Here is a 144,179-nt window from a genome sequence, read left to right as displayed (position 1 = left end):
CAATATCTTCTTTTTACTCTTCAAATATTTCGTAAAGAATCATGACATATTTCATAATTTCAGCAGCATAAAAAGAATTATCCGGTTTTAATTATCATAGTTAATATAAGCTTTCTCTCAAGGAGAAATAATTTTTTTTTCTTCATGAGTGACTTTAATTACTCTAATATGCTAAATCAGGAAATTTTCGTATTATTTATTGTCATTTCTAAGTAGCAACAGCATAAAAATTGTTTTGTCATTAAGCATCAATGAAAAAAAAAATTGCCATTTTTTAAAATTTCTTAATCAACTTGCTTATTCAAAAAAGAAAAACTGATAATGTTATATAACATATAAAATTGAACTCATAAATATTTCGAGCTGTCAAAGTAGACAGTTTTATTAGACAGCAATCTGTTTTTTATGATCCATAAAACTCAGAAAGATAAATTAATTTCTTCAGCTTTTAAATAAATATTTGAGAACTTTGGTTATCTTCCATTTGATGATTTGTCCAATATCATGGCAAATATTTGCGAAGCTACACATTATAAAATATTAATTCAGCGAAAATTAATAACGTGAAATGGTACAGCATTTTTACTTTAATAAGAATTTATTTTGAATGTAAGAACTTAATATATAAAAATGAGAAATATTTGAATAAGTAAGCAGGTTCTCACTTATGCTTACAGTACAGTAATGGAAATATGTTTATTGCTAACGACAGGTCATATCTCGTTTGTGTATGAAATAATGGTGTTTATTTTGAATTGAACTTAGTACTTATATAACTAATTACTCACAAATTCCGGTTATTCAGATATTTCAGATAGCCTAGTTTCAGAATGGAGTGATTCGTTTTATCTCCTATATTTTATTATGCTTATGCGTGTTTTAATGAACTAATTTATTAGTTTTTTTTTTCAAAATTTATAAATATCTAGAATCGGAGTTTCAATTTCTGAATACAGATTCAAGCATCAGTTAACCAATAGCACCAAAGGATATTTTTAAGTGAGTTTCATTTCTATTTGAGTCAAGGATCTACTTGTGATTAGTATAAGAAACATCTCGACAAAATAAGACCTTGTCTTACGGAATAAAATAAGAAGTTATGTTCACAATAGTTTTAAACTTATAAGCGGAGTATTAATTAAAAAATGAACTAAATTAAATTATTTTTTATTATTATTTATAAGTCTTATTAAGCTTTTCTTTAATATCACGCTTATGTTACATTACCACACTGAATACATTTTTGAATACAAAAATGTATCTGTATAATGACTTTTACGGATTTTTTTTGTCCTGCCACTAGAAATATAATAAATCAAAAACAGTATTCAACTGTATAATGAATTCCCATAAAACCTGTTTTTGTATCTTATTTCCAATAATTCATTTTGCTCATCATTTTTTTAAAGTAAAGCTGCAGTAATTTTACCTGACCAGAATTAATTGTACTAAATCATTTGAAAAATAACATCATCCAAATGCATAATTTAAAATAAATAAATGAATGACGATGTCGGAAAAAGCATTATTGTGATTAAAAGGAAATTTCAGAAAATATTTTTCCATTCCATGCCTGATGACGTCAAGCTTCTCCCATATTCCCCATTCTTACTGAATCCAGAAGAAATTGTTTTGTTCAGATATTTTCCGTATCCTTTCCAAAATTAAAATTATATTTTAATTAAAATTATATTTTATCCGCCTCTCGCTATGAAATGATTTGAAAATATGTCTGATAAAATTTACGAGATAAAATTTGCAACTTGACGAGGAGATGATTTAGTAAATTCGAGAAAGATACCTGATATTTTAAAAATAAGGAAATTGTTTTTCAATTCAAAATTATTTTTCACAAAAATTGATCAAGATTATCTCGAGTTTCATTTCTTTAGATATTTTTTTAATCATTTCATTTTTCAATAAATTCCAGATTCATTCTTACGAGTATATCATTTGATACTTTTTAAATAATTACTTTTTGATGGGGATCTTGATACTTTTAAATAGATTTTACTTTCCTTTAATTCAAAAATGCAATATTTCACTGTTGTTTTTTTCTTTCATCCTTTCTGGAGAATTATTCGAAGAATGTTGGAATCCCACTCATTTTTCCCGTATAATGCTATTTGATTATAGATTGGCTTAACGCAATTATAATATACAATTATACAATATAATTTAAAATACTTATATAGGTTTTCCTATAACTATCAATTCATTTATTTGTAAAAGTATCATGGACTTAGAAGCACAAGTTAGATCTAAATAGAGACAGAAAATTGACCATGATTGTAGGCACATTTAAATCAACATTGACTGTCACATTTAAGTCAAATATCCTAATATTAATAATTACAATACAGAAAAAAATTGATACATAAGACAGTTTCAAGGTTTAATAGCCTTACATTTTTATCAAATGCAATTCATTGAGTTTAAAAGTAAGACTTTTAACGTTTATATAATAGTAGTAATAGTTTAGTGTTGATTACTACTATATTATTACATTCTTTCTTTGCATTGTTATATATTTTATGGTTATTCAAGAAAATATATTTGAAATTCATTCATCAAAATATTACATTACACATTCACTGAAGATATAAATTTGAAACTCACTTACTTCAAAATGATGAAAATTTTTAATTAATGCTATAATCTATCAAAAGTATTATATTGTAAGTTCAATATATATTCATGAATAGGCAACGATTATTCAAAGACAGAAGAAAAAAAATCCTTGATATTTTCTATTACAATTAAATATTATCTGTTTTAAATAAAAGAATATAATAAATACATGATATGACTATTATGAAATCTTTATTAGAAATAAAATTCCAGAGCATTATAACAAAACTTTCATATTTATGAATCTGAGAACTTTTAAGAATCTATTTTCCAAAAATACTTTAAAAGAAATCGCTGATAAAAATGTGCATCTTTTTTTTTTAAATTTCCTGCGAGAAAAAGAGATTAAGACTTATTTCATCTCAGTTCAGACAGTTTTAAAGATTAATAATTCATGGATAATTTTTCACTGTAAATTCCAGCGAGAATTTCAAATTAGGTACTTGAATAGAAAACATCCAATTTCAAGCTTCACTAACAACGGAATTCTTTGTAAGCTTGAATTATTTATCAGAGAAAGGATATTGAACACAGAATGCTTCTTAATGGTCTGAAATATAATTAAATTGGATAATGATAAATATAATGGTGGATCAATGCAATCAATACAGTTAAATTTTTAGATACGATATCTAAAGTGAAATAAACTCAAGACTATATATATATATATATTTAAAGGAACAAAACTTTTGGGAAAAGGGAAATTAAATTGTTGATAAAATATCTGGAAAACTGAGTTTTTTTAATTTATGTTTTTTGGAGAAAATATTTAAATACATATCGCATACTTATTACATATGAATATTTTTCAATCTTACCTGAATATGAACTGGTCATTTAAATAAATATAAAAAAACTCAGGAATACACTTAGCTTAACCCTTTAAAGGGCCATTTTTTTATAGTCATATTATGTTAAAATATTTTTAGGCTCGAAATTAGAATAAAGAAAGGGATTCATTTAATTTATTACATGAATTTAATTTGGTTAATTAATTAGTTTGGTTAATTAATAATTAAGTACAAATCAAGACACATCATTTTGTGTGAGATAAAGAACTGAAGCATCTAAGTTTCTGTCTTTCTAAAAAAAATTGTCAGAACTTATGCCAACCTACATAATTTCATACAAAGATTGATAAATTTAGTGGGAAGCATACTTCCCACGGCCCTAGAAAGGGTTAACATGTTATTCGAAATAATCTGCTAGTATTCATTTTACAGTTTATCTGTTATTATTTTTATTTTTGAATTGACTCAATTTTACCATGGTGAAATTGGGTCCGAAATGGCATTATATGACATTGTCAGCATGAGAGCAGATATAAAAGGACTTTAATAGTTAGTTAAAAAAATAAACGTTTTTATATAAAATTATGTTTTTTAGGAAAAACACTTATATAAATTAACCTAAAAAGCAAAATCTTATCTAAATATAAAATTTTATCCAAATCGTTAGAACTGCTACCTAGATATATGAAATAAATTTATATAAATACCAGAGTTGCTCGTTTAAAGTTTTAACATCATTTCTGAGTTAATAATATATGGTAACTAAATTTGTTAGAATATGAGGATAGGATATGCCTATTCTAACACATATAATAATAAGATAACTATATAATTTTAGTGGTTAATGAGGTTGATCAGGCGTCCAAAGAAAGTGACTCGATTCTATTAAAAGTATGCAGTATTTAAGAATTGGTGAAGGTTTAATCGTCTGTTGGAGCCGTTACCGAGATATACGAAATAAAAATTTATATATACTAGAATTTCTCGTTTAAAGTTATAAGATGATTTATAAATAAATAAGATATTGTTATTAAATTTATAAAAATATGAGATAAGATAAGCTTATTCTAACACATGCTATAATGAGATAACTATATCGTTTTAGTGGTTAATGAGATTGTTTAGACGTCCAAAGAAAGTGAATCGATTCTGTCAAAAGTGCGCAGTATTTAAAAACAGATGGAGATTTAATCGCTTGTCCTGTTTACTAAGTGTCATCAAACTGATGTGGTGGGAAAGTGGGAACTATAGGAGACAGGACCAAACTTGATTCTCGATTTTTGATTTGTTGCGTTTATCATACGGCCTTTCCCCAATTGTAACTTCGAATCTTTGTTTCGAATTAGAACATGAATTAAACAAATATTCATTAAGAGTATGAAAATATAAATTATTCAGATGAAGAAAAAAGAGCATTCAGAAATTACACCGATTAGGTTCCACCAAATATTGCCACATTGAAGAAAGACAGTCGAATCTCCATGGCCGAATGGTCATGGCACTAGTCTCATGATTCAGCGACCTGGGTTCGAATCCCGCTAGAAACAACGTGATTAATAGTATATGTAAATTCCTTGATTTCATGTTCCAGAAGATACTGGCCATTTTTTTAATTTACTAGACAAGTGTTCTGGACTTTTCTTTCTGTCTCCAGAAGAGTATTCTGGAACTTTCTCTGCTAGTATAAAAGCAGATTTGTCAGTCACTGTGTTCTAAGTTCAATTAATAAATTGGTTTAGCTCTACCTCTTATGTGTGTCATTGAGTTCTATGCTATAGTTCTACGTGACAATATCAACTGTGTGCTTTTTTTGTTTTGCCGAAGATGAAATTCTGGTATTTTAACCATGCTATGGGCCAAACGACTTTATATGTAGGGAAAATTTAAATCTGAATTGGAGTTTATTACATTATTTACCCTCTTTGTTATCTGCTCTTATTTCAAAATTACCAAATCTACTAACGACATCTGTGTAATTTGAGAAGGAATGATTAGTTATGCAAATTAAATGAAATGAAATAATAACAGAGCAATTAAATAGTAAGACCAACAACTTAGAATTTCTTAGTGTAAGGCAAAATACAGGGTTCGAAGATTACTTTTGAGAGTTCCTTCATTTAGCAGTTGAATTCCATGTTTCTAAATGAAGATGAGTTATTTAAAAATACCAAATCTACCAACGACATCTTCTGTGTAGTTTGAGAAGGAATGATTAGTTTTTCAAATTAAATTAAATGAAATTAATAACAGAGCGATTAAATAGTAAGACCAATAACGTAGAATTTCTTAGTATAAGGCAAAATACAGGATTCGAAGATTACTTTTGAGAGTTCCTTCATTTAGCAGTTGAATTCCATGTTTCTAAATGAAGATGAGTTGTATACGTACGCAAAAATATCCACTCATCACTTATTAATCCGTGCGAAAGCAGGTCTGCTATCATGAAATCACCTTTAAAATTTAAGCACTTTTAGGAATATAATTAATACTTAAATGGGTTAAATAAAATATTGAAAATCTTTTTAAAGTTTTAACAAATTATGATGTATCTGTTTAACCAAAATTGGAATAAAATCAATATTCGAAAATATTTTGCAAAACAAACTTAATCGACTCTTTTGAATATTTTACATTAACCCTTTCTATGGCCGTGGGAAGTATGCTTCCCACCAAATTTTTCAATCTTTGTATGAAATTATGTAGGTTGGCATAAGTTCTGACAAATATTTTTAGTAAGTCAGAAACTTAGATGCTTCAGTTCTTTATCTCAGACAAAATGACGTGTCTTGGTTAGTTACTTAATTATTAATTAACCAAATTAATTCATTAATCAAATTAAATTTATCTAATAAGCTAAATGAATCCCTTTTCTTATTCTAATTTCGAGCCTAAAAATATTTTAACATAATATGACTAGAAAAAAATGGCCCTTTAAAGGGATAAAATAACAAGCATATTTTTCGTTTCGAGCTCAGAATAGACATAGCTATCATAGAAACTGGAAAATTCCTAAGGAATTTTACCCTTCTATGACTTTCAATTACTGTGTCCATGGAGTTGATTTACATTCCAATTTTTCAAATAAATTTGATGCGATGACAAATCTCAAGTAGTAAATTTGTTTCAGAATTACGAAATGGTTTTTTTTTATTTAAATGCTCATTGTCTTTGTTTTTTTAATTTTATTCCTATGGTAAAAGGATTTTTTTTTGAATAAGTTCCTAAACTTTAAGTTACTATGGGCTCCTTTACATCTCTCCTGATTATCCTGATTCAAGACACTAAATCCAACAGATGAATTCAAAAATTGCTTACGCTCTATAAATTGACGAATAGAGCAATTAATACAAAATTAAATATAAATCGACTAATAAAGGCTCCAAAAAGGATTACAAAATAAATTTTAAACAACTAGATAACATAAAAAATTTCACTCTCTATTTATTCACTCTCATTTTTGCATTTCACTCTTTAGAATGGATTATTAAGTTTTATATTTTTGTTCTTTATTGTGTATCTCCGTTTATAAAACTATTTTCACACTTAACTATCAATAAAGCAGAAAAGTTCCTTTCAGATATAAAAAAATAGTTTTGAAAGGTATCAAAAGTTTCAGAGCTGCCATGGACAATTCAGGAAAATCTCTCTCAAATAAGCCGAAAGATCTTGCAAATGTTAAACTACACCAATAAAAAACTTTAGTAACAATGTGTAATCAATAAGGATAAAATAGTTTTTTTTTTTGGTCTCTTTGGTCTTTTGGTTATTTTGCTTTGAACAAGAATGTTCTCAAATTTCTGGAGAAAACTACTCTGTCTTGTTGTTAGCAAATCACATCTGAGCCATTCTTAATTTATAAAAAGTTATTATTTTAATAAATAAGACTTATCCTTTATCTACAAGTAAAAAATTACACATTTTCAAAACTAAACTTTAAAATAATGAAAAGGAGATCATTTAAAAGTATAAAAATATATGATAATATTGATACATACATCTCGATAGCCGTACATAATAATATGTTAAAAAGCATAAACCTGTTATTGATAATGACTGGAATGCAAGGCAGATTTGATAAATTGGTTATTGACAACGATCGTGCTTAAAGGGTTAAATTTGTACTGTATTATATGTTTCAAATGTAAATATTTCAATCAGAATGTTGGTCATTTCATTTATTTTATTTTCACACTATTCAACTAATTTTTCAATCATTTTATATTGTTTCTGTGTTTTATGATTACATTGTTTCCATTTCTTCTCAAATAAAAATTGCACTTATTAAGGTTTGTTGAATTACAACCTAATTTTAATAATGAATCTCTTAAAAATTCTCTTTCAAAAATCTTTTTAAAAATTCTCTTTCAAAAATCTTTTTAAATATTCTCTTTAAAAATTATCTCTCTAAATTTAAAAATTAATATCTTAATATATTTCATAATAGGGTTTCGCAGAAATAAGCACGACTTATTATTATTCTGGTGTAGGGGTCGCTAGACGATTAAATCATTAGTCCGAATATGAACAGGAATAAAAAAAAATGAATGATAATATGTGGATAAGTACTAAAATCTCATTGCATCTTATCGCTTAACAACGCATAATTATCATCTATAGCATGTTTCGGTGAAAATGTCTGCAGATAATTTAAATAGGTTCATATGGTAATATAATAATGCGAATGTTTCTGAAAATAATTATCAGCAAATCAATTAATTCTAAGGATTGTCCCAGAAATGAAATCCGTTTCTACCAAAGATCCTCCAAGTATAAAACTCTGGTATGTATTAAATTTGAGAGTTAAAGGATCAAATATCATCCTAAAAGTGTGGTAGTAGAGATTTGGAAAGGAGGATGCCTGATCAGGTATCGCTCACATCATCTGGTAGTGGTTCAAAATTACAGAATATATTCCATCGTGTTGATATAAACAGGGAAGTTAAAATAAGTAAACCAGACTAAATTTAATTGGTTTCTACAGAAATAAGAACTACAGAAAAGAGAAATAATAAATATGGAGATAAATCAATAAATTTATCTCCATATTTATAAATATTGTGTTTTAGTTTGCTTGTTGACTCAGAACTTTATATTCCAAATATTAATTCCAGTAAAAATATATGTTCCACATTTCTTTCTTAGCACTGAAAATATCTGTTTTTTTCAGGCTCTCTCATTTATCTAAATATTTCTTTTTATCCGATAGCATTATCTTGTCCCCGAAAGTGACAAAACGAGATAATTAATACGCGAATGAAGATAACCATTCCGAGTCTGATTTCATTAATCTGAATTACTTCCAAATAGGGAGCTGTCTTCTTTATCTAATGAGGGTTCTACATTTCCTTTCTCCTAAGCAACCTGTTTTTAGCTCCCCTTTTTATTCCAAGACTTTTCCGATTCCTTTATCAACGTTTGTTTCTTTCAGCTCTTAAAAGCATGTATCTATATTTTTAAATAGAGTATTATTTTTCTGAAATTAGAATATATATTTACAGCACAAAGAAAGTGAAATAAATTTCGGTTTTATATTCTTTTTTTTTTATTTGACCTATTTCATATTTGTAAAAATTGTACTGCATAAGCGGTTTTACATTTCCTTCCTTATGTAATTAGAATACTGAAATTCCAAAAAATATTGAATTCCAGGTGTTAAGACAATAATGTGGAAGTTCCAGAAATAATTAATAATCAGCAAAAATTATCAACTAATCAATTAATCAGCTAAAAATTATCAGCTATCAATTAATCAGCTAAAAATTATCAGTTAATCAATTAATCAGCTAAAAATTATCAGTTAATCAATTAATCAGCTAAAAATTATCAACTAATCAATTAATTGTAGTTAAATTTTGATGCTAGGATAGGTATTCCATCTGTTAATGAGTCTATAAAAATTAAATTTCCATTATATTTATTATAATGAATAAGAAAATGTAGGGTAACCATAAAATAATTTTTCTTATCTGGAAGAAGAAGAAGACAAAGCTAATGAAATAAATTAAACCAAATTTCATGCACAGTCTGATGAAGGAAATAGGAGAAAAATTTCACAAAAAATTAAATAGCAAGAGAAAATTTGTCTTTGCTATTCGAAAATTGGTTAATAATTACAATAAATGTACTTAAAATGGACTAAGTAAACCGTCATTAATGTTCTGCTGATAAAAATTACACACAACAAAATAAATGGAATGCGATATAAAAAACTCATAAAAAATAATCTTTTATTAATCAGCGCTAGTTTTTCTTACTCTACAAGAAACATTTTTTATATTCGTACATTCTTTTTATACTGCATATTGCAATGGTGACCTTTTTAAATCTTTGTACGCTTGGATTTATTTTCCTATGCCTTGTACAGTCTGTGTGTGAAATTTATTTTTCTTACATGAATTAGTTTTAACTTCAGGTGACACCAAGCTTTAAAAATTATTTTATAGCCACCCTGTATATTAGAGCTTAAAAAATAAACAGTGATAAAAATATAAAAAAATACCCTTTTATTAAAAGTATTTGTTAAAAATTATTTATGTACATGCAATGTGTATTAAAAATAGAAGATGATTTTTCAGTGAAGAAAAACGGTGTCAAAATAAAATTGTTGGAAGATGAAGTGATAAAAATTGCAAAATATAAAGCGAAAACCACAAAGAATGTCATGAAAAATTCCAAACATTCATTAAAAATTAAAATATATTACGAATATCATTAAAATTCCTGTTTGCTTAGAGTATATACAGAAGTGCCTCACATTTTTACGATTTTGTTTTAATTACTATATTTTTCGTAAAAAAAAAAAAAAAAGATTTTTCAACTTTTTAATGCATAAATAGGGACACGTTTTAGAAACTTCTTTATATTTTTATTTTTTCTGGTGATATTAATACTAGTAAAAATAAAACTTACTAGCTTTGTACCCTCAATTTGTGTACAAATTGCAGTAGGTATGAAAAATTTCATTTCATTTTAAATGTGAAATAATTCTCAATGACCATAAAAATAACATTCATCTCATTAAAATAGTTTGTTAGCCAAAAAATAAAAGTTCTAAAAATTAACAGTTTTTCTAAAGAAATATAAATGCCAAAGCTGCATATTTCAAAAAGTATCCCCGGTTATAGAATCAACTCCTCTTAAGAGTATAGTTATTTAAATAAAACTGGATTAGAAATTAGCATTGGAAAAAAATAAACATATCAAACTACTTTAAAAATAATTTGCAGAATTCCTGAAGAAAAGGTTTATTTGAAAAATTCAGTTTCGCTTTATTTTCGTTCAGTTCAGGTAGAGTTTATTTCTAATAAGTTATTTAGAATTTTGCCAACTCATTTTGTTTCCAGTCCTTATTTTTTTATATAAGTTTAAACAACGAACTGAAAAAAAATATTCATTCCCATTCATGAAGTTTATGATATTTTTTATTTCTATTTTAATCAAACTCTCAAATTTATTATCGAAGCGGCAAGTTGGAAATGAAAAAAAAAATCACATTAATGATAGACAATATGGTGATCATTTTGCAGAGAAGTGGATATTCGTAGTATCACTGGTATTATTGTCCCCAGATTGTAATCAGAAGTAGTTTGTGTGACATACGCATCATCACTTGCAAGTGTTTATGTTCCTCTTTAATGAAAGGAAGTACAAAGAAGCATTTTGTGCTTAATTATTTCATTTTTATTATTTGTGTCGAGCTCAGCTTGCATTACAGTTATATATATTTACCACACATCCATGCCCCTCTCGAAGTTAATTCGTCTCTAAACATCTGCTTCTCATTTAACAGTAAAAGAATCATACTATTGATGAGGATTTAGTTAAGTTTAGTTTTAGTTTGGTTATATTAACGTCCCGTTTTAAAACAACACTAGGGCTATTTTGGGACAGACCACGCAATTTTGAAACGCGGTTGGATGACGAGGGCGATGCCTGAGATGGCACCTCCCTCTGCACACCACACCAGAGGGAGGACGTTTGGCCCGGACGTTTAACGTGCACCAGACCCGCTTACACGACGGTTCTTCGGTGGAATAGGGTCTCGAATCTGAAACCCTCCGATTCCGAAGCCGAAATCTTCCCACCAGGCCACCACGGCCTCACAATTGCTAGGGAATCAACATTGATTAATGTTCCCTCTTATTTCGGATATCAGAAGTAATTAAAATAACGAATAGTTTACTAAATACTTGCATTTTCAAAACAATCATTCTTGGAATCGCCCTTACCTTATACTAACAGATCATAACAAATAAAAATAATTGTCTAAAGGAAAAATAATGAACTTGTTTGAAAAAGAGAATAAAGTTAGAATGGTGATTTTATTATTAAATTGATTTTATTTGTTAATGCATTCTTGGGTAACCATGTTGACAGGTTGAGTAATATGCAAAACATTTACTAGATCTACCTTGGTAATTTTAAACTTTCTATAGGCCAAGCATATGAATTTCCAGATCATTAAAAAGTATCAACCCAACGACAGAATAAATCTTCGAAAAAGAAATACAATAAAATAAAATGCAATACAATAATATTCCTAATTTAAAATCGATATTTCTTATTTGTAGCTGACTTCAGATATTAAAGAAAACTTTCTAATCGGTAGTCAGCATTTCTTTATAAAAAGTAATTCTTTATTGTAAGAAAAAGCTAATAAATATATTATTTAAAACGGATAAATGATTTAATAGTCTCAAATTTTTTTTATCGCATTACCATAATGAATGTACAGAAAAAAAACAGCGTGCGTTATTTGTCAGCAAGTTAATTTAAATGTTGTAAAATAAATAATTGACTTTCTTTTTCATCCAAATTACTCCCATTTAAATACTCTTAATTAAATTTCGCATATCAAATTACATTGCGTGTTTTTCACCTTTCCTGAATTATCTAAGAGTATTAATGGCTGGTTTCAATTGAATTATTAAGTATTGTCATTCAGTTACATTACTTTCTGTCTTAATAGCATTTTGCACAGTTTATCATTATTGCAATAAGCGCATCATCTAATGTAGAGAAAAATATAAATTAATTGAATGTGTGATATTTATTCTTAAAGGCTTAAAGAATGTTGCTATCAATTTTTAATGAAATAAAATATGGCTTATTAACAATATACAAGAACAAAAGAAGATTTATCAAATAAATAACAACTTAATTTATACAGTCAATTGGAATGATTGTTGATGTCCTGTTATTCAGAAAATAGCATTTATGATACTTTGAAATTGCATAGTAGATTGCAGCGTTTTATCCATCAGGTTTTTAACTTTTAAGTAAAAGTTATAAAAAAATATTTTATTGATTCTAAGCAATCTACAAATGTATAAATCTTTAGTAAAATATATGCTAATTAGGTTTAAGTGCAGTTTTAAGTAGAAACGACGGTATTTTAAGTGGAAAGAAAAATTTTATTACTTACTGCCTACAATCATGTATGTCGCTTCAACAACTGCCTAGATCAATAATTAAATAATTAGGACGTTACAATTATTATTGAATATAAGTTAATTAAAATTTAGGATATAAAGTTTTGATTAGCATATTTAGTATTGAATTTTATTATGTATACTATCCTATTTTGTGTTATATCGCTATATATATAACTTTAATTAAAATAAATGCTACATATATACCTATTTTTAAGTAAAAGTGTGAAGTATTAAAAAATTGAATAAATCCGGAAACTACAATGAAATCATATGCATCATAAATTAACTATTGACAGATTCTTTCTGTTAATGAGCTTCTCAGTTTTTTCAAATATAATTAAAATTCTAGAATATTGATATTTCTCAGAATCTTCTTCTCCATATACTTATAATCTGAAATATAATTTTATGACAAGGTTCTTAAAAATTTATTCTAGCTGTGTATAAAAGAGTTATTTCCGAGTAGTCAAGTATCAAAGATATTCTTAAAACTGAATTAATTCTAGATGATGACAATAAAATGTATTGTAGCTATCAGAAATGTTTTAATATTTGGTATTTCGGGAATATAGTTAATAAATTAACTAAACTAATTAGAGAAATGTATTTAAACAATGTCCAATGCTTTAGGCAAATATTTATGACTTATAAATTCCTTTAAAGAAGAAATTTGAATTGTTTACTACTAGCAGGTATAAATAGAACATTTATGTAATTTTATTTACATTGTTTCGGAATATTTAATGAATTTTAATATTTGTAAATATTTATTAAGCTAATAATAAAAATATGTTTAATGAATAGAATTATGTATTATTTTTTCTGTATTCAGAAGTTTAAAGACAGAAAATCGTTTTATAGACTTATTCCATTTTTCCTTTTAATCATATATTAATAAAAAAACATTTTTCAGTTTCGAAGATATATTTTGAGGGTGGAAAAGAGGAGAAATAGGCTTACCCAAAAAATGTAGAAATCGTATTTTTTACACCTTTTTCAATGTAGGTACTTTAGTTTTAATATAACTGAAATGCTTTCAAACCGAAACTAATAAAATTCTGTCTATAGTTCTGCGTTAGTACTTCTCATCTTGCAACTTAGTAACTCATTTTTGTATTTAAAAACTGATTTTCTCCACGAATCTTTAAGAAACATTTATTCACGTTTGTAGACAACAACAACAACAACAAAAAATGTTTGCTTCAAATTCTTTTTGAAAAGTGTACCACTTTAACCGAAAATATAATTACATATTAATGAATCCCCCCCAAAAGTCATTAAACCTTCTCAGCAATGCAGCTTAAAGAAATGAAATTTTGATACAATTTTTACTGAGTGACCTTCATTAAAATACATTTGCGTTTAAAGTACCTGTTGTCAAAACACGTGATCTTATAAAACAAAAAGCAATAAAAACGAAAGAATATTTGTTGTGTAGCTGCAAAATTGTTCATCTTCATTTTTCAAAAACAAACTTTTTCAAAGATTTTAAATCCGTTTGATCCTGTTTGCCCTTTACCATTGCAAATTTCGTTCTAACAGAAACCTGCCAAACGCTTCGAAAACCCTGCAGATTTGTTCCTTGTTTTGTTGTTTTGGCTAAATGCGACAGAAAATACCCTTTACTCAAATTTGCATATATATATATATATATATATATATATATATATATATATATATATATGCATGTGTGTGTGTGTGTGTGTGTAATGATATTTTAAAATCTAATTTAAACTTAATAAGTTTCCAAAATTTTGTCTTAAATTAGCTCATATTAACTTCATTCTAAAATATTATCTTATTTCCTGATCCCATTCCAATTTTTCTATTTAATAATGCAACAAAAGCTTTGTGAAAATGTTTTAGTCCGTGGTTCCCACACTGCGAGTGAAGGGATAAAATAGATGTCCAGCTAAGCACATTCTTCTAAAGGATCCCTATGATTCCCTTACTTGTGAATGACACGTGTTAGAAATCCCTATTAAAATCTCACAGTATATATTCACAGGGATAAAATTTTTATCAGTTTTTCCTCATTTCGTGTTGTGTCATTCTGTGTTGTGCTCGTCGCTTCTGCTTGTGCAAAAAATCATGTCTCCGGGACGGAAAAAAAAACGAAGTTAAAGCATCAAAAGTCTCTTCACTGTCTTCGAAACTGCCTTCTGCTTCAAAAATTATACTTACATATATAGTTATATATATTTGGAGAAGACACATTTTACAGCTACATGATACTATTGTGTATAATACTGATGCTAGTACAAAGAAAAAGACATAAGACCATTGGACTGAAACAAAAAATTTCTGAAATGTTTATTTCGAGGTTTGAAACTTTAAGGAAATAAAAATATTCCTCATACATTTAATCTACAATTTCTCTTTAAAATACGCATTCAAATTTAAATTACTTTTATTTCCCAGATTTTTAAGATCGCACTTTCTGTGTCAACTGCTTTAATAATTTAAAATAGTATGTATTAATATCAAATGGCATCGTATTAGATTTTATGGGTTGATAAATTCTTTATATAGAAGAAAAATATTCATATGAATTAGAATCATATCTGTGCCTGTACTCAGAATTAAGAACAACTAAAAAGGTGTTTTTTTTTTTTTTTTTTACTATTTGCTTTATTTTTTTCACCTTTTGCCGTCGATGATGTGTGATGTCATTACATTGATCGTTTGTTTGATTCAGGGGTCAAATGGGACTCTCGTATCACCTCTCCTGTGACTATGACTCATAAAATTATCATTCATATAGCTGTAAGACAGAAAATATTATAGCACCATTCTGTACCATTCGCTCAGCAGCTCAAGAACCGTTAAACCACGCATATTAATGAATTGTAAGCCCTTAGGCCTAATTTCAATCTAAACCTATTTTGAAATTTATGAGAACATCGATGATATCACTTATTTGGGAGAAATTTATGAGAACATCGATGATATCACTTATTTGGGAGAAATTTATGAGAACATCGATGATATCACTTATTTGGGAGAAATTTATGAGAACATCGATGATATCACTTATTTGGGAGAAATTTATGAGAACATCGATGATATCACTTATTTGGGAGAAATTTATGAGAACATCGATGATATCACTTATTTGGGAGAAATTTATGAGAACATCGATGATTTCACTTATATGGGAGAAATTTATGAGAACATCGATGATATCACTTATTTGGGAGAAATTTATGAGAACATCGATGATATCACTTATTTGGGAGAAATTTATGAGAACATCGATGATATCACTTATTTGGGAGAAATAACTGCAATAAAACTGAATAATTGAAGGGGTAGAGTAGAATGCGATTCATTATGGAACTTCTCTAAAACACTTCATTGTCCCACTTAATTATCATTCATTTCACTGTCACTATATGTACTGTCACATATACTGTACTGTAATTTTCCTATCACTTATTGATGTAAACTATATGACGGGTCATTTTCCATTCATTCGGCATTAAGGTAATTCTCACAAATATTTTATGAAAATTACAATCCATTATATGCACACACACACACACACACACAAAGGCTGGGAGCTATTGGGAAGATTCCTTTCTTATGCTTTAAAACTCCATTCCAAATAGTATTCATAAAACTGAGCATCATACTTCATTTCTCTGAATAAAGTATAATCAAAAACCACAAACTGGCAACTCTGACTCACTGAAAGGCACACGGAAAAACTTGAATGACCGGACCGCCGTAAAAGCAACACTGGCGAAACTGTGGTTCAGTCCCAAGGACCCTCACCAGACCCGGTACAACCATTCCCTAAGGAAATAAGTTCCGTCATCGATGGGAGGAGCCAGACCCCTGCCTTTTCGTGTAGCCACAAGGGTGGCGAGAACCAACCACCATACAGGAAGCTTCTCATCCTCAATTACGAGGTGCCCTCCCCGGGGGACTGAAAACAGTATAACATTATGATTCATGATGCTCTATAAAAAAGGGGTAATTAAAATTCTTTTCAAGCAAAGTTTTCTCTTCTTTTGTGTAGACAGAGCACAATCTAGAATAATGAACTCAGCAAGAACTATTTCTAAAGAATATATAAAAATATACTTCTTTCTAAAATAAAACCAGTAGATATTTCTTCCATAAAGGAAAAAGGATGGTAAAAAATGATCAATAATAAATAACAACTGCGTATTTTGAGGATTATGCTTCAAATCGCTCTTTGTTAATATAAGAAATGCTTCTTTGTGAGAGTGATTGTAAATGATTTTTCATGCCCACATTTTTTTTTAGTTACACTGTTCTTATATTTGCCTTAATGAAATTGGATTAGGATAAAAAAAAATTCTTGTAGTAAGAAAATAAATATAAGATATAGAATTGATCAGAAGAAAATTTTATTGAGATATTTTTCAGGTCTAATTTTAGGGAAAAGCATTATATACACATCTGCCTAATTTTGCGTGAATCCATTTTCCAAATTTACCTAAACAATTGCTGTGCAAGTATATGGAAAATGAACGCCATGATGTCATTTTCCAAAGTCTGTTGTTTCTATATCAAACGTGAAACGATTGAATGGCACATGGAAGGTTATAATTTTTTATTAACGGGGGAAAAAAACTTTATTAATATTTCACTTGCGCAGAAAAGGGTTATGATCGAAATATTTTAATAAATTTGTCATAACGCTCAAAACTTCATAATTTTTCATATCCGTGCTATGTTTATAGAAAACAGTCTATTTTCAAAACTATAATTTACTTAATAGCCGAGTAATATCAACAAAACAAATGTTTAAAACTTTCTTGCATAGTTGTTTTTACTTTTGATTATCCTATATAATTGATTGTAAGGAAGATTTACAAAAACCATAAAGCTATGAACGGGAGAAAAAAAGAAAACCAGAATACTAGCGCATAGCTTGTAATTGTTCCCATATGTGATTTGGCTCTTTAATTTCATCATAGCTTTTCATATTAGGTTCCCGTTAAAGTAGCTTCTCGAAATTAATTAATATCTAAAATATCTAATAAAAAATGTAAAAAAATCCGTTCTTCTATCCTTATCTGAACTAATAAATGAATGGTGAAGAAGGGGCTTATAATACATGATATTTATAAAATTAATATAATTTCTCATTTAAATTTTTTTTTTAATTCCCGAGCCAATTTTGCGTAAAATTTTCTTATTTATTTATACATCCTAACTCAGCAATCATTTTCGTATCCTTGATGTTTTTATGGGATTCAATTTACTCAGAAAATCTCGACATTACTTAAAATCCGAAAACAGGCAAGTTTGCATTTTTTCCGAGAAGTTTCAAGCACAATTTATTTTATTACTTCTATTTGTCCCAAGCCATTAATTTTTTGAGTAAACTTGCAAAATAAATAAATAAAATAAAATAAAATAAACGTTGAATGAAAATAAAATAGACAAAAATGAGAATTTTCCAGCAACTTTAAATTGCCGCCTTATTGATTTAACAGACATAGAAAAAAACATTCGTCTCACATCAAACAGCATGTTTCAAAAATGAAATGAAAGCTTGAGACATAAATAATTTGTTATAAGGCACTTTTATGCCCTTTTTTAGAAATGTTTTCCATTGAATTAAATTAAAGCAAAAAAAATATGTTCAAAGATTGACAAAAACTTTACTTTTATGAATTTTAAGGATCTCTTCCCAAAAGAAAGAAAGAAATGAGAAAGGAATGTCATCGAGTTAAACAGAATTCTAGAATTTAGATATAATTCGTTTTCATAATACTCGTTCATATATGTACTTGAGGTGCAGCATTAGGATCATCGTTGATAAGTGCTAAGTTTTTATCCGTTTTTATCTTAAGATAGAGAACATACAAGCACTCATTATCGGGATGAGTTTCAAGCAAATAGAATTTCAGTAAATTTCTAAGTAATTTAAGTCAAATAACCATCAATTTATAATATTAGAAATATAAAAACTTTATTAATTAAGAAAAGCTGTCATTTAGGAAATAGAATTCTCTATGATTTTGATAAAATCATTTAATGAAAAGTATTTTAGAGCAGAAAACGAAATAAATCAGGAGGTAAAAGTGTCTAAATGAGTATTGATTTAAAAGCTTAAGCTTAGTAAGGGCACAAAGGCACAAAAAAACGCGAAAATATGGAAAATGTGTCATTGGACAAAAGAAAGGATCCATTTTCTTATTACAGACATATAATGTCTGATTTAAAAATAGATAGTTTGAGTAATGAAAAATGAAGAGTCTGTGAGTATTAAATTAATTATTTAAATTAGAAAGTTAGAGCTTTATAATTAAATAAAATTATTCAATGAAAAAATGTGAGATGTCTTCCAGATTCAGAAATATTTAGCGCATAAATTATAAAAATGGATCATAAAATATAAAGGCTTATTTCTTTACGATAAAGTGAATCTTTTGACAAAAACTGAACAAATGATTATAATACAATGATCAGGTAATATAAAGGGTGAAAAAATTAAGGTAAAATGACTAAAATGAGATAGTACAGCCATTCATAAATGAAAATATATAGAAAATATTATACCGTGAAACATTTACTTTAAATTATTTCAACTACAATGTTTTATAGCATATTATAGAAATATCAAGAATACTGATCTAAATGATTGGCTATTTAAATATATTGCATTAAATCCCTCCTGAACAATGAGGATGCACTAAGTAGAAATAAAAGAAAAATTAATTTTAACAAATTTATCCCTAGTTAACAGCAAACATTCCGATTATATTTTGTTAGAAAATGATATATTAGAACTATTTTTTAAATGTAAAAATATTGTTTAATTTTTCAATTGCTGCTTGAAATTAAGAATTCATAATTTGTTTTGCTCTTTTTAATACAATGATTACCCTAGATAGCATTAAATAACATTATACTTAAAGGTGAATTAGATGAGTTTTTTTTAAATTAAAGCTTTAATGCTAAAAACGAGAAGAAATGTGATGAAACTAGAGAAAATAATGTTTATAATTGTAAATTTATATTTTTAAGTGTATTTGTATGTAAGAGAATTAATTACTATGCTTTACTACGCCATTTGATCCAGTTATTCGTAATCATTAATAAGATAAATGAATAATAGGTCCGTAAATTGCAAGTGAAATTTGGGGATAACTGTGTGCTTTTTTAGGCTTGAATTATAAATTAGATTTTAAAAACATTAATTTGCTAAATGAAATAGTACAACAGCTGCTAGAAATGTTAAAAAAAGTTATTATCGTTTAAGACTTATTTAATGTATCATTGCTAACTTATTAATATTTTATTTTATACGAAATATTCTATTCTATTCTATACGAAATGTACTACTCTATTCTATACGAAATGTACTATTCTATTCTATACGAAATGTACGGAATTATGTTTGAACCACCGAAATGTCACCAATCAATGAAATTATTTGTCATGGAGCTCTATTAACTTAAGTATTACCGATAGGATCCTCATATCATCGAATTCCGAAAATGAATGTTTCTACCAGCAACGCATATCGTCTTGTTTATATATTGAGTCTCCGAATTATAGATTAGTAATAAGGTTTCAGAAATGCAACTTTCTACAGGTCAATATTTTAATTAAAATTGACTATCTACAAGGAACGCACGGTCCCGGATTAACTAATGGAGTAAGTCCGATGTGTTGGAAGAAATAGAATCTAAGAAATAATAGGGAATGTTTTAAAGGATATTGGAAATACTTAGAAATCTTCATAATTTTGGATTTGACAAAAATTTATCTCCGCAGTTAATACAAGTAATGCTGGTAGAAAGTAAAGAAAAATTTTAAAAAAAATTGTAAAAAAAATAATAATAGATTTTATATCTTGCCATCAAAACCTTTTTTTGCATTTAACTAACTTGACTTCAATTTTATTACAAAGCAGTTGATACACCATATTTGATAGGGAATAGAATAATTTCATATATATTATTTTAAAAACTGCTTTTTGCATAAAATCCTATAATATACCACATACTTTTACAGTTGAAAATGTTTTTAATTGGAATAAACGGCGAACCAGACGATTTTTAAAATTTCCAATAGCTAATTTTCACTATAATTATTAGTATTTGTTATATTAGTACTGCAAATTTTGAATTAAAGTTGTCTTCTCTTCATCGATTGATTTAAATTTACTTTTAAGCATGTTTAAATCATTATTTTAAAACCAATACAGAAGAAAATTCTCTAAAGTTGTTTTAAAACGAAGAGAAATTTAAAACAATAATGGAAAAACAGCTCTAAATATTAAAAGAAGCAAAATATCGTTAAATTTCTAATTAATGAATTATTTAATTAGTTTTTTTTTGTTTCTCGAAAAGTTGACAGTATTTTCCCTCTTGTCTTATTTGAAAACTAAGCGAAATTTGATAATTTCTCGCCAGTTGTTTTGAAGATGTGGAATATAGCACAGCTATACTGACATTTATTTTTATTAATATTATATTATTAATTGTTACATGATGATTTTTTTAAAATTAAATTTCAAGTTGAGAAAAAATAGGTATGACATCCATAAGAAAAATAAGAATTAAATGATTATAAATTTAGCATTTTATAGTTATCATATTTTCTTCGAAGCGCAAGATTTTCATATAAACTAAACATCAGTTAAAATTTCTTAGAATAATTTTCAAATTGACATGAAAGAACAATCAGCATTTAATTACAGAGACATACTTAATCAGTCAATCTCTCAAATCAATTTTATCTTATTTTCAAATAAATATTACACCCATTATTATAATTTGAAGATCAGTTTCATATTTACTGGAGTATATTGTGAAATGAGTTTTAAAGTAAGAACAATAAATGAAATATCTCCAAGCGAATTCAGAAATAATGCGCAATTTCAGTTTTTAATACGATTCGTTGAAAGCACCGTTTTTTGGTTGTTTTGGTTTGAATTATTTTGTCTTCAACCATCAGAATTTTATTTCAGTACTAGAAAACTAAATAAGTTGCTTAAGCTTCTTATATCTTTAAATTTAAATAAAGTTCGAATTATAAGCCAAATTCAACCATTAAATAAAGAAATTGAATGTTCGAAAAATTTGATGAACATATTGAAGAGACACTTGTTTTTCAAATAAATATGTTAAAAGCAAAGCAATATATATTTTTTTTCTGATGGAGAATGCCCCCCCCCGAAAAAAAAAGTTAGGTAGCAAATATCAGAAAAATATAAATAACGTCTGTTTAATCCTTCTTATTACAACTGTATAAAGGATAACAATTCTCATATTCAGAATAGATGGTATTTCAATATCATCTTATTTTACATTTCGTTTTATGTTAAGAGCTTATGTTAAGAGCATTATCGGATGCATTAAGATGTATTATCGGATAAATACAGTTTAATATATTTAAAATTGAACTAGGATTGTATTAATTTAAATGCGGTTGAATAAACATTCTTCCTAATCTATATATTTTGAGAATCCAGAGAAACCCGGATAACTGTATAGCAAAATGTTTCTGACTATTCATATCGAGAATATTTTCCGCCTTTGATTTTATTCAACTCCTTTAAATAATTTGAAAAAGCGATGTCATTTCCCCTTGCTAAGAGAAATGGAAAGATTTTTCATTTATTTTATTATATCAGACTGCATATTTTAATATAGAGATAATTTAGGCAAGACTTAATATTCTTTAGGTGAAAACTTCTCAGTAATATTAAAAAGAATTCAGAAACACTGATTAGAAAATAAAATTTACTAATATTTCAACGTGATATTTATTTCTTAAATTTCGCAAACATTCTTTGTGAACCTAATGTTTAAATGTTGTTATTGTTTCTTATGACATTTGCAATTGAACAGCCCGTTGTTACGAAGACAGCGATTTAAGCCGGTGGAGGAGCGTCTCTTGTTTTTACAGTAGCGCCAACTAGGGCCAATAGTACGACTTTGCTACTCACGCATCACTCATTCGTTTGCACAAATCCTTTTTACAGTAGGGGACATTCACACATCTCACCGATAAAACAATGGAAGAATAACCATGCCCAAACCGGGGCTCGAACCCAGGACCCCCAGATCACGGGAAAGAGGCGCTACCCCTATGCCATGACGCCGTCAGTTTTTAAATGTTATATGTGTTATAATGTAACATAAATTTGAGCAAATGTTATATTTAAAACTGGCAAAGCTTTTTTGATATTTTAATAACTAATTTAACTAATTTTTCATTCTTTTTTTTTAGTTTAATTTCAGAATATGTTGATATAATTTGATTCCAGATAAATGCAAATAAGAAAAAACTTTGTTTATTTTGTTTACGATTTAAATCCAGCAATTTCTCTCTTTATATAATCTTAAAAATGCTGAATACATTTTATTTTTAATTTCCATAAAAGAAGAAAGAAACAATTAAACTGTAATTCTCCTGGATAAATCTTCAAATTCGGTGTGGACCTCGAAACGCAACAAAAATTTACAAACTCTAAAAGTATCAAAGAGTTTCCTTAATACACTTAGTTTGTGTTGTTTCCGTTAAGTTTAATTGAATTTTGGTCACGTAAATAAGATACCATTTTCAAAACTCTGACACGTTTCTTCCCACTTCTTTCATCCGATCTTGATGTTTTTACTGAAGAAGGATGGCTTTTTTAAAGCCTTTATATAGCGTAAAATAGTATGTTATTGCAGCCAATTGCAATTTATGACCCAAGTCATACCCTAGAGCTTCTTTTATCAATTATTTAAAATTTGGCTTATAAAAAAATAAAAGAAATCGACGAACGATGTTAGACGGCTATTTATTTTATTTTTACTTCTCAATAAATTTTTTATTATCTTTTTTAGAACCTTTGGAAGAATAAAATGTTTTTAAAGAATGATTGAAAATTAGGTTTTAAGAGAAATTACAAAATTTTGTTTGTGTCATTATGAGAGGTTTTTATCGAAACAAGTTATGAAATACTGAAGTTTTATATTGAAATGTAAACTAAATATATTGTATCAAATTTGATATGTAAAGAGTTAAAGTTAAAATTCCAAAATTTAGTTGTCAACGCTGTTATTTTTACGAATACTATGATTCAACCGAAAAGCCAATTATAAATCGAATATCAGGTGTTTAATAGCAGATATTAGAAATTTTAAAAAGTGGAGATTTAAATTTTAAAACCTATAAACTTCTAAAGGAATTTCAAATGGAAGTCTCTAAGTTTTGAGTTTATTCTATGTAAATTAAAACAATATTTTGTTGGAGGGGCGCGAGGAGGGTTTCAGGAGTATGCATTTATAATCGCTTGCATGCATGAAGACATTTTTTTCTTAGAGAATTTGTGCTACCAATTGCACAGGAAGAAACAATTTACGAAATTTAATATCTTTTTTAGAAACAATCAAGATAAATTTATACATTTATTTTCACTTTGAAGTTTACTATCTAGCAATATTACATTTGTGAAATATGTGCTTCATTTGCGAAATATGTATATATTATCAATATTTTCACCATTATTGTATGCTGCAAATAAGCCTTGCAATGCAATCTCAACCAATAAAAATTGAAGAGATGGCGATTAACTACAGCATTAAGAGTTAAATACATATAATTGCTGCTTAAATTTTTCGCAAAAGTTTTTCACTTCTAAAACTAACAAATATAATAGTTGAAACATTTTCGAAGCAATAGAAATATTATTTCTGAGATATTTAATACAAAAATATACTTCAGTTCTACCTTCTTTCTGCGCTGTTTAATAAGTTAAATATTTATAAGTTAATTTTATCTGTCCTCAACTGCACATCAAGGACCTGAATTTTGCAACGAAGTAAAATGTTTACTTTCCAGCAGAAAACATATATTCGTTAAAATAATTTCTCCAAGGACTTAAAAAAGAAACATTTCGACAAATTCAACGAAGGAAAGCATGAATTCTAGACAAATATATAAAAACTGAATTTCATCCTTTTCTTTGTGGTAAAATGGAAAATGTATGGGTTATGTTGTACTTTGTCTTGAGAATACAACGTAGGATAACCTGGTTAAAGAAATTTGTTTTAGATTTGTTAACGCGTTTGAGAAACGGTACAAAAATTTTTTAAAGACGGCAGCGTCTTATATACAGTTTCATGATTTAGTGCACATTGGGCAATTAAAGTGGGTTCCACGCGATGCCTTAAACCTTCAATCAGATGTTTGATCCAGCGATTGAGTTAAATGACTCGCTAATTCGCTAGTTGAAGAGATAAGCGTTTCTTCTATAAGATGTGTGAATTCATCCAATTAAACTTGATCCATCATTTGATGTTATGAGTTGCCTAGATGATGACGGAAGAAATTGCAGTTGTTGCGACTTCAAGGATGGTATTGCCTTTATTTATTTTCTACATTTTAAAAATTGAGGCGTAAAAGATGATTTTTGTCCTATTAAAGGCGTCAAAATGACTCATTCCATGTAGCAGTGTGCTCACACAATGAAATTCTTTCTGCAAATGCTTGAGACTTCATTTGACTGGTGTTTTAAAAGTTAATATAAATAAAGGGAAGATCTTCCAATGCGATTGTTAAACGCGTAATATCGAGTTCGCAGTTCTAAGTCGTCCTAGATGGTGCTTTAAGTAACTAGCTTTCAGAATTAGAACAGGGGCCAAGTGGCCAAATGGTAAGATCTCAGCTTGATGTGCGAAATTTGGATCCACTAAAGATTCGTCATGTATAGGGCCTCTCCAAACTTACTAATCTGAAGCCATGGATCATGCGCCCTTGATAGAGTGGCGCGAAAGTTTGGAGAAGGAAGTTCTTGTGTTGCTGCCGAGATCCATTCTAAAACCGCCATTGTATTGCTTTTAAACAAGGAGTTAATGTAACTAAACTTAAATAAAACCTAAGCTGTTGTGTTTAGTAAAACTTATTCTGTTGCGTTAAATAAAACTAGGCTGTTGTGTTAAATAAAACCTAGGCTGTTGTTTTAAATTGAACCTTGGTGTTCGCAGCATCGTGCAGAACCAACTGAAGCCGAGTATGTGTCGCATCGCATGGTTTCACCAGAAATAGAATCATTGTGATCATTTCTCCTATTATTTCTTTATTTTTATGACTTTTAGATAAAACAAAACAATTAATCTGATAGGACTCTGGATAGGATAGCATTTTATCTCTGTCAGCATTCATGAATTTTTTCTGATGAGGAACTGAACACATCTCTGTAAGTGGTTTTATTTTAATCGCCTTTTTGCAATTGCATCCCTTAAATCTTTGGAATGCAATTGTAAAAATTTAAGGGATGCATTTTTTTTCTTTCATTGAAAATTTCCTTATTGAAAGAAAATCGCATCTTAAGTGCATTTGTAAAGCTAAGATCAACGTGATTTATTTGATTTTCTGAATTATTAAAAAAATAATTATTTATTTCAAGCCGAGCCTGTTATTAGGAGTAGGGACACTGTTTTAATATTTTAAATCTGAGATATTTACACAATATTTTACTCAGTGGGTTATTAAAATAAAACAATCAATGTATTTTATTTATTTATAATTAAACAAGCTAAAATACTAATGAAGAATGACGAGAAAAATAGAAAAATGAATTGAAAAAAATAGTTCATACTGTGAAGTTTTCAAAAGTAATTTCATGCTTTCGTGAAATAAAAATTAATTCATTTGTTTATGTGTAAATAAGTTGTGTTATAAATAAGAATTTTACTTTCGAATATTAAGTGAATCGCAGTAAATAATCTTTAATTGTAATCATTTATTTATGATCAATTACACTACCTTTTATTTTTTAATCTCTTGTCAGAATGTCAAATTTTTTCGGATAGAAAATATTAGAAACTTTCACAAAAAATATATCTTACTTTATTTTAACATCTTCTTTTTCAGTATATTACTTTATAATGTTGAATTTTGCTTATTGCACTATTTTTTATTGTTATTATTTTTCCCTTTTTCTCAAGTGATGTTTCATAAAAGTAGTAGCTTTATTAGCTAATTTAGCATTGCATTTTACAATAAATAATGTAATAAATAAAATGAAATAAAAAATAAACATACCCTTGATTGTAGTAATTAAAAGCCACATTAGTTATTTTAATACCATGTTTTAAATGTTTTAGTATAAGAATAAAATTTTGTTATATGATTATAAATATATAAACATAAATATAATTCCAAATATAAGGTTTTAACCTCATTTATTTTTAATATTTACTTTTTTACTTGCTATTATTAATATTAATAAAATTATTTTTAATATTTACTTTTTTACTTGCTATTATTAATATTAATAAAATTATTTTTAATATTTACTTTTTTACTTACTTATTTTTAATATTTACTTTTACTTACATAACTGCTTTTCATAATTAAATTCTCCATATACACTCTAAGATTCCTTTCATTGTCACTTCGTAAACTTTATAATCATTAATCGTGGAATATTGATCTTTCTACCAGAAATTGTAATGTTCTCTTTTTGCATTTTAATTTCAGATATAAAATTTCATTTGGTGCATTTTCTTTAAACGAATCGTATATAAAGAAGTTCTAACTGTGGATACATATATTTCATTCAGAGTTTTACACATTGTGTTTAGGAGATTAGAAACTAAGATGAATTTAATCGATGTTTCGCGAGAGAAAAAACAACAAACAATACTCAAAACATAATAAATTTTTAATTATATGAGTAGCCATTCTAATATACTTCCGATACAAACAAAAGACATTGTTTGAAAAAGCATGGATGATATTATCCTCGATGGTGGATTAACTCAGCATGATTATGACATGCTTAACAAAAATATTTCCTTTTTTTTCTATTTCCTATGTGTGATGAACATGCATACACAAGGTTAGGCAAAAAATTTCATACCTTTCCCGTTCATGCAAATAAAAATGGTGAAAATATTCTTTCTTGCACTTACTAATAAACTGTTTAAATGATGGAATTTAGATTTTTTTTAGACTTTGCCTAAATCTTTTTGTCCTTCTAAATAATGCCTATTATATATATAAAGTTTAAGAAAAATGTGTAATAATTCTCAAATTTCATACTTAACCTAAAAACGCCCAGCATTCTATAAAATGTCTAGGTATTCTATAGAATACCGGGGCTTCATACATTGCTGATAGCATATTTAAAAAGATTCGTATTCGGTATCTGTTTATCTTGTTTCTTACATTGTTATCTGTTTCTAATACTATTTGTTCATCTTATGATATTTCAAAACGAAATCGTTTTTTTATGTGTGGATGACCACAGCATTATTCCTCCATTTTTGTCAATAATCTGAATAGATTATTTTAATTAGAAAACTTCTTTTCATTCATTCTTTAATATCTTTGTTATAAGAATTGTCTACAGTATATTGGATTTCTTATTAAATTAAATTGTTGATTTTAAAAATAATATTTTTTGTGAAAATACGACATGATACATTTCCTACATGTTTCATCTGGCTTGGAAATGATGTGAAAGAGGCCCGTTTTAAATGAAAATGCTGATAATAAAATAGAACCAATCAACAAATTCATCGTTTTGATTGTTTTAACTTTAGAAGAAGAGAAAAACCTTGGATAACTTTTCGAGAAAACTGTAATAATAGTAATTTTTCCAGCAGTAATGAATTTGAGATAATATGCAGATATGCGCTGTTTCAACTATTAAAATGCATTTATAGAAAGTCATGGGATAGTTTTCAATAACTTTCAAACCGAAAAAAATTAGAGAGAAAAATCGAAATATGTATCGCCGAAGTAAAATTTGGGAAAAGTGAAGGAATACTGTAAGATTAAAATATTAAGAATTTTTAAATCTGGAAATTGTTAAAATTTTAAAAAAATGAAATACAGAATTTTATGTTATATTCTTAATTTTATCCATTTTCTGTTTTGATATTCTGTTAATAAACTTCTATATTTATTTCATTTGATAGTTCTTCTTCGCACTTTGTATTTTGAAGAATTATACATCTAAAGAAGCTGGAAGCATTGAATTTGTACAACTAATGAAATGTTGCTGTTATCTTTTATATAATTTATCATCGAAAATCATATTACTACATAGAATGAATCCAGATAATTAGACATTCAATCTTTAGATAACATTTATTATTTTTCAGTAATAGCAGAACTTTGCACTGAATTAATCTGACATAAAAATGTAAACTATTGAAAAACAGATATTGATGATTTTGTGTATAATTATATTGAACAATCTACGTATGTTAAAAGAAATTTATCTTTAAATGTGTGCAGTAATATTTCATCTTTATCTTTTATTTCATGTGAATATTTAGATGTGTAAATTTTATTTCCTTTCTGTTATTAGGTACAATCGAGGGAAATTTCTGTATAATTTTAGAATGTCTGAAAAATAATTGTTTTCGAAAGTGTACACATGAAAGTAATTCTGAAATTCCAAATCACGAGTTTCTTTTTATTTTATATGAACTATAATTCATATTTTATTCGTATTGATTTACATGTACTCCTTACAAAAGATTTAATTTCTGTAAAAAAAAAACTTTGTTATTAGAATTTTTTCTTCTTCTTTCTCTTGTTTAGAATTGGATAACAAAATTCTCTGCAAATATATATTAAAATAAATTTGTTTCATAAATTAAATTTTTTTTGAAAAACAAATATAACAATCTAATTATTTTAGTTGATCGACAATAAAATTTTCTTCATTATTTTTAAGTAGTTAAGAGTCGCAATTTATAAATTCCGAATGAAACGTATTAAGCAAATAGTGTCAATCTAATGTCTTGAAAAATTTTAAATTTAAGAAGGAAAGGGGAAATTTAAGTAATTAGAAAGTGGTATTATATATTATATAACAAATCTATCTCCTAATTTGTTTAAGATTGGAAATTAATCCTAAATGTAGATAATTTTTTGGCACTTTGTGAAAAGTTTGTCCATGTTATTAAAATAGATAATATTAGATAATAACATTTTTTCACTATCCACTGCAAAGAAAAGTATTGTATTTGATATTATATATGTATTTGCATTATAAGAAAAGTATTGTATTTGCATTGTAAGAAAAGTATTGTATTTTTATTTTGAATTAATGGTAGAAGATTTGAAATAAAAAACAATTCGACATGCAGTTTTCCAATACATTTTATTTGTAATTATTAATGAAGATTTTACAACAGTTTTCACACCATTTAACGATCACACAATACATACACATATTACTACAGGCTCTGAATCAAGAACAAGAGCAATATAACTACAATATGCATCAAGAATGAAATTGAGTGAACAGACATAAAGTACTACATATTAATAGGTTTGCCAGAATTTGTAACAAGCATGTATCTCATATGGACTTTTCAAATTCAAAACTTGTTTCAATGCTAATTTGGGAATTAGTGATATAATAATCCTTTGCATTTTCAAAAATTAAAAAATAACTACAAATTAATAATAAAACAACAAAAATTAATAATCTTGAAAAAATTATACATATTTTTAAAGACTCCATAAATTGATTATATGAATGGTGCCTATACTGTGATTACCAATTAAGGAAAATAATAGAATCTTTCGAATTTTGATATTTTAAATATTTTTGGTATTAATAGAGGTATTTTTTCTTCTTATTGGTGTTTCTAAAACTAATTTTCAAGAAACTGTAAGTTGGTCACGTGAGAGAATACATTCTTTTCGTGTGTGCATAAGAATTTATTTGAAATATGTCGTTTCGTCTTTTTACAAGTGGCTCAGTCAAGGATGGGGCGAGGATATAGGTACCATAGGTTCAATTATTGGGGGTTCCCCGAGGTTAATAATTTCCCTTATATTTCACTTTCTTAAAAGCGGGAGTCAACAAATGAAACTATAAGGGTAGGGTATTGTGACCTGACCGCCATTTACTCTTGCTACGCCACTGTTTAATATTATATGTTCTCCAAAAAAAGATCATAGCCAGCAAGCAAATCTGAGTTTAATTTTAGATGCGCATAATATAAACTATTCTGGAATTATAAGCCCCAGGTGAACAGGACAACATGAACAAAACTGCCTAATACTTAGAGTGTCCACTGTAAGATGCAATGGCAATATGGAAATATAAATAAATATATACTATTAAAATGCAAACAACAAAGATGTATAAATGCATTTGAACAATGATACCCATTCTGATATGCTAGAAATTTTAGGGACCATAAGTAATCACGCAATATTACGAATCTTTCATCGATTTTTAAAAGTAATATTTATGCAAACAAGATTGTTGAAATTCGGGAGCGGAATCTCAACCACTAGTCTCGTAAAGCTGTCTGTTACTCGTATTAAGAAGCTTTAAAAAATACAAGAAATTTAAAGAAGAATAATGTGACTCGCGCATTTTTAATGAAAGAAAGTAGAAGCGCAATCTTATAAATATTTTTACAATATTTAATTGTAATGCTTAATATAAAAACTGCTATTATCTATGTAAATTTTAACTTCCTTAATTTAATATCCTTATAAATTAAATTCCTTCATATGTTTAATTTTTAACTTCTATTTTTGACTATTTCAACTTTAACAGTAGGAGGATTTATAAAAATATAAATAAGTAACTATGAGAGCTTAGATTCGGGAAAAAAAATGTATGTAACTTGGCATTTAGAACTCATTTTTTTTATTGGCTAAAATGAAAAACTAGAAATTTATTTTTGAAAGAATGAAAGTTGGCTTTTACTTATTGTATAAAAAGAATACGAAGAAAAAATTATTAATAATATCATTTGAATATCATGACCTGAGAGTGAAATGCGGGATATTTCTGAAAACAAATAATTAATTGCATTTTATGGGATATTTCGGAAAAAAGTATAATCGATTTATTTTCGTAAACCCACTGTATCAATCATTGAGTTTCATTATTTATAGTGGCATAATTCGAAGATTTAACACGAAAACAGCTCCACTTAATTCCATCCGTATCAGCTGAAGTAATAAATATATGCTGTTAGTTGGACTTCAATATAACTTAACATTTTCGATTATGGTTTAATTTATTGTTTTCCATTTTCAAGTCATATGCATTGCTTCATTTAAATTATTACCAATGTAATTCAAATGGTTAAAATTATTATAATAATGGTTAAAATTACTATATTCAGTTTTCTTATCTTATTTACTTAAATAATAAGGTTTTTCTTAAACATTATGGTTTTCAGCATGAAAATTTTAAATTATTTGAAACACATATTTATTATTTGAAATGTCCATAATATTTGTGCATATTTGACTAGAGGGTACATAAATATCCAAAACTATTTTATATCTTTTAAGTTTTGAAAATATACAATAAAATTATATAAATAGGCAAAGAAATGTTAAATAATTTACACATATACTGATAAATGAATAAATATTCTCTTTCTCTTAATAAATGGATATTTAATAAGAAATACTATAATAGCCTTTATTCTTAAAACATTTTATTTAAATTTTCTGATATACTAACAATGTTTATATTTATTCTTAAAACATTTTATTTAAATTTTCTGATATACTAACAATGTTTATATTTATTCTTAAAACATTTTATTTAAATTTTCTGATATACTAACAATGCTTATATTTATTCTTAAAACATTTTATTTAAATTTTCTGATATACTAACAATGCTTATATTTATTCTTAAAACATTTTATTTAAATTTTCTGATATACAAACAATGCTTATATTTATTCTATTAAAATACACTGCCTATATTAAAATATCTCATAAGAGTCACCAGTTTTGTGTGTTTATTTTCACTTTTAACATTTCGTGAAAACAAATTCACAATTTCTGCTTTGGTGTTATTTAACGCCCATCATTTGAATGATTTTGTACTTGTTTTAGGTTTTCTGTGAGAGAAAGCTTGGATAAAATATATTTTAAGGATTTTTGATTATCAGAAGTTACTTTTCTCATATGCTATTTAGTAAATTATTTCAGATAACTTAGATTGTTTTCAATCGCAATTAAAATTTGTATTTATAAATGTAAGCAGAATTACCCTATTTTTCCATTCTTGAAGTCACCGCAATAATAATACCGTGAAAGAAGAAAATCGCGGAACACATTTTGCTAATGGAAGCAATCTGATCTCACGTCTTAATAAAAGGAAGAAAGCGAAAATTAAAGAAAATTAAATTAATTTGTGGTTAGATTACTTACGAATCATAATTTTGGCAAATGCTGTAAACATCTTTTTATTGATAGACAGAGGTGTTCGTTTAAATTCATAAATAATAGATAAAAAAAATCCATAAAATATACTTTACCTAAAAGTAGTTAACAGACATTGTTAAAAAGTAACAATAGCAATAAAATATTCAGTTAATCTGATTTATATATTAAATATATAAATTTTATTCTTACCTCTATGATGGACAACTGTACTATAAATAGCACCAAACGGAATAGAATATTTATATACAGTTAACATTTTGTGAAAAGATATATGGATTCAACTTGAGCAATTTGTATAAATACTGGATTTTTAGGTTAAAACTTCTTTTATATTTTTAGCCGTATAAAGTATTTGTATTCACATAACAGTCTATAATTTACTTGATTCGTTTATCAGAAATTGAAAGAAGAGAACTAAAACTCTTTCATTTCTCATTCCATTTTCTGATCAACAAATGTCTTATGAGTGTTATACATTTTTAAATAATTATAAAAATTATTTAATTATTATATGTGATCTTTTGAAAATAATTTTAACATTGAATATTGTATAGTAAATTTAGTTCTAAAAACATTAAATTTACTAGAATTTAAAAATCATGTAAAAATAAAACTCTAGAAATATGTGATAATAAGAAAATAATTTTTAATACTTTCCCTAAGTAATGCCATACTATTAATGGCAGAAATTATTTTCACCTTAAATGAATAAAACTTGATTTTAAAAAATCCATATTTTCAAACTTTCATCAAGCAATTGAGAATTTTAAAAAAATATATTAGGAGTTTTTATGAATATGAAAATACATAACAACATTGGTTAAAACCAAAGATCATGAAATAATATTTTTCATGATGGAAAAGAGTTTCTATTGTTTTCAAAAAGAATAGGAACTCTCAGCACAGGAGATACAGCTGAAAATATCATTAGGAAATTATAAATTCTGGCAATGAACAGAATTTACAGCAACTGTCTTCAACACATTTGTTTATTTACACATCAGAAATACTGAACATTTCACAACACTAAGAAGCTTTAAATTTACAATTCACATATCGTTAGCACAATCACAATATCACGCGCACAACAGTTAAAATGACATACACAGTCACTCACAATAGACATACATCAACCAAAAAATTCTTGAACAAAAATCAGCGTTATTAAAACATTGGTTTATACAGAATACGGAAATAATATTTCCATTTTTACGTATTAAATAAATTAAGTTGTGGAATTTTGCTTCTTAAATTTAATTAAAACACATCTCTTTTTGACACCTCAGAATCTGTATTTTTACATGGCAACTCTGTATATACGAAACAATAATGATAATATTAAAAAAGTTATAATAAAACGAAACGAATAGTTTTTCATAAATTAAACATAAAAATATAGAGGGAATAATAGAGATCTTAGAGAAAACTTTTAAGATAAAAAAAGATTTAATACATTTATATTTGTTGTTCATTATCAGCTGAATAAAAATCTAGTTCTTTTGGATTAATTCTAAGCGCAATTCTTTTGGATTAATAATAATTTATTGAATTAATTATAATGAGTTATTTAATTAATAATAATCTAATTCTTTCATTTTTTTCGACTAAATAAGATATTTAGATTATCTGTATGTGTAAAGATGATTTAAAGTTTATACTATCTTTTTAGTTATCTATGACTGAAGATATGTATTTAAATTAACATCCTTTCCATTTATCACTCTTATTTATCAGCAGAAAATTTAGTAATCAATAAAAATTCAGGAGATTCAAGATTACACTGGAAGCTTTCAGAATGAATCAAATAAGTTCAGTTGCAAAAAATAAATAAATAAATAAATAAATAAAAATACAAAAATACTAGAATTGTAAATTGTGTAGTAGGTGAAAGTATCACACAAACCTACTTGCTAGAGCTCAGATTAAAATGGAACTTTTTTCTGTGAATCCCCTCAAAGAAAAAGCTGAGAGTTTAGTATATTTAGTAATACATAAAAGAAACACATAGACCTACTTTGAATGGTTCAAGATTAACGTCGGAGCTTCTTGGATGAAATCCTGGAATTAAAATGTCTCAGCTACGAAAAGAGCTAACAGGTTCTCCAAATAAAAACAACTGATCATACATTGCTAAAACTAATCAGTTTAGATTATGTGGGTTTTTATGATATTATAATTAGATCTGACTAAATGGCATCAAATTCCGTTTGATTATGAATTTCACAAAATAAAATTTTATTAATTTAAAATTTGATGGACTGATTACTAAATTTTCTGGTGTTTCTGATTCAGTTGATAAAAATAAATTTGCTTGAGGAGGACTTCTTAAAATTTTATTTACGTTCATAATTCCCACCTATAAGTAGGCTTGTCAGTGAGCCTTTATATTTTAGTATTCATTAAATTTACTTTTTATAGTTAATATTCAATCATACTTATTACAACTAAGTGTGACATCAGGATTTAAAAACTTAATAGTAAAGAAAATAACCAGATTGAAAGTTTCTTAAAATTGCATGGTACTTTCTGATTACATGATGATTTTGATAGTTACTGATAGACTGAATTTTAGATTATTTATTCAGCAATATTTGATGCAACTCATAAATTTTAAGGTTAATATTAATTAAAACAAATAACGATCGAAACTAATAATGATTGCAAATAAAATTACTTCCCAAAGTGGCCATGTAACATCATAAACATTAATACAATTTTCACAACATTCTTTATTTCTTAAGTATGTTTTTTGATTCACAAAAAACTCTTATCTGTTGATACATTTGTGTGAAAAAAATGTAAAAATAGGAGCATTTTTCGTGAAATTAAAAGTCTGTAAGCAGAATTGATAATTGTCTCTCCATTCATTCACGCATTTCATATTTGGTAATACACTGAAACAGCCAAATTTCACTCACTCTTTAACACTGAGTAAATTCAACACTTAACACATTTTTTACAGATATTTATTTAAAAAAACCACATATTTATTTTTAATTTATAAAACATTATCATATCTTGCTACATCTCAAATTAATGTAAGATAAATATTCCATTGTGTTTTGAAAAGGCTAATTTTATCGTTACGACATTAGAGACCTCTTGAATGAATAATTATTACAGAAAAAATTTCTGAAGAGTTCTAAGATTTTTTTTTTCAAAACTGACGATGCATTTTGATTAGTAGGTAAATAATAATCTGTTTTTTTTTCTCCGTGAAGTAGGTAATTTTCTATTAAAGCTTTTAAGGATTTTTAAAATACATCTTACAGCCGTTTAGTCGCACGTAAGAATGTAATAGAGAAGAAAGTGTTATTACTTAAGAAATTACTTACAATTTCTTACAAGCGTCCTTTTATCGATACAAAGATTTCTAACTGCATAAATAAATATGTGGTATTCTTAGCGGCCAGAGTATTAAAAAAATGAGAGCTACATGCATTCTTAATCATCTTCCCTTTAAGTAGATTTGCTCATGAGCAGATGCTTATTAAACTTTACTTGGCCACAAAGAGTGAACTGTTATTGGTTCACCAAGCCAAAAAGTGTATATATTTCTCCCACATACCTCAAAGTTACCTTTTCCTCATACCTTTTGGATGCAGTTCTGGACTAATAGCGATAAGCAATGTAAGGGCCAAAAGCGGAAATGTTGACAAAACTCGAAGAGCTCTACTACCAACATGTAGAGGCATCAAACAAGAGCTCGTTTGTCATTTTTAGAGATCTACCACGGACTTTACATTTTCCCGACATGATAAACCATGAATAGTTTCACACTTTGAAGTGAAACATTACATTTGAATCCTTTTATTTTTGGCGCATACATCGATTATTGCTTTTAGATTTCATTTCTTTTCTTCCATTTGAATCTCTTTATGAGCTGACATAAAGTCATGACAACTGGAACTTCAAAATTTTCCGATTTGAAGTTGCTATTAGTCTTATAGAACATCAAATAACGGCACTCATTTTACCTCACTTCCTCTTGTGCATGTTGAGAAGATACATTATCGATAATACATTATCGTAATAAAGAAGTCAATATGAAAATAAAAAACGGCCGCCGACATGTTTACAAGTTAATGTAAATATGTCTATAAGTATATTAGATACTTTCATGCATAAGTGTAACTAATTACAAAATAAGAACTGAACGAATTGATCAAAAAATTAAGAACTTAAAAGCGTACATGAAAAATGCAGCTATCAATATCAACACTCTGAAGATATAAAATCTTTCCATTCTTGAAGAATGTGTGTTGATTAACTACATATTTCATAATCCTGATTTCACTTCCATTTAATGCATTAACTGAGTCGTTCCATGTAAAGAAATGGAAGTAATGAACGTCCGCTGACACAATATCCAAAATCAGCTGAATGTGTGTTGATTAACTACATATTTCATAATCCTGATTTCACTTCCATTTAATGCATTAACTGACTCGTTCCGTGTAAAGAAATGGAAGTAATGAACGTCCGCTGACACAATATCCAAAATCAGCTGAATGTGTGTTGATTAACTACATATTTCATAATCCTGATTTCACTTCCATTTAATGCATTAACTGAGTCGTTCCGTGTAAAGAAATGGAAGTAATGAACGTCCGCTGACACAATATCCAAAATCAGCTGAATGTGTGTTGATTAACTACATATTTCATAATCCTGATTTCACTTCCATTTAATGCATTAACTGAGTCGTTCCGTTAAAGAAATGGAAGTAATGAACGTCCGCTGACACAATATCCAAAATCAGCTTTTATTCTGTTTATTAAAGATATTTATTTTATCAGCGTTTGTGTGGTGAATTAATATATATACCATCGCAATAATTTCCCTTCCACTTAATCCTTACAACTTTCTTTACTACTTACCAATATATTATTTTTATCAGCTTTGTATGTCATGTGTGACTTACTACGTACTTTATCGTCATAATGTCCCTTCCATTTAAATCATCAACAGAGTCACTCCATATGAAGAAATGGAGGTAATGAATGCCTATTGGCACAGACTCAAAAATCAGCTTTATTTACTAGTTACCAACGGTTTCACGTTTACCAGCTTTGTATATCTTGTGTTGACTTTTTACATATTTCATCTTTATAATGACCTTTCCACTTAATCATTAACTGCTCCATAATCAATGGAGGTAATGAATATCTGCTGACATAGAAGCCAAAATCAGCTTTATTTACTTGTTGCGAGCGATATTATTTTTATCAGCATTATATGTCTTGTTTTGACTTACAACATACTTTATCATCGTAATGTCCCTTCCACTTAATCATAACTGAATCGCGAAATATGAAAAAATGGAGGTAATAAGTGTCCGCTGACACAAAAGCCAAAAGCGGCTTCTTTACTAGTTGCCAACGATGTCATATTCGATAACTTTATAAGTAGACTTAGTAGAGTGTTTACAATATCCCAAAGAGACCAATCAAGAAAGTAAAAGAGACGTTGATATGTATTCTGAAGGAAATACTAGGGGCTTTAAACTTGCTGAATAAAGCAACTTCAACCTGAAGGTTTGAAATAAAGTTTATTATTATTTTATATATCTTTAAGATATTTAGAAAAAATATTGAAATATCCTCTAAATTGCGGATTGAATTCTTGAAAGAAATGCAATTATTTTTTTATAAAATATGTTTGTTGTCAAAATGCTGTTTATAAAAAAGAATTGCAGATTTTTCTTTTAATGTTGGAAACTCTCTGTATACTTACTAATTAATATTCGATATAACAGCTTAATCAAGCATTTTGTAATTAGCAGTCTCAAATAGTATGTAAAATTTTTGCTTTTGTATACCTTTATTTATTCATTAGTTACTATTTAATCAACAATAAATTATGTTTAACTAATATAAATAAACTCATAAGAATTTTTTTGCAAAGGAGAATTCGATAGACCTATTTATAAGATCAACTTATAATCAAACAGAATCGAAAAAAAAATGCATTGTCTAATTATGAAAATTTTATCTTTATTTTTTTATTAGCTATTATCGCAAATATATATATATATATATATATACAAAAGTATAAAAGTATTAAAATCAAGTAAATAGGAAAAATCAAAAAAACCAAATAAAAATTAAACCAAAAAAAAATATAAAAAAAGAATCCAGCCTGAAGACTTTTTCAAGGATCACCCTCAGGCAGGGATTCAAAGAAAGGGATTTTTTCCGTAAGGAAATGCAGACATTAGTCTAATAATGAATTTCCTTACAGAAAAAATCCTTTTCTTTAAATCCCTGCCTGAGGGTGATCCTTGAAAAAGTCTTCAGGCTGGATTCTTTTTTTATATTTTTTTTTGGTTTTTTTGATTTTCCTATTTACATTATTTTAATACTTTTGTTTCAATTCATCTGTGTTTTAGAAGTAGCTGCAGTTGCGCTCTCTAAATACTATGAAGTTCTTTGTTGGTTTTAGTTTCAATAGGTAATAAATTTTAGTTGCGATTTCAAACTATTTTTTACTTTAGATTTATTACTTATATATATATATATATCGGAGCGCATGGCTTTTGAAATTTAAAAAATAGATGTTCTCCTTTAAATAAGCAGAAGCGCAGATGATTTCTTTCATTGAGGAATCTTGAAGTTTTGCTCCTAGTAGTTGAAGTAGAAACTATTGAAAGTAGTTGATAATTGTGATGAATGGAAATATGTTTTTGTTTAATTATCATTAGCATTAAAATAAAAGTTAATCATCGCTTCAATATCAAGACTTTTTGAAGAAAAATTATTAAGGATTATGCTGTGAATTTCTTTCTCCTTCCAAAAATTAGTATTATTTAAAAATTATTATTTTTTCAAGTATATCAGAATATATTAATCATAATTTTTCTAAGGGAAAAATTATTTTGGTGCATTTCATTACTGAAAATCTACACTACCTATTCCAAGTTTGTCCACTAGCGTTTTATTTTTTCGTACGTTTTAGGGTTTCTGCAATAAAATGTAGTTAAATCTTACTCAAAATCTACACTACCTATTCCAAGTTTGCCCACTAGCGTTTTATTTTTTCGTACGTTTTAGGGTTTCTGCAATAAAATGTAGTTAAATCTTACTCAAAATCTACACTACCTATTCCAAGTTTGTCCACTAGCGTTTTATTTTTTCGAACGTTTTAGGGTTTCTGCAATAAAATGTAGTTAAATCTTACTCAAAATCTACACTACCTATTCCAAGTTTGTCCACTAGCGTTTTATTTTTTCGTACGTTTTAGGGTTTCTGCAATAAAATGTAGTTAAATCTTACTCAGAATCTACACTACCTATTCCAAGTTTGTCCACTAGCGTTTTATTTTTTCTTACGTTTTAGGGTTCTACAATAAAATGTAGTTAAATCTTAATGAGCATTAAATAGTAGAACTTAAGTACTGTGTTTGTATAAGTAAGAATAGCTAATTTTAAATGAAGGTTCTAACATTTCAAAAATTATATTTCAAGTTCCATTTCGTTTTTTTTAATTAATAATAAGGAAAACACATTTATCTCCAATCAGTTTATAAAGATTTTGTTCTTTTATACTTTCCATGGATATTATTAACATTAATTTAATAATAAATTGTTTAAACTCCAATTTTGCTTTTAGAAAAAAAAGCCACATCAGCTTTGAAGTTGCTTTTATCGGCACATAGTTTAAATGATATTACATATGCTGATTCATTTAGTACATAAGAAAGTTTTAAAAATATATTTAAGGAAACAAAAGTATCGAAATGTGTTTGATTGATCGACATTTTCAACTTTATTATTAAAATAATTTCGCTGTTTATATTTAAAATGCTTTTTAGGTTTAAAGATTTTCTACTCGATTTACTGAAACATATCTAAGCATTAAAGCTTGCATAAAATATTCTATTACTTTATATTGTCTTTATTTCTTGTTTAAGAGCATTTTAGCAGCCTTTCCAATATGCATACCAAACTCGCTTCATCTAACGAAAACTGAATTTTGCATCATTTGAGAGGTTATTCAGTTTACTATTAAACTACAAGGGGTGGAAACATCAAGAAAGAGAAATGGTATTATTTATCTTTAGAAGAATCAGAGATGGTATGCAACTTCAAAGAAAAGCTTTTTGTGTAAACGGTCTCTTTAGGAATATTATTATTAGTATCTGATAAATTATTTTTGGGTGTTAAATTTAAGTATCTCCGATTCCTTTAGTTACTAGGTAAGGATGCTAAGCGATCTATTGTTTACTACAACTAGGGCCAGCATCTTCCTTTTTGGAATGCGGAGAGGACTGTCGTTGTCACATGGTGTTTGTCCTCTCAGTCCTATCAGCACTCTGAGCTCGCTGCCGGTTTTGATCCGAAGCAGAGGAGGATCTTGGACGTCGGAACCAGTTTGAGATACCGGAATTGCCCGCACTGTGACGTCTTGGGCTTGGAGTCTTACTGACGGTCAAATGGTTTGCATGCAAGTTTTGCTTATCTTTTTTGTTTTGAGATTTGTTTTCTTTACGTCTTGCCATCTAAAAAAAAATAATAAATATTCATTATCATGCTTTTCCATATTTTCAGGATATTTAAAGTATTATCTATACCCAAATGAAACTACAGGGCATTTATAATTAAAGTGACTCTATTCAGACCCCTCTAGAACCCATTCTGCCTTTTGGAAACTTGACGAAACTTGATAAAACTTGGTATGTACGTTATATGGAACATGGGAAAAAGATTTCTGAAGTAAAAAAAAAAAAGTTCAAATTTGACCACTGGGGTATTGTGTCGCTTATAAAAGAACAAAAAATCTATCAGAACCATTAAAATTTATTCAATAACAGAATGTGCTCAACGTGAGCTCTATTGGAATCAATTTCGTGCTGAAAGCTTCTTATAGTATGCTTAATGTAGTGCGAAGGAAAGCTCGGGGGGTTTCAGGAACATGGTGTGTAATGCTGTCTTTCAACTCAGGTAAAGTCCAAATTCCTCTTCCATAAGCACGGTCTTTTAAGAATCGCCAAAACCAGAAATCACAGGTATTTAAGTCGGGTGAACGAGGAGGCCAAGAATCCGGGAAAACTCTGTATATTACACTATTTCCGCCACAGTTATCACGAAGCAGTTTTTTTACTTGGCGTCTAATGTAGGTAGTTGCTCCATCTTGCATGAAGACAGTGGTCTGCAAACATTGCCTTTCCTCTAAAGCAGACCTGCTGTCGAAGAAATTCGCTACATCATGCACTTGTGATAGAGCACGTTTTAAGACCTTGAGGAGTGAGAGTTTCAAATAAAAACGGTCCAAGGATAAAATCAGTAGTAAATCCATACCATGCAGTCCCATAAACAGAATGCAATGGTTGTTCGTGCAGGACATTAGGAGGTGAAGCACCCCATATGCGGCAAATTTGATTATTCACAGCTCCATATAAAGAAAAGTGCTCCTCATCTGACCATAGAATTTGCCAATTTTCGTTGCAGAATTTTTTTTTCCATGCTCCATATAACGTTTACACCAAGTTTCATCAAAATCCAATAAGCAGAATGGGCTCCAGAGAGGTCTGAACAGGGTCACTTTAATTATAACCACTATGTACCTTTGGCTCAGTTTTTGGGTACAAGTTGCTATCCACCTCTATTCACTGACCGCTTTGTTTTAGAAATAAACTGGAAATAATACCCCTATTTAGGTTGCTGAAAAGTCATTCGATTTGTAAAGAATTAATGAAACCAACACTATTTCCATAAGAATGATGTGGGATTAGATACTCGACCCTTAACTAATTCAGTAATTACCGTTTGAATACCAGGAGTAATTTCAGCATTAACAAAGGAATTTCGAAATCTTCTAAAAAATCATAAATTGTATCATCTTATAATTGGTCCTAAATTGTAGAGTAATTGAACGATTCAACTTCATACTTGACTTAATCTATCCCGTATAAGTCAATAATTACTGAAATCTTTTTTATGCAAGTTAAAACCATGGACCGTTTTCTGGGCCATAAAAAAGTTTGCATAATTTGAATAATGGTCTAAATAAAACACTATTGGAAGAAAAATTTTAGTTTTTCCCTGATCATTCCTATTCTTTCAAAAGTGCAAGATCAATTACCGCAAAACTGCTTATGATACTTGAGAGAAATCTTTTTTTTTTGTAATACTTCTCATATTAAGAATATTTTCTTGATGAAGTTATAAGGCGTCGAACACTATAATAAGCTTTTTGAGAATATATTATCTGTTTTTTAGGATGTACTGTAATCATTGGGGGACGATAATTTTGAATTTCATTAAATATATATGATGAAAATGCTACTTACATTTGGTTAAGAACAATTATTTCAATTTTCTGTTGCACTGAATTCAAAATAGAAAAAATTCTTCTTAATTTTCTACAGTGTTTCGTGGATTTCATAATAAATTTAATCTGAATATTCAAAAATAAGATTATTATGAGGATTTAAGTTTAATATTTATTTCCAAAAAAACCTTCTTGTTAATTTACAAACAATATATTTTTTTCAACAAAAGTAAAAAAAACAATGATTTTGCAGTGGTATATTTTTCTAACCATATATTTTGTAAAAATATATTTTATTGTAAATTAAAGTGATCTTCATCTTTCACAAGCCCTTATTAATTTTGAAAAAGAATTGTCTCGACATTAAAAAAAAAATATTGTTCCACGGCATCTTATAAAATTATTGATAAATAAGAGATCGCGTGTGCATTTTTGCAACAAATGTAATTTTCTTGAATGATAGAAAATAACCGATTTATGTTTACTGGACATTTTATGGAAAGAAACGTTGCTTTTTTAAATAAAACCGGCAAAATTGAAGTTGACCCTTTTTAAAATTCTTGATTAAGTAAAAAAAAGCAAATACATTTTTTAAAACTACACAAAAAGAAAAATGGTTGAAAGTATGAGGCTCAAAATTGTTCTGCGGTTATTTATTTTCCATTAATGGATGATGTAAAAAAGACTTTACAATAAATGCAACTAACATTTTTGCGAATTTAGTATCGCATATTTTCTCCTGAAAAATGATATCGTGAGTTATTTTGGATTTTAAGTTATTATTTTGAATGAGAGAGTTATTATTTTGAATTATTAAGAACGAGTAATTATTCTTCTAATAGAGAAAGCTGTTTAAACACTCTACCATCGTGAATTTTTAATTATTTCTCAAAATCCATCTAAAATATTTGTCATTAAATCAGTATAAATCCTACGTTTGGGAATCTAGTTTTTAGATGATTCCCGGTACAAATGAATCAATAATTGTTGACCAATAACAATTGATATATACATTAGTATGTAAAAATAAGTTTCTTTCTTTATCTTTTCGATATAAAATTATTTCATCATTGGAGAATTTTTAATAAAAAAATGGCAACTTCAAGGGTAACTAAGACGAATTTGCATCTTGATATAAAGAAATGGAAAAAGCAAAGTTTTACTTTATTTAGAAATACTTTACCGTTTCTGTGAAGTAAATAGTTTCCCTTTCTTACTCTACATAACATGAAAACAATAGTAAATAGAGAAAGTACCCGTGTGAAAATCATAAACCTTTCTTGTTTGGCGTTCTAATAAGTGTCATTCGAACTAATAGCTGAAGATTTAAGTGGAATTAGCAGCTAATAGCTGAAATATTTAAACCAACAATGACAAATACATTGTGTAATATCGCTCACTAGCACTAGTACTTTTTTTTTTTTTTAAATTTACCGCTGTTACAACTTGCCCCGATATGGAGCAAGTTGTAATGGACTTTTGGCAACTTTTAGCAATAAAAAAAAACATTTAAAGTATTTCGTCTTTATCATTCTTTTATTAATTAAAGTTCATAAAGCATGTATTTATTATTATTTCTTAATTTAAAAGTAATAAAATAATAAATAAGTATTTTCACCAATTATTATAAAAGCTCTTCTGCACCTGAATTACAATTAACTCGAATAAATAATAGTCTGCTCCTATCACGCTATACTATATGCATGAACCCACATTGTACATCCTATGCAATGAACCCATACTCCTTCAACAGAATTACAGGCTCCAGTGGCCTGTTTATAGTGGCTTCGGGTCAGGAGTGTTCCTAAATTGGGAGCAACAGCTGTTCAGTCCTCGGCGTATGACCATTATTCAAAATTACTTGGACCGAAGATAACCAAAACGTTGCTTCATAACTAGGTTTATTATAATATATTTTAATATAGTATACCGTCAGAGCTGCTGTGTGCATTTCTACAAGCTAGAGGAAAACTATTTTATTTTTACAGAATTTATATGTTAGTTCTAAATCCTCTTCTTAGACTTTTTTTTTTCTTTTTGATTGTTTTTTCTTAACCATTCCCCTCTTTCTTAACGTTTTTTCTTGGCTTTCAAATTTTATAAATTATGTCGTTTGTTTTCTTTTTACATTGCTCCTTTATTTGGTGGGTGAATCAGGAATTTATTATTATTTATTTTATTAAATGATCCTTTATTATACTGTTTCAAATGTGAATCCTTAGGGAAAGATTTGTCCTTTGAAGGCGCATGTTAATGTTTGAAGCAGGATGTCTGAAGAAAGGAATCAAAGATAAGCGAAGATAAATCTCACAAATTATAATATGTTACAACTTGCAAAGAAATTTTGCTGCAACTTATCTCATTGCATAGTTTCGGATACTTTTGTAGATTTATCAAAAGCATTACTATTAGTAAACAATTAAAGGTTAATAAGTATGCAAATTAAATAAATGAAAGTATTTTTAAAAGATCAATTAATTTATCTTAAATCAAAATTTATTATATATTTTTTTTCTCCAGTTACTACATAAAACGGAGCATATGTTCACAGCAGTTCCTACATTTTTTTCGGATGGACTATAACTGTGCTGTCGTAATAGAACCCATAATAAGAATCATGTTTAGTGAAAATTCCGATTAAAAATTTAAAAGCCACTATATATTTAAAAGCCACTTGTTCATGTTACAAAATACCCCAGTTATATTTAGCCCCTGAATCCCCTACTATTCATTTTCTTTACATTTTGTAAAAATTCTGATTGTATTGAGAAAGAAATCAAATTACTCTAAGTAACAGATAGATATATTTTAACCCTTTCTAAGGCCGTGGGAAGTATGCTTCCCACCAAATTTATTAATCTTTGTATGAAATTATGTAAGTTGGCATAAATTCTGACCCACTTTTTTAGAAAGACAGAAACTTAGATGTTTCAGTTCATTATCTCACACAAAATGGTGTGTCTTGATTTGTTATTTAATTATTAATTAACCAAATTAATTAATTAATTAAATTTAATTTATGTAATAAGCTAAATGAATCCCTTTTCTTATTCTAATTTCAAGTCTAAAAATATTTTAACATAATATGACTAGAAAAAAAGGGCCCTTTATAGGGTTAAGAGAATTGGATAAATGAGCATCTTTTCTTTCATAATTGTATTTTTATGACATGTCCAACAAGTTCATTTTTTAAATTGAATTTAAAAAATAAATAAGAGCCCTTATAATATCACGAAAATGGCATAAAAGTTTTGAATCGATGTTACACCTTTGTCATTTTCATAATTAGAAGAAATGCTAAGATGAAAAAATTTTGAACGTATATTGATTTTTCTTTTTCCAAACGGTTTTGCTTTATGCATATAGTGCTATTTAAAATTCAAAATGCTGCATATTTGGATTTTAGAATTCAATTTATGTAAATATTTTAATCTGATATTTTTTACAATCTAATATTATTTTAATCTGATATTTTTTACAATCTAATATTATTTTAATCTGATATTTTTTACAATCTAATAATATTTTAATCTAATATTTTCGTACCGTTTTCAGAAACTCATTGAATGCTGTCTGAACGCTTTCAAGTTCGTCAGCGGCAGAGCATTCTCTGAATTCAACGAAAGGGAACGATTCAGAAGCGCTTGCTCCTTCTGCAGTAGGTACTTGCCTGAAAGAGAAAGAAATAACGTTCAGTGAGAGATTTAGTAAGAATCTTTAAGATTTAAAATAGTAATGTCGAATTATGGATCGTTTTTTGAATAAAAACCCTAATCAACTGGCATGGTTGAAGACATAAATTTTGTGAAAAGGAAAACATTTTTGCAATATCAAATAAAATATTTTAACAAAATTAATTTATTCATTAATTAATATTTATTTATGAATTTCTTTCCTGGCTATTTTAAGCTGACAAAGCTTATTAATTAAGGAAATTAAGCTTTAATTTATGAATAAATAAACAATGGGAATTTACTAAGCTCTTTGTAAAAGAGTATTACTGAACATGATAATATTTTGCAAGTTACTAGTTGTTCTTGAATTTGATGATGATGATGTCGTGCCCACGTTACCACGGAAATGAGGTGCAGTAGCTTCTGAGGGTAAAGACCCCTGAGCACCCGAGGGTGGAAGTCTGACTTCTAGCTCATATGAAGATGAAACTCACACATTCGCTTGCACAACCCCTTTTTACAGCGGGGCACATTCACACACCTTACAGATAGAGCACAGATGAAGAACAACCATGCCCGAACAGTGATTCGAACCCGGGACGCCCAGATCACATGGAAGATGCGCTACCCCTATGCAAGGACGCCGGTTTGTGAGTTTAATTATAACTTATGAAAGAAAATTAAAATATTAAACCTTTAAAATAAATTATCGAAATAATAATAAATAAACTTAATAAAAAAAGTTGTAGATGAAATATATAATGAATAAAAATATAGATGAATAAAAAATGGATGAAATACGCAAATGCATTATTGAATAAATTCTCAATTCATTTGACATCTCTAAAATTTTACTAGCAATTTATTTAAAATAAATTAAACAATGTTTTAAAAATAAATATATGTTTAAATAAACTAATATATTTTTTGTCGTTTTGGAATTCAATCCATTCAAAATGCCAATTTTGTTCTTTTTTTACAACTAGATCGTTTATTTATTGCCAATATGTGGATTGAATTTTGAGTGAAATTCAGCTTGACTGACATATTTAGTTTATGCAGTATCAGGCCAGTGACTTTCATTATAATTCGCCTTAAGTGGGGCTGAAATTAACGTAAATAATTTTTTTAGACTAAGTGCACGTGAAATTTTTATTAATTAGATTAAATGTTCAAAAAGATACCAGTATTCATGTTTAGAAGAATAATAAAGGTGAGAAAATGATCAAAAGAATCATAGTTTTTTTGATATCAGATACTAGTAAGCAAAATAGTAAAGAAAGTATACCAGAATTAAAAAGTAATTATTAAGCAATAATTAGAATTTATTTGATTACCTCATTAAAATGAGTTATATTCAATTTCTAATTACTTTCCAATTTCTCATATACGAGGTATAGAGGAAGCTTTGCAATCGGCAAAAAGTTTCAACTCGAGAGTTTTACGAATCTTCACTTTTCAGAAATATTTGAGTTAGGTAAACATATTTTTGTCATTATGTCTCTTTGTCAGTCTGTTTGCTTGTAAAAACGATAACTCAAAAGAGCGTTGAGCTTGGCAGATGAAACTTGTACATGGAACGTAGACAGCAAATGTAGATTTCTATCAACTTTTGAAAGAAATCCATTCACAGGAAATCTGTTTGCCCAACTGTTCGATCAAGTGTACAAAATAATTCAGAAATAAATAGAGGGTAGATAAAATTTGGTGCACAGGTTTAGACAAGAGGTTGACCGTTTTCTGTCCGTATGTACTTTCGCATGTACGTAAACGCAATAATTCATAAACGGATTTACTTAAATCAGTGAAATTCGGTATGTTATCTCGTGACTGCAAATGTCGTTCCGAGTCAAATTTTGGTTTTATTCGGTCACCAAAAAATTATTCGAAATGCATATTCGCACTATAGGTTTAGTAAAAATGTTATATTAATGTTAAAGTAACTACTGCAAAAACTAACATAAAGATATTTAGTAACTATTGTTTGCTAGTCCCATACTAGAGATTTGGGTGCCTTACCCAACGTTTATAATTTTATGCTGGGGAAGGAGATAAGACCCTAATTGGTGATTATGCAAGAACAGTTTTGAGAGACCTTTCTCACTGGTTAATATTCATATTTATATTCTTTATATAGAGTCCAGAATATGAAAATGTAAGGAAATAAATGATATAGCCAGATTTGTTTTCACCTGCTAGAGAAAAATTTTAAGAAATATGGCCTGAAATATTCTGCTTGAATATATAGACAGGAAAGGGTTCGATGTCTATTAAAGCAAAGGTCCCATTATCCAAGTTATCTTCAAAGTGCAAAGTATAGTAAAGAAAAGGGCAATTGAATACAATTGATTTTTACTGTCGAAATATTAGAAGACTGAGACAGCACAGACTTTCAGGCTGAAATTATCTCATTGAAGAAAACGGTCCAGTACGCAAGTAACATTAACAAACCATCTCAATTCTCATTGATGAAGTAAGCCAGGCGAATCTACGAGAATCAATGAATTCCAACTTCAGCAGTAAAACAGACAACATCATCATCATTACTCTAATAGTTTCTAAATACCTTCCTAACTTAGATTAAGGTACATATTGACTACAAAGATATTGAAGAAGCCGAATATAGCAAAAATGCTACAACAGCAAAACATGCTACAACATATTCAAGTGTTGTATTCCTGAAGTGCCACGTTCAGGCTCACTTCAAGAAATTCATGGTGGAATTGGCAAAGTCAATGGAAAGAAATATATACTAGTTAACTCATATTTAATAACAATTCGAAAGGATCATCGAGGAAAAAGGTAAATCTTTCTTCACTGCCCATAAGCTATTTCGAATCTAACTTCAAAGATTCAGCTTGACCTCTTCTGCGTAATGTAGCTTTGATGGATTTGGTTCCAAGTTCTATCACGTTACTGGATGCTAATGATGAAATTGTGCCACTTAAACAGACCAGAATTTCAGTTGGAATAATATTTTGCTCCAAAAGGTCTCCAAACAACTTTCTCATTCATTTCTGGAGGAATATAATTTTCAAAACTATCCAATTCATTGACTTTAAAGATCAGATTTCCTCTACAGACAAAAGAGTTTTCAAAACATAATGTTTCCTTAGTGCCACCTTAATGTTTCTTTAGCGCCATCGTGATCGCTGCATCAACTCGTTCATTACGTGCATAATATCCTCAAATCAGCAGAGTCTTCTAATCCAACAATGCTTGTAAAGAACAAACTCATCTGGTATTTGTTCATGCTGTGTGCATTATCTCTTCGTTTTCACTACTCACTCTAATTAAAATCTAATTAAAACGTAAATCTTCATTAGAAAATGCATCTAAGGAATGTGTATGCTGCTAAATGTTTTTCAAACAATCTTTTCTTCAAGTGCTTTCTCCTTCGTAGAAGGAGAAAGCAGTGAATTAATGCAAACATAAAAAATTAATGTTTGCAAACAAAATTTATTGACATACCACAAAGACTCTAACCTGACAATGTAACTCATTTGTTAATATTCCTTGATTGCAATAAAGTAAACTGGTTATAGATAGATGGTTAAGGCAGGCTTTCACTTCATATTCACTCAAACCATTCATAAAGTGTGATGCGGACTCTGGATAAGAAATGATAATATATCATACGTACATACCTTCTTGAAGTTTCCTATAACTTTAAGTTTATACCGTATTACAATTAATTAGAGCATCAGTGGAGAATATTTAAGAGTCTGAGAATTTATTATGAAATTTTTCATTCTTCCCCATTTATATCAGGCACAGGGATAACAGTTTCGTAAAATTAATGGAAGCAATGTGTTTTAATTGCTATCTTAGTACTTTTCTGTTACATGGTCGCTAAAGTCAGGTTTGAATTTTTGGTGTTTTGTAAGATTTCGGGACATTTTAAGAAGGTTTATTAGAGAGATATTTTTCAATGTCAAATTAAATTGCCTGTAATTTTTCTTATTCGCTATTTTTGAGAATAATGCAGGGTATGATCATTCTATACGATGAATATAATGGAAAATTTTACCCTATATGGTTGATTTTTAATTTACTTCAAGATTAAAATTATAATTTTATTATTAATTATCAGAATTATAACCAAACGTAAGTTTATATTTGCATTATTTTCGGGTCAAGAACCAACCATCATTCGTATCAATAACCAATCTACATTTTCAGATAAAAATTTAAATTATCGTCAGATCGATATTTCATAAATATGTTATTTTTTAAATTAAAAATTACTGTTGCATATTTTCTAAAAAATAAAAACCTATATTTCAGTTTAAAGAATCTCAAAAATGGCATAGAAACCCATGCATAAGAAGATTTTATAAAAATGAGAAAATTGAATTATATTTTTATCTGTTACTTTGTTTCTTTCAGATTTACATTACTGAACGTGGTAACAAAAATATTAAAAATTAATTAGAGTTTTTTATTCACATTCTGACTGATAAGTTGTTATAATTCAAGTCTTAAAAAAGGATTTCATTAATTCGAATAATAATTCGCCTTGGAAAATTTATCAATGAAAGCGATAAGAAAATTTATAATTTAAATTATGAAATGTCATCACTTATATTCATTATATGAAAAAAAATCTGATCTAGCACAAGATGTATATTGTTTTTTAATACTGTTTTGAAGAAATTACGTTCGCATATAAAAATTACTTTTAAATAGGTTTTAAAATTTTAAAATTTTGAATTATTAAATAAAAAATATTGTATTCATTCTGAATAGTCGAAAAAGTTGTCTGAAACGAAACTAGGAGTATATCAATGCAAAGCTGCACACCTATGATACCCTATAAAGTTTAAAACCCTCTATATTACCCTCTAAAGTTTAAAAAAATAATATTTACAGGCTCTGTAACATTATCGATACTGTTTAATTGAGATAATTAGTAAATATATCGAAATTCTCCCATTCCACAAACCAATTCTTTTTTTCACTCAATTGATTGCTTATCATGAAATGAGCACCCAAAACATTTTTGGTGAACTTTTGATGAGTTATTAAGTTTTCAAAAATGACGCTACCAATGTTAAGTGAATCATGTAAATAGTTTTCGAGATGTTTGACTACATCTCGAAAACTATTTTATATTTCTCAATTTTTTCGCAAATTAAAAATACGGTAATTTTGCTGTACAAAAATGATGAAATAAATTCATACATTTTTCTTTGAGAAAAAAAGCGAATTATAACATAGTAAAAGCTTTACATGGGAGACCAAGTTCAGATGCTGAAACATCGAAATTCTAAAAACTGTGCACATATCTTTAATATTTTTTGAAATATTTACAAAATTTACAGACTCCCCATCGTCAGGCAGTAAACCTTGGCATACTTACTTGCTGAAAGAGAGTATATTATTTATAAGTGTATACTTTTACCTACTGTTAATGAAACACGAAAATTGCCATGATTTTGGGGTGAAAGCTTATAACAGTTTCGAGACACGAGTATTACTTTTGTCTTGTGGTTTTGTTACTGGGCTGCGAACCACAAGGTCCCAGGTTCTATCCTCGCTCATAGCCATCCGCTACATACCTCCGACTAACTGGCGGGAGAGTTTGTAGTGAAAGCTTATAAGTCAGTTAAAAGCTATGCTATACGGGCAATTGCTTTTGTATTGTGGTCTTGTTACTCGGCTGCGAACCACAATTATGTTGTTGAATTGCGATTTTTAACAAATACATTTATATTCTGTTATCGCTCTTTCTTTTTTTTACTAAGAGTTAATCCTTCTGATGACGAAAGTGTTGAATATTTGGTTATTTTAAATTAAAATGTAAAAATTATCATCGAGTTTTAAAATTTTTAAATTCGTTTGACTTGTAAATTTCAAATAATTTAGATGAGTACGCCGATCTTATAAATGAAAGTCAAAGATATTTACAAATTTTCGCTCTGAATTTTGAAATGTATTTTTATAAAGTTATTAAAAATGCAAATTGATGCATATTTAATATACTCTATTGTTCGTAATTGCTGCCTTGTCGGTTCTTTAAATATGATTTATATATATATATATATATATATATATATATATGAAATATTCCAATTAAGGAGCTCATAACCTAAAGAAATTTTAATTATTGAATTTAAATTAAATAGTGAGCAAGCGTTTTCACTTTTTCTATCGCATCAATAAGTGTTTATGCTTCCAAGTGAATGCTTTTCTTGGATAGCACAGTTTTAGAAAATTAGAATACAAACGCTAGATGTTGAGCCCATGACAGTCGTTACGGAAAGCCGGTTTTATGATGAGTTTCCGCTCTTGTTACGCGAGTGAGGATTTTTTTTTTTCTTTCAAAGGTATTCCATTTTATGTCCCATCTGAGACACATTCAAACATTTATTCTTACTGTATTTCATGATCATACCACTAAAAACACTGCCCTTTATTCACTCATGTTAATTTAAGTATGATTAGCAATTACAACAAAATTGCCACTCCATTTAAAATTAGGTCATAAATTCCGTGTTTTCATCATATAAAATTATTGAACGAAGGTGACTAAAATAAAACTTTTTAGTAAGTTAAATCCATTGCATAAAAGTATATTTAAAAATTAATAATATATTCGTAAATTTTATGTGGTGCCATCCTTTTATTTACTAGCATTCTAACAATTCTTTCTATAGTTTTAGTGTCTATAATCGGGTTTGAATTAAAAGAACCAATGTCGAAAAGCTCAAATGTAAATTGCTGAATTTTGCTTTGCTTTACTGTGAGTATAATTACTCAAAGCTCTGCATATACATTGTGTCTGGATTGCAGATGATTATTGCTTATCAAAATTTTCAAAAAAAATGAAGTTTCCTTCATTTTTTAAATATTAATTTATTGATTCGATAATTCGTCAAAGGACTACATCTTAAATGTCAAAACTACATACCAAATTTCATATATCTATACTGTTGCATTTCTGAGCAATAGCGTTTGAACATTCAGAAATAAAAGACTGAAATTCTGTCAACCATTTAATAAAGCTGACCCATAATTTAACACAGATCTGCAAGTCTTATGATAAAACCAAATGACAAATTTTATCCATTTAGCTTTTTTTGAGCTCGCATGCCCGAAGTTGGAGGAGAGACGTACTGACTTTCCTTACTCAGATTTTCACCAAAACATGCTCCAGTACATTTTTGGTGTAAAACCCATGTACCAAATTTCAGATCTTTATTCTTAATAAAAAATATTTCGCAGCTAAGTCTAAGCATTAACGTCTTTCACCGGTGGGCACCACAGATATGAGGATGAGAATCTTCCAGCATGGTTGTTGGTTCTCACTACCCGGGTGGGTGAAGAAATGGTGTTGAGTCGACTACCCTCACCAATGACGGGACGTGCGTCTCACTGGAAAGGATTGTACCGTGGGTGGGGCGGGCCCCTAGGTCTAGACCTTACTTCCCGCCAAGACGATCTGATAATTTACATTTATTCGTATGCCTCAGAGCGGGTCGGCATAGTCACTGTGTGATTATTTGATTAACCTTCCCTTCCACTTGAAATAAGATTTATTCCATTGTATAAAAATACCAGTTTAAACAATTTTTTTTTTTTTTTTTTTTGCTTTTGAACTTGTTAAGGGAGTTCGACGTGATACACGTCAATCCAAATCTTCATTTTGGAACGGTCCATGTGCAATTTTTTTACCTAACAAAAATGAAATTTTTTTCACTTATTATTTATTATGATTTTTCTCAAAATTTCCAATGTAACCATTTCTATTGCGTTCGACGTGTATATGCGTCAACTCTTGAATAAAAAAGGGAGACTTGAGGGACATTTAACAATAAATTCCGCATTTAAATTGTTAACAAGCTGACACAAGTGTTAGTGGGTTGGGTCTTTGCAGGCAGCGGTGAACCATTTCCATCAGCACCAATTTTGTAAAGGTCATCTCTTTAATTTCTATAGGACATATATTCCGTCTGTTTTGATAAATTACGAGTATGAATCCTAGAGTTAAAAAAAGATAAAAGAAATGTAATATCAATATATGATGAAAGCCGGCGTCCTGGTATAGGGGTAGTTCGTGTTCTGGGCGTTCTGGGTTCGAGTCCCGGTTCGGGCATGGTTATTCTGTCTGTGAGTTGTGTGAATGTGCCCTCCTGGAGAAAGGAATTGTGTAAGCGAATGATTTATGCGTGAGTGGAAAAGTCGTACTTTTGGCCTTAGTTGGAGCTACTAAAACAAGAGATGACCCCTCCCCCCCCCCTTCGGCTTAAATCGCTTTCTTTGTAAGAGCGGGCTTGTCTAAGTGCCATAAGAAACCACAGCACATATGATGAAATACTACATTAGTTTTCCAATCATAATGGGAAATTAATTAAGTAATATTTCGATCTATGGATAAATCAGATAGCGAAGACTTTTGCGAAAAAGTTTTGATGCAATGTAAATTATCTGAAATAGCAATGAATCTAACATTTCTATGAATTTTTTTTTACGTACAACTAAAAAAAAAGAAGCTATAGCTTTAAATCCATTGATCTCCTGTAGAGCAGCCTACATAAATTATTTTTATTAGATACATATTTTTTACTATTGTAAATTAATTACTACTAATCTATTATTAATTTACTACTGGTAATTAAAGAAATTTTTTAATCATTTAGTCAGAATTGATAATAAAACAAATCAATACTTTCTATGAAAAAAAATGGCAATTCTTAGAAATCAGCAAGCCGCCATGCCTCATATTCATTTGAAATGTCAGTTTTACATTGTAAGTTTCATTCATTTCTTAGTTTAATTTACACTGGTGGACAAAATTAAGAGATGGAAGACATTTTCCCAAATATCTCAAAAAATATTGAATATAAATAAATCAAATTTGGTATGGATATAGCTCATACCATGATAATAAAGTATGCAAAGCAAAAATAAAAGTGCCATTCACTGGCAAGACCTATTGCCAATAAATCCAATGTAGTCTGAACTTAAGGATAAAAGATGACAATAAAAGTGAGGCTTGTACAGTGTATGTTGCCTCTAGTATGGTGTATGGTCACCCCTGACAGATAGATAGCATGCACAACGAGTATGCATGCTGTTAATAAGGGAGTTAAGGAGGGGTTGTAGAAGACCCTCCCATTCTTCCACCAGAGCAATTTTTAACTCTAGAATGGTTCTTGGGGGAGGTTGGCGCATCGCAATAGCTCTCCCAAGAGCATCCCAAGCATGTTCAATCGGATTCATGTCAGGGGATTTGGCTGGCCAATTCATTCGTTGAATGTCCTCGCTTTCCAGATACTCATCAACCATGAGAGCCCTATGTGGTCGCGCATTGTCGTCCATAAAAATGAACTCAGGGCCAACAGCGCCCCTGAAAAGACTCACATAGGGCTCTAGGACCTCTTGCCTGTACCTCTGGGCATTCACGGAACCATTGTCAGACACATGGAGCGGTGTGCGGGTATCATGCATGATCCCTGCCCAAACCATGAGTCCTCCACCAGCATAATGGTCCCTTTCGATAATGTTGCTGGGATGGTATCGGGTTCCAGGTTCCCTCCATACCAATAACCGTCCAGAATCAGGTTGTAGACTGAATCTGGACTCATCGGTGAAGAGAACATTAGCCCATTAAAGCTGTGTCCAATTCTGATGTTGTCTGCACCATTCTGCAAGCGCTTTTTTGTGGGAAGGAGTGAGTGGGATGCAAATAGCGGGCTTCCTGGCATACAGCCCTCTTTCATGGAGTCTTCTGGAAACTGTCTTACTCGAAATTGATGTTCCTGTAGCAGCCGAGAGGTCCCTAGACAATTGAGTGGCTGTAGCCGTCCTCTGGCGCTTAGCTGAAACGAACAAATACCGGTCTTCATTGGCCGTTGTAGCCCTCGGGCGACCTTGTCCTGGTCGTCTGCATACAGTCCCACTAGTTTTAACTTGACTCCACAAATTGGAAAGAACGCTTGGTGTTATATCCAATTCCCTAGCAACCTGAGCTTGGGACTGGCCTGCCTCAAGTATACCCACAATTCACCACCTCATACCGTCGTCTAAACGACGATGTTCACTCCTTTCACCTAAAATCCAGCAAGAAACAACACGATTATTCAAAAAATGCACTAAAATCTGCAACTGTGTTGAAGAGTGGAATGAGATGAACAGCTCGATGCGGACTTTTATACCTCCTGCTGGCTTAGCAACGCACACAAGAATACGTAAACTTATCTCAGGGCCAATAGAGCTACAGTGACCATATATGGCAATCAACTGTCCAGGTTTTGTGCGGTATTTTTAGAGAAATGTGCGAAAATGCTTTCCATCTCTTAATTTTGTCCACCAGTGTACTATAAAAAAACTAGACATTTTTGTAAAAGATAGATAATTACTAATTAAAAGTAATCATTCATTACTTACGTAATATGAAGGAGATCCGTCTTGTTTCCGATGAGACATACTGGAGAATTTCCAACCGCCTTAAAGCCAAGGCGCAGCATTCTCAACATCTCCATGGAAGTTCGGAAACTGTCTGCGTCAGTGATAGAGTAGACAAGAACAAAGCCGTCCACTTCATCCAAAATCTTATGTTGATCCATGTTAGCCAGAGAAATCTAGGAAGAAAAGGCAACAACGGGCTTGAAACGGTAGAAAATCAACAACATAAAAGGATAATAATGCATTCATTGTTATTGCTATAAAAACATTTATCGAAGGAATATTTAATTTTAACACCATGCTATTAATATTTTCACGCATACAAGTGAACACCTTAACCTTAACACCTCTCCATGCCCCTGCGACTATAATCTTAACGATTATTTAAACAGTTGGGTGGGCATGGAGAGTGAGAGTTGCAGATGGCTAAGCTAATGATGTGGAGGTAATGGTGATTGGGCTGATGATGTGGAGCTGATGTTGGCTGAGTTGTAGTTGGCTGGGTTAAAGATTTTTAGGCTGCAGTGGGTTGCATTGGAGTAGGCGAGCTGAATTCGGTTAGACTGGTGAGGAGCGGACTTGGCTGGGTTAGAGCAGGAATGGTTGGTTTTAGGTTCGGTTGGAGCAGGGATGTCATGGGCTATGCAGGACTGAATGGAGTTGTCTGAGCTTGAGGATGCGCTGCGTTGGTGGTTGGATTTTCCGGGCCTGGGTGGAAGTCTTGTCGTGCAGGTGGTGAGATGGGTTTTCCGATGTTATAGGAGTGGCGGTCAGTATCTGAACAGCTGTGACTCTTCATGCAGGAATTGAACCATTTTTCTGATCTTGGCCATACTGAGAGAGTTATCTGCTACCCTGGAGAACCAGGCCTGTTGAAGGTTAGCTGATGGTTTCGTTAGGTGATAAGATGTAGTTAAAATGCATTCTGTTGCGTAGTGGAGTGGTGACCCCACTTCGCCGCAGGTGCAGTAAGGTTCGTCTGCTAAATTGAACCTTTTTAAGTAGGTGAGAAATGGGCCATGGCCTGTGAAGAAGAGAATTTCTTCCCTTCTCCAGGGCGTAAGTTGTTGAGTGGCTTTTGGAAGAAGCTGGTACAAGCTGGAGTACAAGTGAACACCAATGGCTAATTGCTTTCAATGGCTAATTGCTTTAAGTTGTATTATGAATAAGGAATTTGAAATAAAAGTATATATTAACAATAAGTAAAAACTTGTATTGCCCCTTTTAACAGTGATCTCATGTATTTTACAAAAAGCGAAAGCCAATGGTCTATTTGGTAAAAAACTGATGAATAAATCCAGGCATTATGCTAGAAGCTTTTCTCCGAATGAATAGCCTCGAAATCCTACTGGAAAGCAAGTCTCAATATACAAGAGAATTCAATCTATACTATCCCTGTTTAAGACACCCGGGCGAGAGAACCAGTCGACGTAACGCCTTCATATTTGGAGGATATACATTTCAGGCAATGGGAACATTGAAATAAAAAATTACCGCTAATGGAGTTTATTACAGATATCTCGTATTCTGTCCTTTATTGTTGGTGTCATGTTTCATATTCATTACTTTAAACTGGTTCAAACCGCATTTCCTCTAGTGGCCTTTTTTCGGACTATTTTTTTTATTGCACTACTCAATTTCCCATGACCTGAAATGTACATCTTCCAAATATGAAGGCTTTACGTCGGTTGGTTCTCTCGCCTGGGCATCCCAAACATATATACGTTAATTTGTATCACCCGGTACATTTGAGGCTGAGTTAGAATTCTATCTCAAGTGTTCCCAAAGGGACCCAAAGTCACTTTGATGCCTTTTTTTTCATTATTTCTGGATTAATAGATTTTGAGAGATGTGTTTGATCAATTATAAGTAAATGCATGACGTATACAGAATACAAGTTCTGCGAAATCTTATTTTCGCGTAATCTCATTCAAGTAATGTAAGATGAAGATCAGTTTTACAGACTTTAGATACGAAACCCTTTTTTAATGCATTTTTCAAATCAATTATGAAAGATAAATCGCGCATGTAACTATAATTTTAACTGAAATGTTCATCACTTTGAAGATTATAAGCTTTGTTTCATTTGAAAACGAAATTTAGGACATAAAGAATGTCAAGAAATAAAGTTTATCAGATACATTCATAAAAAAATGTCAACAATTTGACTATAACATTAATGAGAAGCTAAAGTTTAAAAAAAAATCCAGCTTCTTAATGGTATGGAATTTACATAAATAATTTTTCAAATACTTTGGAGAGTGACTTGGTTATGGAAGTAATTTGAAGCAAATATATGTCCCATTCCGTTTTAAAAGCATTGATGCGTAGCAATCTGACTTTCAAGATTGCAAAACATGATTTCTATAAAATTTAGTCATGTATTGAGAGCCGTTGGCTCACTATAGAGCTACTCTGGAGAGCGTTGGGTTTATATTGATAAAAATGTAGCATAAGATAAAAGGTTTTGGTAATCGCAATTGTCTTGAACCTAATTATCAAAGCTTTGGATACACATTGATAAAAATGTAATATCCAATAAAAGTTTTTGGTAATCGCAATTGTCTTGAATCTAATTATCAAAGCTTTGGATACACATTGGTAAAAATGTAATATCCAATAAAAGTTCTTGGTAATCGCAATTCTCTTAAAAGTAGTTATTTTCCAGTTTTTCGAAAAGTTTGTTTTGTGTATTATTTCATATATTTCTTAGGTTTATTCATCAATAATATAATATTTGATAATTTATTAATTAATAACATCAGCAATGGTATTTTTTTGCATTCAAACAGAAAATACCAAATAATATAAATTCAATTCTTATTGCATAAAATATTTATAAAGAAACATGACTTACCGATCCTGGTGTATCGATAAGGACAATATCGAAGTCCCTATTTTCCACTGTGACCCGTCTATCATAGGTGTGCAGTTCACCACGGATGTACTCGTGTACATATTTTTTAGTTAGGAATCGTACAATCAGAGCTGAAAGAAAAAAAAATAATATAAATCACGTAACTGAATAGTTATATAGATTTCTTTTTAAAAATGTGGCAACATTTTTTGCAAAGTAATTTAAAGATATTAACGAAATAAAAATAACGATTAGACATTTTTTTTCTAGTTTTCAGAAAATTTCAAATATTAAATAACGCCAATGACCGAATAGTTCCCTTTTATGTAAGTATTTAAGATAATAAAAATAATTTTATAATATGAGTATTTCACTACAACTTATTCTTATTAGGGCACTTAATTGCCAGATAAATTTGATTGTAAATTATGCAAAACATTATAATGTTGCCTCCTTCAATGAAATCAGCTAAAAGAATAATTGAAAAAATAATATTGACTTATTACAATTTGGTTTTTATAACTGAATATTCTCTTAAGCTTCTCAGTTCCCAATTCTTCTTTTTGCATTTGAAATTTCTCCACGGATCAGTCAGGTTGTTGCTAATTTTTTGATTAGACATTTTGTAGGGCTAAGAGTTAAAAACCTCACACCGTATAAAAAAAAATAATCTTTAAAAATAAATTAAAATAGTTTAAATCTTGTGTTATTTTGATACTGAAGGATTCAAAATTTGACAAAAAGTCATTGTGAAGTTCTGCAAACAAATGTTCCAAAGAGGTTCATCTGCTTTGACTTTTAAAAGTTGGCAATATCTGTCGCAAAAGGAAAATAGCAATAGCTGTATTTAGAAAAAAAAAAAAAATGCAATGTGTAAATGTGACTTCTGAAAGAACTTCAGTTTTTATTCTAAGAAAAGTAATAAATAAAAAAAAAGATAAAGCTCATAGCAAAGTTTTAGCAAAACTTAATCAACATTTTGAGAAAATCGTTTTATTTCTATAACCTAAATTCGCTTAATACCAGGTAAAAGTATAAATCTAGAAGCGAACAAAAGATTCCGTTGCCATGTCAGAAGTTAATGACACTTAATAGGCTCTCTCTCTCCACTTGATCATTAAATTTGAAAATGATTGGCTTTTCCCTCCCAAATAATTAAGCAGCTTAAACACGGAATGCCATGTCTACCAGGCATTCGTGAGAGATAAATAGCCCTATTAAAGATTAAGTTGACATAACTTTGGTGAAATTTCAAAACAAGATTGATTTAACTGAAATGCTATAAATTATCTCTCAAATAACAAGTTATTGCGGAAAATGTAGAAGAATATATTAATTACTTTACTCATTAAAAATAATTTAATTACTTGTGCGAAGAGTACATGTTTGTTAATACAAGCTTCTTATTGTGTTTTATTAGGTTTTCCTTTAAGCATTCTTAACAACACTTTATATATAATAGAATTCTAACGCTTTGTAAAATAGTTTCTTCATTATTATTCCTTTAGTTTAATATATTTGATATATTTTGAGAGATTTCAAAATAAGTTATATGCTAAAGATTACTTCTTTTGCAAACCTTCAAATCTTTTTTTTTTCCCTTCCAATTTTTTTCTTTTCTTGCCTAACTTTTCTTTCGTTTAAAGAATCCATTCTGCTGAATTTCCGGTGTTTTCCTTGTCATTTTTTTTAATAAATTTTTCAGCGTTGCGTTTTTAAAGTTTATTTCTTGAGTTTTTAGTGTTCTTGCAATGGCCCATCATTGTGCAAAGATGATGAGATATATAAGACGGCGAGATAAATTACATAAGTTATATATGAGTAATAAGACGAAGATATCTTTAGCTCGCATATACTCCAAAAGAAGATGAATTTTAAATCGAAGTTAATCCATTGTTTGATTTTAATAATTATGCCTACAAGTAATCATAAATTTTAGAAAATAATTGTATTATAAGAATGCGGAAATAATGATAATTTTACTGAATTACTGAAAAATATTACAGTTAATTTTTTTATAAATACCGAAAGAGTTAATTGCCTGAATAAGTTGTTTTAATATTCAGATTTTTATAATTGTTTAAAGGGTCCACTTTTCAAAAAAAAAAAAAATCCTAAAAACCATTTTCGGTATTTGTTTACAACAAAGTATGCAGGTGTTAAAAATGCTAAAAAAAATTAACACTTCGAAACTCAAACTATTACTTAAAATATTGCTTCTCGTTTCCTATTCGAATTATGGATGGTAATAAAATGCAATATGGCTTATTTTATGGTATTAATACTGATGAGTTAATGCTATGGGATTAATGCTGATAATGCAGATATAATACTGAGGATGAATCTTTTTTTCTTTTTTTTAGTGAAAAGAAAAATAAAATAAAACGATAAATTAATCCGTCATTGAGTACTAAAATATTTTTTAAACTTCTGTCAATTTTATTAGCGAATAAAAATATTCGAGGTAAAAGAAACTTTTCTTGGCGTTCTTTTTTATAACTTTAAATATATTTGTATCTAAAAATGTTTTCTCACATTATAATACGATTATTATGTTTTTGGAATATTAAATGGAGAAGAATATGAAAATTAATTTCTTGAAATGGCATCAAAATATCAAACAAAACTCAACGGACAAAAAAAAGTAAAGTTTGATTTCACTAACTGAAAATATAAATATATTCTCAGAAGCCTCTTAATTTTTGTCACAAAGAAAACATGTAAATAAAGGTGAACCAAAGGTCAAATACTTTTACATCAAAACAGACGAAAATGGTTTCGAAGATTCCAGAGAGTAAAATATTTCTTTTCTTGTTGAAGAATTTGAATCTCAAAACAAACTCTGAAACTTCCTTTAACATTCTTTAGTGATGTGTATGAATTTCCAAGAAAACTGTTAGATTCCTTTCTTTTTAAAATAAGCTTAAAGGGCTGTTTATTCAGAGTTTTTTTTTCAAACTATATTCCCCTAGTTTAAAATTTTTTTTAGTCAAAAGATATTTTTCATTTCAAACGCATTTTATTTGAAGATATACTATGTAAAAAACATCACTCACAAAACTGTTCAGATTTTTATTGGATATCACAAGGCCGGTGAAAATATGTTTACCATCTTTCAAACCCTTTGTTTTAAATATGATTTATTCTTGAAATATCCTTTCTCGTTTCTTATGATGGAAAACAGGAAGATCATTTTCTCTCTACTGAAAAATACTGAAGTTTATTCCATGACAGAATAATCGATTTATATGCTTGTTATTCAAACTCAAGTGTTGAGAGTTCGCGAATTTCCAAGGCATTCGGATAACAGAATGTGTTTGTACTCCCTCTAGTTATTTTTGTTTTATGAATATACAGTTTTTTTTTCTGTGAATCATATTCGAACGAGATTAATCCATAACTGGAAACGGGAGTGTAAATGACTCCGCGTTGTTCATTAGCTCTGATTACCAGGTGGTATTTTGTCCTTGAATACATTCTTCTCCTCAGTACCTTCAACTTGTTCTTTAAGCAGCATATTTGCAAAAGTCTAGGAATGAATACGAACATATAACCGAGTTATTCTTTTTCAAAGTTTTTGTTGTTATTTATGGAGTTATTGACACGATGTCTCTGAAATTGCTTTTAATTTGAATAATGCAAAAATATTTTTTAAATAATATTTTAAAATATTGTATTCTTTATTTTTGTTTGTTAAATTCTAACTGTTATTAATATTAGTGTAATTCCGTAGTACCTAAATAATAATTAAATGGTTGTTTAGGTTTTCCTTATAACATCTTTCCAATATTTAATATTATAGTGTTTGACATTTTTAATATTAATAGTTTTGATAAATACATAATTTCTAGAATATATTGTGTTTTTAAAATATATTCCAATGTTGTTTACAAAAGACAGAAAAGAAAAGTAACAATGGAGTCATTTTCACACCATGTCTCGAAAACGAAAATCTAGAGCAACAACTAAGTGGAAACTGTTATAAATAATTCTTCAAGAAAGTCAGAATAAATAATCTTCCTTGCGATATTTTAATATTATTTGCTTATTTAAATGATTATAAGATGTTATTTCCAACGCCATAGTAAAACATTTAGCCTGATTTAAACGTAAGTGCATGAAATACATATTACACTAATACGCATTATTAAAATTGACTATATACATAAGCAAAATAAAAAAATAAAATTGCCTGATTAATATCAAATTTGATAATAATATTTCAATTTTTTATGAACCATAAGTAAATGGTAATTAAATGGTAACAATAATTAAATGGTAATGGTAATTTTTATATAAAGTAAGCATATATCTCTTTATCAAACTTAACTGATTCTTATCACAAACTCTATTCGTGCATCCTTTGAGGGAATTCACCAGATTAATTTGACGCCAATAAATGTTCCGAAGATAAGACACGAGATACCAGCTTACTCCATGAGAATTTACGTACAAAATACTGACTCAGTCAGCTCGTTTCTATGCATAGGGCGTTACCCAAATGAATAAGAAAATATGCTATGCTCACACATTCCTTGATTTAAGGCATCGGCATCACTTGCTTCGTAAAGTAATTCTGAAGGTAGTTTCATTTCTGGTATTCGTGCATTCTTTGAGGGAATTCACCAGATTAATTTGACGCCAATAAATGTTTCGAAGATAAGACACGAGATACCAGCTTACTCCATGAGAATTTACGTACAAAATGCCGACTCAGTCAGCTCGTTGCTATGCATAGGACGTTACCCAAATGAATAAGAAAATATGCTATGCTCACACATTCCTTGATTTAAGGCATCGGCATCACTTGCTTCGTAAAGTAATTCTGAAGGTAGTTTCATTTCTGGTATTCGTGCATTCTTTGAGGGAATTCACCAGATTAATTTGACGCCAATAAATGTTCCGAAGATAAGATACGAGATACCAGCTTACTCCATGAGAATTTACGTACAAAATACTGACTCAGTCAGCTCGTTGCTATGTATAGGACGTTACCCAAATGAATAAGAAAATATGCTATGCTCACACATTCCTTGATTTAAGGCATCGGCATCACTTGCTTCGTAAAGTAATTCTGAAGGCAGTTTCATTTCTTTCATTTCACCATTTTGCCTTAGATTTCATCAAGTAAATTAGCTTCGATTAAAATATATGCAATTGACATACTGCGATTTTAATAATTAATAATTTAATATATATATATATATATATATATATATATATATATATATATATATATATATATATATATATATATATATATATATATTTATATATTTATATATATATATATATATATATATATATATATATATATATATATATATATTTATATATTTATATATATATATATATATATATATATATATATATATATATATATATATATATATATATATATATATATATATATATATATATATATATATATATATATATATATATTATTTGGCAATAATCAAAGTTATCTCCATCTAAGTAAAACTGTCTGTTTAAAATAATCGCCATGTTCAGCAAAAAGGTATGTAATAAGGAATTTTTATATATGTTGAATCATTAATCTTCGTATTTTCAGAAACAAGGAAACTTTATTAATATTAAGCAGAATCAGTCAATGTGCATTTATCTTTTCTTGCTGTCCTTAGTCAATCTCTTGTCCGTACAAGAATGGATGCTTTTATTTGATTTGGAAGAAGAGTTAAAACAGCGACAAAATGAACAACAGCTAGGAGAACAACAAGGTTGTTTACAAAAGGAGGTAATTTGGGTCGGTTGTTTACTTTTTACATCACTGTATTTAAGGTTCTTTAAAAGTTAAAACTCTAATTACTCTTACAGAAAACATTATTCAAAATAGAAACATAATAAAATTTTAAGGAAACAGCGACAGTTTAACTCCTCTTTAATTCTTTACTCCTTACTATATATATATATATATATATATATATATATATATATATATATATATATGCCTTAAAGGACATGAAATCTTATGTTCATCTTACATGACATCTTTTCTAATGGAAAAGGGATTGAATAATATAAATTATAGGAAAGATTATTGAAGATTTATCATGTAAACTCAATAAAATTTTTCGATAGAGAAAAAGATGAATTACTAAAACATTTCTTGCTTTCGTTCTATGCAACAATAAGACAAAATTTGTAGATTCTTGGGGTATAGTCTGCTTTCTGTTTCATCTGAGGTCTCAGTGTCCCAGTGATAAAATCCAGGTTTAACATCCAATGTGGGTTTGACGCTCGTTAAATCTGATGTCATGGATCAAGCGTCTTCCCTTTGACTTGGGAAGCAAGTTCAGAGAAATGGACGCTAGCATTGGCAGTGTTTCAAAATAGCAAAGTCAGTGCCGAAACTGACCTTGAACTTGACGAAAGAGACTTTAATATAACAACTAAATCAATCTGTCAAATACATATGCAATGCAGTATTTTCTTAACAATGAGAATCTTCAAGCAGTTTAATAAATTTTGAGTTTGTGATTTTAAGTTTATTGGTGCAAGAGCCATATTTGGCTGTACTGCTTAAAAATTTTTTATAACAATGAATTAATTATAAAAGAATTTTTTAAGGTAATATACAAAATTTCTTAAGCAATGTTAATATAACTTTTCTATTTTTATTAAATACTAAACTAATGAATCCTGCTTCTATAAAAAATGATTCATTTATTTCAATCATTTAAAATATTTACTAATACAATTTTCCATTTCTCTCTATGCCAAATTTCATATATCTAGCTTATTAACATTTATCATGCTCGCTTTCACGTCAACGGGCAAACACCCTCAGGCAAAATTTACCCAAAATTGGATCAAAAACTACAATTTTGATATAAATATCACATATCAAAATTTGCTTTCTCCGCTTAGTACTGTCTTCACATATACATAAAAATTTATAAAGCAAATTTATGGATTTAAAGTGAGTATGTTTCAAAACGTCGCTGTCAATTTTTTTGGCGATTGTAAAGGTTCACATCTCGTATAAGTTACAGCAGAGCTATTAGAATTAGAATAACAAGGATAGAAGATTCTTCAAAATAAACCATGCTATCGATTTCTATTCTAGAACAGTTTCGTGATATTTACCTGATACTTATGAGATCAATAATTATTTGTGGCCATTGCCCTCTCAGTTGCTGATAGTAAATAAATGGGAGAGATAAAAAAAATTGAACAGCTAAAAAAGAAATTATTTCTTTGCTATGGATTAGAACTTTCACAGTAAGTCTTTAAATCATTTCATGATGTTTACTGTGTCCACCATTTTGTTGCGTGTGTCGAGCTGGCTTTTGATATAGATCTATTTTCAGCTGTCTTATGTTTATTCTAACAAAATCACTAGCAGTAAATCAATATAATATCACGTTTCGAACGCAAATTGATCACGCAAGTTTTACTATTTGTTAGAATATGTGAACGAATAAAGGATCGAAATAGGGTTTTTTTTTTCTGAAAAAGAGAGCAAATATTTTATTAATGATTCCTTCAGATTTAAGACTGCAATTTTCTATCATTATTTTGAATGTCTATCTTACAATGAAAAACCATTAGCAATGCAAATATTACAGAAAATCGTAAAAAGGGATTCTTAGTAAACAGATTTTATTTCCCTTACAATAATAAAGCTTAAAAATATTTAAAAAAGACGATTATATTAGTTTACTAAAAATTATCAAAGATGTGAACTTAAAATCAAATTTGCGCAAAGCACTGTGATATTCTAGTTTAATTGGAATTTTAGTATTATTTATAAAACATGTTAAATTTAATTAGTTTTCTGCTTTGTCATACTGACTATGACTTAATTCCTTTTTAGTATTGTTTTCAAAGTATGACGTTAGTCCGATTATATTTTGGCGTCTGTAATAAAAAGAAAAATTCATGCTTTTCAGTACGCTAATAAAAGCGAGCTTTTCTTTTTTTATTTTTAATATTTTCTACTTTTATTTTTTAATACATTTCATAAATCATTATTATAAATCTGGATCCATTTATAATCATTATTATAAATGGAATCTTGAAATTAATTCTTACTAAAATCAGATAGCGACTTTCATGAGCAAATAAAATATTATTATAATTGATTAATTGATTATTTGTTTCGGATAGAATTAAAATATTGTTTTGTCACCGGAAGGAAAAAACTGTATCAAATTTGACAATTTCAATACTTCTTGAATTAAAAGGAAAATTTGTTACGTAATTCCCTCTTTAAAAACATGAATAAAATGAAGTTAAATAAAAACACGTATATACAAAATTTAGTTAAATAAAGATAGTAGTGTAGAAAATAAGCAGACAAATTTCTATTCATGGCTAATAGTGAAATTTTGATATGCCTTGAGATATAACAATAAATTATTTCTTGATTTTAATTATTTCAGAGAATATGAAGAGCATATACTGAAAAACGCACACTTGTATTCTAACTATAAAACGAGGAATTAAACAATCTCCCTTTGCTGACGGCCGAATAGAGGAAGATTCGTAAAAAAAGTTGAAATTTTTAATCATTAAGTCAAAAAGAATTCGCTTCTTCCTAATGAAGATGCAACATTGCTTTTGATCAAAGTTTTGTTATTTCTATCCTAAGTTTAAGAAATAACTTGATATTTTCGTTAGATTAAACAAACAAATAGAACAAACTAAGAAATTTCTTTCCCTCAATTTCAATACCAGAACTTAGCTTAGTTTTGCTAAAGAAGTGCAAAGAGTTTTTAATCATATCAACAAACACAAATAGGAACATTTGCACTCGAATGTGACACTGACAATAAAACAAAATATAACAAAATATAAATAATAAAAATATCCTTAAAGGGACAGTAGACTATATTAGACACCTTTGGGAATTAATCAATTAGGGCTATGAAATTTTTTATGCATATGTGTTAAAATAAATATACGCCAAATTTCTTAAAAACCTTTTAAAACAAAATATATAATTTTAAAAAAAATTAAAAGAGGTATAATTTTTAAATAATTCAAAATATTCCAGTTTTTAATTTTTCTATTATTTTTTTTCTTATTACCTAATGTAAATTTATTTGGAACAAAACTACGTTTGGTTTTGCGATTCCAATTAAATGCTATTTTTTTAGAAATATTTTTATGCGCACATACTAAATTTTCATAGGAATTTTATGTTTTCCTGACTAAAACTGATTCTTAACTAGCTAATAAAACTAGAAACATAAAATGCATACCCCATTTCCATTTAATGTTGGAATGAAATCCTTATCGCCAATTTCATTTAATTTCTTCAAAAATTAAAACACCTGAAACATTTCAAATAATAATAATATCTCATTTAAATCTAATTATAATATTATTTTGGAAAAAGACATTAAGTTGTACTTTTTCCCTCTTAAGCTTTCAAATATTTATTTTATTGAGAAATACATTTTATAACACTATTTTAGTTGAATATAAACATATATTTAGGCTATGAAACGGTAAAAATAAAATTGCACGTCTTCGTCCATTTTTGCATATTTTAGAGTCTACTGTCCCTGTTAAAGCAGCTTTGAGTTTCATTACTAAAAAACGGTTTGTATAGATAGGCTACAGAAAGTAAAACATTCAAAAATATTAAGCACTTTAGTATCTGCTAAACAAATTTACAGGATTTGCATTTTCTGCTTCTCTCCATTCACAGAAGAGCAATAAAATTGTTTATATTCCCATATCTCAAATATAAAAAGTACAATAGACAAAATAGCCTGAAGATAAGCTATTTATTTAAGAATAACAAAAAATAAACGACGCATTCCATGAAGCTACTGATGAATATTCATCAAATTAGCAAAGCAAAGAAAGAATTCGTAACTCATATGAGAAACTAAAATTTTCCCAAGTATGTCTGAAAAAAAGTTTATATTGCCACGAGTCTCTAAATATTATTGTTTTCTATATTTAAATATTATTTAAACAAAATATTTTTCCAAAACCTGTTAATAAAAGGATATTTGTTTTGTTTTTTTTCACTTTTAAATATTTTGAAATATTTTATGAAGGTTATTAAATATACCGCGTTGGCATGCTTTTAATCCATTGATCTGAGAACACATAAGTAGCAACTCTTAAGGAATTTCAAAGGAATATATATTTTCCATCAATTTTGATCGTGCATTAAATGATTTACTTTGTGATAATAAATATTACTTACTAGCTATCTATTTTAAAATAATTAGATTTTTGTACTAACTTTAGATATTTACATAACACAACACACAAAATAATTAAAAGTTGTAAATAATACATTATCTTTTCATTATTGACAAGATTTTAATAATGAAATAAATTGACACAAAATTTTCGTCATTCACACGACAAACTGGCTCTATTCCCATGGATATTGTGTGCCTCTTTAACTTCGATGTGGAGTAGGAGCATTTGTAAAAATTTTAGTTAACAGGAAATCTTAAAAACCTCTTATGAAACTACTTATATGAGAATAAATTCATATTCAAATGATATATTTAAAATCCGTTTTGGCAGTTTAATTCTGCAATTCATAGCTGATCTTACGGAAGGAAGAAGTTTGTAACGTAACACCAGTATAAAATGAATATATTAGTATATATATGTATATATTATAAAATGTATAAATGTATATATTATAAAATGTATAAATGTATATATAAATTATGTATATATTAGTACAGTATTATTATGTATATATTAGTATACATGTACAGCTTTATTTATCATGTAGCTATGATATCATTACAAAGAACTGAAATTGATGGCAATTCGTATTTGACAAGAGAATTCTTTCTCTTTTGCATTTTCAGAAAAAAATATAATAATAAATTCTCGTCCTAACTTTACTTAAAATATATAACAAAGCTGTCTTAAACGAAAATAGCGAAGACCATTAAATTATGAAACATGTATCGCTTCAGCAATAACGCACAGTTGAAATTTTATTAATGGAAGCAATTTTCCTCCGTGAAAATGAATAAGGAGGCAAATAAAGCAATTTCTTTCTAGGTAGCTAACTTCGCTTAATCTCCCTTGAATACAGGAAATGTAGTCTGCAGTAAATGAACAATATTTGTCAAATATGTTCACGATGAATTACAGGCAATCTGAAATATGATTAGAAAGAACTGAAAGTGTATAATACATTATAGCAACTCGAATTTCTTACTTAGCAATTTATATCAGAGTAAAACTACATGCGATGAAATAGGTTTTTACTGCAAGTACAAACGAATTTGAATAACTATGGAGCCATTTGATATTATAGTTATTTTGAGATGAAAGTAATAAATTTTGTTAAATGTCCATTAGCTTAACGAATTTTACTTAAACTAAAACAAAGCATTTGTTTTCTTGCTTATATATATATTTTTGTTTATAGTAAAATGATTCGTCCGAGAATTTTTTTACTGAGTAATTTTTTCTAATAGCTTGCCATGGGATATTAATTAACGTATAGCTGATTCCGTAAAAAAAAAAGGTTTTTCTTTCTTTCTTTTCTGATGCATCTATTCAAAGGAAATGATAGTTGGTGAAATAAAAAAAAATAAGAGGGGGTTTTCAAAGACTAAGCTATTATCTTTTGAAAGAAAGAAATAGTTTCAATTAATATAAAATTAAGAATAAGAAGTGAAAAGTTCTCGAAGCAAACAATAATTTTCTAAATTCTGTGACCACTCTGAGCTCCTTTTAATACACTTTATACACTTTTCATAAGAATACCAATTTATTAAAATAATTTCTTATTAATACGTTCACCTGTGCATCATCAGTCATATCGCTAGAATTTAGTACGAAAACTGAGCAAAATTTATGGAATTAACATCTAAACCAAAACCGTAATCGCCAGTTTTTTTTTAATACATTTCAAAAGCGCGAGTGTTGATAAAATAACTATCTGTACAGTTCCTATAACTTCGACAATTGTTCTCTACTTGTTTTGGTCAGTATTAATATTATGGTGCTCTGTTTCTAAATATTTAAACAATTTCATGATTTTATTGCCATTATAAATTTGAAATAATTTTATTAAGAAGCTCTCTATTGTCTTAGAAAATAAATTTATTACAAGAAATTTTTTTTTTTTTTTTTACTTTAGAGAAATTCGTGAATTTTATTTGATTATATCAAAGAAAGGATTTCCTTGCTTCCTCCAAGATGAGAAAATCTTCAATAAACGTAATACAATTTCTCTTAAATCACCTGTGAGTTATTTTTGTTTGTTTCCCATAGTTTTTGAGATGTATTCTGAAGATTTCCATTGTAAATTACTTCTTATTAGCTTATTTTAAACACTGGAGCAAGGGATAACTGACAGGTAATAAAATAGGGCCAACCAACTAACAGTATTCTAACATTTGAGCGAATAAACAGTGGTAGATAAATACCTTGTTATTTACTAAATTTTGAAACTGTTTTTTTTTAAACTTCAATTCTTATTTAGTTTTTTATTTTCAGTTTTTAATTATATCATCTTCATTCTTTCTTCTTCCAAAAAATAGGCCCTCCTAATTCAGAAAAAAGTATTTACATTTTATTAAATTCATCTGCTTTCATAAAGCAGCATAAATATGCAATTTGATTATATGCATAAATTTCTTTTGAAAATAAATTTCTATCTTGATCCATTCGCTCACGTTAAAGCCTGTCTATAAAAAGTAGGTTAAGCACATGGTTTTTGCTGCACAAAAATAAAATATAGCTAAGCTTTATTTTGAAAGTAACATAATTCTTTCCGACATCTCACGAGATCGCTTCAAGTAACATTCTTTCTACAGCTAAAGCAGATATTTTGTCTACATTCCAATTCTGTTTTTGAAACTTCACAACAGTCTTTTTAAATATTTCTTTGCATTTCCTATAATATTTCACTTTAATAATTTCATCTCAAGTCAAATTATTATTTTTATTAATAACTCTCTAAATGTAAAATATAATCAAAGCGATGTATTTTAAAAATATAGTGATTAATTTAAAATGTTCCCACTTTGCATTTTTCCATTTACTGAGAATTTATTTTATTTTTAGCATTTTAATAAAATAAAATACCTCAAATATATTGAATTTTTAATAAACGAATAGTCTAATTTTCAGATCATCAAACTTTAGTAATCTAACTTACTTTTTTATGGTTATGAGTTTACATTCATATGAATAGACCGATCAATTACTAGTCAATTTTAGTCAAAATCAATTACAATCAATTACTAGTCAATTTTAGTCAAAATCAATTACAATCAATTACTAGTCAAAAATTAGTCTAAAATATGATACATATCAAGAATTCTAATAATAAAATCATATCTGATAGTGATTAACAAAATTAACTTCAAACTTAAAAACTTAAATTTTAATTGTTTAATCAAAACTTAATTCTTTTATTACTAATTAAATAATTCATTATCCAAAGCATAAAAATATCAGTTATATAGATTGAGGATTACTGTGAATTATCAAATATTAATGCAAACGAATCCGGTATGAAGACTTTATTGATAAATTTAATTGATATAAGACCAGTTTTTTGAATATTTTTAATTATTTATGCCCCATTCTACTTCAGTTTACTACTGAACTTTTGATTTTTCCATCCAACTGCCGCATAATTTAAATAATTATTATTTAAAATTAATTTTAAAACTCAAAATATAATAACAGAAATAATTGTTTCATCTCATGGCAGTTTTGGATTAAGTTTAAAAATACGAATGCATTTCGCGAAACAATGCCAGTCCAATTTTGACAAGTAATAAAGCTTAATCAGCATATAAATGCTGATAATTAAAGAGCCAAATGACTTAGCCTAGTTATGGCGAAAATAAGCTGTCAATATTGATTTTGCTATTTCAAAACGCGTTCACGCCATTCAAATACACGCCATTTGAACTTCCATACAGCTAATTAGGTTTTCACTCTCGAGTATTCTTCGACGTTCCAATGCATTTGCCTTAATGCACTTTAAACAGTTAATGCTGTTAAAGACTCTGAATAACTGTCATTTGTGTGCTGAATAATTCAAGGTTTCAAGCGTGTTATTAAGTTCCCGGAATATCACATCTTAAAATAAATGAACGATCAAAACGATTCAAACGAAACGATTTTGATGTCACAGGATCATAAGAATCATAAAGATTTAGTAGAAATAGTTCAACGAATATTTGATAGTTCATTAATATACGATGTTAATACATTTTAGATTATTCTAAGCCTATTCATATATTTATTCGTAAGAATTCAAGTTGAGGCAATGAAATACTTTGCATTATACTTTGAAAAAGTAATACATACAAAGTAGCATCTGTATATAGTTTTAAAAACTTTGCGGAAACATTGTGTTCAAAAGTAGCCAGAAATTATGTCTCTAGCTACTTTTGTTTCATTTATGTAAGATTTTCTTTCATTTTGAATGCGTTCTCTCACCCAATGAATAAGTTGATATTCAGAATATCTGCTGTATTCTTTTCCTTATAGATAATTTCTAAATCGTTAAAGATGTCCGCATATACGCAGTTAAAAATATGCTGTAAATAGCATGAAAACTAGATTTCATGCTGGATTAGATCTAGGCTATAAATGAATAGATACTGAAGTCTAATGTTTTAAACATTACCCTGGTATTATTTGTCATATTTAATAAAATATTTTTGACACACTTCGGCTTTAAATAAAATAGCTTCTCTGTTTTATGATTAAAACTCACCTAGTTATGAAGCCTTGAATGTTATTATTCTGGACGATTTCACACTATTTTGTTGTCCACCTTGAGGAAGATTTGTCCATCAATACATGAAGCGTTCCCCAAATGGCCGTTGATTGGCTTAAAATTATTTCCAATTCTAATTACTACGTTTAACACAAACGTAACTTGAAGGTTTAAAATGATTACGCAGGGAAACTTCAGTTTTAAATATTTCAATCGATTTAGTGATAATTAATTCGTTTTCCTATTTTTCGCGGAATGTTCAAAAATGTTATAAAATTTTTATAGTTTTGTCATTGCCATATGTTTCTCTCCCACTTTGTCAAAATGAAATATAAATTATTTGTTTCAATAAAGAGTTTAAAAGATATTTATATTTGTGTCTCTTCATTTTTGTAAACACACGTACTCATGAGAATTACTAAAAATAGTATGGTTTGAAGCGTTATAATTTATAATTTTAAATATGAGTCTGATGATTTCCATAATATCATAGGAACAACAAAATTTCCTTTAAAGTAAAATGATATGTTTTCATCATTGAAACGCTGTTGATAATAACAGCAACATTGATGATAATAACAACAAAACTCATAAGTGTTCCTCACTGAGTTAATAAGAAAAAAATTTAAGCGAAATTAAGAGCCTTAAGAAAATAACAACATGCAAATAATCCACAAAATAACTGAATTTATGAATTAAACAATTGTAAACATTCTGCCAGATTGAGAAAACAACACTTTAGGTATTGAAAGTGTATTTTTTAATTTCGCTTAAGTACTAAATATTCAATTTTCAGCAAACATTATTGATGTGAATAGGTAAGATAGTGTAAATAACAGTCGAATTCGAAAGTCATCTTTATGATGAATAGCTTTTATTAGTACTTGAAACATTTTAACGGATTTCGGTTAAAAGATTTTAAACTTCGTAAATATGCATGATGTTAGATACAGAAAAATAGTGTACTTCATTAATTTCCTATATATTCCCTGACTAGTTGTTTCAACTATTTTACTTAATATTGAATAAAATGCCGTTGAAAGTATACATTAAGAATACATATTTTTTAACTAATGGAAATAGTTTTAATTATCATATTGACTTTATATTTCCTTAATTTTCATAAAAGATGCATTATATATATGCTTGTTTCGATTTCCAACAAATTCCGTTATTTGCTTTCAAATATAAATTTCTTTATTGAAGAACTATTAATTAACTCAATCAACTATTATCTTGATAATTAACTCAAGTAAAAAAATTAAGATTACTTATGAAAATATTTAGACATTTTGGGGAGTTCTGGATATGGATATATTTGATAATAAGAAACAAAAAGCCATTGCAAATGTTACTTTTATTCATTTTTACAACGAAAAGAAAGTAAAATCTCTCTTTGCAAAAAGTTTGTTTAGAAATTTAATACAAATTCACTGTTTGTATATGGGAAATAAATTTTCTCTTATATTCAGAAATATGTGTATTCCACTAAAAGAAAACGAAATTTCTTTGAAAAAAATGTTGGCTATCAAATACTTTATTTCTTACTTTTCTCTTTTCATTTTTTTTTTTTGAAGAAGTGAAAGCTTTGAATTTAAAATTTAGTTAAATCATTTTTTAACAGTGTGATACGTATGCCTTACAGAAAAGGAATTTTTTTTTCTGACTACATTCCTTGCCTGACTATTGGGGAAGGCAGCTTATTTTAAAACGCAAAACCTTCTTTGCAAAATATCAAAGCCTATATCACGCAAAGAAACATATTGTTATAATCTTCCATTTAAAGATTTTTTTAAGTTAAAGTTTAGTTACAATTTTTCTTAAAAAGTTTTTATTTTTTATTTTTATTTCGTATTATATACAAATTATTTTTTAACCAATCAAGACAGTAAAATTATAAAAAGGCCGAAATAAATTAATCGGACCCTTGTTTTTGATGCATCCTAGATTAAACATTTACCTGCTGTCTAAATTGTAGAGAAATCACAATGCTATTAATACATTAATTTCTGTAAAGAAATAAGTTTTGCAATGACTAGTCATTTCATATTGAATGAGAAATGTTCCTCTATCTAGAGGAGGAAGCTTTTGTAGAAATTTGTGGATAATAATGATAAGGAAATGCATCAGATAATAAAGAAGGAGTTGGAAAACCCAAATAAACGCATTTGCTTATGTATTTATATGTTCAATTAATACTGCATATATGTTGCTCAATTATGCACTTTAGCATGCCACAAAAGCACGAAAGGATGAGTCATCAAACTTACTAGTAATTTTTAGAAAATCCTGCTTATTTAAATGCCTGGATCATATTTCCTCATATATAATTCGTATCATTGAAAAAACTTCTGTCCGGGATAATATTTCCTCATATCAATCATCTCTTTCTCATATACATTCATTCGGGGCATGTAATTCAATGCACTCCATTATATCGATCGGCATTTTGATGAATTAAATACACAACATTGTTCAATAATATCGAACAACTATGACTATACTCATAAGATTTAAATCGAAATTCGTGTTTACATGGAAGTCCTAATTCCATCATAATTCTCAAATGACTGTAAATTCATGGAAGTCCTAATTCCATCATAATTCTCAAATGACTGTAAATTCATGAAATGGGCAGAAATTAAGGCCTGAGCTCTGCATATGTGCTTTTCAGATTTGAATAAACTGTGAATCTTCATATAGCATAATTTTCAATTGTATTAGTCATTTTTACTCTTTCTGCGTTAAAAAAATTTGATATATTTCTTTAAATATGAATTATAGAAGAAGTGGAAGAAATTTAGTTATAATTTAAAAGCTCGTAGAAGTTAAAAAAAAAAAAGAGAGAGAGAATCATTTTATATGCTCCATTGCTGGAATTTTCTGCTTGACAGGAAAGGAAACAGTACAGTGGGTATTTTTGTTTAAATACATTTTCTTTTTAGATCAAGGCTATTTAATTAATATTTAACGAGAAAAAACTATTTTATAAAATGCTCGATCTGAAAGCTTTTATTTTCTGAACAATAATTATGCATCTTGATTTCCATAATTAAATGGCCTTCCTAAAATTTGCAGGAGTATTGATTTGCAGGAGATTGATATATATATATATATATATATATATATATATATATATATATATATATATATATATAAAGAAATTAATTTATAAATACTTCATTAGTTAAAATAAAAATATCGATTTTTTAGAATCGCACTATAATTTTTTAGATAGAAAACATCGGCGGAAATATATGATTTAATTTTTATTCTTTTATATTGACTGAGCATAAATATACTACAGAAAAGGATGCTGATACATCTAATATTCAGCAAAATTAAGAGCAAACTTCTAATTCACTAGAATGGTATATATTTCCTATAGGAAAAATGCTTTACGTAAGAGAAAGTCTTATATTTCATGCTGTTTGAGTCTATAAATGAATTACTGGAAAAAAATTGGGAATCATTTTTCCTTCAGCCTTTCCATTTTATTAATCATATTTAGTAAAATATTCTCGACATGCTATCACTTTAAATAAAAGAAAATATCACTATTCTGTGACAAAACTAGCCGAATTATTGCTAAGGATGGTCAGGATTGAAAAAACACACTCTGAATGAAATAGCAGTGAGATATTTAATTATAAGTTTTATATAGCTTGTTATCCACTAATATGTTACATATAGAATATAATGAAATTCTCTTTTATCGTTTCTAATCGAAATATTTTATAGCATATGGAATAACGTTTTATAACATATCGAATTTGCAAAACCATCAATTTTACTAATTATTAACTTTCATCGTGATAAGGAGCTAAGGTTGTGACTGATTATAAGAGATGTTTAGTCATTTTGGGGAGTCTCGAATATAAATATAATTGAAAATTAGGAACAATGTTATTTTTATTGGATTTCTTAATGAAATGGCAGTAAAATTCTCTCTTTATGTAAAGTTTTATTAGAAGTTTCATACAAATATTAGTTTAAATTCCTATTCTCAACGAATTTACTGAAAAATATTTCGCTTTTCTACTTTCCAGAGCTGGTACACAATTATATATGATACCTAGAAAACAACAAAATGTAGGAAAACAACGCATCGTTTCCTCTTGTCGAAATCGTTTAACTACTTCATGAAAAATATAAAAACAAGTAAAGATCTGAGATTTCATTCTAAAATTACCAAAAACATCCGACGCCTCAAATGTGTTTTGCTATTCAGCCCCAATTGCGTTTAAAAAGAAACATTCTGAGAATTCAAAGTTTCAGAATAGTTAAAACAATTAACTAGATTTCGCTTTCCTTTTTCTATCGTGGTGTCTTGTTTGACACGGATAAGCTTTCAGTCGTAGTCACTTCTTCTAGAGTTTCTGCAAGGTTTTTCCAGTGACTGCTTAGGTACTTAGACTGATGTGATTAACGCTAGCTTACTAAGCCGTCTTACTTAAGCCGTCTTTTGTCGTAAGCGGTTTTCATTGCTACTGACTTCTTTAAAAGGACAAAATAATTTTTTCTTGTTCTCAGTAAAGGAAATGGTTTCAATCTACTGGAAATAGACCAACATTTGATATTTTTCTCTTTAACAACGACAGAGTATTAATGGATCTCTTAACAACGACAGTATTAATGGATTCCCGTTGAGTGTGGAAGGGGAACATCAGGACGGGGGGGGACATCAGGAATCAGGGACGGGGAACCAAGAGGTAGTAAGGATCTGAGCTGCCAATGGTATGCATTTTAGATCACAGGGACACATGAATAAGAAAAGGGTAAAAAATCTTGAATCTTTGGTTTCTTTATTATAGATCATATTCATCGGTTAATTTGAAATCTGCACATCTAAGACAAAAGTAAGCATTTTTGCCTTCCTATAGAGCTATGGCTAAAGTGATATATAAAATCTATTGAATTATGTCTATTCTATAGACTGCTTACTATACTTTCATTGGCCATTTTCATAATATTTTACGCAATTCACTTTTTATGCTGTAAAATTCATACCTCTGAAAATTGATGCTCGTATGTGTATATGAGTGACTGCTAAGCTTTTTTCCATCCTACTGTGAAATGAATAAGATGCTTTAAAATCTTCTCAAATAAATGGAAAGGTGAAATTATTAGACTTTTTTTTGTATAACTTGGGATTTAAAAAGAATCTCCATTTCAATATTTAATTAACATATAAGACTAATTTCAGCAAGTTTTTTCTTGCCCGTTCCAAACAATCTCTTAATTTGCCTGTCAGAAGCATTTGCAAGGTAAATGGCAAATAAAAAAATACAAAAAATGGTTGAAAAACAGACTTTTATTCATATTCTTAATGACTTGTAAAATAAAAAATATGGGATCGAAAATAAAATCCTGAACAGCCTAAATAAAATCTTGCGAAACGTCAAAACATTTTTTTTAATACTTTTTGTGAAATAATAAATTCTTAGAACATAAAAAAAAGTTCTTAAAATCTTGGATATATTAAGCAAATTTAGGAATAAAAACAAAATAGTAAAAGGTGTGGTAATGATAGAAATATATAAAGAAAACATGAATTTTTATCGCATTTATAATTTAATTAAAGTTTTAATGAATTCTTAGGTATTTTCTTTCTGATTATATTCATTATGGATTTATTTCTTTATAATTTTATTTTCAGTGCCTCAGATGTTTTACCTATTGGTATGAGATTCATAATTTTGGTTTAAAAAATTCTGATTAGCTAATAAAGGCATACTTCAAAAAAGTTCTTATTTTTATTATTTTTAACTTAACTAATTATACTTCATAATTTTTTTAGTCTAAATGTCATGAAATAGTCTTTTTAGTCCAAATGTCATGACTGTTAAATAATTATTTTTTCTGAAATTCATCACTAGATGTCATCACTGATATTGAACAAGACTTTAATTGATTAATAGATTACATGATGATTACGTTCTAAAAATATTCAAATATTTTACAGTCTTAGCAAATATATATTTTACAAATTTGAAAAATAGATAAAAATTCCTGTACATATAAAAACGAATAAAAAAATGTGTAATAAACTTAATTGATTCCAGAAAACATTCATCTTCAATAGGATGTAAAATCTTCTGCAACAGAATTAGTAAAAATAAATAATAAAAATTGCCATTTATTTGGAAATACAGTCGTCTTAAGATTTCATGAATTAAAATTACTTTTTGAAAAGGAATTTCAAATCAATGACATTTGACTGTACTCTTTTAAATCAATATAAAAATTTATCAAGATGTAGGTAAAACCATACATGCAATTTTAAATAGATGAGCTTACATGACCATTATGCCACAATTCTTAGTTACGAAAGTCGTTCTTTTCCTTTTCCCTTGAAGCAAAATATATAAATTACTCAATTTTAAACATTTCTGGAGAGAAACTCCAATTATAGTAATTATAACATTTGTCTTTTAAGAGGAATTGGACATTAGCGGTTTTTTTTTTTAAATAAACATATCAGCAGATTGTTTTTGTAGAAAGTTTTTTTTCACATTTTCATTGAAATATTTTTGTATTATTGCTTTAGCATGCGGGAAAACAATAATTCTTCACAAAGAAACAATCGCCCCAAGCTGTAGATGTTGAAGGCTGTTTAGATTCATGAAACAGTGGGATTATTTCATCACAATGTTTTCTTTTTCTTAATCAAATATTTCCTCCTTCTGGTTTATCTTTTTTCTTATTGTTTCAAGAATAGTAATGCATAAATGGAAAGAATGTTTGTCTGTAATAATATTGGCTGCTAGTCCAGATTTGGGAGTGCAAGAGAAAAGAGAAACACTCGCTTCCATTTCTGAACAAAGATTTTCGTTAGGACGACTTTTGAATACGTATGACAACTGCAAATATTCGGTACTTGAGCAAATGGATTCTGGATTTATTGGATAATTTTAATATGGATTCTGGATTTATTGGATAATTTTAATATGGATTCTGGATTTATTGGATAATTTTAATATGGATTCTGGATTTATTGGATAATTCTGGATTTCTGGATTTATTGGATTTATTTTTTCATTAAATAAAATTATAACCTCACAAAATAAACAACGTAACCATAAATAATTCATAGAAAAATATTCCTTGATTTTTGCATTGAAATTGAGATTGGAATACGTTCAGTTAACCTGTCACAGTACGATAAACATTACGTTATTACATAAGTCATTTGAAGATTTATTAAATTTAGGCTTCATAATAATAACATACAAATTTATTGATTTAATTAACTACTAGATTTCTATTACTCTGTAGTAAATTGCACAGGCATATCAGTAATATCAAAAGAGCTCATGTTGATTATTAAATATATGAAAATTTAACTCGTCTTAAAAGGAAATGATTAATGCATCATTTTATAAAATGGTATTGCATGATTATAACAGAGCTGTTAAATAATCATAAGAGTTTTTTTTTCTTTTTGGTCACAGTTTAGTGACAAAGTGCCAATGCAGTGACCAGAGTTACTCTTTTCGTACTATTTAAAATCACTATGTCCATTAGAAACCGATCTCGTGGATTTTCAAAACTATTTCACTCACCTCCTATTTAGTTTAACCCCTTAACTGTTTTATTTTCTTTACTCTGTAATAAGATGACACCTCCTATTTTGGGAATATTTTCTCATTTTGATTTAAATGGAAATCCATTGAATACTTGACTTATCTATGTATTCGAAATTATTTTAATATTGAATTATAATTGTTATGAATGGTTTATTTTTTGCTTACAACTATCAAAATTCGATAAATAGATGCAAGTATGGCACTCGGACAAAACAGTTAAGTGGTTAATGTTCACATAATTTATATGCTATAACATTAAAATTGTCATGTAATGGACTATAACCATTTAAGGAGGAAGGGGAGAGGTAAGTCATGAATAAAAAGGCAATACAGTTATATTAAAATAAAATATCCCCCTTAAAAATAAATAAACATGAAGAGTATTGTTAAATAATTTTGATATTAACTTTTAAAATTCCAGTATTCTCTTCACCAGATCATGATTTCAAATGAAATGGAGCATTGTTTACGAATTAAGAAAAATGCTGAGAATGGTTATAACGTAATTACGTAACTACATTTCATATTCATATTTTAGTAATCATTTTAATGAAAAAATTGCTCAGTAGCCAAAAAAAATTTTGAGAAATTAGGGCAAATTTATTCTTTAAAGTAATTTTTTCACTATAAACAGGAACATAACAGGAATATAATGAGCATCATTAAACAGTTTTGATATTAAATTTTAAAATTAAGTTATTACTTGAATAGATCATGATTTCAAATGAAATGGAGCATTGTTTACGAATTAAGTAAAATGCTGAGAATGGTTATAACGTAATTACGTAACTACATTTCATATTCATATTTTAGTAATCATTTTAATGAAAAAATTGCTCAGTAGCCAAAAAAAATTTTGAGAAATTAGGGCAAATTTATTCTTTAAAGTAATTTTTTCACTATAAACAGGAACATAACAGGAATATAATGAGCATCGTTAAACAGTTTTGATATTAAATTTTAAAATTAAGTTATTACTTGAATAGATCATGATTTCAAATGAAAGGTAACATTACTTACGGAGTAAGAAAAAGGGCGAGAATGCTTATAACGTAATTATGATCATATTTTTATTCATATTTTAATAATATCTTTTGAAAAAATTGTACAGTGGCCACTTTTGAAAAATTAATGAATATTTATTTTTTAAAGTAATCATTTCACTATGAACAGAAACATTAAAATATAGGAATAAATAAAAATCATATTCGTCGTATCGACATGTTTTTCATAAAATGTATTCAAAAAAGCTGTCACAAAATTTCGTTTAAAATGGGAAATACTATAATATGTAATGTCAAAGTCAGCAGTCCAACTCAAAATCTGTAGCCTGAAATTTCAAAGAATGAATGTTTCGAATAAGCTGCCTATTCATGAAAAAAATTACATTTCTATAGGAATCAAAGAAATCCGCAGGCGATTCTTCTTCTGAAGCAGCGGCATCCGACTTATTTTATTCCTCACAAAAGCACAGAAAAACATGTTTATGTGAATTGTGATCAGTTGTTTTCGTCTAACTTGTTCAAAGGAGTACATTGGATTTGAATTCAACTGGTAATTTTTTTTAACATGAAGAATAGTGGTAATATATCTTAGAAATGTTATTGAAGTTCCCCAGAAGATAACTTATTCTGAGAAAAGTATTTTTTTTTTCCTGGAAATATAATATTTTTGCTTTGCACTTAATTAAATTCTCTCTTCTTGGCGAAATTTCAAATCAATTTTTTAATCTACGCGAGAATAATATTTCCAATAACATTGCAGTAAACAGGAATAAGAAAAAGATAATTTGATTATTTTTCTACGAAATAATTCTTAGAAACACAGATTTTTAAAAATCAGTTTCATCTTTCTTGTTCTCTGTTACAAAAAAACGCAGATAATATTTTTCATGAAATTGAGATCGTTTCTTGGAAGAAAATGTATAATCTTGCTGGTTGCAGAAATTAATTTACATGATTTAAAGCACAGTGCTAATTATTTTAAAAGATGTTGAATGCTATATCATATTAGTATTTCCTTGAAAGTTATATTCATTTTTCCGAAAAATATGTTTTTTAGTGCAGAAATAAAACAGCGTTTTTTCAACATAGATTGTAAAATATGCAGGAAAAATATGTAGAAAAGGTTTTCTTTTCTGTTGAAATCAAAACTATAATAACTAAATTATAAAATAATTTCATTAATTTAAGTTTCCATAGAATTTGAAGTTATAATAACATGAAAAATAAAACCGCAAGCATTTTCTTCATGAATGATGAAATGAATCGAATGAAGTCCATTCACTTGATGAACGAGACCCCGGGAGCACCTCGAAATGAGGATGAGATGCTTCCGGTATGGTGGTTGGATCTCGCCACCCTGGAGGGTACACAAAAAGGTGGAGGATCTGGCTCCTCCCATCGATGACGGGACGTACTTCATGAAGGTTGTACCGTGACTAGTGAAGGCCTTAGGACTCAACCACAGTTCCCGCCAGTGTTGCTGTTGCGGCGGTCCGGTCATTCAGTTTTCTTTATCCGTGTTCTTCGGGTGCGTCGGAGAGTCAGTGATATGTCTTCACTTGATGAACGCAACTGAAGATGCCGCCTGAATTCTAACTGTACGTTATTTTATCGTTCAACGAAATTATTTTCTCTTTTCCAAGTTGCTCAGTGAATTTTAAGATGTAATTATTAAGCAAGCATTATATGGTCCTATTCAGAAACTGAACTAATTTTCCGGTAATATTTCGAATGCATTATGATAAGCTTGATTAATAATTGGGTGAATTATCTGATTACCATTTTTCAAAAAAAAAAAAAAAAGGGAAAGTGCGATTCTAACTCTAAGTAGATGTATAAAGGTTCTGTGGAAGATAATACTAAGAATAAAAACTAACTTATCAATTTTCTAACTATAAAATATCATGCGATATCCAAACAAGATTTCTCATTCTTTATGCCAGAAGAAGTAAATATTTTGAGACTCAAAATGAGTTATTTATCTTAAGATTTTACAGTCACTACTTTATTGGCTGAGGAAGGGACTCTTGAAGACAGCGAGGATAATTTATCAATGTATAATCGAAGATAATTTATCATTTGCATAATTATATTATAGATTTATTAAATAAATGAATAGAGTACTCGTTAAGAACACAGGCCAGGATACCCTGATTAGTAAGGAGTTGTATTCGCATCCCTTGGGTTGCGATTTCGAACCCCGCCGGCCGAAGACTGCCCGTGTGTGTGGTGGCTGGAGAGCGTATAAATCTGTCGAGGTCACCAAGTCCTCCATGTCCACTGGGAGTGCTGGATCAGGTGTGATCGTTCTATAATTCAGGTCTAAATTACAATCTGTGGTTGAGTAAAGGAAATGCATGAATGAAGTCCGTCCCGTAAAATGGGTTGTGACGTGTGTAGTGGCAAAGTCGTGTTCTTGGTCTTAGTTGGCGACATTAAAGCAAGAAACGCACCCTATCGGCTGAAATTGCTGTCTTAGTAATAGTGGGCTTGTCCATGGCAAGTGCCATAAGACACAGCAACAGCATAAGAAAGGAAATATTAATTTACCAAGCTTAAATGCATCTTTCTACGTTATTATCGAAAGAATGATCGTAGATAAATATCTTTGTGATTGAGTATCATTCATTCCCATAAGATTTCATCATGTTGAATTTCACCTCATTTTATAAACAAATTTAATCGTTTGTTCTTGTTTTGAATCCTCAATTTTTTTATTTGAAATGATGTTGTTTCATCAATACAGGAACTCAACGTTAAAGTAGTTTCACTTACTAATTACTGTTTGTGTCTTTGTTTTATTCTCTTTCCATTCATGCGAGAAATGAATTAAATTAATTGATTGAAATCAGAGAATCAAATTTGAGGGTTACGGAACTTTACAGATTTATTATTCTTCTAATCAGTTCTTATAGCAAGAATAAGGATAATCATTTGTTACTGCAGTATAAACAGAATTGACTCATGCGCTATTAAATGCCTTCACACGACCAATTATAGCAATTTTAACACATTCACTGCCATGAGTTTCATCTTTGATTCTCACCTTCTATATAATTATCTTTTTACCATAGTAGAAAAGAAAGATCATCTAATTGGAAGCTGGCATGAATCACTGCCTTGTGACAACTGAGGCCAGAGATAGTCTATATGAAAAGGTAGGGCTCAGTATTGCAATAGACGTTTTTTAAAAATCAAACACAAAGTAAAGAATTTATACTTCTTCGATAGTAAATGAAATGTTTATACTGAATTTTCAGAGCCTTTGTTGTACATTATTTTCTTAAATGGTATAGATTAAGAAAACTTTCTATTTTTCTCTAATATTAATTTTTTAAGAAATTGATAAAAATTCTCATCATTACTTATTTTTCGATTTCCCCCCAAAATACGATAAATCAACACAAATCCGCGAAAGTATAATGAAATCTCAAGAAAATTTTTTTTTACCTAATTTTCTTCAAGCAAATTTTAGAATTATTCTAATTTTAGTTTCAAATTAGTTAGCAAGAAATCTGTACTGCCTTACATATTCATAAATTTCATTGAAGTTAGGGAATAAAATTTTCGAATTTATTTGGATTAAAAAAATTTCTATATTTCTATTATTCTATATTCTATCGATTCATTCTATATTTCTTACATGCTTCCACTTCATTTTCGAATATTCCATGATCATCATTACCTATGTATGAAAAATTCAATTGCTAAAATTCACAATATATATTCACACGGGCCGTGGTGGCCTGGTGGTAAGGTCTCGGCTTTGCAACCGGAAGGTTTCAGATTCGTGACCCGATTCCACCGAAGAACCGTCGTGTAAGGGGGTCTGTTGCGAGTTAAATTCGTCATGACTAAACGTCCTCCCGCTGGTGTGGTGTGGTGTGGAGAGGGGGGTGCCAGCTCAGGTGTCGTCCTCGACATCTGACCGTGGTTCAAAATTACGAGGTCCGTCCCAAAATAGCCCTAGTGTTGCTTCAAACGGGACGTTAATATATAACCAAACCAATATATATTCACGGAAACGTTGATTTTGATACGAAAGATCTTCATAATATTAAAATCTTCATAATGATAAATTTCGAAATTTGATATAAGGTAGAAAAATGAACGATTACTACTCAATAGGTTGTGCGTATTTTGTGAAATAGGAGGCAAGCATACAAAAAATGTAAAATCACAAAATATAAAAAGAAAATTATTTTTATAGCCTATTAAAATAGAATATCCTCTTTTGACAATTATTAATCAAATTTTTAATTTATTTTATCCAAAATAAAACCAGAATATTGCAAGACAAACATCACATTTATTTATATCAAGCCATAAAGTGTTAAATCTAGAATGCATTTTCCTATAATGCATTTAAGCAACTTAATAAGAATTGACAGATTTTAAAAATTTACATCCAGTAAGATGCTTTGGATATATTTTTCTTTAAAGCAGGACGTTTAATAAATTAAAAGCTCTTGGAAAACTTTTCGTTGCAAAGTTCAGAAAAGAATTTTTTAATTAGGTACTTCACATCCAATAACGAGATTTCAAGCTTCAATTACTACGATAATCTTTGAAAGATTAAAATATTTATAAAGTAAAAGAATATTCAATTTTATTCCTTAATTTTACACTCAGTGCTCTGTTGTACTTAGATATTATTTCAGAAGAATCCTGATAAATAAATTTATGGATGAATGCGGATAAACTTTAGTATCTATTCGTAATTCAAAACTTTTCTGTTAAAGAAATAAAAACATTTAAAAATAAAGTTAAATTAGTAGTAAGTAGCATTTTGATAAATGTTACTTTTTAATTGTATTTATAAAAATATGAGGATAAAATAATTATACCTTAAGAATTTTTATAATGAAATTATTATGCTATTCGAAGGTATTATGAATGTATTTAGATGACTAAAAGTTGCAGATACTATTAAAATTGCACATTTTTATGGAAAGTTACATTTTAATTTGTTATTTCAGATAGAATTTGATATGGTAGAGATGTTTGGAAAATGAATAAGTTGCATGAGGCCCTTATTCGGCTATAAAATCATAACTTTGTATCAGGATATACGTTTAACTGAACAAACTTTAAAGTGCAGTTTAATATTATAGAAATTTAGGAAATTTCAATTTAACTTTAATGAGACAAAAACTTCGGAAATTTCAAGTTACAAACTTTATTATTACTAAAAAACTAGCTACTAGCTTCTATAAAAATAAAAGAGGATTTCCAATTGAGTGAGTAAAAAAATTGCTTTAAGTAAGAAGTTAGGAAAATTGTTGTTTTTTTCAAAATTTCTGTAAGTTGAAAAATGGTCGATTGTTTTGACACATTTCCATCGAGCATTTTTTTTATTGTCTTGATTTAAATAATGTAGAAGCTACTGTGGGTGTCGTAAGAGTTATTTTGAGAAACTGCTCTCTAAAAACCAAATATTTGAAGTCTAGAAGCCTTTGAGAAAAAGAGGATGAATTATAATTATATTTAAATTTCGGTTTCGGTTGTATCGATATTAGAGCGACTAATCCCATTTAGGAGATGTTTCAGCAAATTTTTTTATCTGTCGTATAAATTTATTAAATTTGATAGAATCGTGTAGAATTGCCTTTCAATAAAGGCGCAGTTCGCATTTTAAATTTATGGAGTATTAAATGAAATTAAAAACCACATATGCATTATCATGTGTTATTTCTTAAACTGAAAATGTATCTAAACTCCTAATTAAACGCCATATTCTCATTTAAACACTTATTCACAAACTTTGAAGGATAGGAAGTGCATAATATATATTTAAATACGTTGTAATACGTCCAAGTAATTTATGTTTTTTAATTAACTGTCACTTAAATACAGATTGAAATATATAAAGTTTTGGAATTTCATACCTCAATTTTGATTCATTGTTTCAACATATGGGGTTAAACTCCTAACTAATATTCTTTGAGCTATTAAACTAATGAAATAAAAAGATGGCTTAAAATGTTTATTATTATTATTATTATTATTATTATTATGGATATTTTTCAGTGTGCGAAGATAAGTGTGCTTCATTTTACAGATACACGAATAATTGTCTGAAAGAAAATTTCTGAAGTATATGATGTTTTACTTTCACTGCGGTTATTTTGAGCCAATAACAATTTAAAAAAAGTTGAATTGAACTCGAGATGTTTAAATGAGAACAATTTGGAAAGTAGGCAATTTATTAATTTTTAATTTTCTGTTGCTGAATTTCTTTTATTCCTTATATTAATTAAATTAAGAAATTTGTATTTAACTTAAATACTGAATTTTTAAAAGACAATATATATTTACGCAATTTTTTCTTTACATAAGCTTTGACTTGATGACTCCTCAAGATTCAAAACTCTAAAATCAAGAGATAGCATATAAATAAAGTGCACTCACTCTATAGATTATTTATATTAGCGGAAAAACAATTTATACGTAACCTAAAACTTGTCTGCGAAAAATAACAAAGAAAATGGTACAAATAACTAGATACTATGCAATTAATTCAAAGTTTAAAAAAAGAATAATTGTACTGCATTTCATTTATTAGAATGGAATATTTTCTTACATTTGAAAAATATCTTCTTAATTCTGTATATGCGTTTTTTAAATGATTTTTACACTTATTGTTCAATAAAGCAGAAATGTTTCTGTAATAAAATATAAAGAAAAAAGTGATTCGGGAAGGCATTAAAAGCTTCAGGACTGTCATAAACAATTCAGGAAAATCTTTCTATGAGTAAGCTGAAAAGTCTCGAAGAAAAAAATTGCTGGCTGAAGATAAAAAAAAAAGAGTTCGTAACATCATGTAATAAATAAGGATAAAATAGTTGTCATTTTATTTTTTCATAAGCATTTCTTGGAGTGCAAAAAACAGACAAAAACTTAATTTTGAACTAGGCCTTCACGGATTCCCTTAAAAAGCTCTCCTGGATCTTAATGTCAGCAGATTACATTTTAATAATCCTTCATTTGTCGACATATTGATACAATATTAATATGTTACATTCTGCGTGAGTTAAGTTCGTATATTTGTTTTGTAAGTGCTGTCAACCTGAATTTATTAGTTTCAGTATTCATTGTTGTCAAAAGTAACGCAAGACTTTCCAGAACCCCACATGATCCTATAAAGGAATCATTTTTAGATACTCTTAGTAACAATTTCAAAAATATTATCTGTATCATTAAAAAATCAAAACAGAACGGGTATATGGAAAAGTACTATTATATATAAATAACCCTCAAACCAGTTATATGAAATGTCTGAATATAGTTGAAATGAAGTATTTATAGCACATAAATTATTAATTCGATTGCCACATTTTTTAAATATTTGATTATTTTAATTAGGAACCTATAAAGTCTTCTACTACTATTTATCTTCCATGGCTATAAATCGATTGTAGTTAAAAAATATGCCTCTTGCTTTCGTAAAATTGAAAGTACCTATTTTTAGTTTATCTTCTTTTCTTTTTAATTATTTTTCAGTCTCCAGTAGTCTTATCTTGTTTTCTACTGATGTTACGATTTTAACCTTAAATTGACTCGCCTCGATAAATAATGCGTTAATGAAGATAAACATTCCGAGCCTGATTTCTTTTATTTGATTACTTTCAAAAAGAAAGAACTTTCTTCATTATTTCACAACCCTTTTACAATTCTTGTTTTCTAAGGAAAGTAATTTTACTTTTCCTTATATATTCTAAGATACATTGTATGCAATTACCGATTTTTTTGTTACTGTTTAATCATATATTTTATGTTATTTATATAGTTCTATATTTGATATCAATAAATAACCCCTAAAATTTGTGAACCACAATAATCAAATATATTCTCTTTTTTTATCAATTGGCTAAGATTATTATTCTATTTAGAATTGAAATAGATTTCCTTTTTGTACACTTTTAATTAACTTGTGTCATTTCATGTGTGCAGAAAAGAAATTTCATAATCGAGTTTTTATTTACTTCTTGAGGCAACAGTTATCAAAAATTTTATACAGTGAAATGCTCCAAGAGACAAGACATTCCTTTAATTTATTATCAAGATGATTAAACAATAATCAGTTAATCGATTGATTTTTATTCAATTTTCATACTTAAAAAGGAGCTCGAAATGGTAGAGATTTTCGGAAGAAATTATTTATAATTTCTGATATGCTAATAATAATGAACTATGAAATATTTTGATAAGGTAAATTATAATGAAAATGAGAAAGGTTTTAAAAATGTGTTTGTTTAATACATTAAAAAGTGCAAATAATTTTTTTCCTTTAAATATATGGTGTTTAAATAAAATAGTAAGAACGTGAATCAAGCATCACAAGAAAAAAAATTCTTAAGAATTCATTAAAAATCATTATTGTTTTGTTGCTATTTTTATTTATTTTAGTGATTATTTTAGTTATTTAGTGATTATGTGATTGATATTTCAGGTTTTTGTTTCCATTAAAGATAAAAAATTTACAATTTTGTTTTTCTACTTTTTAAGGCACTAACTGTTTGTTGCAGCATGTTTTTAGAATTTTTTAAAAATTATTTTTTGTGTCATTAGTTCCTGTCATTTAGAGTAAAAAAAAAAATTATCTTTTCATATTTTACAATTCAGTGTTAATTATAAGAACGGAAACTATGAAATATATCGTTTAATTTTTATTGTAAATACATTATAAAAGTTTTGCAACGAAAAAATGAATCACAAGAATAATATTCTACTAGTTCAAAATTTTTCATTCAAATATTAATATAAAGTTCGTCTTATTTAAAATTTTCCAACTCTATTTATGCCAATTGTATTTATGTCTAAAATAACGTTGTTGTGAAATAGATATTATTCTTAGCTGGGTTATTTTCTTTAAATTAAAACAAAATTTTTAAATTGATCTATAAATTGATTTTTAATTTAAAATTTAATTTAAATTAATTAACTACCTACATCACTATACAGACATTCTCTAATTTAAATATCAAATTGGCTTTCTGCCTTGAAGACTTAAGCATTTTTGAAAAAAACAACACATCTTTTATAATAATCAATATTGGTAAAAGCGATCTTTGTTAATTAAATATCTTCGTTGGCGGAAAATTAAAAGAAATTTTGTCGTTAATTCTGTAATTATTTATAATTACTATCATCATCCAACAATTATGTTGATAATTTGACACAATGATTTATGGGATATATGACACATTCTTATGAAAGATTATATTTTTAGTAATATTGTTTGCTGATATTTTAACTACGGAGATTAGCGCATCGAACAAAATATTCTTTATAGAGAAAATTCAAATATTTTTCGATAATATATTAACTATCGGCAAATATTATATTTTGAATTGATTGCGAAATTAACAAATATATACTTTTTGGTATTTTGTGTTTGAAATAATTTTGTGACAAATATACGATGACTTAATTTATAATAATGAAAAATAAAGGAATAGAGGTACAATATTACGAGAAAAGGCAGGAAGTGAAGAGAAACTAAGTATCAGCAATGAAGGTTTAAACCTAAATTTAAAAAAATTTATCATAATAAATAAGCACTTTTGTCATCTTTGATAAAGGTATGTATTAAAAGGTGAAATACGATGTTTAAACTCTATATTGTATATATTGACAGAAATATCTTTCAAAGAAATAATCAGTGGAGGCTATTATTTGTTCTGACACTTTAAGTATGTTAGAATCTTTGAGTAGCGTAAATGATTCGTACAAATTTGTCTAGGAAATTAAACATTTGTCCCATTTCCATAGGAGAAGGCTTAAAGTTTCATTTATATGGATTCCTGCCCATGTCGATATACAGGATAATGAATATGCAGATACATTAGCCAAATCTGCTGAAGCGTATCATTTCTAACCTCTTCGCTATGCTGATATCAAAGGCTCACTGCTTAAGCAGATGATGAACATTTGATGAAATCACTAAGATCAGGAAGAGGATAACTAACTCCATTGTAAAACTAAATATTACTCAATGGGATTCTACTGTATGATGGGATTTTAACTCGACTGCTCATTGGACACTCACGGCTTACATACAGATGTTTATTGTGTGACGAATCTTCATTAATCTGCTCTTGAGCATTCATGTATTCCACACATATACTTATTGTGTGGTGAATCTTCACCAATCGGCAGCATATGGGATGTCCCCAAGACCTTATGCGATGTTTTAATTGAATGCTCTAATTCTATAAAATCTTTGCCACTGATTTTAACCTTCATTTTTTACTTGGAAAGAGGCCTCATGCTAATTTATTTATATTTGTGAAAAATGTCAGTATCTTTGAAATTACGAATTTAAATTTATTCTACAAGTTTTTAACAGGAATTTTACAGATTTCAAAATTCGAATTTATATTTAAATTGAGTTTCGACTCAACATATCCTAGGAAAGAATCTTGAGTCATAAAAAATGTACATCCACCCATTTAATCGATATCATGATAATCTCAGACAGAATTAAATAACTTAAATGGTAAACGAGAGAAATGTTAATTTTATTCGTATTTATTCGTTCAAATTATATTCCTAAACACTTTCAGATGAAATGCATTAAAACATTCGGAAACTAAATCTGTAAATTTAATTCTTGAATGCATTTGCTGGTAAAATCATTAGTTATCAATAATTCACTAGCTATTTGATTTGGATACAGAAATAAGCAGTAAATAATTAATCACTGAATTGGAAACTAAATTAGGAAATAATCATATAATTCGTTTAGCTTGCAAATAAGTTTGAAAACTTATTAATTTGGTTCAATTACATAGTTCAACTGCTAGAGATTTTTAAAAGTTTTATGAATATTTAATATTCATTTAATGGGTCACTTAAGAGGTGAATATAAAGCATTCAGATGGCGAAAAATATATAACATAAAAAAAAAATGTTTTTTCTACTGTAAAAATGAAACCCTTTTCTTTATTTTAAAGTTACAGAAGATAAAAGAGAATTAAATAAAGGATAATCTCAAGAGTTTGTTCTCAGTTAATCTTATAAATACAGAATTTAGTAAATTGCGGCTGGCATTCAACATTTGCATATAGATCCGTATGCTTTTGAAACGATGTCAGTTGTTGTTTTCATACAACTCTATAGAAGTATAATGTAATCCATCTCTTCAAAAATAAGATGCAAGCACATTGATCAATAAAAATCGTAGATTACAGCAAAAAAATTAAGCTAATTTCGAAACCGAATCAGTCGAGAAATATGCAGTTAGAGAGCTTATAATGTTCTTTTGTTCGAGGAAGTCTTGAATTTATGATAAAAGAATACAGAAAAGCAGTTAGACTCTTTTTGCTTAACTTTATCATGCAATATGCTTCACAAAATAAGCTGGAGAAATCTCGCATAATAATTCAATCCTCACTTTCTGCTCAGTTAATAATAATAAGATAACAAAATGAGCTCCTTAGATAGTTAATGTTGAGCTACAGAAGTGTTGCTCCCAATTATCTGAAGCCTTAGCAACAGATTCTCATACTTCAACAAATTCCGGAAATGAATGTTTCTCCCCACAAAGCTTATCCGTCTTATTCGTGTACGGTTGTCGGATTGCATGTTAGTAATCAAGTCACATAACTGCATCTCCCAACAGCTCAATATTTTAATAAAGATTTTCTTCAAGGAAGGAATGGGGTCATGGATGATCTCGGAATAACAAATAAATCCAATAAGTTGGTAGGAGTATAAGAAATAAAAAGCAATACTCAGATTATAAATATTAACTACAATTGTTTGCAAACTTTTATAACTTCAGATTTGAAAATTCATTTTATGGTTCACACAAGTTTTTCAAATTTTTTTAAAAATTAGTTTCTCGTTTAAAGCAGTTTTCTATTCAAATGAAAAAATGAACAAGTACTTGCATTTGACGAAACTGGATTTCAAATATTTCTAATTTGCTTAATATATTTGTTGTTCCAACCTCATTGTTTTTGGTTATATCATTTATATGAACATATAAGCACATTATTGAAATGATTTGCTCAAAATATTTTGACGTAAATTTATTATTTATTTGTATATATTTTGCAAACAAATAGATTAAAGTTAACAGAATAATTACTTCTAATAAAACATTTGCTCGATGTGATTTCTGCAATGGAGAAGTATGAAAAAATTGTCGTAAAATGCTCTCCGTATTGTAATAATTATTTCTCTGAATATTTCTCTCTCTACTTCACAAGTAAATATAAATACGTGATTTTAATTCTTTGTAATGAAAATATTATATTTATATATAAATATTACTATAGTAATAATGTCTTTATTTTCTAAAAGGCATTATACTTTTTAATAAAAAAATAAAAAAAGAAGTTTCTTTGTTAGAAAGTTTGACATAGTTCTTTTTTAAATCCCTGATCATTTTTTAAATTTTATCAACATATCCATGATCAGGCTAAAGTTAAACAGCTTGTAATTTTAAAATTAATTCAAAAACCCAATGGGTTTGTTAATATGTCAGACAATGCCAAAAATCTAAATGTTTTTATATTAAATAGAATATCGAAGGATTTTTTTAGTTATTTTATTCTAATAAAGCTACTCTATTGGACGTTTGACTCATTTGAATAGTGAAATTAGTTTGGAAAAAAACAACATATTGACAGGAAACATTCCTGATGTCATCCATTTAAATTTAGAAATTTATATTTGAAAGTAAATCTTATTAGCTTATTAATATTTCTACTCCATATTTCCTTTTCAAATATTTCTATAATAATATTTTTTGCCATATAATATAATAATATTCTTTTATACATCATTTTGAGCTCAAATTTTTTATATTATTGTTATTAATAACTACATATAATTAAATTTTTGATAATAAATGTTGTTCAGGTTTTCCATACCCTGTTTTGTTTTTTTATTGTAAAGTTCCTGGGTGCCTTAAAATTAGCATCGACATATTTTGTGATATACAAAAGCAATCAAATCAACACTGATATTTTACCGCTTTTCAAAATATCGATTCATAATAATAATATTTTAACATTTATAATAATAATATTTATAACATTTATAATAATAATAAGATTCATAATAATTATATTTCAACATAGATAACATTTTAATTATTTAATTTTCTAATAGATACGAAGAATGGCACCAGGAGAAATCTTTTTATGGATACTTTTCTCAATTTAATTTTTATTTGGGAATTTAAATTTAACTTAATCCATATCAATTACATACTTTAAAAGGCATTTTAAGCCATTTTTTATGATTCTTAGAAACTAAGTATGTTTTGAGTTTAAAGCATTTATATATATTGAATTTTTTAAAATCAGAATGGGTACGTTACAAGTAAGTGGATTACCAAAATATTTTTAAATGGCTTTGTTATGTTATAAAAACGATAATGTGCAAAAAGGAAAACATACATTTTTTATTTTATTTTAAGCAGGAAAACTGTACTCTTTGAATACTGTGCAGGCCTATTTATTATCTGATATCATACAACTCTTTGAAGTTAATTGAAACATATAGAGTTCCGTCTCAGCTTCATTCAAAGTGCATTCTATCAAATCACGTAAAAAAATCTTAAAATCCTTTTTATAACAGAATGGGAACTGCTACATGGTTCTCTTGAAGATAGAGATCTAAAATACGAAATGGGTGGAATGTTTTATTATTAGACTAAAAGAGATCGCTTTCTATAACAAAAGTGCTGAGCTTACATCTTCCAAGCCAACTGCCAAAAAAACATATTCTTTACTGCGATATTTTTCATTGCCCTTAAAAAGCTATATTCCTCTTTTTCACGCTCAATAGAGTTTGCGAGTTCTGACACTTGGGCAATGATATAGACTTTCTAGATGCATAGTAGCTGTAACGACTGTAAAGCTGAAAAGAACTGAAAAGTTTATTCTATGTTTTTTTTGTTTTTTTTTAGCATTTTTATATATCCTTTGTAGTTGCCTTTTATGGCCTTGAGATAAACTTGTTTATCGAATATATCGTGTTTATGCTCCACATCATGTTGTGTTTAATGAAGAACAAAAGTTAATTATAACGATTGCATTTCACAGTTAAGTTGGTTAGTTGTAAACAGCATATAAAACTTCTGAAACAAAGTTTTATCAGCAGTAGCTCCTTTTTGAGGAAGGAGTTAATTCTTATTGCGAATGCTAGTAAATTAGCGAAGTCAGGAAAGTTGTTTACTTAATGGTGTGTTTTATATGTATCATAAATGTTGCTGTAATATGATGTTTTTAGATTCTTAATAAATGATATGGTGCTGCAAATTCATAATACTAGATTGTTAACAAAACAACGTTTCTGTAAACAAAATTCCTTAAATTGTTTTCTAACTATATTTATTAAATTCAAATCAAACTTTTAATTTAAAAATATTTGTTTATATTAATTTATGAGTTAGATTATACCTAAATACATAAATAATGATGGACATACAGATTCTCAGCCATTTAGCGCTACATTTCCACATCTGTTTTTTTTTCACACTTATTTCATTGATTTTTAAAATTTTGTTATTAATTCGCAGTTTTTTGCATTTTTAAAAAATTATATCTAAATAATATTTTGTATAATATTATTATTTATATATTGACAAACGTGTTTCGCGTAAATAAATTTTAGTTCAATAAATAGTTTGATTTTGTTTTTATTTAAACTCCATACACCTTTTTCGTTACTTAATCGAGCTTTGAATCTTAAAAGAGTCACAGGTTGAGAATTCTGCAATTAATTCGAAAATTAAAGCAATATATAGTAGTAATTTTAGTATAGGTGGCAGAAAAACTAATAGAATTTTTCCTAAAATGTCACTGTTCAATTTATTAACTGAAATTCATTATTAAAAAAATTCAAAAATTCAAAAACATATTGTTTGGCATTCGTTATTTGTATAATGAAATCTAAACTTTAATAGTTCTTGAATGAGCCAAACGTTCCAGTTTGTTTCAAGATTTTGTAATAAACAAAAGTTGTCATAATATAAAATTTAAAAGCTTTGCGAGATATATAAGAGCATATATATGAGTTAAAAGCTTTTGTGAGGATATCACAAAAAATAGATTTCATTATTTAAACAGATACAAAAATTTTGTAGGAAAAAAACTGAATCACGTTAAGTTTGTATATTTTCATAACATCCATTTTATATATAGATTAGTATATCAAATATGATATTTTCATGAAATTTAATTTTAAAATATTTAGAATGTCTACATGTAGCAATTGCAAAGTTAATAAATGAATAAATAATCTATAGAAGGGCAGAGGAAGCTATATGCATTATTTAACTCATTTAATGAGTAAAATATATACTCCGTATAAAATTTTGTATATCCCTTTTAGAAAGAGTCTTCAGTTTCAAAAATAATTAAAATAAAAAAAAATCACTTATTAGTACACTAAAAAAAGTGTGTTTTTAAAAACTAATTTTATTAAAATAATTAAAGAAAGTAATATGATAAGTTTTTCTTTGTTAAAAACTTTAACTTATAAGCTTTTTAAATTAACAAAAGTTAATTAAAGAATTAACTTTTTATTTTATCTAAGCATATTTATTTTCAGATTGCAAAGGATTGCTTTTTACAATTAAATGTTTCAAATATCCTTCAGGTGTTCTATAAAACCTGATTGCAAATAGCCTATTTTCAATAAATAAGCTTATTCTTACACTGACTAAAGCAGATTTTTCTCAAAAAATCAAATTGACTGCAGACTCCTGTAAGGATTCAATAGAAAGTCAATTTTATATGCATTTATGAATTCATTAAAACGCATCAGAAGCTTCAAACGTACCATGTTGAAAGAGTAACGAATAGAGATGGTAAAAAAATTAGGAAATTTCTAAAAACACTGAATTATCAGAAAAAAAAGAGCACATTATTTTTAAAGAAAGGAAATAAAAATTAGATGTGTATTTTGAAAACAAAAGATTTCCAATTTAATGTAGATATCTATAGATAGATATTAGCTGCAAAACTTTAGGCATCTTTATTTTCCAAGGTCCTTTGAACTTTTCTATATTAGCTAACTCTCCTGATGATCTTTTTAGTTTCAACGATTTTAATTAAATTATTTTCTTATTTATTATATTTGAGCGAAGCTAAATGAAAGAGTGTTTTTGAAATTTCAAAATTAAAATGAGTCGTCTTAAAAACTAGCACCATAACGATAGCGTTTTAGAAAACTATTGAGAAGAATGAACAGAAAAGTTTCAATCCTTTGTGCATTGACCGCTGAATGAAAGGTTATTAATACAAATGTGTTTTAAAAGACAAACGGAAAATCTTTGGATACATTAATTCTAGCTATTATATATTCTATTTTTTGGTATTATTTATTTTAAATAATGGATCGTTTAGAGTTTCCAAAAATAAGCGAAAATCCTATCATCAGTGTGAAAATTTACTCTTATCGTTGTTCAATTGTGTTGTCAATCAGTAATTGTCAGTGGCCTCGCAAATTTTTAAATCGAAGCATTTGTAGAAAAATTCCTATTGGTACGTTTCTTTATTCTATAAGTAATGTTTCTTCGTTTATTTTAATTAATTTTTTTAAAGAAATCAAAGCAATTAAATCTTATATTAAAAGGCAAAATAAATCATACATGAATAATACAGGTAATACATAATTAATATTAAAAAATACTGATTTGTCGATTTTCATACTTTAAAGTATATAGTCTAATTTTGATGGAACTTTCTTTTTCCAAAGAAGAACATATTTTTCTTGAAGAATATTCGTGTTGAAATCGCTTAATTTCAAACACCCGTTTAGAAAGTCAGCTTGAAAAATGTTATTAATTGAAAGGAGAAAAAATCTATTACAGGATGTAATATTTATTCATTTCCTGTATGAGATTTATTTTATGCGTTCTGGCAACCAAAACAATAGAAATAATAATGTTTTTACCAGGCTGACCTCCACGGTATCAAATCTTAATGGCGATGGACATAAGGCTGTATAGAATAGCTGAGTATAGTATTAGCTGAGATGAATGTTGTTTCCAATAAACTGCGACAGCTCTTATAAATGGCTTCGAAAACAAACAATTTCAGATATATCCATCCAACGTTATTGCATTATTTGGAGAAATCTCGCGAGACTCGTAGACTTTTTCATCAAAACAGGGATGTAAGTGCTTCCTTTCCGTTCAGAATGACAAAGATGCAGCTTAAGCCTATGTTTCTGGAAACTCGGACAGTAATTTTAAATCATTCTTTGTAGTGATAAACTTTGAACTTGGTTATAACGTCTGTATTAGTAAGTCACTTTCTTTCATTGATTAAATGCAGTCAAATTTTAGAAAGCATTTTTTTGAAGGTAAGCTTTATTTGAGAGAGTGTCTTGTTAGATTTCACCGATAGTTCACATAATTAGCATCTTCCAGAAAATTCATGGACCTACATGTGCTATAGTAATAGACTTAAAGATTGAAACGGACTTAATTACGTAGAGGACTACATGGCTTGCTTTCAGGAGCATCATGAACGTAGATCAATTCTACTTTGTAGACATCCATGAAAGAATTATCCTTCATGAACTATTAAGACTAATGGTGTCTTCCTTTAAATACAATAATATATTTCTTTCATAGAATCAATAGCTAATTAGACGAAAAATTGAAGATTTATAAATAAACATTAGCATGTATAAAGTAATACTTTCTATAACACTCCAATAAAGCCATCATAAAGGAAACTGAAACACAACCCGAATGAATCTGCATTAATCTTCGTTTATGTCACTGTTTCTGACAAAAAATCAGAATTAAAAACCAATATTCTCCGATCAAGGGACCGAAAAATACTGTCCCAGAAAATATCTAGCAAACAAGAAAGAGAAATCGATGCAAATGTTGCTTTTGTTTTTATATTGGGAAGAAAGCAAATAAAAAGCATTTAACATTATTTTTATTTTTTATTTCACTGTTAAACAGAAGTATGTTACAATTCTGCTTTATACTTACATATAGCATGATTTTTACTTTATAGTTTTTACATAGTGCATCTTTTTTTTCATTTTTCTTTTGTATTTCGAATACGTTGCAACTGCATTTTTTTTCTGATTCTTATACAGAAAAGTTTTTTTCTTTTTTCGTATTTAATTTCGATTGCACTGATGAGTATTTTTTGTATTGCTAATGATGCAATATATTTTACAAATATTCGCCTACGTATGCATCAATCCTAATAACAGCGAAACCAGTTTTATAACAAGTTTTATTAAGTTGTCCACAGAAAATGTAATTTTGAAAAAATATTTTTATAAATACAGACAAGTATCGAAAAGTAATGCCTCACAAAGCTACAAACTGGTCAAATATTTCTAATATTCAACAAGAATTTGCATTTTTAGATGACTTTTTAAGCAAAATGCAATTGACGCTTACAATAATTGAAAGTAAAAGAATAGCAGTAGATTGTACAGTCAAGACATTTAGTGATGCTAGTTATGAATTTTGTTTACACTTTCATTTAAACTATTAAGAAATTAAAATTTAACTACAACAGTAGAAAATGGATAATAGATAAATAGAGCTAATTTACAGTTTCCACAAAGCATGAATGAGTAAAATACATCTTAGAAAACGATTAATCCGAAAACGATTAATAAATAAAAATAATAATAATTTCACTTTCAACATTGTTTAAATAAAATTCGAAATCAACAACCCCAAATAAAGAAACTAATATGTAACCCATTCCATTTCATTTCTTTTTCATTTAAGACAATTCGTGGTATTTGGAACGCAATATAAAATATATTATTAACAAATACAATATCTAAAAATATTAATTAAATTCTATTAATTTACCAGCAAAGTAAATATTATATTTATGTTATTGGTGATGTATGAAATCCGTTACTTATGCGAATGCAATAAATTATATCATGAAATAAATATAAATTCTATGAAATAACTAAATTCTACTGTTTAACCTTTACAGAAAATGCAGCATCTAAATAAAATCATATTTTTTGAAACCAATAAATTTTTTTTAGATTTTGAAAATTGTGATCGAACATGCTTTAGAATTTGCCCTATAATATTTATCCAAGTTTTAATTTCAGCCGCTTGGGTTTTCCCCTGATATAAAATAGTTTTTCGTTTCTATCTTTAAAATAGTTTTAGTGTTAGTACAATTTAACTAATAGAAAATTCCACATTTAAATACAACATAGCAACCGTAGATGCCTCAAAGACAAGAAGTGATTCAATTTAGCAGAAATAATGTAATAATGACCGGTTAAAAAACACATTCTACAAATCAATCGTCTTTCTTTCACAGTTTTGTGGGCAGACATTTAATTGTCTTTTTCTTCATTCTACCTTGTCTTCTTATTTTCTTAACAAGGAAAAGAAATTAATACATTTCCCGAATTCCGATCTTGAAATTTTCATTAGAGGATGGTATTCGTGATATTTAACGTGGATGGTTTCTACTTAGAAAGAAAACATGTAATGTTTTTCTGAATTCATTTATTGTTTTTAATAATTTAGAACATATGGCCCGCATTTATGACGCTATTTTTTTAAACCTTTTGAATTTCAGGTTTCGCTATAGATATTTATATAACTGCAAATAAGTACATATAGACAGGGACAGATTTGATTTTTAACAAATTTGGCAACTGAAAAAAATTAAAATAAATAATTTCGAAACAGTGCTTGTAAAAAAATATTAAAAAAGAAGAAAAAAATGAAATTTTGGTATCAAATTCCTAGAATGTTAAACCTCAAACATAGAAGCATGAAGATTGGATATGTATGCTCATAGTAAATTAGAATTAAATTCACATTTATAATAAATTTTTAATTTTTATTGGAATGATAGAATTTTTCTCCCTTATGATATACATTGAGGCTTTGTAGGATATTTTATAGTTTTCAGCATCTGATGCGTTTCAAAATTTGTTTTGACAGTCAGATATTTTATAAAAATATTATTTTCCACCTTTTAATGCATAATAAAAAGTATATTTAAAAAAAATTCTGTTTTTATCATTTTCTTTTTTATATGCATAGGAAGAAAAAAAAGATTTGAAGTCATTTTGATTTTAGATAAAATAATTTCAAGAATATAATCATTTTAATGCAATTTTATTGAAAAAAACTGGTACTATTTAAAAAAAATATTACCAAATTTCATAAAAACAATGTTTCACATTTTCTTCAAACTTGACTGTTTAAAAATCTCCCAGAATTTTCTTATTTACTCGCTCATGATAAATACACGCTATAAAACTTGAATACTTTGAATTTTGAAAACACAAATAAAAAAAAAAGATCTTATGAAATGCAGATTTCTCATTGAAACGTGATCTCCAATTTAACAACTTTCTTAGAAATGTTGTGTTTATAGAAAAATATCATTTCATTTTTTTCACTAACCTATTTTCATTTTTTTGGAAATAAGTATTGAATCTCCACTTTTCTACACTTTATGGCTTAAAGTACAAAAATACAGGAAGGAAAAGGCTTGACGGAGTATTTGTTATAAAATTTTTCCAAAAGTAAGATGCAATTCAAAGTATTTCTTAAAATGGATAAAATTATCTATACAATGAAAAATTAAGAAAGTAATTTCTTTCTCCTTGTTTATTACTGAGAATATTATAGTTAAAAAATTATATTTACAACTTTCTATAAAAAGTTTTATAGATTTTTCTTTATTTTTTCTTACTATAACGATTATATTTACAACAGTTATATTTTATTTTCTCGCATATTTCCTAGTAAAAATATTATTCTCGTTTTACCGAATAAGAATGGTGGACCAAGACCAAGGCTATGAGCAGAACAAAATGTACAGAATGTTTTATGTACAGAAAACCCCTCAGGAGCGCTTTCTGCTTCGTAATACAGTGGGTAAAAACTGAGCATGAGCATGAGCATGAACAGTAATTTTTTTTAAACGGATCGAAATAAAAATTTGTTATTGAGTTTATATGTACACTGATATGTACGAATGTGTACAGTGACAGATGGTCATCCCTTTGAACGACATGGTTCAAAATTTGATACGGAACTGTACTTCGTAATACAGTGAGAAAAAACTGAGCATGAACATGAACAGTAATTTTTTTTAGATGGATTGAAATAAAAATTTGATATTGACTTACTATATTAGACACTAGGAAACACACTAAATTTTTCATTTAATTCATTGGATTTTTGGCATATCATGTTTATATGTACACTGATATGTACGAATGTGTACACTGACAGACGGTCATCCCTTTGAACGACATGATTCAAAATTTGATACGGAACTGTACTTTATATATTAAAACTCCGTATTAAATGTTATCTATCTATAGAATCTATAGATAGAGGTTATCTATCTAAGATTTGAATTTTACGATTAACGAGATAATTTCCATTTAGTCAGACAGACAAACTTTCTGTGCTTGGATTTGTTACATTCTACAAAATTGATGTAAAGACCACATATCAAATTCCACTCGTCAAGATCAAAACATTTTTGAGTTGAGAAAAAGAAAGCGACAGACTGAGAAACAGGCATAAATCCAAAAATGATATTCCCGAACTCTGAGAAATCTGAAATATGGAGATTAGTCCTAATCTCGCGGTCGAATTGTTAGAATATTTTCCTTTGTATACTTCGTATATGAGAATGTAAAAAAGCATGGAGGAAAGAATTAGATCACAGACACTTTCTATCATACTTTTAGGCTATCTAGAAGTTTTCGGTAGATTTAATCGTATCAAAATACCATCATCGATCATTTTGATTACTCACGTCACGTGATATGGAATAGCTTCCTCAGTTTTCAAGAAAATTCACTAGAGAGTTGGTTGATTTAAAAGTGCATTAAAATCAAAATACAGAAAGCACATCATTTATTACTTACTGGTTGTAGAACAGATTCCTAGGTTATTAATTCTGAAATTCTATTACAAAAACTTTCCCTACATTTAATTCTGAAAACAAAATAACATAAACCATTTCTGCTACCTAAGATATATATATATTAATTCATTCGATTTTCTTTGTTTTTAATACATCTAGTGTTGAAACTCTATGGTACGATGTATTGCTGCTTTTTAATTTATTTTTATACTTTATCGATTTTTATTGAATTATTTTATCCTTAATTACTATAAGACAAAATGCCATTTTTGTGACCCAAAGAGTAAATAGATTCCATTTCCTACTATTTCATTTTTAGTGAATATATTTCATATGCTGCTACTTCATTTTTAGTGAATGTATTTCATTTTTCTAAGTATAAAACACCAGGCTATCTAGTAGGAGACAGTCAATAATTTTGTATATAGCTTTGCATAGTAATATAATTAATACATCTAATTTATTACCTGCTGATAAGTAAGATAGGATATAAATTGAATTACAAACATTAATTTATAACTAGTCAATAAAGTTTAAAAAGCAATTCATAACTCGGGGATGTAGAACTCCAAGTTCAAAACCCGATTCCACTAAATATACATCGTGTAAGTGGGCCAGCTGCGCATTAAATCTGATGCCAAAGTGCAAAAATCAGTTGGTGCGGTGAAAAAACTTCTAAACTAGGGCGAAAGCACAAGAGCAGACTGCTTCATGTGATTAAAGTTCAAAATTAGATAGTTCGTGGATTGCTTTCAAACGAGACATTAATATAACTAAGATCTGCGCTTAACTCGTCTGAAGCTCTTAACGCAATCAAAAGATACGATCTTCGTCTGATGCATGCGTGATAATAAGAGCATACAATAATCATGCCGTAAATGATTATTGCATATGTGGCGATACGTACACACTAATCATGCCGTTTTATCTATATACAAACTTGAAAACTTGCAAGAACTTACAACATGATTCTCGCCTAATTGAATTTTTCAAAGCACGAACGAGAAACAGAACTGAGTGGTGCGTCGTACGATGGGTGTTTAACACAACAAATGTCTAAATATAAAACAAATATCTTTCAAACTATTGAGAAATGTTGCACGATTATGGTCAAGGGAACGCTTTAAGGAAGGATAATATGAAGACGTCTATAAATGAAAACCCATCGGCAAGTCTAACCATTCAAAGCAACGGGATGATCTGGCTTACAGGATCACTATAAGGGAACTAAGATCCGCGGAAAATAAACTCCATCACGAGTTCCCATGTACCCCATGATGACACAAAAGAACGTCCCTTTATCTGTGTTTGGAATCCTTGACTAACTTAAACATCGTTATTACGCCTCCACAGCCACAGAGAGCTTGTTCAATTATTCAGTAATTTTTTCTGCCTGTTCTCGAGATGGTTTCTCTGAACTAAACTTCTAACTAAACTAAACTTCTTCCTTTAACAAAATAACCTAATTTATTTGCTTGATAATTTTGTATGCATAAATTGTGGAGAAAGATTTATTGTATATGACAGCTAAAACGTAATGCGAAATTAAAACACGCAAAATCTTTCACGATAATAATGATTAGAATAAATCTGATGATGAATAATTAATAACAGTCTTTAACAATTGCATTTAATACTCATTTAATGAATGTTGCCGTTTAAGTCGAAAATATTATTATCAAAACGTTGTGCAAATATTTGCTTTTAATTGAAAGCAATAGAATGCACTGAAATCTACAAGAATGGCCTTTGAGGAATTCGATGCACGATTTTGCAATAATGCTAATTCCATTACTCGAACGATAATATTTTCTTGAAATAAATTATTCGAAATAATATTCAAAACTTTCGCTCTTATGCAACAAATGGATTTAACTGCATCCAATAATTAAAATTAATAATATATCAGAAAGTCGTCTCGAATTTATTTATCAAGAAATGAAAAAAATATTTGTTGAAACTAAAATGTCTGGCTCCAGATTAGACGGTGAATATTTAGCCTTTTCTTTGATTAACTCAATTGCAACATTCCTGAGAGTACCAAAAATTAACATTTTTCTTTGGAAGCTTTTTTGAAATACCCATTGCAGACGTAAAAGTTTAATATAAACTATAACTTTTGCTTAATATTACAAATTCTCTTTACAGAATTCAGATCTTTGTAATTATTTATAAATCTATAATTGCATTACCTCATTATCTTTCAATGATTATGAAGTGAATCAATAAACAATAAAAATACATACAATTAATTCATTACGTAAAAACCAAACAAATAAAATTATTTCAAAGAAATAATACATTTATCCATATATATATATATATATATATATATATATATATATATATATATATATATATATAAATCCAAAAATAATCAATATGAATATTCACCTATAAAATATTTCCTGAATCTAAATAATAAAACGTACATTGTATTTAGAGAGCGCTAATGCTGCTACAACTAAAACACAAATGAACTTAACCAAATTAGAATACTCATTAGAAATAAATATTAAGTTTACATCGAAATAAACAAAAAGAAATATATAATGAATCCGACCTGAAGACTCATTCATTATATCATTAAATTCATTATATAAAATAGATTAATTATATTTTTATTCTTTTACTGTAAACTTAATATTTATTTCTAAAAATTATTCTAATTTGGATATATATATATATATATATATATATATAACTCACTTGCAACATTCAGTTCAAACTGAGAAGCAGAATATGTATAAGAATGCTATTCAAACAATGCATATTTCTATTGTTTACTGCCATGTAGCGATTATAAAGCTGAAAATAAGGAAATGATTCATTCTTTCGGAAGAAAAATATTGGAATTCTTTCGGTTCTTTATGTATTCGATTTAAAGTTAAAAGATGGTAACTGATAAAGTTTGTGTGGAAAGAGGTATTTCATTTTTAAGTTAGTAATAATTTTACCAAAATCTAAATTGCGAGTTTGTTTGTCTTTTGAAAGAAAATTTTTCCTTTAAAGAAACCAATTACTTATTTTTTTCGAATTTCAATGCGAAACTGTGAAAAAAAAGAGTGAGAGAGAGAGAGAGAGAGACTAAGGGGATATAAATAACATTTTACTTTAAGTATAAAATATCCCTTTAAATTTTTTAGTTCAATATAGATGATTATTTATTTCCTTACAAAATATTTCCCATTAAAGAAATTACGTATGATTTATTCATTTGATGAAATATATAAATGGAAATTTATCTAGCCAAAGCATGCGTGATGATGGCATGTTTCATTTCATTTGACGATATGCTACCTAAATTCCTAAGTGTTACTACTTAAAACTAAGTATAATCAAAATAACATGAAATGCAAACAGTTGAAAACTTTCAGAATATAAATCAAGTGAAGTTTAAACAAAACTTTTTTTAAATATTAATATCAAATATGGATCATCCGCTTTCTTGACTGTTTCATTATTATTGTGCAGTCAAAATCCATACTTAAAATGTTTAAATTTATAATTTTTCTCATTTTTCGTATTATTGACAACATTTTAATATTTAACAAGAACTGAATGCTAATCATTTTTCAGATATGCAATATAATAGAATTTTTTTTTACGAAAAACATCATAAATAAAATACTAATGCATAATTTTTGTTCACAATCGATATAATAATTTCTCAATATGCTCTGCAGCTCCTGAACTACAAAATAAGTAATCTATTCATCTAGAAATATTTTATAGTTTTTTTTTAGTGCTTCACAATGCGAAAATGCTTGAAAATTTCGTATTACTTATCAATCCAATTCCATTATTTAAAAAGTGGATAGAAATACGGCTCATTATTTGTAATTCATTAACTAGACAATATACTTCTTATGCTATCTAGAAAATTATAAGCAAATCATTTGATAAACCTCTAAACTTGATTTTTGCTTTATATCTCTTTTCACAAGATTTCCACATTTGATTTCCGCCCGTATATGATATATATCTTTCTTTCTGCTTTATACCATCTTTTCCTATTTTAAAAAACCTTTTGCCATTTAATTGGTATATTTTGGTTTTATAGATGTTTTTTTAAATCTCTTTTAAGTAAATATTAAAAAAAAAGAGAATGTAACTATTTTCGCACGTTTTTCAAAACATTTATCCCGAAAATAGTAAAATATACAAAACAAGAATCTTTTAAAGGTTTTTTTTTCATATTGAATGTGCTAGTTCTTTTCATGGAAGGACACGGAAAAATTTTCTGAAATGAATACAATTTGCGATAAAATAAATTTTGCGTAAATATGATTAAAAAATGTTAGATTTATTAGAAATTCTTATGGAATATCTAGAAAAGTACTTACTGAAATTTATAATGATTAGATAAATAATTTTAAGTAATTCATTATACATCAGTATCAGTAATATTAAAGGTTTTGCCTGAGCTTCAAAAATATTTTGGGTTTCTACTGTTCAATATTAATAAAGTATAAAAAGAATGTGAAAGACCACTAACAATCTTTCAAACTTTAGTAACTGTTTTAAGGTATTCGACTAGGTCCTAAAAATGTTTTTTCCATAAAAATTAGATTTTTTTTTTATGATTTGAAAATAAAATCCGAACTTCATAGATTCTAAAACAGACTTTATATGTAAGATCGAATTATAGATACAGTAGTTTCACAAATACAATAAAAAACAAAAATGAAATCGGAAACAGTCGTATTTTTTATCGCAAAATTCTCTAAAATAAGGTTTGATATGATTAATTCTCTATTTACTCAGCCATAATTTGCTTAATTCTGACATTTCTGTTAAAAGAACGTGAAAACTTCATTTATTTCTAGCGTATTTGGATGAACTAATTTACAATATTTAAACGCATTTTCTGAAGAAAAAAAATATTTTATCGTGAATAGTTCATGGAAAACGTGATATCTCAAAATCAATCGAATAAAATTTCATTAAATTTGGTATGCACATATCCAAATCCTTTGAGGATATAATTGATCACGTATTTTAATTTACCGATACTTTCAGTTCAAAACATAGACAAATTTGGGCAAAAAACTCATTAATGACAACTTAAAATACCCCTAAAATATTTATTCACTGAAATAATTTTTATTTTGTGGTCTGTTACATTTTATGCAGTTTGAACTCTATGTAGGTGAAATAAAAATTAAATATTTCCATTGTTTTTTTAGCTAACTCTATTTTTTCTAACTTTGAAAATTTTGTTAATTTTTCATTTAATAAGCAGTTTTTTTTTTTTTTTCAAAAACTAAAAGCAATCAATCTATTTTTTTCTATTTATCTATTTATTCTATTCTATTTATCTATTTATTCTGTGGTAATGTGCACCGTTTTGCTTTTTTTTTTAGGTTCTTTTTTTTAAAGTTGATTTTTTTTTATTTAATTCAATCAATTGAAATTTTTAAGTCTTTTGAGTAAGTATTAATTATTTCTGTAGTAGTTTCAAGTCTGTTTTAGTTATTTGCAACTATATAAAAATGTTTATGCACCATTTTAGAAAAAAAATTGTCCTTAATTGGACTTTGAAATTTTTTTGCTCTCTTTGATTTCAAACTATATGAATTCAGCTTTTTCTAGAGATACGATGGTTCGGTTTTGTTCTAGCTTAAAGATATTGCCAATCATCAGTACAAAACTGTTCTTTTACAAAAAAACCAGTGATTGAAACTAAATTATTCCATCTTAATTTTTTTTTCTTTTTTTTTTTTCTTTTTTGTATTAGTAAACTCTAATTTTGTCAATCGGGAACTGATCCGCCATTACTAAATGTATCACTTTTCAGGATACGAAAAGGCCATTTTTTAAGCTTTAAATATCATATTTTACTAAAAATAATTAATAATATTTTGTTTTACCAGCATTTATATTATTATTCTGAAATATATTCATATTGAGCTAGAGCTTTTTTTTTTCGAAAAATATTTTTATCCTGTAATAAATAGGATAAAAATATTTCGAAAAATACTTTTATCCTGTAATAAATAGGATAAAAATATTTTTCGAAAAAAAGTCGCCAATTTTGATTTTATTAAAAAAATAATTTACCAAGAAGAAGAAAAAATTATATTTAAGAATTGCTATTATATTTCTTCTTACCTGTTTTCCCTACGTCCTGAGCTCCCAGCACAACAATTCTGACGAAAACGGACTTAGATGTATGAATCTTTAAAAAACCCAAAACACCTTTAGAATTTCTAGCCATAATTTCAGCTCGCTGTACTTTCAAGTGATTGGCTAGAGACTCTAGGGAAGTGTAACGCTCCATGTGACTTTTGTAAGGATCTGAAACATTAACAAGAAATAATATATTTTCCATTGTGATGAATATTCCTAAACTTTCATATTAATACCTTTGAAATAGTAAGAAAATTTGTATTATTACTTTAAAAATAATTTCTTTTTCTTTTTTAAATATACAGTGCAAATACGTTTTAGAAAAATTCAAATTCAAATAGGAAATAAATTTTTTATATATAAAACTATTACAAATTATTCTTTTACTACTACTTTATCAATTACTTTATATACTCTAACTATATCTACTATTACTTTATAATCGGGTTTTTTTTAGCTACTATCCATGCACTACTGTCAGTATATGTCATCTGATGACATTTATAGTAAAAACGTAGCAAGTAACGTTTAAATAAATTTAGAAAAATGTTTTACCTTCGTGATCGAAAGAAAATAGTTCTGTGATAAAGTGCGCCGTTTTGCTTGTTTTTGAGGTTCCCTTTTTTAAAAAAAAAGTTGATTTTTTTATTTAATTCAATGAATTGAAATTTTTGAGTCTTTTGAGTAAGTATTAATTGTTTCTGTAGTAGTTTGAATAAACAAAGCTTCAGGAATTTTAGAAAACAAAAAAATCTAGCTCTTTGTTTTTTCTTCTTTTTCTACTTGCAACTTTGAAGTGGCAGAAAAAGATTTTTTTTTTTGATATTCACAAATAAAATTAAATTATTATTCAAATATTTTTGAGAAATTTCTTTCTCCTTGTATACGAATAGTTAAGTTCTTTCGTGCTAAAGTATTTGGATCGAACGAAGAAGCGTTTCCAACTCTGCAGCGGCTGTTAAATCCTCTGCTGGTAGCTCCGTCGAAAACGGAGCCTTAAAGGCTCTTTTGTGATGACGTCATAGACATGCGCTCTCACTCTCAATGTTAAACTAAAACTGTGGATCTTAAAATATATGATGAATAATTATGCATAAATTAATTAAAAAATATCTAATTCTTTCAATTTGGTGATAGGACAAATTTATTCCATGAAATTAGCGCTATTTTCAAAGTAAATGCAGTCTGGATAAAGTATCATGACTTCACCTCTTCTTCCGTAATATTTAGCTTTAAAATTAATAATTGATTCAGTAAATACCCACCATAAAAGCAGTCAAAGGCATTAAAATCTCTCACTACACCATTGCACCACCTTTTTCCGTTTATTTACTTTTCTAAATATGTAAAAGAAAAAAGAATCGATAATTTATTTCTAGAAATATGCAAACACAAATATCTACGTCTGGGACATTCAGGAAGGATAAGGATTTTTTATTTTCTTTTTTAAGGGGACAGTGGACTTTGAAATAAGCAAAAATGGACAGAAACATGAAATTTTATTTTTATCGTTTCTTTACCAAAGTGTTAGCTTTTATTCAACTAAAACCGTGTTTTAAGATATGTTATTCAATAAAATGAATATTCCAAAGGCCTAGAGAAAAAAAAAGCATGTTTTAATTACTTTCCTCAAAATGATATTATTATTAGATTTAAATATCTTTGATCTGTTCCAGGTGTATTAATTTATTACTAAATTAAATATTATTGATAAAATGTATTTATTTTGAACATTAAAAAAAAATAGAGTATGCATTTTATATTTTGAGTGTTTTTAGATAGTTAAAAGTGAATTTTAATTTTCAAAAAACATAAAATTCTCATGAAAATGCAGTAAATGAGCATAAAAATATCTCTAAGAATTCAGCATTTTATTGGAATTACAAAATCATACACAGTTTTATTCCAAATAAACTTATATTGAGTAAAAAGGAAAAATAATTTTTAAAAAAATTAAAAAATGAAGCTCCTGGATTATTTTGAAATTTTAAATAATTCTATACCTTTTAATTTATAAAAATATTTCGTTTAAAATATTTTAAAAATATTTTCTTAAAAAAAATATTTCGTTTAAAAAAGTTTTTTAAAAAAAATTTGACGTATTTATATTTTAATATATATGCATAAAAAAATTTCATAACTCTAAGTGAATAATTCTCAAAAATGCCTAATTGAGTCCACCTTAAGTCATTGTATTAAACTATTTATAAAATATTTTATGAATATTATTTACGAATTTTAATGAAGTATATTTTCTGCTATTTTGTAAATCACTTGGATGAAGAAATGATTGCTTTCCACGAGCGAAAGTGAACTAGAATTAAATTAATATTTTAGCAATTTGAAACCTATAAAGTCAAAATTAGTAAATTTAAATCAATATTAATTTTAAAAATTTATTAATGGACCAGAACCAAACCATCTTTTTTTAAATGATTATAAATTGTGTCTTGTTTAATCTTGGCCCAATAATTAATTTCAAAGCCCTTAGAGAGAGTCGTATGCTTCAGGTTGAAAAAATGCTTTAAATGCCATAAGGGATTATATTTTGTTTTGTATGAGTAAGTAAACCGACGGTTGAAAAAATTTAAAAAATCTAAATATTAAACCTTTTCCTATCCAATTAGTTAATTGAAGTAAAATATTTTGGACTAATAGTAAATTAATTAATTTTGACTAGTAGTTAGTATTAATTTAATAACATATTAAGCCGATAGAGTTAACAAGCTTTGCATTTATATAATTTAAACAAATCAAGGGCCATTTAAAGTAAATGCCACTCTTTAATCAACGGATTTTCTTCAAATCTTCGACTGGAATAGCTATAATTGCCTAAAACAGAGATATTCAAAACCACATAAACAAGTTTAAATGCTGTAGAGTGTAGCTTTTATTGTTTAAAATGTTGCCTTGTTTAGAATATTCGACTAAATTTGATTAATAGAGTCAGGCGATAGTATAAAAATTTAGAGTTTGCAATTGTTTCAACAGTACACTATTTATTCACTCAAACGATAAAATGTTAATTCTTGACGTTATTTATGGCCATTTTTGGACTAGGTAATATATACCAATCTGAATCTCTTTAAAATTGGCTCCTAAACCATGGCTAGAATGGTCACCCTACATAAAGTATATTCCAGCCCTGCACTGATAATTAGCATGTAACGAGATTAAAGGTGAGGATTTCATTTAGATATTTTCTCTTGACATTTCACTTATTTAAAGAAAAGGCATTAAAAACCAAACCAAATAATTTACCACGCTAGATGACTACATGTATCTTTTCTCGTATTAGAATCAAATATCTACAGAAAACTTGCACATATTTTCAGTACAAGTACATATACAGTGCAAGTACAATACAATATTGTACAATAGTACAATACAATATTGTACAATAGTACAATACAATATTACAACAAGTACAATACAATATTGCACAAGTACAATACAATACAATATTGTACATATTGAAAATATGTACATATTTTCAGCCGAGTGCTTGGTAGCTGACTCGCGTATAAATCTGTCGTGGTCACAAAGTCTCTCGATGTCGAGAGTAATACCACTGGGGGTACTGGATCAGGGGTGATAGTTCTCTGATTCAGGTCTAAATTACGATCTGTGGATGAGTGAATGAAGTCCGCCCCGTAAAAAAGGTTGTGACGTGTGTGTAGCTAAGTCGTTCCTTTGGCCCTAGATGGCGCTACCATAGAAACAAGAGGCGTGCCCCCTCAGGCTTAAATCGGCTGTCTTCGAACAGCGGGCTTGTCCATGGCAAGTGCCATAAGAAACAACAACAATACTCTATTTGGTTACAAGTAAGATAAGTTGCCAAATTATTTATTCCTTGGACCTGTTTGACGAATAATATCCAAGTTTTGTTTTTGAATTGCCTTTCTAGAAACAGGATATTGTTCTCATTTAAACCCAGCAAATTTCATTGCTGATTGTTGGAAACAGGCGTTTAACCCTTAACTGGGGAAGTGAAATTTTAGGACTTAACTGGGGAGGTGCGGTCTACTAGACCGCACTTCATTTACACTCAAATTAAATTTTCTAATGAATGTATTAGTATGAAAAACTGCCAATATATTTTGCAGATATTTTTCTTGATATATAGATATGTTTTAGAAATTTTTCAAAATATATTATCATTGAAAAAAGTGAATGCGTTGGAACATACATTTTCTCCTCAAATTACATGTAACAATAAATAATATTCTTGAAAAAGTATATTACTTTTTACTTTTTAAATCATATTTATTTTTACAGTATATGAAGGTAAATAGAAAACAATATAATGTAAAAATCGGCAATTATATGAAAAATAAAAAAAAATGACAATAGTATATTGACATACTATTGTCAATTTACTATTGGCCCTTTTTTTATCGGCTTGTGTGACTTTCATAGCGCAGTTTCCTAGGGCATTTTAAACATATAAGTTAAGAACTAGTATAAAAATCAACCTATGAATTCTGTATATATATCTCTTGGTATATTAATATATTTTATAAATTTTTCAAACTACATAATCACTAGAAAAATTAATTATGTTTGAACATACATATCAAAATCAGTTGAATGCGAACTTTCATCGAAAAACTCTTCTGTACAATTATTCTTATCACTGAAACCACTTTCTGCTTCATTTAAAAGTGTCTGGAGCACTGCTTCATAATAGGATCAGTAAACTGAATGATATTTCGGGCCCACGTTTTAGCGCCATCTGCTAAGCCTTGTTTATCACTGGGACACTAACAGGGAGACGCGGTCTTAAAGACCGCACTCGAAGAAATAACTGAATTATTTTAAAAAGCATCTGCTGAAATCGGTTGAAAAAGTGCACGCGTATTGAAGGTCACAAAACAGGAAGCTACAGGGTCAATCCATTCAATTGACCTAAAAATAGAAGAGGGGTGACAGAAAATACATTTCTAGTGGTCTCACAGACCGCACGTCCCCATTTAAGGGTTAATTCAGTATAACTTATATATTTCATATATTGGGAATAATCTATTATATGACATGATATTATCTATACTTATAATAAAGCTCAATGTGTGTGTGTGTGTTGGCGCTCTACAGGCCAGACCGTTTGACCTACAGCTACCACATTTGGTACATGTATACCTTAGAGGTCGGGAATGTGCACCTGGGGTTCCTTTTTTCGAATTTTTAATTAGAATTTTAATTATTAATTAAAAACTAACTTTCCCGCCAAAAAAATCTTCCATTTTCTCCACCGCCAAATGACTAAGGCTGCCGTTTTATTTTCTCCCAACAGTAATGAGGCTAGGGTTAATATTTTTCGGCGGATTATTTCAAACGATTCTGTTTATTTTCTTAATGTTTGATGCATTTAAAATTAAACATTTTTAATTAATCCATGTTTCAGATTCATTCTGAAGTACTTTTGAATTAAAATAACACAGAATAAAGAAAATTAAAAATGTAAAATCTGCATAGCGTTACCCCAACTGGAGTAGAAAAATTCACGCACTTGTGTTAACGTAACTGGCGAAGAAAATTCACGCATGCGCACTGTGTTCTGATTTTTGCCATGACAACCGTTATGAACGGACGATTAAAATTATTTTTAGGTTATTTGCATGCTTTTGTAAGTAAATTGTATTTATGTTAGTTATATATTTTTTGTATATGCTTATAGTTTTAAGTACATCGTTTTTTAAGTAGTTTTTAAACCTGTTTTCAATTATTTAAATTATTTTTAGGTTAGTTGCATGCTTTTTTTAATTAAATTGTATTTATGTTAGTTATATATATTTTTTGTATATGCTTATAGTTTTAAGTACATCGTTTTTTAAGTAGTTTTTTTAAACCTGTTTTAGACCGATTATTTTAAACGATTCATTTTATTTTCTTAGTGTTTGATGCATTTAAAATTAAACATTGTTAATGAATCGATCTGTTCATGATGAATCTGAGAAAATTTTGTTGACAAATTCTTGAGATATTACATAAATTAAGAAATATATTCTTTAGTGCCCATAAAGTTTAAACGCTCAGTGACTCTATTATCAGTAATAATATTATTAAAAAAAGTGCTTTGTTTCAGTAAAAAAATATTATTATATTAATTGCAGATTAATCATTTACACTTTAATTTAAAGCATACATTCTACGAGGGGTTACAGAAAATGAGAGAGATACATATCACGTTATGACTAAAGGCCTTTATAATATTATGAGTGAATTATATGACTATCAAAATTTGAAGTTTTAAAATATTTTGCTGAAGAATCTATTAAAGTTGGAATTGCATAAAATATTTAATTATTAAAATTTTAACGAACATTAAGATTGGCGAACCGGCTGGTCGCCAAAGGCGGCTAGTATTAAATATAGGAATGCAATATCATCTCATCCCGCCGATATTGCTTATCATTTTATGTTAAATTAGCAACTAATGTTTTAAAAGAGTATAATATGTTATCTCTAAATATAGGGCTCTTCACGCTGAAAGTTGGTTTCCAATTAATGATTGAATGCCATTTGGCTTGAAGTACGGGAAAAAACTGGGAAACTAATATCCACGAAGAAGACAATATAATGGTGATGGATAAATCTGTAAATGTTGAATCTGGATCATCTAACATAAAACGAAGTTGGTAGAGGTGGAGGAAGTGCCTTATCTCGAATCATTCACGGTTGAATTTTCAACAAATGTGGGTATTTTGATCGATTACTCTGAAGTTGCCAGAATAAATATCCTTCATTCATATATCTATAGAACTGATAGAATTAGCTGTGTTTAACCTAATGGTGCTGTTTTGAAGATCACCAATTTGATTAACAGAAAATACTTTATGGTGATTAATTTATATAGCTATATATATAAATGGTTTGAGATTTTTGATAGACATATAAAACTGACACTACTTGATCCTATCTTATAAGTATTTTTTAAATATTTGTTTGTAATATTTTTTTTAGTGGCACAAATGTCCAAATAAAATAAGATGAGCATGAGAATCAACGCCCTGCTTGAAGTGGGAGCTCTATTATTCACCACTAAATTGATTTAGTGATTCTTGTTCACTTTAACCCTTTCTAGGACCGTGGGAAGTATTCTTCCCACCAAATTTATCAATCTTTGTATGAATTTAAGTAGGTTGGCATAAGTTCTGACAAATCTTTTTAGAAAGACAGAAGCTTAGATGCTTTAGTTCTTTATCTCACACAAAATGATGTGTCTTGATTTGTTACTTAATTATTAATTTACCAAATCAATTCATGAATCAAATTAAACTTATCTAATAAGCTAAATGAATCTCTTTTCTTATTCTAATTTCAAGCCTAAAAATATTTTAACATAATATGACTAGAAAAAAATGGCCCTTTAAAGGGTTAAAGTACATTTCTGAGCCTTGGAAATTTCCTTCTCGTTTGTCAAACAATTCAGTTTTTATGGAGGCCCATTTCCCAATTTATACCAGCAAAATTGGAAACAGAATGATTATAAATTACTGAAGAAATTGGATACTTATATCTATTAGATACAAAGTTCCATGAAATAAAATGCATTTTTTATTGAAAAACTTAAAAGACAATGCATTAGGGAAGTCAAGAAGGGGCACTAAAATAAATTATGAGGCAATATACTGTAATTTCTCATTATTTCAAGCATATTATCTTGAAATAAATTATCGAAAAACAAAAGACGTATTCCCAACTCCCTCGTAGACTGTAAAATATTTGGGTGAGTTTAGTTATATTAACGTCCCGTTGTAAAGCAACACTAGGGCTATTTTGCGACGGACCTCGTCATTTTGAACCGCGCTCAAATGACAAGTATGACACCTGAGCTGGCATTCCCCCTTTCCACGCCACACCAGCGGGAGGACGTTTGGCATGACGGATTTAATGTGCAACAGACCCCCTTACACGGCGGTTCTTCGGTGGAATCGGGTTTCGAACCTGAAACAAGCAGAGATCTTACCACCAGGCCATATTTGGGAACATACAGAGAAATTATTGGATTAATATTAAGGATTGGCTGTTTAAGGCAGTAAGGCATGCTGACAAGTCATGCATAAAAACGCGATAACTCAAAAACGCAAAGACTTACTCAGATGGGACTTGATATGTCATCTTATTTAAAAAATTTTAGTTCTGTGCCAAATTTTGGTTTTATTGAGTCATAAAAGGCGTCCAAAATACGCATCCGGTTTTCTTCATTATACTTATGAAATTAGCAATATTGCTTGCGTATAATGTATAATAGGGATATCTTTTCAGAAAATATTAAAAAAACAGAATTAGAATTTAACATGCAGCCTTTGACTGCATTAAAAATAATAGATATTTATTTTAAAGAGGAAATTTTCGATGAAGTAAAGAAGAAACTGCTAGAGATTTTGCTGTCTATTTTTAGTTCAATGAATACCGAAAATAAATTAACCTTTTTCCTTTTATATGTTTATGACAAACATCTTTTAGAAACTTACGGTTTCAAAATAATGAAATTTATATTGAAGATAAATAAATCTTCAAGATAAAAGATATTTAAAAATAAAGAGCTGGAAAAGTTCATATTAATTACTTATAAACTGATAACGAACATTAAATTTTGAAAATTCAATAAAGAAAGAAAGCAAAGAATTGCCCTCTTTCTTCAACAAAAATTATGCAGAATAAAAAGGAAATGATAGATGATCTTAAGATTTGACTTGTAATGTCTTACCAAGTAAAAAATTGCAGCTTACAGAAAGTGTCCTATAGGAAGACGTTTCAACTTATTGTCAAGAAATATTGGTTTTTATTCCCCATGCAAAACCTTTTTCCTTGTGAATGGTAATTACTTCCAACTCCTATAGAATTAAAAGACGTTTCTAACATTAATAACAGATTCCCCCTGTTTCTTAAATATTTTGTATTTCTATTTTGTATATTTATAACTATTTCGACGATATAGTAACTAAAGATAGACATGATTGTTCAAGCAGAAATTTTATTGTACGCAGTAGAATAAATATATGTAGAAAATATTTAGTAAATAAAAATATTTAGAAAATATGTAATAAATAAATATGTGTAGAAAATATGTAGTAAATAAATATATGTAATACATAGCAGAATAAATATTAAAACTGATGATTTTGAATTAAAATACAGACAAAAATATCTCAAAAGTTTGGAATCGCCTAATTCTAACCTAAAATAATTAAATTTATTAAATCTTAATTATTTTTTTAAAATAATAATGTTCTTTTCAATATCAGAATTCAAATTGATGATTCTTTAGAAAAACTTTAAATCAAATCTTTTCTTAGCTTATTTTCAAATGTTATGCAAACAATTTTTTAAATATTTAATATTTTTCGCTTTAATAATTTGTAAATAAACATTTCAGAAATTTGATATTCAAACATTATGACAAAACAAATCATTTTAATAATTGCTGATTTAATCACCGATTGGAAAGGCATTCTTTGGTATGTAATTTCATTTTCATCATCACGTAATTGTTTCCCTAATTATTAAATATAAAAGTTTCTTTGTTGATATAATTAGTTTTCAAGAAAAGTTTAATTGTTACTGCGACTTGAAATAAGCTTTTAGAGGGAAAAATTTGTTGCAAAATCTTTTAAATTTGCAAATATTACCATTTTTAAGAAATAATTTACATAATTTCAGCTCACCTAATGCCCCAGAATTGATTTATTCATAAGATGTTCAAACTATTTGACGTCAACATTTTCTTGGAAATTAGAGTCATTAAAGTTTACAAAGCTTCTACACATTTTCGTTTGAATGAATACGCTTGCAATTATTATTTCACATTCGCAATATAGAAAGAACACTGTAGATAAAAGCTTCTATAGGGAGATTATCAAAGTGGCTAATTGAAATGCTCTTCTAAATTAATTGTCAATAATTGCTATTCCAAATTTCCGGGAACTTATTACCGTAAGAAGTGCTTATGTAAATGGCTAAAGCTTCGCTTTAATTCTCAGAGGGCATAGATTAGTTTTGACTTAACTGGCGCACTTGAAAATTAACTTTGCCACAGAAGCTTCATAAAGTATCATTAAATTTTGTCTATGAACTGTCTATTAAAACAAAATCGCTAGATGGCAAATTGGAGGTTTGTGGTTTTGAAAAAGATTTGTCAAACAAAAATTAAAAATTTTGTTGTGATTCTTGATGTGTGATGAGTAAATCCCCAGTGTTAAAGAATATATTTCTGTAGGTAATTTACCCGAGGCTTGGGTAATAATTTCTACTGATTAGTAAATAATCAAAATGTATGTTTTAAAAGAGTATTTTCACTTATATGAAAGTATTTAGCAATTTAGTTTCATTTCGTTATATTGAGGCCCCGTTTGAAAGCAAATCTAGGGCTATTTTGGGACGGACCTCAAAATTTTGTACTCCGATCAGATGACGATGACGACACTTGAGCTGGCTCTCCTTTTCAAACTATACCCTATTTTTATGCGTAAAAAGCATTATAAAGGCCTTCTATGATTAAAGTGCTCTCGTAACTCTAAATTTTTATTTGATTAGAAGAAATTCAAACATGAAATTCCTATTCATAGTTTTGAACCAATAGTTATATATATTTTCATTAACATAGATATAAGATATTATAACATTTTTTTTTCATGAATTACATATAATGTGCACAAAGATTGTTATTAAGATTAAGACAAGAATCCAAATACTTAAAGATTTTATTTAAAACGTTTGCTATAAGCAACAATGACATGATTCAGCTGGTGGTCTCCTGCAGAAGATACAGAGTCCAGAAGAGTAGATTATACACTAAAAGGAAAAAAAAAATAGATAATATATATTTAAATATTTTTCAAATTAAAGTAACTTTTTCAAATATTTTTTGTTTTCTTTAATCCTTTTTGTGTTTCGAAGATTATCAGAGGAATAATCCTGTTAATTCTTTAACTAATATCATATAGGTTCAGAAACTATATTAAAACCTCGTTTTAATATCAGGATATATTTTATTCCTACAGGGAAGGAAAATACCATTTTGATCAATCTTTCATTCACTTTCTTATGTTCTAAGGCTCTGGAATTCTATTCAACTTTATGTTCTCGAAAGTAAAATAATATTTTAATATTTCTATATCTTAGTTTAGTTTGCTTGGTTTTAATTTTATTTTGATTTTCTATGGCAGATGCTAATTGATAGTGAAACTTCAATTAGCATGTGTTTATAAGATCCTATAATAGATATAATAAAGTATTATGTATAATAAATAGAACATAAGTGTATTAACAAAGAAAACGCAATTTTTAATTTTTTTTTTATTAAATTGAAGTATAAAGTACGGAACACAGTAATATAAGAAATGACGCAATAATGAATATCTTAAAAAAGGAAATTCCTAAGAATTCGTTAAAATTTAAAATATTTTATGATTGTTACTAAAATTCGATTTAAAGGAATGTTTGTGTAAGTACCACGTACGTTTACAATTTTTTGTTTTGACTTAAAAAATTCTATTTTTTAGTATACTTATAAAAGCGAGCCATTCAGTTCTTTTTATTTTTATTATGAATATTTATTTCTTAACCGTCATTTACTACAAGCAAACAACCAAAATGTTATTGGAGTAAAAAAAAATCAATTACAGGGAACTTTGATTGCATGTCATTGGTATTGCATGTCATTTAAAAGTTCATATACGACACATGAATTGTTGCGTGACAAATTTACCGGTGCAGATTAAACAAAATAATGTAAACATGATGATAATCCTCTCTTTTTTTTTGTCTTCCTATTTTTCAATCAATACAAAACAAAAACTACTCACCTGATCAATAAAAGATTATTATTGAATTGTTTACCAACTATTGATAAACAATATGAGTTTGATATTACTAAAGTGCAAAGGTACCTAAATTTACAATTATCTCCACCTATGAATGGAATATACAATTCATTAAGCACAACGAACATCCCAATAATTTAAGGACTACGAACATGCAGGTATGAAAAAAAGCGGTACCCAAAATGAAAAAAAAAAAGGCATTTTGCTTATTTTGAACCGTCTCTCACTTTAAGCTCATACTTATGTTGCATCGATACTAATAAGTTATAAAATATATATTACTCACTGTGTAAAAAGAAGTTTATTAAAATATAAATATCAAATAGCTATTTACTTGGTCTTCTCCTATTATCCAATTTTATTATAATCTAATACCATTTTTATAAAGCTGACACTGTTACTTTAATTCTTCCGGGGATTTATTAAACTTTTCACGAAGTAACTAAACGATTTAATTCTTCTGTTTATGCATTAAATTTTTATTTCCTCTCAGCACCATGTATTTATTCAAAAATTACTGTGTAAAATTTAAGTATTGTTCAACAATTTATTAACATACTTTTCATTTGCACTGACTGCTCCCGAGATAACAGAATTAATTGCCTGCCTGAATTCGTAGATCATTATCCGCTGTCTCCTTTCGTACCTTGAGGCTGTTTTACTGTACACACAATCCTCACAATAAATTAAGGCATTTAGGAATGGCAGGAAGCTTTATATTTAAATTAGTCTTAGAAAAATTTGCTGAATGATATGCACTTGATGTTAGATATCAATATTCAATTCTGCAAGCCATTTCTCCACAGAAATGGCATGAAAAGATTATAATTAAAAGTGATTGAACAAAATAAGCAACCTATTCCAGACATCAATTATCTGTGGAAACAGAGATTGAAAGCCTAAATCAAGCATATATTTGGAACAAATGAATAAAGAAATACCAAGAATCAATTATTATACCGATAGACAATGTGAAATTGTTGAAGAAAATATTTTCCTTTTACATCGTGAATCTATTTCACTTAGATAATGAAAAAAAATCGCTTAACTCCAAGCTTTATTTATCATTTATTTATTTCTAAAGTTTATTTATCAAATTGATGTATCACTTAATTCCAGGGACTTAATGTCAGGGGCCTCTCATCAATCGATATATTCTTTCGCTATCAGTAGCAAGAGCATCGGGTTTATTATTTTTCACTTAAAAATTCATAGATTCAAAATTTATTCACGTATGAAGAATATTTGTACAAGTATTTATAAAACTGTATTTAAGAAATTAATGTGAAAATATTAATAACTCAAATGCATTCATAAAATTGCTTAAATCTCCTAGATTTCAAACTTATTTTCTTACAACAATGGATAAAACAAATTTTAAAATTTTCGATTTTTTCTTTTATATCAATATGCTCAGACAGCTAATTTTTTTTCTGATATAATTTTAATACAAACTTACAGTGTTACACTTAAGAAGAAATCTATTTTATTCGGAAAGAAACGGAGCGAAATTATTTTGTTTTCTAAAATGCTTCGTATACTGTTATTCATATGAATCAAAATTCAATATAAGAAATTTGTTTTTAATTTTAAGTTGACGTATTAAATCAAAGAGGAAAACAATTTTTTACTTTTATTGAATGTGGTCTGATTACAGTTTCATGAAAACTTTAGTTTGCATTTGCAACATGGCACCGAAATTTTGCCTTCTATTCATATAATAAATGTTGTAAGGGTATTCATGAGAAACAATCAATATTGTTCAATAAAATCATTTATTTACAGGAAAAATATGTCATGCACAGTTTCTATCTTTTATGTATATCGTGAAAAATTGATTATTTCAACATCTGATATAGAATCAATCGACGAATGAATAAATTCATAAAATAGTAAATCATTTTAGACAAGTATGAATTGAAATGTATTTTGTGCAATATTTTATTCCCCGATGTCTTGAAAAATGAGAGCGTAGTTCGGATATTTTTTATTCTCTTTTCCTTTATAACTTAAATTTTTATCTCGCGTTCTATGAAAATTTTATTTATTAAGCACATTATACAGAATATTTATTTTAATAGTGGTTCAAAATTTAGTTTCTAAGCCAATAAAGATATATACTTTTCAAGCAAAAAAAAATATTCTAAATCACGTAAAAAATTATATTTTACATTTATTGGGTAAATAAATGTACTTCTGAAGAATTATGAAATCCAAATTTTTATATAGTGTTCCAATCCTATTAAGTATATTTAGTAAAACATTCTCGACATACGAACATTTTAAACAAAAATTGGTTTCACCCTTTTGCAATCAAATCCAATAGATTCATCAAGACTTCAGTTTCATTATTTTAGACTAATCAGTGGCCAGCTTGCTGATGTGTCGTGAGTTCATTGTTGGGTTTCCCTCTACCCTCTAGTTGACCTCTGAAATAGTTTATATATATATATATATATATATATATATATATATATATATATATATATATATATATATATATATATATATATATATATATTAGCTTTTGGGTCAAAATTAATTTAGTTACAGCCTAAAAGCTAATTCTTCTTTAATTTGGCTGATGTTCTCCTAAACAATAGTTTGGTTTTATTGTATTCAAAATTTCAACTCTTTCCCAGGTTTTATTGATATCGCTTGAGTGTATTTTCCTGCAAAATATCAACGCTTTGTTTAATTGTGTAGTTTGCGCTTAAAAGATGAAGACGTTTTTAAAGAGTGGAATATCGATGAAAAAGTCGATTTTTGTATACATATATTTTTTTTTAAAATTCGACCATAGAAAGTGCATTTTCGATATGCAATACTTATGAGTTTCGGAAAATTGTGAATATTTAAATTGCACAAAAAACATTTTGGATATTATACACCACACACCTGCTTGGTAAATTGTGAAAAAAAAAATGGTTTGATAGATTTCAGAATGATGATTTTACGCTGAAAGATAACCAAGACCAGGACGATGTTTCGATAACACAGATAAGGGTACTGTGAGTGCTTTAGTGGGAGAAAACTGTAGAAAAACAGCTGAGAAAATTGCGGAGAAGAGTAATATAGATAATTCGATAGATAATTCATTTCGTCATTTCAAAAAGTTTGGATGCGTTTCCTCTACACCTGGGTACTACATCTCCTGATCGAAAAGAATAGACACCTGGATACTACATCTCCTGATCGAAAAGAATAGACACCTGGATACTACATCTCCTTGTCGAAAAATAAACACCTGGGTGCTACATCTCCTGATCGAAAAGAATAGACACCTGGATACTACATCTCCTTGTCGAAAAATAGACACCTGGGTGCTACATCTCCTGATCGCAAAGAATAGATACCTGGGTGCTACATCTTCTGATCGAAGAGAATAGATAACAGAGGTAATACATCTCCAGATCGAAAAGAATAGATAACAGAGTTACTACATCTCCTGATCGAAAAGAATAGATAACAGAGGTACTACATCTCCTGATTGAATAGAATAAGCTGATTCACATAAATATGGCTAATTACATACAAATTTGAGCTCAAAAGGGTGAAAAAACAGGTGAAATTACTTAACTGGTCGCAAAGGGCGGGCTGCACCCTTAAAAAAATGTGTTTTGTGCGTGACAGGACAATATTTCAATCATTCATTTTGAGTAGTCCGACGTGATGAAACTATAATTTCAGACAATAATTGTAAACAATTCGCTAGATATGATGTAACCGCTAGAGAAAACTGGCAAACAGAAAATGTGATCTTTCTCGACACCAAATCTTATACAAAATATGTTGAGAAAACTGCAAGACTTGAAATAGAAAATTCTTCTGTAACCACCGTTTTCTTTTGATGTTTCCCCGTCTGATTATCACCTATTTCGGTCTTTGCAGATTGGTTTAAGTGACAAAAACTTAAAATCAGAAGAACCTGCACAAAAGCATATCACGAACCGTTTTTCAAGGAAAGTGAAGATCATTCTTCAAAAATGGAATGGCAAATTTGTAGATCGATAAAAATCTGTCATACAGAGTCATGGAGATGATGTTGATTGATAAGGTTATATAGTTTAAATCTCGTTTGCTTGAAGGTTAAAATAGATCAGGCGCGAATTGATACAATCATCCGATATTCAAGAGAAATAATTTTAAAAAATGTCGAAATTTTTTCCCCGACATACTTACACGAAGAGAAGATGTATGAAAAAAAAGATATATAAAAAATGGGTATGTTAAAAGTAGAAAATAAAGATATATAAAGAAATAAAAATATGTTACTTCAGGAACTTCTTGAGTGTTAGTATGGTGTAAATTAAAAGTGAAATGAACAATATTACTCTAGTAAAATATAACGCATTATTAAAAATCAATAAAAAAATCTATTGGGACAAATTTTAAAAAGTAATTCATAAAATTCCTGTAAACCAAGAGCTTCTCGCTCTATTCTGCCTGGGTAAAATTTATTTTTTTTTAAATTCAAATTTGGAAAAAAAAATAATTTTTTCATTTTTTAACTTTAAATTTTATATAGTTATTTTTTATATTGAATACTGTTTCCTTTAAACTAATATAATGAAAGACGAATTAATAAAATGAGGTATCTTATTTAAGAATGAAGCTAAATAATATGCTATTTTAGAATTTACATTTGTTTATTGTCTTAATATGTAAACAAATTTGTAGCATTTCTTCATTCATGCTCTATTAGCACAACAATATTGTATGATAATTTTAAGATGTTATAAGTGTTGTGCAATATCGAAAGGGCATTGCAACAATATTGTCGTACAACCCGTACAAATGGAGTATCCACGCACGGGTTAAAATTTTTTAAAATCCAAATAAAATGAGGTATCTTATCTAAGAATGAAGCTAAATAATATGCTATTTTAGAATTTACATTTGTTTATTGTCTTAATATGTAAACAAATTTGTAGCATTTCTTCATTCATGCTCTATTAGCACAACAATATTGTATGAAAATTTTAAATTGTTATAAGTGTTGTGCAATATCGAAAGGGCATTGCAACAATACTGTCGTACAACCCGTACAAATGGAGTATCCACGCACGGGTTAAAATTTTTTAAAATCCAAATAAAATGAGGTATCTTATCTAAGAATGAAGCTAAATAATATGCTATTTTAGAATTTACATTTGTTTATTGTCTTAATATGTAAACAAATTTGTAGCATTTCTTCATTCGTGCTCTATTAGCACAACAATATTGTATGATAATTTTAAGATGTTATAAGTGTTGTGCAATATCGAAAGGGCATTGCAACAATATTGTCGTACAACCCGTACAAATGGAGTATCCACGCACGGGTTAAAATTTTTTAAAATCCAAATAAAATGAGGTATCTTATCTAAGAATGAAGCTAAATAATATGCTATTTTAGAATTTACATTTGTTTATTGTCTTAATATGTAAACAAATTTGTAGCATTTCTTCATTCGTGCTCTATTAGCACAACAATATTGTATGATAATTTTAAGATGTTATAAGTGTTGTGCAATATCGAAAGGGCATTGCAACAATATTGTCGTACAACCCGTACAAATGGAGTATCCACGCACGGGTTAAAATTTTTTAAAATCCAAATAAAATGAGGTATCTTATCTAAGAATGAAGCTAAATAATATGCTATTTTAGAATTTACATTTGTTTATTGTCTTAATATGTAAACAAATTTGTAGCATTTCTTCATTCATGCTCTATTAGCACAACAATATTGTATGAAAATTTTAAATTGTTATAAGTGTTGTGCAATATCGAAAGGGCATTGCAACAATATTGTCGTACAACCCGTACAAATGGAGTATCCACGCACGGGTTAAAATTTTTTAAAATCCAAATAAAATGAGGTATCTTATTTAAGAATGAAGCTAAATAATATGCTATTTTAGAATTTACATTTGTTTATTGTCTTAATATGTAAACAAATTTGTAGCATTTCTTCATTCGTGCTCTATTAGCACAACAATATTGTATGATAATTTTAAGATGTTATAAGTGTTGTGCAATATCGAAAGGGCATTGCAACAATATTGTCGTACAACCCGTACAAATGGAGTATCCACGCACGGGTTAAAATTTTTTAAAATCCAAATAAAATGAGGTATCTTATCTAAGAATGAAGCTAAATAATATGCTATTTTAGAATTTACATTTGTTTATTGTCTTAATATGTAAACAAATTTGTAGCATTTCTTCATTCGTGCTCTATTAGCACAACAATATTGTATGATAATTTTAAGATGTTATAAGTGTTGTGCAATATCGAAAGGGCATTGCAACAATATTGTCGTACAACCCGTACAAATGGAGTATCCACGCACGGGTTAAAATTTTTTAAAATCCAAATAAAATGAGGTATCTTATCTAAGAATGAAGCTAAATAATATGCTATTTTAGAATTTACATTTGTTTATTGTCTTAATATGTAAACAAATTTGTAGCATTTCTTCATTCGTGCTCTATTAGCACAACAATATTGTATGATAATTTTAAGATGTTATAAGTGTTGTGCAATATCGAAAGGGCATTGCAACAATATTGTCGTACAACCCGTACAAATGGAGTATCCACGCACGGGTTAAAATTTTTTAAAATCCAAATAAAATGAGGTATCTTATCTAAGAATGAAGCTAAATAATATGCTATTTTAGAATTTACATTTGTTTATTGTCTTAATATGTAAACAAATTTGTAGCATTTCTTCATTCGTGCTCTATTAGCACAACAATATTGTATGATAATTTTAAGATGTTATAAGTGTTGTGCAATATCGAAAGGGCATTGCAACAATATTGTCGTACAACCCGTACAAATGGAGTATCCACGCACGGGTTAAAATTTTTTAAAATCCAAATAAAATGAGGTATCTTATCTAAGAATGAAGCTAAATAATATGCTATTTTAGAATTTACATTTGTTTATTGTCTTAATATGTAAACAAATTTGTAGCATTTCTTCATTCATGCTCTATTAGCACAACAATATTGTATGAAAATTTTAAATTGTTATAAGTGTTGTGCAATATCGAAAGGGCATTGCAACAATATTGTCGTACAACCCGTACAAATGGAGTATCCACGCACGGGTTAAAATTTTTTAAAATCCAAATAAAATGAGGTATCTTATTTAAGAATGAAGCTAAATAATATGCTATTTTAGAATTTACATTTGTTTATTGTCTTAATATGTAAGCAAATCTGTAGCATTTCTTCATTCGTGCTCTATTAGCACAACAATATTGTATGAAAATTTTAAATTGTTATAAGTGTTGTGCAATATCGAAAGGGCATTGCAACAATACTGTCGTACAACCCGTACAAATGGAGTATCCACGCACGGGTTAAAAATTTTTAAAATCCAAATAAAATGAGGTATCTTATTTAAGAATGAAGCTAAATAATATGCTATTTTAGAATTTACATTTGTTTATGGTCTTAATATGTAAGCAAATTTGTAGCATTTCTTCATTCATGCTCTATTAGCACAACAATATTGTATGAAAATTTTAATTTGTTATAAGTGTTGTGCAATATCGAAAGGGCATTGCAACAATATTGTCGTACAACCCGTACAAATGGAGTTTCCACGCACGGGTTAAAATTTTTTAAAAATGCGATGTTATTTTAGAATCATTTAAAAAACAAAAATATGATACATTACCGAAACGTTTTATATTTTGCTCTTGTTTGTAAGTAGCATGAAAAAAGGAATAAAAAAATAATGCGTAAAAATTTTAGAAAATGAAGAATTGAACTTCCTGGTGAAAGGAATAAATATAATGTGATTTTTTTTAAATAAAAAAAAGAAGGATTTTGGAAATAAAAAATGAATCTGAAGATATTTAGAATTACAAGTATTAAGCGAAACAGAATAAATAATACAAATATCGGTCCTTAAACACAGAATTAGAACAATTTATTCTCTTTTGCTGTTAAGTTTTAAAGAACAAATCCTTTCATTGATTAGTTTGAAATTTCACACTTTTGAATATGATGTAAATGCAATCAACGGAGAGAAATGAGCGCTGCAGCTGTCATTGACGTCTGAGACAAACGATCATATTTAACACGAGCAATTCATCTATTCATCTACAAATGAATAGACAGCGAAGCAATAGGTATTCCGCTCTGTTAAATTTAAATGAAAGCATCTAAACTTGTAAATTTAAAAGATCTCAATCTCATCAAAGACATATTGAATAGATCGACCATACCATACTCAAAATACATTTGAAAAGATTATTTCAACCTAGAATTTCTATGTTTAATCAAAAGTATAATATTTTTACTTGTTATCAGTCATGATGAAATTTATGTTTTGATCCCCGCGAGCAGAACGAATTTACTTTCATTGTTTTTGATAGCGTTTCAGGCTGCCAAACGGAATTATTAACACACTGGTAAATTTTTCTTGTTATTCTACTCATTTAATTACAAACTCCAACGAGGCAAAATAAATCTAGGCACCGAAATCTTTCTCGGCTCGTTCCCTTTGAAACCGTTGGTCAAAGGAATAAATCTTTGAATCGAATTCCTTTCTTTTCCTTATTTTTCAATAAATGGTAAAACTGAAACAAAATACAGATATATGAAATATCTATAATTTGGCAGAGATAAAAGGGCTTCTCATCTGAAGAGAAAGCTTTAAAAGAAAACATTTTTAATCTTAAAACAATCAAAAGCGATAGCTCTAAAATTTCATTACATTATTCAATTTCTTATTTGTTTCGTACTGTTCCTTCATAACGTTTTTGTGATTAAAATGAATTTTTCCAGTAAGAAATGCCAAAAGCCCTGCTTGATAAAAAAAAAGAAGAAAAAAAAAAACGTTTTATAAATATTTTTTTCTTTTTTTTCAATATATATAGATAGATATTATATACACAGGGTGTTGCCGAATTCGACCGACAAATTCAGAAGGGTGATAGGAGGCATCAAGAGGATAAGGAATGACCATACAACATGCGGTCCCAAACGACGTTTAGGGGGTGAAAATCACACAAATATAAGGAGTCGGCAAACTTTTGGAAACTGTAAAAAATTAATAAAAAAATAACAAAAGGTGTTTCAACTATGAATTTTTTAAAAGTAAAAGCACATTCTTGAAGGCTATTTTTCATGTAAGTAAAATGCCGATTTGATGAACCAGGGGGTTGTAAATTATTGAAAGCGAAAAAGTAGTTTAGAACACTTATCTGCAAAAATATAAAAACTTTAAGAAAAATAAAAGCTTGAAAATATAAGGAATTTTATACTCCTTCATTTGATATAAGTCTGTAGTGTGAAAATTGAGGAGGTTTTAAGATATTGAAGAAAAACTAAAATCTTTGCCAGGAAACATCGTTGCAACATCGGTACCGATGTTTACAGAGGGTGTTGCCAAATTCGGAAGGTAAATTTAGAGAAGTGATTGTAATCATTAAGGAGAAGAAAAATCATCACAAAACAGAGGGTCGCAAGACACGTTTATTCTGTGAAACTCCCAAAAACAAACATCGAAGGGACAATTAGCCTGGCGAAGAGAATAGCCCTAAGACTGCAAGGATTTGGAACGAGGTAGTCGAGAAGAAGAAGTTTTCCCGTATCTAAATTTTCCATGCGTTCGAGGAATATAAAAGCTACGATCATTTCAGAATTGATGGTTGGAGGAATATAAAAACAGCTTATATTCATTAAAGAGCAGTGCAGAATTGATGGTTGGAGGAATATAAAAACAGCTTATATTCATTAAAGAGCAGTGCAGAATTGATAGTCGATAAGTTTCATTCGCAAACAACGTGTTAGATTTCACGAATGACGAATATGCGGATATGCGTTTAACTTACGATCGAGCGAGTGGTAATGGACGGCTAGCACAAAGAATATACCAATAGCAATATCCAAGTAGGCGTTGTCCACACCACAATACCTTTGTAAATATTAATAGACGGTTGCGGGAGACAGGATCCTTCAAAATAACGAGGCCAAATACAGGGCTCGAACGCCTCAGTGGCGCAAAGTACCTTGTTTTCTTGCAGCACGTCTTTCCTGATTTACTGCTGGAAATACCGGCCATTGCACAGCAGAACATGTGGTTAATGCATGGTGGTGCACCAGCGCATTTTTTGAATTTTGTGCGTAACTAACTAGATGATACATATCCTGGGACGTGGATTGGACGTGGCGGAACTGTTGATCGGCCTCCAAGTTCTCCGGACCTTAATCCCTTGGATTTATTCTTCTGGGGCCATATAAAATATCTTGTTTATCATACACCTTTGGATACATTGAAAGATCTCGTAGCACGGATCGTCGTCGCTTCTGGAGAAATCGCAAGCACACCTAGTATGTTTGAGCGCGTCCGGTGGTCCTTTAAACATCTGTGTCGATTGTGTAATGACCTTTGCGGCCGCAACATTGAGCACTTTTTATAAAAGTTTCTCATCGTCTCCTTTCTTATGTTAAAATGTCTGTGCTGCAAATGTATGCTGTATCTGTATTCCAGCATATAAATTTTCACCGTCGTTTGCGAGTTTATATTTCTTTGAAAATTCTAATCGCCTTGATGCCTACTATCAATTCTCTAAATTTACCTTTCGAATTTGGCTACACCCTCTATAAACATCGGTATCAATGTTGCAGAAATGTTCCTGGCAAACATTTTAGTTTTTCTTGAATATCTTAAAACCTCCTTCAGTTTTCACACTACAGACTTATATCAAATTTAATAGTATAAAATTCCTTATATTTTCAAGCTTTTATTTTTCTTAAAGCTTTCATATTTTTGCAGATAAGGGTTCTAAACTACTTTTTCGTTTTCAATAATTTACAACCCCCTGGTTCATCAAATCGGCATGTTACTCACATGAAAAATTGCCTTTAAGAATGTGCTTTCACTTTAAAAAAATTCATAGTTGAAACACCTTTTGTTATTTTTTTATTAATTTTTTACAGTTTCCAAAGGTTTGCCGACTCCTTATATTTTTGCGATTTTCACACATTAAGCGTCGTTTGGGTCCCCATGTTGTATGGTGATTCTTTATCCTCTTGATGCCTACTATCACCCCTCTGAATTTGTCGGTCGAATTCGACAACACCCTGTATAATATCTCTTGTGTAAAGAGACAAATCAAAGACTGATATCAAATTACCCTTACTTTTTGAGCAAACCTGAAATTCTTTTAGAAACAATCTGTACATTATTTTATATATATTCTCTAAAAATGAATATATATAAAATAATTTTTATAGAAACATATGGAAAGAACTTTGTAGAAATTTGGACACTGTTTCAGGGTTTTGAAAGCAAAGTGGCAAACATGTAAAAAGTTTTGTAATGAAATCAATTTTTATAACTTTTTTGCAATAAAATCTTCTAAAATATAGCATCCGATAACTTAATGAATTTCCGTTTATACCATGACAAAAAATTATCATAGTAAAATCGAAAAAATATTTTAAATTGAACTTCAAAAACATAAATAAAATTTGAATAAAATCATTTTGGTGCATAAGATTTTAATAAATACTCTCGTATTTGTTAATGATTGATGAAATACAACAAATGGAAAACGATAGAAATATGTTTGATCTTAATTTTTGAAGAAAAATTTGTTATTTTCTTCGTTATAAAAATATGCATAAAAGAACTAGAATTTCTGCATAAATTAAATTTATAGAATTACAATAAAGCATGATTGTAATTTGGGACATCAATGTATTTTCTAAAAAAATTAATATTTAATTATCATTGTAATTAAGTACTATTATTTGCCAAGGGTAGATAATACAGTATTCACTTTTTTTTTACTGATTTTTATGAAAAAAAAAATCTTAACAGCATTATCTTTCATATATTTATTCCTTTGCACATGGAAAAGTAATTTGGTTCAATATTATTCTCTTAATAAATGGATTTGTTTATTGCTCCGTGGAATAAATACATACAATTGTTTTAAGTTAAGTTCCCGTAAAAAATGAATCTACATCTCTTTACCATTCTGTAGGTATTTTTAACAATTAAAACCTAAATAAATAAATAAAATTTCAAAATGATGTACTGTCTTGAATGGTGATTGAGAGAAGACATTCGAATTCAAAAGGTTATATTTTAAATAATTGTTTTATTATCTAATTATTTCATTTTTATTTCTCAATTGAAATCAGGCATTAATCTGTCGTGAAGCAAGTTTGAAAATTCTAGACTGTATATTAATGTCAGGGTCTATAATCTTTATCTGCGTATTTTTGTTTTTATTATATTTGAAAGATTTCTGGAATACACGCAAATTAATTTTAAATTTGATACATATTTGTAATCTTAATTGTAATTAGCAATATATATATATATATATATATATATATATACCGGGTGCGGCATAATTTCGTGCAAACTTCAAAAAATCATAATAAAAAAAGTAATGCTCGAAAAAAATTGCGGTTTGCGGGAATATGTTCAGAGTGCCTTTGGATTTTGTTATTTCCATTCAAAAAAGTGTATTTAGAAAACGACCAATAGATGGCGCTCACATGTCATACCGAGACGGTTTATGCAAATCAGGAGAACAGAGCACAGTAATATTATAGTACATTTTATTTTAAAGCAAAAGATGCTCAACATGACCGCCACCACAAGGTATTAAGCAAGTGAGGCTTGTAAGATGTCGGCATAGATGCCACCAATGACCAATTGAATGGTATCTTTCAGTTCCATCAGTCAGGAGAGCTCCGGTAGACACGAGACTTTAGGTATCCCCACAACCAAAAGTCCGCTGGAGCAAGATCTGGCGATCGTGAGGACCACTCATTCTTACATCCTCTGCTTATCACTCTGTCCTCAGTGAATGTGTCTAGGAGAAACATCTTAACGGAACTAGCAACGTGGGGCGGGGCACCATCCTGCATGAAGGTGACGGAAGATAATGCAAGTCTTTGTGCAAAGCAGGCATAACGTGGTCATGCAAAAGCCTAAGATAGCGTTCTGCAGTGACGGAACAGGTTTTCCAACCGGATCCTTGACGACGCTCTTTAAAAAAGAAAGGGCCTAGAATGAAGGACGCAGTCAAACCGCACGAAACAGTCACATGCGGAGAATGTAATGGTTTGGTCGTGTACGCACGAGGGTTTGATGTCGCCCAGATACGACTGTTTTGCGTATTGACGTCACCATGCAATGAAAAGTGGGAGTCATCTGTCCACATGATGTTCAGTAACCATTCTGGGTCACGTTCCATTTGTGCAAGCACCCATGTTGCAAAGGCTTGTCTTTTCTCTCAATCTGCTGGCAACAAGTGGTGAAATGCCTCTATCTTGTACGATGCAGTTTCAAGATTTCGTGCAGAATGCGTCGGATCTTTTCCGGAATTCCTGTTACTTTATCTGCTTCACGTGCATTGCAACTCCCCGTTGAAGTCTCGGTTGCCACATTTCTCACGACCCTTTGGATAACAGGGACGCGGTCAGCGCTGACGGATGCTCTGCCACTTCGTGGACGATCCTCTAATCTTCCCGTTTCCTCAAAACGGCGAACTGAATTCAATATCCCATTCAATAAAATTTGGTTTTTCTTCGCCTTAATTCCTTTCACCGTCCGTAACTGCCGCAATGCTTTAGTCGTGGATTCACTTTTCTTATAGAACAGTTTAACCACTAATGCTCGATCCGGTAGCGATAGCATGCTAGTGGCGTCGAATGACAGATCCATTTCCAGCCTTGTGTTTTATAGCTATTGCTGATTTGCAGAAACCGACTCGGTATGACGTGTGAGCGCCATCTATCGGTCATTTTTAAATACATTTTTTAATGGAAATAACAAAATCCAAAGACTCTCTGAACATATTTCCATAAACCGCAATTTTTTTCGAGCATTACTTTTTTTATTATGATTTTTTGAAGTTTGCAAATCTATGCTGCACTCGGTATATTCGTTTCATTACTTTTTTTACATTTTTTACTTATAGATTATTACTTTATACTACGTTTATTATTACATTATTTACGTAATTATTAAGTTTACTTAAGAATTATTACGTTAAAATCTTAATAAAAATTTTATATTTATGATATTTAAATATATGTTGTCCTTACTAAATACTTGTAAATTTAATCTGAATGAAATCCTTTGGGATTGACTGAAGTATAATAGCCTCTATACAAAATTAGAACATATTATATTAATTCCATTTTGCAGTACAATTCTATGAAAATATCATCTACTGGTAATATATTTGTCCAGCCACGTAATTGCATCTCTTAATGACGTTTGATACAAGTTAATGTTGATCATCTTGTTTCTATATACATCCGATTATAATCAGAAGCTTGGGACAACATTCAGTCTTATCTTCAGAGAAATACTGATGCTATTCAATAACTTGCAAATACCAAAGGCCTTGAGCTCTTGTTTGCTTGTAGTATCTTAAGGAAACTCCCATGTTATTAATGACTCGGTGGTTTGACATTATGCGCATTAATGGTTCCTGTTCCGTGTTGTAATATGAGAATACGGAAAATACCTTTTGTTCCATTCTTTTTCCCTGGATTCTACACAGAAAATAATTAACGATCTTTATGATACGTATTTTTATATCTATGTAAATCATTGGAAGAAATTCCAATTAAATTATTTTGTTATTCTATGATTTACAGCGATATAAACAATGCGAAAATAAAATTTCTGGAATGCATTTTTATCAAGTTTTACCAAATTAATTGGGTAAAATTTGATAAAAAGTAATTACGCTATTAATTGGGTAAATAACCCAATTAATAGTGTAATTGGGTTATTACACTGTTAATGTATAAGACATGAATAAGAATTACATTCATATGTATAAACACATATGAATTAATGTTTCAATTCTATTGGTTTATTTGTTTGTTATTGTTTATTTGTTTATCATCTCTCAACTGACAAATGTTTGTCAATGTATAAAATATATTTCCAATGTAATAATATATATAAATATAAGCGCCCTTAATATAAATCGATCCACACACGCTCTTTTGATTTGCGCTTCAAATAATTTTTGCATAAGCATAAAAATATTTTGACTTTAAAGTTTTATATTAAAATTATAATATGTAGCATGCACCCGTTTAGCATCCGTTTTGAAATGCATCCGTTTTAAGTTTATCACCTAATTCTGTTTATTTGCGTATTACCAAGAAAATTCGGATATATCAGGTAGTTATAAACACATTTTCTTCTCCATCGTATAATTCTTTGAATTCTTATCATTCCATTTAAAACAATAATTAATAGACCAGATGCAAAATATCTGCAAATAAAGTGTTAATGGCATTCACAATTATATTTCTCTTGTGTATTCTGCTATTACCAGACTCTTTAATTTAATGCCATTCATTATCCCTTCTAAATAAAATACAGCCTTGAAGAATTTTCTTCTAGGAAATTGGGCAAAAAAGACATTCATTCCTAGAATGAAAAACATCTAGTTGCGAAATGCAATTAGCTCCATTCAGAAAATGAAAAACGTAGTCAAGCTATGGAATGAAAAAGAGACTGAAAGCGGTTCATCATCGCAGTTGATGGATTTCAGCGTTGCAGGGCTGCGCATTATTTCAAATTAGGCAATATTTTCCTTCCTTTCGTATCATTTACCGATTTTTTTACCGATCATTTAAACTTTCTAATGAATTCACATTATACTTCACATGTTCATTAGAAGTATTCTGTAGAAATAATAAAGATGAAAACACTTTTAATCATCCTCCGTTGCATCAGGACGAGTGGAATTTAAAAACACGATGTTCCAAGATCCTAGCACAAAGCAGCTTCAATAGGGGCTCGTTAAACGTCATTAAACGAATTTGAGGGGATAGAGAGATGCTCCGGCTAATCCTTAATTTTAGGGAAAACCACAAACTAGAACTTTTATTTTTCTCTTTCCCGCTACTTATCTTGTTTCTCTGAATTATATTTATCTCGTTTTATTATTCGGGAGAAAGAGACGCTTTCAGTTTACCAAGTAGAGTGTTAATAGATTCCTTTCATTTTCCTTTAAGCAATAAATAATCTCATAACGTTGCTTTATATAACAGGTGAAAATAAATTTATTTGGAAGTTAATTCGTTGAGAATACTGATAACGATTCTTATTCACTGGTGAAATGGTGGCAGCATTCACTTAAATTTAGCTTTTTCTATTCAACTAGATTGAAAAAAAATGCAGCTCTTTGAGTTCTAGTAAAAGAGTAAACAATTCATCACATAATAATCAATTTTAAGAATTTTTTTACAAGAATTTGATAGTAATTTCTACTTTCACGTTCACTAAGAGAAAATAATGAAATAATAAAAAAATTATGGCATCCGGAGATTCAGGAATCTGCATATTTCTTTGACCTTCCAGACTCTTAAAATAATTCTTGGAATTTTGAAATTCCATCTGTGAACAATGTAATTCGGAAACACTATTACAAGCCCATTTTTATTCCTTTTAAACCAAATTTGTTAACGACATACAGCACCTTTTGACTAAAACTTGACAAAAGAAAATCCACCAGTATGCGTGACAATTCAAAACTACAACAATATAGATAGATGAAATAGGACATATGGCTCCTTTTTACTGGAAGTCTAGATCTATATAAAGGTTTGGTCCAAATTTCTCAAAGGATGGGATACATTCGTTCGCAAATAAATAACAAATCTCATAAAATAAAGAAGTTAAATGACTGAATTTCGGTATATGATACTTATATTAAAATTATATAACTTTTTCTATTTTTTTGTTCTATCCATCAAAACCTTACTTTTCTATTTGAACATCATAACTCCAAAATACAATTATCAAGATAAATAAATTTTAATATGCATTTTCAACATAAATTCTTAAACTAATAGCTCGAAAGAAGCTGATCTAAAATGTGCAATCGATTTTCTTTAATCTACTACGAAGTTGAATGCAAAAACCTTCACATGGAGAAAACATGCAAAAACGTGTTTGTCAAACCTGCTAGATTGACTGCTGAGAAAGAACATAAAACTTTGGGAATTACCCTTTTCAGTACTTGTGGATTTTAAGTTGACGAACGGCACTTGAAGTAAAAGTTCACATATTTTGAGATGCTGGAATGCAGGTCCTATGTGATAAATCTCTGATCCCAATAGAATTTCAGTACTACCTACTCAGTAGTAGTTTGCTTATTTCTGACATTTCTATCGCAATTTTTAGTAAAACCTACTTATTCACTTATGTTTTGCACCGCAAGTGTCGTAAAATATAAACACTATTGACTTAGCGTGAATTGAAATGAATAAAATGCACGCTAGCTGCCTTAAAGGTCACATTGAATAAACAGAACTTCTTTTAACATAGTTCACTTTGTTCTTTTTAATTGGCATTCACCTTAACGGATGTTTAACGTCCTCTTTTGCTTCCCCGCCCCTCTTAATACCCTCTTCCGGTCAGAGTTTTTGGTTTCTTTGAACCTACATGCTATGATAGAAGAACAGTAAAATATCCCTTTTTTCGTTTCGGTGAGAAAACAGCTGGATTGAAGAATATTTTTATACATAAAATGGAAATTTATTCAGGTATAAAACTTTAAAAAGGCGTCACAGTGTGAATGAAAGTGGCATGTGAATATAATAAAAATGTTTCCCAATTCTAGAAACAATGCCACTTTGGTCAACAAGTACATGCCTTATCCATTTCCAGATAAAATATTGGAGAAAAATTTTACTGTTTAGGAACTATCCAGAAAAAGGAAAACTGAATTTTCAAGATATAGTGCAGTTAAAGAACTTTCTTCGCTGAATTCTGCATTTGGACTTCAGAAATAAAAGACAATTTTTTCCCATTCTTCATTTAAAAAAGAATTTGCTAAAAAATTGGGAAAAAATATTTAAAAATTATCCTTTGTAATTACCAGACTGTATATAGTTCAAAAAATTAAAACTATTAAAAGCTATAAATATAAAATTCTGTTATGTGACAAGAATAAATACTCAATGTACATGATGTCATTTGTATGATCACGGTAAGAGCAGAAAAACGATATTTTGCAAAGATTGTAGAAATTTTTTTATAAGAAGCAAAAACTTTCATTTGCCTTTAAAATGCCCTAAATAATATATATCTTGTTTATTAATTTATTTTTCCTTTAGAAAGCTGTTCTTGTACAAGAAATGTTTTATATGGAGATTTTTGAATAGTTACAAATTTTAAATGCTGCCAGTTCCTGATAAATAATGAAATAATGGCTCAGTACATAACATTCCTTCGCGCATCTACGCGTTTTTCCACTGGTGTGTATCCTCCTAGGTTATAGTGGTGGTGTTCCTTTTCGATGTTGTTTCCTCTTCCATTAATGTTCTTTCCTCTTCCATGACGGGAAATTAGATGAGCATCTTTCTTCTCATAAAGATACTTCTATGACACATCCACTTAGTGCAGAAGTCTTTTAATTTTAATTAAAAAGTTATGCAACAAATCCGGTATCATTACGAAAACAGTAAAAAAATCATTTGAAGCAATGCTATGCATTTGTTATTTTCAGAATTAGAAGAAATGTTAGGGTGAAATTAAATTTTAGATGTATATAGATTTTTTTTTGTAGCAAATGGTTTTGTTTTTTGAAGATTTTAATGTGGGTATGAAATTTAGGTAGTTAAAATTTAAACATTGTATATTTTCTTTTAAAATTTATCTATATAAATATTTTAATAGCGTTTTTAGAAGTATTCTTGCAATTATGAGAAATTCGTAGATTGCGGCCTCAACATCCTCTGGCTTCCCTTCTGTAGAGGATTCTCTAAAAAGAGTCGATTTGGATTTGTGGATTTTATTGGCACAAGAGTCATGATTTTGGCTATGCTGCGCCAAACTGTATTTTTCAGAGTTAAAATATAAAATATATAATTTCAATTATAAAAACAATATGAAAACTTTTGAGAGAGATGAAGAAAACTTAAATATGTGGATAAAAACCTATTGATTTCAAAAATGCAAAAATTTGAACATGTGGCGTCTTACCAAGTAAGAAAGGTAATGGAGTGTTCGTATTTTGAAAGAAGTGCAAACGTTGAGCATTGAAATTTGGACATTCTGACAATATATGTTGGACAGACATTTGACTGTCACACTCGGAACATAGAGGTGGTTGTTCACCTAGTAACAAGTGGCGATGGGTGAATCTCGTATGTCCAATACGTAAACGGGTTAATACTGTGTCTGCCTTTCGATTAGGTAATGAAGGCCACTGTTGTACATGAGGTTTAATAGTATGCAGTTTATTGTTAGTCTCAAGGTCCCATTGAGCTTGCCATTTGGAATAAAGCAGCCTTTTAGTGTGCTTATTTAAGTCGCTTACAGGAATAGATGTGAACGCTGGAATACTTGCCAATTTAGCAGCCTTGTCTGCCTCTTCATTGCCCAGAATTCCTACATGAGAGGGTACCCAACAGAATAAAATAATAAAATCCCGAGAAGTCAGCTTGTTAAAAATATCTAGAATTTTGAAAACCAAAGGATGATTATGATGACGAAGATAAAATGATTTTAGCGATTGTAACACACCTAGAGAGTCGGTATAAATAATAAACTTTTTTGCCTGTCTCTCTGAAATTTCTTCTAATGCATATAAAACCGCAGTTATTTCTGTCGTAAAAATTGAACAAAAGGAATGAAGTGTAAAAGAAATGACTGTATCTGGTAAGACAACAGCGAATAAGACATGATTAGATTATTTTGACCCATCGGTATAAATTGGAAGAAAGTCTTTGTATTGCTGTCTGTGTTCAAGGAAAATTTGCTGATATATAACTTCTGTTGTCTCAGATTTGTTAAAAGTGTTGAATGGGTTTAAAAGTTGCATATTAAGATTTTTCCAAGGTGGAAAGTCATTTACCAGCTGTGGTAGTAACTTGTAGGTTAAGTAGGTTTCCTGAAAGGAAGTTCTGGACTCTTGTAAAAAATACTGGTGCGGACGACTTTCTAGCCTCTTGCAGTCTAACTAAGTAAGGGCGAAGTTTAAAATCATAAAATGGATGTTTTATGTATCTAAAAAGAGTATCAGGATACAATTGTTTAACCCGTACTTCTGCTACTTTATCAAAATCTCTGAAAGAGATAAAAATAATGATCAATGAACGACTGAATAAAATTTTGCCAGATTTCAAGCAGTTGTATTGAATTATGAATCGTTTCATATATATTAGCGCTAATCATCTAGTATTGTTAAAGATAAAAAATTTGTGAAAACAAAAATATTTTTTCCATTTCCAAAATCATTTTTAAAGAACTAATTTATGTAAAAAAAAGTACTTCTTTTAAAAGACATAACATTAAAGACATGAAAGACTTAAAACATCAAAATGTCTTTCATGAAGTTCCGATTTTATTTCTGTTGAGTATTTTAAGCATTTTGTGTCCAACAAAATGTATATGATATATGACATTAAGGTGGGGATTCAAGATGATCCCCTGCATCTTAAAATTTCTTTCCAGCTTTTTCGACTTTCCAGCGAATGAAAAATACGGGTGAGACCTATATCTATATTTTTTATCGAAAGAGATGAATTTGGTCTTTTCATGAACAAAAGAAATCGTTGAATATATTACTCCTGTTTTCAAGCTTTTCTAGGATTCATTTTAACTTTTACTTGTATGGTTTGCTTACTTGTCCCTGTCACGAACAAGTATAAAAGTCATCTGCATAGGCAATCAGTTTTTTTTATCTCTTTTAAGTCCACAGTTAAGCCGTCGTTTGCAATGATTATCCAGTACAAAAGTTTGGAGTTGGAGCCTTGAGGGCAAGCCTTTGAATA

At 28.4% G+C, this 144,179-nt stretch overlaps 1 protein-coding gene across 1 annotated transcript; it reads right to left on the bottom strand.

Annotated features, from left to right (window-relative positions):
* Positions 1-41,274: 41,274 nt before the first annotated feature.
* On the bottom strand, positions 41,275-111,650 carry LOC129959365 (ras-related and estrogen-regulated growth inhibitor-like protein). Its single transcript, XM_056072185.1, has 6 exons — positions 111,545-111,650; positions 60,238-60,368; positions 57,363-57,556; positions 46,843-46,966; positions 42,127-42,261; positions 41,275-41,524 (listed from the first exon to the last, which is right to left on the bottom strand). Exons 1-6 carry the CDS (start codon positions 111,648-111,650, stop codon positions 41,303-41,305), a joined length of 912 nt encoding a protein of 303 aa, XP_055928160.1. The 3' UTR covers positions 41,275-41,302.
* Positions 111,651-144,179: the final 32,529 nt, after the last annotated feature.

The sequence above is a fragment of the Argiope bruennichi genome, chromosome X1 (assembly GCF_947563725.1).
Source record: "Argiope bruennichi chromosome X1, qqArgBrue1.1, whole genome shotgun sequence".
Taxonomy (NCBI): domain Eukaryota; kingdom Metazoa; phylum Arthropoda; class Arachnida; order Araneae; family Araneidae; genus Argiope; species Argiope bruennichi.
The sequence above is the reverse complement of the archived record's forward strand: the minus strand, read 5'-3'. Positions and strand labels throughout refer to the sequence as shown.

Excerpts from the sequence above, each read along its gene's own strand:
- LOC129959365 (XM_056072185.1), bottom strand. The coding sequence starts at position 111,650 with ATGGCTAGAAATTCTAAAGGTGTTTTGGGTTTTTTAAAGATTCATACA. Across the intron at positions 60,369-111,544 it reads TCAGGACGTAGGGAAAACAG|CTCTGATTGTACGATTCCTA; the intron begins GTAAGAAGAAAT and ends TTTTTCTTTCAG. Across the intron at positions 42,262-46,842 it reads TCAATGAGTTTCTGAAAACG|GTCTTAAAACGTGCTCTATC; the intron begins GTACGAAAATAT and ends TCACTCCTCAAG.